The 138,083-nt window shown below is 40.6% G+C and overlaps 8 protein-coding genes across 8 annotated transcripts; 3 read left to right on the top strand and 5 right to left on the bottom strand.

The window, feature by feature from the left end:
- Nucleotides 1-2,899: 2,899 nt before the first annotated feature.
- On the bottom strand, nucleotides 2,900-21,988 carry zmp:0000001168 (signal-induced proliferation-associated protein 1). The gene is given in 17 exon segments (XM_054625540.1): nucleotides 2,900-5,797; nucleotides 7,117-7,195; nucleotides 8,678-8,747; nucleotides 9,584-9,682; nucleotides 10,820-10,931; nucleotides 11,045-11,180; nucleotides 12,212-12,498; nucleotides 12,500-12,665; nucleotides 13,400-13,674; nucleotides 13,760-14,366; nucleotides 14,770-14,927; nucleotides 15,996-16,099; nucleotides 16,455-16,629; nucleotides 18,719-18,907; nucleotides 18,997-19,121; nucleotides 19,536-21,171; nucleotides 21,829-21,988. Coding segments are annotated over 16 exon segments (3,834 nt in total). The 5' UTR covers nucleotides 20,644-21,171; nucleotides 21,829-21,988; the 3' UTR covers nucleotides 2,900-5,653.
- Nucleotides 21,989-39,455: 17,467 nt separating this feature from the next.
- LOC129113356 (histone acetyltransferase KAT5) lies at nucleotides 39,456-48,629 on the bottom strand. Its single transcript, XM_054625593.1, has 16 exons — nucleotides 48,455-48,629; nucleotides 48,308-48,374; nucleotides 47,053-47,121; nucleotides 46,776-46,912; nucleotides 45,809-45,877; nucleotides 45,542-45,724; nucleotides 44,788-44,958; nucleotides 44,625-44,699; nucleotides 43,910-43,972; nucleotides 43,384-43,632; nucleotides 43,193-43,282; nucleotides 42,961-43,101; nucleotides 42,738-42,831; nucleotides 42,463-42,622; nucleotides 41,889-41,970; nucleotides 39,456-41,370 (listed from the first exon to the last, which is right to left on the bottom strand). Exons 1-16 carry the CDS (start codon nucleotides 48,482-48,484, stop codon nucleotides 41,236-41,238), a joined length of 1,815 nt encoding a protein of 604 aa, XP_054481568.1. The 5' UTR covers nucleotides 48,485-48,629; the 3' UTR covers nucleotides 39,456-41,235.
- Nucleotides 48,630-53,434: 4,805 nt separating this feature from the next.
- abcg4a (ATP-binding cassette, sub-family G (WHITE), member 4a) lies at nucleotides 53,435-63,507 on the bottom strand. The gene is made up of 14 exons (XM_054626214.1): nucleotides 63,279-63,507; nucleotides 58,351-58,468; nucleotides 58,133-58,265; nucleotides 57,999-58,049; nucleotides 57,429-57,574; nucleotides 57,203-57,326; nucleotides 56,877-56,991; nucleotides 56,650-56,789; nucleotides 55,239-55,337; nucleotides 54,930-55,098; nucleotides 54,728-54,828; nucleotides 54,482-54,640; nucleotides 53,828-53,946; nucleotides 53,435-53,660 (listed from the first exon to the last, which is right to left on the bottom strand). The coding sequence occupies exons 1-14, from the start codon at nucleotides 63,505-63,507 to the stop codon at nucleotides 53,435-53,437; spliced, it is 1,929 nt and encodes a 642-aa protein (XP_054482189.1).
- An 8,423-nt stretch (nucleotides 63,508-71,930) lies between these two features.
- Nucleotides 71,931-76,264, bottom strand: hinfp (histone H4 transcription factor). Its single transcript, XM_054626038.1, has 9 exons — nucleotides 75,779-76,264; nucleotides 75,375-75,601; nucleotides 74,850-74,961; nucleotides 74,613-74,765; nucleotides 74,419-74,496; nucleotides 73,306-73,426; nucleotides 73,060-73,198; nucleotides 72,837-72,961; nucleotides 71,931-72,742 (listed from the first exon to the last, which is right to left on the bottom strand). The coding sequence occupies exons 1-9, from the start codon at nucleotides 75,936-75,938 to the stop codon at nucleotides 72,424-72,426; spliced, it is 1,434 nt and encodes a 477-aa protein (XP_054482013.1). The 5' UTR covers nucleotides 75,939-76,264; the 3' UTR covers nucleotides 71,931-72,423.
- A 161-nt stretch (nucleotides 76,265-76,425) lies between these two features.
- dpagt1 (dolichyl-phosphate (UDP-N-acetylglucosamine) N-acetylglucosaminephosphotransferase 1 (GlcNAc-1-P transferase)) lies at nucleotides 76,426-81,000 on the bottom strand. Its single transcript, XM_054626104.1, has 9 exons — nucleotides 80,550-81,000; nucleotides 80,294-80,414; nucleotides 79,972-80,185; nucleotides 79,479-79,625; nucleotides 79,109-79,193; nucleotides 78,805-78,993; nucleotides 78,610-78,697; nucleotides 77,911-78,066; nucleotides 76,426-77,826 (listed from the first exon to the last, which is right to left on the bottom strand). Exons 1-9 carry the CDS (start codon nucleotides 80,714-80,716, stop codon nucleotides 77,761-77,763), a joined length of 1,233 nt encoding a protein of 410 aa, XP_054482079.1. The 5' UTR covers nucleotides 80,717-81,000; the 3' UTR covers nucleotides 76,426-77,760.
- Nucleotides 81,001-82,934: 1,934 nt separating this feature from the next.
- On the top strand, nucleotides 82,935-100,280 carry c2cd2l (c2cd2 like). Its single transcript, XM_054626125.1, has 14 exons — nucleotides 82,935-83,300; nucleotides 92,139-92,234; nucleotides 92,393-92,512; nucleotides 93,698-93,808; nucleotides 94,350-94,463; nucleotides 94,606-94,705; nucleotides 94,793-94,925; nucleotides 95,436-95,500; nucleotides 95,763-95,884; nucleotides 96,367-96,538; nucleotides 96,636-96,734; nucleotides 97,132-97,265; nucleotides 98,293-98,506; nucleotides 99,062-100,280. The coding sequence occupies exons 1-14, from the start codon at nucleotides 82,935-82,937 to the stop codon at nucleotides 99,304-99,306; spliced, it is 2,091 nt and encodes a 696-aa protein (XP_054482100.1). The 3' UTR covers nucleotides 99,307-100,280.
- A 1,314-nt stretch (nucleotides 100,281-101,594) lies between these two features.
- LOC129113146 (histone H2AX) lies at nucleotides 101,595-102,420 on the top strand. The gene has a single exon (XM_054625307.1). It carries the CDS (start codon nucleotides 101,663-101,665, stop codon nucleotides 102,089-102,091), a length of 429 nt encoding a protein of 142 aa, XP_054481282.1. The 5' UTR covers nucleotides 101,595-101,662; the 3' UTR covers nucleotides 102,092-102,420.
- Nucleotides 102,421-108,153: 5,733 nt separating this feature from the next.
- phldb1a (pleckstrin homology-like domain, family B, member 1a) lies at nucleotides 108,154-133,267 on the top strand. The gene is given in 26 exon segments (XM_054626146.1): nucleotides 108,154-108,291; nucleotides 110,280-110,378; nucleotides 110,929-111,052; nucleotides 111,702-111,872; nucleotides 113,601-113,726; nucleotides 114,969-116,035; nucleotides 119,648-119,771; nucleotides 119,774-119,883; nucleotides 119,970-120,101; nucleotides 120,245-120,382; nucleotides 120,967-121,095; nucleotides 122,026-122,181; nucleotides 122,269-122,379; nucleotides 122,479-122,568; nucleotides 122,702-122,836; nucleotides 123,291-123,413; nucleotides 123,604-123,762; nucleotides 123,924-124,064; nucleotides 124,774-124,872; nucleotides 124,959-125,037; nucleotides 125,248-125,392; nucleotides 125,743-125,836; nucleotides 126,936-127,082; nucleotides 128,174-128,393; nucleotides 131,455-131,540; nucleotides 132,264-133,267. Coding segments are annotated over 26 exon segments (4,161 nt in total). The 5' UTR covers nucleotides 108,154-108,276; the 3' UTR covers nucleotides 132,405-133,267.
- Nucleotides 133,268-138,083: the final 4,816 nt, after the last annotated feature.

Below are 138,083 nucleotides of genomic sequence, written 5' to 3'. Positions count from 1 at the left end.
CACATGGTATGTTATATGAGGTGCATCACTTATTAACAGGATGCATGCTTTACTAAACATTTTTTTTCCATAGAAACGAATTAAGCATGATCCTTAGTTTGTTGCATTGGAGTACAAAGATTTAAGGACAGAACTTGAAGAAGTTTTGTCTTTTATAATGTTCCAGTTTAGTTTATGAAATGTTTTGAAAAGCTTATTTAATTCCATGTTAGTCTGGATACATAAACAATTGGGTGTATTTCTAAACATTAGGAGACCTCTTAGATCAAATATTTATCAAGTGTTTGTATTTGTAGATGCATAGTATTGATAAAAGCTATTTAATCTGTCTCGTATCATTTTTTAAAAGTCTATTTAAAGCAGTGATGCTGCACTCCTATTAGGCCTCATCTATGTGTTGTATGGGGCAACAGTGGCCTGGCCATTTAAAATTCGATATACACCCTGTGAAGCAGGAGTCTCAACACACACACCAACACATGGCCTCTGTATTTACAGAACACGGATGAGTCAAACTGGTGTTAAGCCCTTGAGCTGTGTGACACACAGCCCCTAGTGAAGACTCCGTCCTGCGCTCCAACCCCAAATAAAGACATAGGCCGGTACATTGTTGTCGTCAGCTCTCCTCCTGCTGTCAGCGCAGGGAAGATGAAGCGTTTTTCTGCGGCTGGTGTTTAGGAAAGCCTTCCAGAGGACAGAGTCCTGGCGAATGTTTGTATGATGTTGTCTTGCTGTATTATGATCATGGAACGAGCTATGGAAAATGTTTTTGTCCTACCTCATCAGGGAGATGGGAAGATTTCAAACAGGTTTTAAACTAAATCATCTTACTCTACATCTCTATTTGTTTTTATGTGATACAGGCTGGTTTTATTCTTGAAATTAATCTTAATCAAACATGCAGTATTTTAATTGCCATAAAGTGTATTACAGTTAAGAGTTGGTATAAGGTTGTGGTGCATGCTGTACATATCTGTGATTACAGTCTAAGAATTTCAAAATGTGAACCAGATTAAAAAGAAGAGGCTCTTTAGTTTACTCTGTCAGCATTTTTCAGTTCCCTGTAGGATGTTAAACAGAGAATATCTTGACAAACAAAGCTTTGCTATGACTTAACAGCTATCTGGTGTGGTTTTGAAGGCTCAGGGACAGAACTCGGCAACACACTGTGCTTGCTCAGCAACAGGAAGTCAAACTGTCTGTATCTTGGATTTGTTAAAATTATGTTTGGTTCTATTCGGCTGAATTGGCTTTAACATCGACACATGTATATACAGCGCACCTGGAGTTTAACACTTAATAATCCTCAGCATCTTGCTGACATTATTTTAGCCTTGATGACAATACAATTACATTGAGATCAGAAGGTTGAGGTTAAATTAGCCTTTTAAAGATTCTTAACACTTACTTAACTCAATGTATTTTGATTAATCACAAATTAGTTGACATCCTGTCATATTCCTTCAAAAGCAGATAGATATGATTGTGTAATGAGCTGTGTTAAGCTACAAACACATTTTTGATTTAAAAAAACCTTTTAAATGTTTTTGTGTAACATGCAACAACCACAAAAAAACTGGTTTAGAACATGATATATTTTGTGAAGAGATGAGTGTTTTTTTAATCCTTTTTCTCAGAGCTGCTGGGTTTCATTTCAGCTTTGGGATTGATTTACACCTAGAACATCACTGCAAATAACCAGCTGGTGTGACTGAAAACTGAAGAGAACCACTGATATGGAATGCAGTTGTATTAGGCTAAAATTTAACATGACTTTTTCCCAAATTCATATTATGGCAGCTATTTGCTTGCTCTTTGATGACAATGCTGGATTCTTGTTTTGAGATGTAATTTTCAGTGTAAATGCAGATCTAAACTAAAAAACAAATCATCTAGTATCTCAAGCATATTGCCCAGTTAAATAGACTGTATATATTTGTATACTACTTATCCTTTTTCTTCAATTACAGCTTTGATCCCACTTTGTCGACTGACTTTTACATACTCTCCTTTTCAGTCAATCTGATTTGGCCATGACCTCCGTCTGACAAATCATGTTGTTGCTCGCAGACCTTAAAACAGTTTCTTCCTGGGCTGCTGACAGCTGTTGTTTCACCTCTGTTTCACCTCCACCTCCAGTGTTCATCAGTCCAGGACATGAGATGCTCAGAGGTTTTGCTCCCGGACAAATGAGGATTCAACTCTCTGTCATCAAAGTCACTTCTAGATCCTAACTATATCATATTCCTCACATGCCATTTCTGAGTTTATATCCCATGAACAACATACATTCACAATATAGTCTAATTTCTAAAGACTTTACCCATTTCAATCATGCAAATCAATAAAGACAAAATAATACTAATAAATTATTTTTTCCTTTTAATTGTTTTTTGTTGATTGAAAAGTAAATAGAGGTTAGAGTGAACAAATGAAAGCTAAAATCTTACGTTTATATCTTGTTTTTTCCTCCAAACACCTATTCAACCAATTAACTTCTGGTTTTTTGAACAGTGATCTTTTATCTGTCTATGTTTGTGAGAAAATAAAATATTCAAAAAATCCTGAACTCTCACTGCAGGTATTTGCTTTTTTTGGAGTTGTTTATCTTACACAGACCAAAACCAGAAACACCTCCCACTATCATTCTATCACATCTTAAAAGCAGCTACAGACAAATAGCTCAAAGTCACTTTGTCGACAAAACATCTGCATCGTCTCATCCACAATCAGATTTCATTTTTTTTCAGATACGCCGTTGGATTTTCTGAGACAATTAATTTTTTTAAATATTTAAATACCAAAATAATCATCCCTTAGAGGAAGCATACGCCATTCCACACATTCATATCAACTTAAACTTGATTTCAATGGAACTTTAAGCAACTTTTCCCTTTTAATTTGCTATATATTTGTCAGTTTGCTTCTATGTACCATCAGTGGTACTCACTGAGCCTCAGCGATTCATCAGACCAGCAAGACACATCTATTATTATTATTATCATCTGTTCTTTAGGATCATGTGTTACTAAATGACTTTTCCTCGCACAGCGGATGAAAGACCAGATGTTGTGACGGCCTCTTAGAAAATCCTTCATCTGCCACAAAAAAACCTCAGTAAGTGCAACCAAAGACAAAGAAATGAGGTCACTAAGCTGGGTTACCAAACATTACATTTTCTGGTAGGCACAAAGTCAGAGGAATAAGCCTTCAGATAACACCAGTATGACCAGTTTGAACATCCATTCTGAACAAAGAGTTTCACTCATTAAGGCGTACCTAATGGTGTTTTAAGACCTTATTATATGCAAGAGCCATAGCTGAAACAGCTCAATATCAGAATGATAATAAGAACCATAGTCACATTTAGCAGATATTATTTTGTAATGTCATATCATGGTTGTTTGTTTTTTACAAAAGAAACTTAAATTTATAACCAAGCCCACCTTTCCTTTCAGCCATATTTCACATTATTTCCTCAAGACTTCCCTCCAGTTAAAACAGCTACAAGAAAATCCACATTTGCATGATTAATAAGTTACATTTTTATACATACACACATACAGAGGGGGCTTGGAAGTTGCTTGGCACATTCTCATGCTTGACCAACCTCCTACAATCTAAATAACTATACAAGACACAGTTAAACAGGTCTTCTCACACCACCGTCACCCTGTTCAGTCATGAGGCTTCAGCATGTACAGGAGACGACACAGGACGCCTGCATGGCCATGATTAACACTTCTCTGCATAATCATCCTGCAAAAAGGAGGGCATACACAACCCAATGCACTAAGTAACATGGAACAGTTCAGCTCTACATACAGTATCTTCACATACTGATAAAGTTTAGATTCATAATTTAATCTGTATATATTGTATCTTAATATGCTGGTACCAGGTATTCACAGTGACTCTAAAATAAAATTACAAGAGGAAGTTTTTACAAGAAACAAGAGAGTCGGAGTGACTGACGAACGTTTGGCATCCCTTTTTGTCGGAGAATAGAGTTTGTAGATGGAGATTAGTTTGTGGTCAGTTCTGTTTGATTTCAGTGGGATTCGGGCGAGCTGCCTGCGCTTTTTTTGTTGGCACTGAGGAGAAAAAGTCCGACTCCTCTGAACACACGTTACTGTTATTGGCGCCAACAGCAGTGGACACAGAAAGGTGAGGTAAAAGGTGGTGCCGGGGGGATGAGATCTTATCCACCCTCTTATGTTGAGCAAGACATAACCTGGGCTAAATAAGGAACACTATGTGCCCTGTCCAGTGCTGATTTTACAAAAAAAAAAGTGCAAGAACGACACAGAAACACATAGAAACACACATCAGGGTGGAATGGTAAGATTTCACCTATTGTCCTTACCGCTACCACTCATAAGCCATAGTAAACAATTACCCAAAATAGTCACTGTAGACATCCGCCAAACACAAAACATATTTAAATACAATATCCTGTATTTCACTATTAGTTCAAGGTGTTTTATTCTGACACCTAAAGCTATTTTGCCAGTTGAAAGAAAAAAGCTGCCTTTTGGCATTTTGTGGTTCAGGCCAGTAGGAGGAGATCTTCTACAGTATGGCTGCTACAATAGTGAGGTTAGAAGAAAACAGCTACAGGCAATCATGGAAGGAAGCTGAAGCAGTTCTTTTCCTGCCATTGTCTGCGTCTTCAGGAGAGGTAAAAACCCTTTTCATTATCCCTTTTATACTGTTTTTAACATACTTTCAGGAGGAACGAGCATGCTCAGTTCCCTTTTTCATGACATTTCCAGGTTACATCCCTTTTATGTATGGGTTTAAAAAAAAAAAAATCCTTTCCCCTAAAAATTCCAGTTTCTTAAATACAGTACTACTGAGATGTGAAGAGGGCAGAGAATGATGTCCTTACGTAACAGGCCTTGCTCTAAGGCCAGTCAGTTGGCATCATTACATCGTATGAAGTAGAAGGCTGCCCACAGGCTCGTCATTGTCATGTTCCCTTTTTTTTTTTCTTGTTGTGTTTTGTTTCAAGGCCTTCCACACTATCAGCGCCGGGCAGAACCACACTCAGACATCGCAACTACACATCTGGCAGAGAGGATAGCAATACTACTGTTCACATATATTATTGGTGATATATATATACACTTTTGGTCATTTCAGATAAGACACCACCAAACATGCTATACAGTGTCTCTCAGTCTTCATTGCCACTTTTAATGCAAGTGCTATTCAGCCCAGCTTGTCAAGTATTTGAAGCAAGGTACAGTAAGAGATGCACACGTACAGACGCACACACACACGCACAGGCACGCACACATGCAGCACACATCCACACACAAACTGTATCATATATTCACCAAGAGAAGAACTCTGGCATAGCACACCAACGTAGCAGCCTGAGAGCTGCAAATTGGTCAGTCTATGAAGGTCATGGGATGTTGGAAATGTAATTTCTTTCTTTTTCATGGGTTGATTTGCATACTTCGTCACCAACAGGCAGGTCCAGGATTCAGGATTGAGACTGTGGTTGCACACAGATTGATCAGGATGCATGTGTGTCTGCCTTTGCAAATATATATGCACAAAATCAGTCTACTGAGCGTACAAGCACGTTGTACGAGTTGCATCTTTTCTGCTGATTTGTGTGTCTGTGTGTGCAGTGGTGAAGCTAACAGGGCTTGTTGACGTTGCACAGCAGCTCGGTGACTTTGATGAGGCGAGCCACTGTGCTCTGCGACTCCTCCTGCAGCCGCTGGTTGTTCTGCCTGAGGCTCTGCACCTCGGCCTGCAGCACCGCCTTGTCCTCCTTCTCCTGAAAGACATCGGCACACAACAAAACAAAAGCCGTCGCTCAGATCGCTGTGGCAGGAACGGGAGGGGAGCGACAGGTACAGCGGTGGCTTTAAGGAAACTAGTGGGCACACATAAACACAGAGCTTGAAATAAAACAACACAAACACTGTAGAGTAGCACATCAGGCTGCAGTGGGGAAAGAGAAACAATCCACTGAACTGATCATTTCTTTGACAGAAAATCCCAGTTCAGACTTAAAATGAAAGTCTGTTGTCTCAGTGTTTTGGAGTTTAGCCTGCAGGTCAGACCGTGTAAGCCACCAATCACTTCTTATGGGTAAAAGACCGCAATTAAAATTATTTTCAATGTCAAAAAATATCATTTCTTTTCAATTAATTGTGATTTTTAACACCCATTTTTAACACCCAGAGCCAGTGTGAGAGCATTAAATTGTCTGTTTGTCTGACCAACAGTTCAAAACCCGAATATAGTCAATTTACTGTTTAAATAAAAAAGAGAAAAGCAGGCAACTTTCACATTTTCGAATATGGAACCAAAGAATGTTTCATTTTCGCTTCATAAATGACAGACAATTTTTTTGTTATATTAATCAGTTTAATTATCTGGTGATATAATTGTTATTAGTTGTTTTTGGAGCACTAATTGGGTATTTTTTATCATTATTCTTGAGAATCCATGGACTAAATGGTATTTATATAATATGTGTACACACAGAGACATATTAACTATTGACCAAAGATTCTCAACACAAGGTCCACTTGTCTGCTGCTGACTGAATAACTCCATCTGTGGAGGAAGGCCATACATTGTGGTTGAAAGCTTTGGAAACACAAGTGGACTTTGTGTTATGAATTGATTTTTGTCAAGCAGCTGTTTCCGAGGTTGAGATTAAGATTGAGGACAGTATTCTTACAGTATTCTTTGACATCTACATGCATGAATTAGCTGAAATGTACAAGAAAATATTGATAACAGCATTTAAGGAGTTGTTGGACATACATTTTTACAAGTATCATATTGGGGATATTTACAAATCTGAAATGTTACTGTACAAATGTACAACATTAGGACTAAATAAATGCTTTTTGAGTGTTTCTGTATTTAATGCATCCACAGTGAGCCAGCTGTGATTTGAAATGGCTGAATGAACGGGAGTATTTGTACAAGTAAACAAAAACCTGCATCAGAAAATACAAATAATCTTGCACCAGCGACAGAAGCTGAACGATTTGAATACGTTTTCCTACCTGCTGATTCTCCCATGGAGCTCACTGAAAATATTATTACAGAGAAAAACGTTCATGAAAGTCAAAGCACCTTTTGCAGGTCATCCTGCAGCCTCTTCAGCATGGACTCCAGCTGCGACACCTTCTCTTCTAGATGGCCTGGAGAGTCACTGCAACAAAGAGAGGCAGTGACACTTTGTCAAAATCAATTACATTATTTTTAATCAGAGAGAAGCTAGATTAATTTGTGACACAACTAACAAATCAACAAGATGAATGTCTTCACTGGTGTATTTTATAGAAAGGTTTTTCTTGTATTTCATTTGTAAGAAAAGTTCTCTCGTCCTGTTATAGCACCTCCCTCGTCTCATTCAGCGAGTGAACTTTTCACTCTGCTTGATTGGTCTCGACTGCCACTGAGGCAGCCTCAGGGCTCGAGACTCTGTCCCTGCTGCCTTTAAAACCTGTAATACTCAGAGATCAATTTACAGTAATTGCTAGGTTGACAAGCAGACCCATTTTCAGTGAGAGAATTCATCCCATGATGCATTTCGTCTGACTGCAGTTATATATAACACCGCTTCTGGTGATGTGAACAGCATGATAATGCTTTTAAGGGAAAGAACATTGTGTTGACGTCAGGTGGTTCAGGCCTAATAGTGCGTGTTAAGTTTGATATTTAATGATATCCTTTCCTTTTTGGTCTGTTTAAAGCTTGTGTGTGTATATTTGAAGACATCATTATTTTGAGAGGGCTTGGCAGTTTGCTTTTTATTGTAGTCACCTATCAGATTCTCTCTCTCTCTTTCATTTGTATATGGTATGTACTGAAAAATGAAAAAAAAAGATACATATACAAGCACGTTGTGTATATATATATATATATATATATATATATGTGCCCTGCGACAGACTGGCGACCTGTCCAGGGTGTACCCTGCCTTCGCCCATTGACAGCTGAGATCGGCTCCAGCACCCCTGCGACCCTTAACTGGATAAGCAGGTTACGGAAAATGGATGGATATATATATGTTTATTTATTTCCCCCCATGTTGTGATCATTTTAGCAATTTGCAAGTTCAGTTTCACTAACAGATGCTTATGAGAGGTGATATGGAGTATTCTGTGTGAGTGTCTTTTTAAAGCATTTAAATGCTTGTTGGAGCCAAATTGAAAGGGGGAATAGTCATCGATAGGTCCTCTAAAGTACGTGGGGGGACATGAACTGCGCCAGTAGAGACTTCCTTTAAAGAAAAGCTTCACATTGGCATGGAGGACTAAAATAAGGTAACCAAGGAGCTGAAAAAGTGTAAAAGAGAAACAAAATGGATCAGAGTGAGAGTTTTACAAAAAGATGACAATGACAGTGAGTCAGACAAGCTGTGTGTGCGTGTGTGTGCATCTGTGTCTGCATGCGCATAACTGCATCACTGAGTCAGCAAGAGAGCTCTCTTTATGGGGGGGAGAAACCTTCGCATTGACTCAAACAGTTGGATGTGGCCGATAAAGTCTAAATAATTGAGAGAGAATAAAGAAGTAGAGCTGTGAAAAGGGATGTGTGCAATGATTCGGACATAAAAGAAAACCAAGAGACTAACTACAGAGATATTGAACTGTCTACTTCACCCTGTGTGTACTGTATAGCAACCCACCTCTCCTTTGAGTCTCTCAGCTTGCCATCTGTCTGGTCAGCTCCTGCTTGGGAGGGGTCTCCTTTACGGTCTGTGGTAATGAACATTATCCACATTATTAGAATTTAATATAGCCATACATACCATAATGAAAGCTGAGGCAGACAAAGACAAGATACTTTCACTTTCTCTCAGTATAGAACACACTGTCATTCATACACTTATCTTCATATAGAGTGCAGATCCATTGCACTAATATATTGTTGTTTTTTTGGCCAAAGGTATGTGGACACATAGACATTACACCCATAAGTGACTGGTGAACATCTCCCTCCTATACCAACACGCTGGGAAGACTACAAGATTTTGGAACCAGGTGATAAGGCCTGGTTCACCGTCGGTTTTTCAGTTCACCCCAAAAGTGTTGGGTGGGGTTGAGGTCAGGGCTCTGTCCAGTTCTTCCACAGCAAACTCCAAAAACACATTTCCGTATAGACCTCACTCTGTGCACAGGGGCATTGTCAGGTTTAAACACGTAAGGCCCTTTCCAAGACTTTTGCCTCAAAGCTGGGAGCAAACAGTTGTCTAAAACCTCACTGTATGCTGTATCATTAGGCTTTTACTTATCTGGAACAAAGGGCCCCAAACCATTAGTTAACAGCCCCAGAACCAAACTATACAGCCAGGGGTGTTTGGTCATTTAATTGTTTGCCAGTGTACCAAAGGGTTTATATTACAGTTATGTTTATTCAAACATTTAGAGTCTAACTTGAATCTTAAGATTGTGGAAGAAAACTCACATGGATGAAAAAAACATAGAAAAACTCTTTCTCTTGGTATTTGTTATGGTGCTAACCACTAGGACAGCTTGTTATCATATTTTACAATTAGAGTAAGAGAGGTGTGCATAAGTAATTAGTTCCTCACCCTCTCGAGACAAAGCCTCCAGGATGCTGCGGCAGGCGGTGGCCAGGTCAGCGATGGACTGCCACTCCTCCTCAGTGGAATCTGTCGTCTCTGAGAGAACTGAGAGAAAGAAGTCAAGGTTTTACTTGCTTTTGTACAGGACAATACAGCAAAACGGTGGGCCTGCAGCCGTTCTGCAGTGACACCGATACACCACTGGGGGGTGCTGCTGTGTTAATGCTGGTCAGATTCAGGGGCAGAATGTAGAGGCACAAAGAGGAAATGGTATAATGTATTGAGCCTGCAGGTTTCACTGAATCATGTTTATGACTTTATACAATCTTTTTGACATCAGTAAAGATTGAATTTAAGGCGGCATACTACATTCAAGGTAATGACTTAAATTAAATTGGAATACTAGAATTTGGGTAAATTATAACATGCAAATTTAATAAAACGTTGACGAAAAAAGAGACATTTAAGATTCTACAATTATAATTTTTTAATGATTTATTTAGTCCTTAAATTTGATCATTTCGTTTAAAAGTTGTCATGCATTTTAACAGACTCCCTGTGAAAGCACGTGATGTGAAACAATCAGAGTCCTCAGAGGCCGCCCCCGCAAAAATCATAAGAATCAGATGAGAGGATGAGCAAGTGCGCTCTTATGGCGGATAAATGATGAGTCTCATAGTCTCAGCGGAGGCAGAGCAGATGGCGTAAGAGGGGCTCCTTGATTTGGGGCTGCCTAAAACTCCACCCCTCCCACTACCCATCTGTCCCCCTTTTATCCCAGCCCTGGCAGGGGGTGGCAGCAGAGCAGGGGTGATATTAGATTAGCGGAAAGGGGCAGCGTGGATGAAAGAGGAGGGACAAAGGGGATGCAGTGCGGAGCAGAGGGAGGATAATGAAGAGAGGGGTTTAAGGCAGAAAAAAATCTGGGAAAAGGGACTTTGAGGCTTAAATCAGGCAGAGATGATTTGCAAACATGTGTAATTGTTCCATTTGGAATCATTTGAGCATTCATGTCAGCTGTTGTGTCTGAGAATGGAGCTTTGTTTTGAGTCCATTAACAGGGTCATATTATCTATTTGTGCCCTTTGTCTCGTTATTAATTCACACACATTACATTTTTTAATTAACATGCTGCCATTTTCATATTTAAACTATTATACATATATAAATATATTATAAATATAATATATTATAAATATAATATAATTAATTAAAAATCAGCAGCAATAGGGAAGTACTTACTCTTGGTGATGGAGTTGTGAAGACTTAGGGCTCGTGAATTTCTTTCAGCTCGGTCTAAACATGACAACCGGGAAGACGAAGCTTTGTCATCACCAAACTCAGCGCCCATGAACTGAAGACATAAGAGATAGAGATAGAGGGGAAACGGAAACAACACTGTCAGAGAGCGGATGGAGTGCTGGGGAGAGAAAACCACTCAGATGTCCTCTCGTCTCAGTCTGTCACCTGTTCGTCCTCCAGGGCAACCTTGGGTTTGACAGCGAGGATCAGATCAGGTATGGCGTCCCTCAGCTCAACGACATTCTCATAGATGTGGCGTTCCCCCTTCAGCCCCACGTTGTCGTACACGTGCCTGTCCGGACTGAGAGGGAGAAATGTGATGGTGGTGGTGGTGGGGGGGAAAACACAAAGCAAATCTGTTGTTGATGCTTTGTGACATTTTTTTATCCAATCCAGAGGTCAAAACAGAAACCGGAGCACTTCGACAAGTAATCTCCAGGATGGCTTAGATTAAGGCCTGATTGATTTTTGCTATCCTGCACTCACAAAATCATCCATCAAAAATATCATATCTGATGCGCTGAAGGTCAAATGATTCAGTTCTGCTTTTTTTGACAATGGAAAGCAGTCAAACTCATTTTGGTGAGCAGCAGAGATTAATATTATCCTCATGAATATATTTTATGCTCATTTCCTGCTTCAAGCTGTTGTAGCTTTTTGGAGTTCTCAGGGTGAAACCCAGCGTGTGATTAAAATGATTTATCTGGTAGACACATACATGTCCTCTGCTTTTACATAGTTGTTATTCTCTCTTTTTGGCAAACATTTGTGTGACTGTCAGATGAGGATGAGGAAATACAGTTCAGACCATGATAAAAGTGATTGTTTAATGGAAACAAGTGTGCTTTTTTAAATGTAATTTACATAACTTCTCAACTTTAATCTAAAAGAGAAAAAAAACTACTGAAGAGTTGAAGATCTGCTGCGCAACCGCCCAAATAGTTTTAGTGTTTTAGGCATTAGATTTGAAAAAGGAACATATATTATTAGTATTTTCTAATGCAACATAATTCCGTTAAGTTAACACAGTTCGGTTAACCACATTGCGTGGTGTCCTTTCACCGTGCCCTGTCCTTTGCAGGAAAAGTGACGCACTATAACTCTGAGATTAAATTGCGATGAGTCAGCTTCAGTTTGAGGATATTTTCAGCCATGATGGATGATTAAAGAGCCTTTTAACCACACGGTCTCCCAGTTTGCAGATGTAACTGGAAAGATCTCTCAAAGCAGTGTTATTTATATTATACATCTCTCTATAATGTCTCCAAAACACTCATATGCCAGGCTATGAGAGCTTGAATGAACAGTGACACTAACTTTACTAACACTCACCCATCACATGTATCGCTGTAGGTCGGCTGTCTCTCCAAAGAGCAGCTGCGTGTGAGCTGGGAGCCGCTGCCCTCCTGGCTCTGAATGGCTGGTTGGTCCTGCAGAGAAGTGGCCCGTAACAAAGGTAGGCTGGGCGGCGTGAGGAGCGAGCCATGACTTCTCTCACTTTGCCCTTTATCACACGACTGTCCTTCGCCCTCTTCGGCCTCCACCTGCACCTCCGTCATGTCCGCTTCATTGACCCCACTCGCCTTCAGCTTGTCCTCCTTTGCTTCTGCTTCCTCCTCCCTCCTCCTCCTCCTCCTCCTCCTCCTCCTCCTCCTCCTCCTCCTCCTCCTCCTCCTCCTCCTCCTCTTCTTCCCTCTCGTCCAGCACCCAGGCCTCTCCAGACTGATCCTCGCCAGGTTTACACTCCGTATCCTTGATGGCTTTCTGGTACAGCTCTGAGAAACTTCTGAAGAGCATAAAGCAACAACATACTCAGTAAAAGAAAGCCATCACACATCTTTTTATCCCACTGCTGAGTCATAAAATTAATCTAGAAGCCAATAACAAATATGAGATGGAAAAAAGCGCTATATTTGCCCATTATATCCCTTTGGGAACACAGAGCCCCACTTCCTCTGCAGAATTATGACATCTTTGTGGCAATTTGTGCTTTGTTGTCACAGAACAAGCATTTCAGCAATGAAATATAAATAAACCAGTGTGAGTCGCTCTAAAGTTAAGAGCTGCAGAGGTGTCCACTAATATTGGTTTTATTTGTTTTACACAATTCTGTCCACAGCTGTTTCTGCCCTCTCTCTGACTTCAGCCGAGTGGAAAGTGTGCTGTTAACAGTGGGCGCCCTTTGCCAGTGTGATTAAAGATCATTAGAGGAATTGATTGGTTGTTAGCCAGCTGGTGTGACACTGATGGCAGGCCGTCATCAGCAGCAGAGTGAGCCGTGACCCCAGAGTGGCACCTCTCTTGTTTTCCTGAACTGACTTGTCCCACTGACCCCCCTTCTCCTTATTTGCCCTCAAACCTCTCTCACACCGCCTCACTGGGACTACTATCCACTTTCTGAAGGAACGCTTTATACCAAAGAGCCCCTTCTCCAGTCTCTCCCTGTGTCCATTGACCTTTAAGTGCCCTTGTTAGTGTTCTCTTTCTCCCTCTCCTCCTCATATCTGCAGCTCCACCCACCTGCGTGGCTTGCCGTTCTCGTCCGGTGGGATGACCGTGATGTGGATCTTGTGTGCAGTGCGGAGCAGCCTGGTCCTCTCCTCAGGGCTTAGGTGAACCAGCGAGTGTCCGCACAGTCGCACCACTCGAGCCCACAGCTGCAGGCCGCCGCTCTCGGCGTAACAGAACCGCTGCAGCTCCGTCACAAAGCCCTCCTCGTTCATCAGGAAGCCGGGCTGTCCGACGCCGTCGCGCAGGGGGGTGACCTCGAGGGCCTCGCAGCCGCGCGTCACCAGCTGCAGATGAGCAGAAGAAGATGAAGGAACCAGAAAGACATAAACCACCTACTAGAAAATGTAAAATCCCAACACAATCACCTACCTCTAGCCTCTGCACCACCTCTCGTATATCCTCCGCCTGGCTCTCCATCACACTGATTGACACTGACTCCCCACGCTCATAGAAGATATCCAAGCAGGGCCCCCCCTCCTTAGTCTCTGTCACTGCCTTCCAGCCGATGACATCTCGACAGGAGCAGTTAAACACCACCCTGCGTGTGCACCTTTCAATGAGCACCACCGACTCAGCGGACACCCCAAGTAGACAGGGGAGCCTGAGCTCTCCCGCCTCCCCATCATCTCCACAGTTGACCGTCACAGCCCACACCAGCGCCCCAGCACTGTGCAGCTCGACCCCTTTGGCGCCCTTCAGCTTGTCTTTGCGTTTGCCACCCAGAGAGAGCAGGGGGAACTTGGTGGAGGAGTCGATGGGTGTGGTGGTCACATAGTTTTCGGCCAGGTCCTTCAGGTATTCCTGCCGCGTGCGGGTGGCCATGGAGCGGAATTTCTCTGACTTCTCTGCGGCGTTCTCTGCATTCACAGCCTTCGCCAGGAGAAAGTCTCTGAAGGCGGGAGAGCGAGGGAATCGAGCACCCTTAGGGAAGAGTGGGCCAAATAATGGCATGTCTTTAGAGCGTGTCACAGCCACCCTGAGAGGGAGAGAAAAAAACAGGAATGCCAGAGTAAGAGAGAGTGCAGAAGAAGCATTCGATCTATGTCTTGTTTTTCAGTGCTTGACTGTGGAGTTGTGTAGTGCTCTCCAGAATAACAAACATTTACACTGAATCTGCTGCAGTGGAGCAAGGATTGGTGTTTCCTCCTGAGCTGCCCCATAACTACTAAGATGTATGAGACACATGTGTAAGAGAGCACATATTCCTTAAAGCCCAGAACTTATTTTAGTTCCATACATCCTATGACACATAAAACCCAGCAGCTGATCATGAATTTATTGTCTCAAGTGACTTCAGCCTATAAAAGGAGGTACGGTCTTTTGGGGTGGTGAAACGAGATTCATTTATTTATAACATAGTGTAGGAGGTATGATCAGACCTGTAATAGGTGTTGTCAGTGCAGGGCTCATGGACCTGAATGATGATAAAGACATGTTGGAAATGGGAGCGGATGGACTTTGGCGTGAAGGGCAGGGCGCCTGGCTCCTGGAACACGATCGTCACAATGTCGTTACCGATGTGTCGCTTCCTAAGCAACTGGAAAAGGCAAAACACAGAGAGATTTACTAAAGAAGCAGGCGAGAGTCATTTAAGTCAACTAACAATGAACCACATCTCAGTTTACCATGTTCTATATCTCAATAATCTACAAGAAGGGTTTTAAGAAGCAGCTAAAGAGATTACTCTTAATGAGCAAAATATTATTTATTTTTGGCTGCACTGGTGATGTTGTAGCTACAATATTAACTGTATGTAGTATATGTGTAAACATTTGTTGATTATATGTATTTTCTTTAAATTACAGACACCAGGGGAAATAATTTTTTCATACCCCAAATAAACAAATGATAAAAAACAATGCTGTTAATTGAACTAAAGGCTAACTTGTAAAAAATGTTTTTCTAAAGCTAAGTGAAATTAAATAATTAATCAGATAAGCAACTCAAAGTGTTGAAATAAGCTTGCAAGTTCACGATGTTGCAATTGTTGTTAGCACAACATTCAATACTCAAAAAATAATAAAATATAAAAAAAGAACAAATTTTGTTACTTCAAGATCATTAATTATGCTTTTTTATTACTTAAAAAAAATAATTTCTTTCAAAAAAAAGAAATTGTGCTGAAGTTCAGGATATTAACACATCACACAGTGTGTAGACAGAATCTAGGGGCTTTGTCACTACCGTGTTTTAATAAAACTTTTAATCTATATTGGCATGTCATGACCATATTCTTTGTAAGTGACAGCAAACAGGCATAAACCATAGACTTCATATGAAAAGCTGACTGTAAGCTAAACAGGAAGCCTGCCTGAGAGGCCACTGTGAATACCTCCATGGTTGGAGTGAACACTGGGGGCAGGATTTTATGTCATGCTTGTTGCGGAGTACAGAAGCTTTTTTTAAAGCGTTTTACAAAAGCATGAAGTCTATACAGAGATGGGTAATGAAGGTTCCACCAAGACTAAGTCAATTACTTTCAATAACAGCAGTGAAGCGTTTGAGAAAACTTGGTATTGGAAAAATGGTTTCCTCAACACAAAAGGCAGGAGAAGGAAATCCTGAATCGAATCGCTTTTGAAATATATATTGGTTTTATTTTTACCTGTTGCGTGTTGTTGGATGTGTAGGGCAACATAGTGGACACGTGAAACATAATCTCATAGTCCTGGTAGCGCGTGTAGAGGGAATGTGTCCCAGTTGAGTCGGCTACACAAGCAAAAGACACACAGAAACACACACATCACACAAAGAGAAAGACAGATAGGGATTTATCAAAGTCAGACAACGTTTGCGAATGAAAAGACTAAACTCAAATTGTCACAGTCACAGTGAAATCTGTCTCATTTGCTGTTCTCTGACACTCACTGAGGGGAAAACAGCTCTGAGATAATCAGCAGTGACTATGCTATTTTGCAGGCAATACTCAGATTACATGCGGCTAGATAGGAGTTATCTTAGGCTTTCAGTGGTGCACTGATGCCCTTCGGATAATGGTCCTTCGACAAGGTGAGATACAGCCAATAGATGCGGGTGTGGTGCGTTTTCTTTTTTTTCAGCTCACTCTTGTTGTCCAGCTGAGCTCTGTATTTCTCCCAGCCCTTCAGCCGCACACGCTCCCCGAGCAGATCCAGGAACTCTTCAAACGCCGGGCCCGAGCTCTCGTTGTTGTACATGTCTTCCTCTGAGCTCTGCCCGGCCCGGCAGTACATCACCCCAACCTTTCGCTGGAAATTCAGCTACATTAGAAGACAGAGAAGCACACAGTTTATAATTATCTTGCCAATACCTTTCACCTAATAGGGCATCCTGATCATTTGTCATCTTACTTTGCAGCTGAAAAGCTAGTCTGAGAGAATTTATGCTGTAAAATGTTCTGCACAGCACACATAACACTATTAAACCTATCAATCCCCTCAGGTTTCATGCTTCAAAGTTGTTCATTCATTTCCTGAAGTAGCTTACTTAAAGTGGCTATCTAAAGTGTGTGGGTTGAAATGGTCAGCAGCTTCTGCAAAATAAGGTTACATTTTAAAATGTTTAAGCGATCAGCAGAATATCCTCTAAAATCATTTTGGCCACAGTTTCTCGACGTTAGAGATTTGCTTTCCATCAGCTCATTCATCAAAGTAAGCAACTTGAGGAAAACACTTCCAACTCCAAGAACATATGACAAACAATTGTTATTATGTTGGACATTTCTACTTATTAATTTAAAATTTGATGGAGAGGTTAATGGATTGAACTTGAAAATGAATTTTGGTCTGTTAATGATTAAACAATCATTTGGGATATTAGAATCGAAGTGGATGGCGACACACCACCTGAAGCTGAACCTGGACAAAACCGAGCTACTCTTCCTCCCGGGGAAGGGTTGCCCGCACCGAGACCTGTCCATCACCATTGATGATGCCGTGGTGACGCCAACTCGGACTGTGAGGAATCTGGGTGTGACCCTGGACGACCAACTGTCGTTCTCAGCAAACATTGCATCGGTCACACGCTCCTGCAGATTCCTCCTCTACAACATCAGGAGGATTCGCCCCTTCCTCACTGAGGAGACGGCGCAGGTGCTCATCCAGGCTCTGGTCATCTCCCGCCTGGACTACTGCAACTCACTACTTGCTGGAGCCCCGGCGTCGGCCATCAGACCTCTGGAGCTTGTCCAGAAAGCTGCAGCACGTCTGGTGTTCAATCGCCCCAAGTTCTCTCACACAACTTCCCTTCTCCGTTCCCTACACTGGCTCCCTGTAAGAGCTCGCATCCAGTTTAAGACTCTGGTGCTAGCCTACAGGGCAGTGAAAGGAACAGCTCCTTCCTGTCTCCAGGCCATGGTCAAGCCCTACACCCCCGCCCGACCACTTCGCTCTGCTGCCTCGGGGCGACTGGCTGCCCCGTCGCTCAGAGGTCCCTGCGCCGGTCCACCCGGTCACAGCTTTTTTCTGTCCTGGCCCCTCAGTGGTGGAATGAACTCCCCACTGACGTCAGGACAGCAGAGTCGCTGCCCATCTTTAGGCGCAGGCTGAAAACTCACCTCTTCAAGAAGTACTACCCTGAGCCTTCCTCGTAGCACTTATTGCACTCGTATTAGTTGTTGCACTTACTGTATTCGTATCAGTTCGCTGCACTTATTGAATTTGTATTTGTTTACTGCACTTATCCTATTCGTAGTAGTTTGTAGCACTCGGATTAGTCTGTTGCAATTATTGTTTTCGTAGTAATCTGCCTCTGCACTATACTTTTCCTCTGGCTTATGCTTTGAGATGCTTGTTTAAGAAAGGAGATGCACTTATGACTTCTGGTGACTAGTAGTTCTCTTGAATACCTATGTTGAATACACTTCCTGTAAGTCGCTTTGGATAAAAGCGTCTGCTAAATGACTGTAATGTAATGTAATGTAATGTAGAAAAGAAAAACATAAAACAGACAACAGAAAAGGGCAATTTCACCCACTAAAACAGCACAGTGGAAAACAATGCAGACTGAAGAAGTACAGCCCTTTATTTAGCCCTTTTTATAGTGTGCAACTTGTTTTACATCATAAAGTAGCACCAGACCAAACAGTCCGACATGATAAGTGAACCATGTCACCATGGTGGCAAAGAAAGATGAGAGAAGAAGGAGCAGATTTAATAAGTGCACTTTCACATCTAAAAACACCTGTTTGATCACTGTAGAGGTGTAGATTTCAAAATGTCAGCTTTATAACCAAAAATGTTGTATCTGACCTTGGAAAAAGAGCTATTTGCTGCTTTTGGTCACTATCCAATGTCCTGAAAAGCTTTCGCTCTGACAGTCTTTGGTGTCAGCAGAAGTGGTCCTACTCACCCCCTGTTCATCCAGCTTCAGCAGGGTGTCCCTGACCTTCGGGGAGTTCGAAGCCAAGCGAAGGCAATGCAGGTTCAGTTCAGGCATGATGAACTCCAGCAGCCTCTTGGGAGACAAGCCTCTAGGGGTCGTGTGACGAGCGGCAGAAGGCACAGACTCCTCCAAGATGGAACCTCGCAGTGTTTTCATCTGGGGAGACGATTCACAGTCATCACATCCAGGCAAAATCAATTACACACACAAGGAAAGCTTTTGAGGATAGAAAAGCGGCGGTTTACCTCTGTGGTGCGAAAGATGATTCTGCAATTGTACTGAGCTCCGCTGGATCCTTCTTTCTCCTCTCGACGGAAACTGATGGCCACTGGGCCAAGGCGGTCGTCCATGCCGAAGAAATTCTGGTGTTCTGTGATGACAATACAGTCAAATTTAACTTTGACAGTGTTGGCGTTAAATATGATGTTCATAGAGAACTGTATGAAAATTATTGGGATGTAGAGGGGATGAATCTTGTATTTCATTCTATAAAATGGCAAGACCCTCCCAAGACAATATTTTCTTTGAAACCTCCCCTTAAATACTCTTTCACCTTAACATTTCAATACATGACCAGACCCCTTTTTAGTCCTCCCCCTTCTCTTAAAAAATTCTTGGACAGTCCATAAATGAAAATTTGCAGTGATAAAGACTTGTTCAGATTGATTGTTCATCAATGATTGAATAGCACCATAGTGTACTTCCAATTTGTTAAGACGGACAGTAATGATTTCTTATCATAAACAGAAGAGTCAGACAAAGTTTTAAGTTTCACTATACGTACCTTTCATGTAGAAATATTTGCGATAGTAATGGGCTCCCAGATCTGCATGCTCTATAAAGTAGTTGCTCTTGCCCTGCTGTTGGACGTGACTCTCTCTGGGCTCCTCCAGGACCGACACTGCATCATTGGGGGTTCGCAGGCTCAACCAGAGTCCCCTCCTCCCCTGGGATCGACCAAGACCCACCTGCTCTTCTCCCCCGGTCTCATTGCGGAAGTGGGGGCAGCTGAGCAGGAGCTCGTTATCGTTGCCATCACCTTCGTCCAGCAGCAGCGACTGCTCAGGGTCGTCTGCAATCACCCCGTTGCCTCCCCCTCCCTGGGCAGGTGAGGACGGGGTGGCTTGGGAGAGGGGGCGCAGCTGGGAGGCGGCTGAAGCCCCTGAGGTGATGTTCTTTTTCCGTCCAATGCTGTCTCTGTTTGTGGCCGCCTCAGTGAGGTCAAACAGGATGCTCTGAACATCGTAGTGGGCAAAGTTCCTCACCCAGGCTCCGCCCCCAATGTTGTCATATGGACCTGGTTGAGGGATCTGAGGGGGTTTGGTCTTCTTACTTAGACCTTCAGGCTTCGGTGGCTTGGCAGGTTTTGGGGTGTCCCCCGTGGGAACAGACAGACCCCGAAAGAATCCATCAGGCTCTGGAGGGTTGCCCTGCAGGCCCAAAAGCAGGAAAGGGTCTTTGAAGCGTAGGGCATTTGGACTCAGGGGCCCCTGGTCGTCTGTGCTTGGCTCCTGTGCTTGAGTCTGTCTCTCCAGCGAGGACAGGCTGCCGTATTCCCTGTGTAGCAACAAACCCCCATCGCCCTGAGCCCCCGCACCCACCTTCTCCCCAACCACCCGGGTCGCTTTCCCCCCTGACTTCCCAGAGGAGTCCAAGTCTCCTAAGGTTACATCGCTGTTACTTCTCTGCATGATGTGGCCGCGGCCCACCGACCTCAGCGTCAGCCCCACACGGCTCGGAGTGAGGCTGTCATCTTCTGCTCCATCAGCCTCCCTCCTTGGCGGCCACTCCACTAGACCTGCTTCCCGGTTGGGGTCAAAATTGACGGTGGCAATAGGCGGCCGCATGTTCTGACGGCGAAACTTGCGTATGAAGAGGTCATCTGACTGCATGGTGCCTGAAAGACAGACTCCAGTCCAACAATCTTATCTCCACTCTGGTCCAGAGCTTCCTGCTCTCCCAGTAAAATGTCTGTCCTGGTCTCTATGGTGCTGGTGTGAGACGGGAGCACTGCGCGCAAAGATGAAAAACCCCTCTTAGTGAAAGCAACAAATATAGTCCTCATTCACCTCATTCACACCACTTAAGATGGTTGAATTTTCTCAACCCTTGGACGTCTCTGTGAGGTGCCACACTTTATCCCAATTCAACGAGTTCTTAAGTGTAAATGAAGAAGATTGAGGAAAATATGCAGCTGCGTCTGGTTGCAGGGGTCCGTCCAGGTGTGCGGATGTCTGTTTTGGTGGTGCTCCAGTTGGGCAGTGCTCATTCCTGCAGAATAAGGATGAGAGGATCCTCACTGGAGCTCGAGTCCTCTTTGCAGCAGAGTCTCTGTCTCTATCAACCTTTCTAACATAGCATCCATTCGTCTGCACTATTCAGTGCCTGCTGCTTCCCTTTTGGTCAGGTCCACTGGCCACCTGCAGACAAAAAAAGAGAAGATATATCTTTTTTAACCTCATCCTTCTCATCATTCTCCCACATTGCTACTATCTTCATCGACAGCTTTAAGTTCAGCCCTTAGCAGCTTGATAGTGAGTACAAAGAAACCCTTTTTTTAGAAGAAAGCTTTTGATAAACAAGTATTGAAGTTCAACAATAAAGCAGCAGGCAGGTCTGACGTCTCTTATTGTTGAGTAATGCCTTGTACCTCTGTTTTCTTTCATTATTATTCTTTCCTTTACACACTTTCCGTTCCAAAGTTTCCCTAAATAGTTCCACAGCAAACCTTAATGCTCACCACATCCAGCCTGCACACGCTCACAATAGACAGTATTAACACAGGGGAGGGGGCCTTCCTGGCTTACGCTGCCAACATACGAGAAATAAGTGTAAACTATCTCCCACCCTCACATACGTTCGCACACAATCAGACAGTTTTGTTAGTTCACTCCTACACCAGTATTTAAAATAATACATAAATAACAACAACAACAGACACATTGTAAATAACCATAGATATAGTATACTGGAACAGCTGTTATTATTTTCGACAGTTTTAAGAGTATGAAGCAGTGTGCTTCCCTTTTTTTAAAGTACTTGAACAATTATTGTTTTAAGTTTTGATTGCGACTTACCAACCAGTGGGTTTTGTTTCTGGCGCAAATCAGCCGGTTTCTGTTATAATTCGTCGCAGACGCACCGTCTTTGACCAAACTGACGTCAATCAACTCAAGTTGAAACCTTTTGTCGCTCTCAATAAGGTATGAGGCTTCTTCCTGTCTAGCTTTTCACATGCATCTCCTCTCTCGTACTTAAAGAGCAGGTGCAGTGGTGCAGAGCTGCTACCAGAAAAGCCACACACACACACACACACACACACACACACACACACACACACACACACACACACACACACACACACACACACACACACACACACACACACACACACACACACACACACACACACACACACACACACACACACACACACACACAAATGCAATAGAGTAAAGTGAGGAAGTCACAAAAATCTTTGTTTCCCTTTCTTGCCAGCTCTCACACTCTTTTTTCAGCAGATTTCTCTCTGCTACAAAAATTTAAGTTGAGTTATCAGAGGTTATAGGTAGTTTAAGTGGTGCCTAGATATATGCGAACGTGTGTTGAGGTGCATTTATATAATCTAGAAGACATTAGGGGACACTTGATGGGTCTCAGTGTTAGCAGGAAGTGGTGCTGACGGCAGATGTAGACAGTTTCTCTTAAAGGTTTTTGTTAATACTGAAGTGGATCATGTCTGCTCATCAAAAAGAGGGAAAAAAGGCGTTTGAGTACGCTATTGTTTTATATTCATTTGATCACTTTCAGCATTGTCCTCTGTGTCTGTTTTCTCATTAAAGTCAGTAATAGTGGTGTTGGACACATGGCAGAGAACAACAGTCATCCAAGTTTTTGTTAAAGAGAATGAAACAAATGTATGAAAGCTTTTGTTATAGATAAACTATATATTATATTTGATCTGAAGCTGCAACTTTTTACTTATATTCTTTAAAATAACAACCTCCCGAGTTGTGTGAGCAAACACAAATATGTTGGAAGGACACTGCTTTCTCTGTGAGAACAACAATCATGTTGAGGTCTGAACCATTTACATTAACATTAATATGCATTTTTAGTTTGGTGCCTTGACCCTGTCCATGCAATGCTCTGAAACAAGCTGACACAGACGGCTTTTCAGTCTGTGATCTTACCGGCAGAGCTTGAGGCGCACAGCATTTGATGGAGATGAGCACATTTTTGAAGAAACGTAAAAAAATCCATATAAATCTAAATGGTATTACAAGAAAGGACTAGGAAGGTGGGGTTAACATATTGGAAACATGCAGGTCAGGACTCAACCCTACATACCAATCAAAACAATGCACATTTTGATCAAGCTCTCTATGTTGATTTTACTGTTAATTAAAGTGTATCTTCTTTAATTCTGAAGCCTTAAATAATTATTTGCAATGCCAGGAATGTCAAGCTGGTGGAGAAAAAACAAATTCACATTTTATATTATTGGACTAGAAATTTACCAATACTGACTCAGAGTCAGCTTTAAAATAATCACCATGTGCAAACAATACAGAGGACGTAACCTCTGTGGTAGATTTTAGTGTATGCAGTTAGATCAAGTGCCAAAAGCTTTAATGGATGGATGGTGTTAAAATAGACTGTGTTCATATATTATTGGACTATAAAATGACTTTACCATGCCTGGCTGAACTAACTTGAAGCTTGATTATGTTGTTTAATTCCAATGAGAAAGAAGGGATGACAATTCTAGACATTTCCGTCCATTTGTAGTCCCTCATCTGACACACTGAGCCCCATAGAGAAGCCTCTGTGCACTGTCTGTGTGGTGCCAGGGCTGCAGGCATTAAAACCCTGTTCCTGTTTCTTTCTTGGAACCTGCTCATTTTCTCAAACAACATTACCAATGTGGGCACAAATTATGTTTGTCTACGCCTATCTGTGATTATTAGATGCAGCATCGGGTGCATGTATTACAATGCCTTGAAAAGGTGTGAGCAATCAATTTTCTCCGCTTTCTCAAAGTGGGAGTGTAGATTATTGGCAGCAGCTTGAAAACAAAAACAAATCACAGATTGCCTTCATGCTGTTCCAGCAGAAAGCTGAACTTCCAGGCTCGGCCAGGAACACTCTTGCTCTCCACCAACACAGAGCGCGGGTTGAACTTGGACACTTATCACTCACCGCCTTTGTACAAATCACATATTCCTGAGCTTCTTAAGACCCCCGGCCCCTGAATCAGTCCTTGTTTCCATAGCAACCTATCTAGTGCCACCCTCTTACGATGTGGTATCCAGTCAACAAGTGTCTCATTGTTTACTCTACTCAACTGGCAAAATGGCCTCGATTTGACAGACAAATCTTTGACTTATGATATTTGTGTCAGTCTCCCTGGTCAGATAACAACAAGTAAACACGGACTAACAAGGTGGAAATATTTTGTTGTCATGATTCAACTGCTTGCTTCAAAAACACAATATGATGGTGAGTGACTGAATAAGCCTTAGTTAACATCAAACTCAATAACAGATAGATTTATAGATGTTGTATCCATAGATCTATTGGAAAATATAATTGTACTTCACACAATTAAGATGGATGCTTAGCCTAAAGCAACACATATGAAATCAAAAACCACAAGTTGAAGGTGTCACAATACACTAGCATTGCGTGTTTTGCCATTGTAGTATGCTTACCTACAATGTTGAACGAGGTGGTATGAACTTTATACCAGCTCTACATCAGCATGCATTGCCATTGTGAGCATGCTAACATGCTGATGTTTAGCAAACAGCACATCTGTTCCTATAGACCACAGTAGTGTGGTCATCTTTGCCTTTCCGAGACAATTGCATGGTTAAATTAATCAATTATATTTAATGAAAAAAAATGCCAGCCATATAATTTTTAACAGCCCTGGCTTCATTTCAGCCTGACGTGTTCTGGGTGTCAGACTAAAAAAGTGTTATGTATTCTTATTCAGTACTCATAGATCAGTATCAGCAATGCCCTACCCCATTTCAGAAGCCTTCTGTGGTCCGGGGCTGAGCCTAAGGATAGTCTTACAAAGCCCCTGGCATAGCTGCAGACTTGTTAGTGTAATAAACATAAAAATGTTGTATGCAGTAGCCATGTTCATTTTGTGTGCAGTCTACACATATCTTTATGCCAAGCTGTCATTTTAGATCAAAAAGGGGCATTATACACTTAAATAGTGTTATCAAAAGAAAACTAAAGCCTGAATGTTCTCAGTTGTTTTACGGTTCCTAATTGGTCCGGACTTAACTTGTCTCGTTTTGAACAGAAACCACACAGAAATTTGGATCATCAAGTTATTTGCAAGATTCACATGTACAGTACATTATCTGTCTGGTGTTGCAGCATCTATCTAGTAGTGTTATTATGTTCTTTTTCATCTGTGTTTACAGATGTGTGGGGATAATAAACCCATTACTTTTGAATCAGAATCGAATGCAGAAAACAGAAAATGGTACTTGGTAGAAAGGAGCCAAACATTTTAAAAAGCAAGACTAGAGATTTTCTTACCATTACTGATGTGCAAAATCTTAAATTGAAACACCACTGGCCCACATTCTAAAAACATGACTACCACATTGACACTGGCCTTCCTTTGAATAGAAACGGTCCTCTGTGTGTGTCACCGCTATAGAGAAGTGTGTGATATACTTTACATAGCAGCACAAAATGAAGAGGAACAGAACCGTTTTGTCCCTGCCCCCTCAAGTTTCAGCTCAATATATTTGGGAACCCATTGTTCGTATTCTCGGTATATTTTCTGCTGCATGCATTAGCCTGACAATTTAAATGTCATTGTACACCCTCCCAACTAAAAAGCTTCGTCAGTTAAACAACTACCTTTTGATCCAAACAATACCCTAAAAATAAAACCCCACACATAAATTATTGATAACCATCTTGATGTTTTCCCAGGATACTTCTAGCTGATCAGTCTTACAAGTTTTATATCAGTCTGGCCTAAACCAAACCCTAATATGATCATAAATGGATCACTTCGTAATAGCAGGACTGACTAAGTGGCAATAAAAAAAGAACTTAAGGGCATTATGAAGACAATAAACAGCAACGGGAAGCTCTTCTTTTTCCCAAAGCTTTCATTGAATTCTGATTAGCTTTTACTGTGATGATGCTGCATCTTGCTGGTTTAAAAAAAACTGTTACCAGAACTAGACACAATATCATAACGTCAGTATGATTTCTCTAAAGACTTTGGCATGTTTGTCGAAAAGGAAAACCTGTGAAATATCTGCATCTTATTTGAATACAGCTGAAAACATCCTGAAACTTAGGAAGAGTAAGAGTGTCATTAGTTGCCAAATATAATAGATATAATAATATACATAATAACAAAACATAAAACAGAACGTCACTTCCCATACAGATCTCACTCTTATTGACATTATTTGCATCAGATATCTGGTAGAAACACACACCAACTATCCTTTCTCTTGTACAAGGATGCAAACAGTCACTGTACAGTTAAGGTTGCATGCACTCCCCCGCGTTAACAGTGCACACTTATTTCTTCATGAAGGTCAGTGATGCAGCAGTTGATGAAAACTGTGCTTAACCTCTGATGCTCCCTAAGCCACAACACTACGTCAACTGAAACTTGACTGTTCATTGGGCTGCTAAGCAGGGGCAACTTAAACGCGTTGTATTGAATGACTTTGAGGAGGAACTGAAAAGAATTGATGACTTAAATGTGGTTGTTTTGCCATATTCACTGATATTACCAGATGTCATCTGTGTCTCAAATTAACTTTAATCCACACTGACTTAAGCTGGTTCACCACACGAATTCAATCATGGATCATAACTTTGACATGTATGCATATGGTCAGGCCATTTCATAAAAGCAGCTGTATTCTCAATAGTTTGCAGACAGTGTTGGCTGTGCAGTGTGATTCAAGCATTGCATCAATTTAAATAATAAACAGAATAAAACTGTGTCTTTGATTCTGTTTCTCCCACAGGATCAGTCCTGGACAGAAGACCCAGACATACAGCTGATGCTCTCCAGGATTGTTTTTAAAGAATTGGAGCATTCCCTAAAAACACTTGGGAGGATGCTGCCCTCCTCTCACGGTACCAGAGCCAGTCTCCATCCCGGAAAAACTCAATAATGCATGTGGCAGCAGGGTTTAATCTTGCATCTCAGATCTTAAAACTCAGTTAGTAGCCAGTGGACAGTATTATCTTTGTTGTGGTCACATGTTCTAAATAAACTAGACTCTTTTTAAGTGGTGAAAAATCATTTTTTTTGTGTGTTCTGAGCTCCATGGTGTCTATCAGAGGTGATGACAGCGCCGGGTTGTCCTGAAACCCTTGGAGCAGAGAGGAAAATGTAAAAATGGCACTGTGGAGCAGCAACTCCAGGATTATAAGGATTATATCTATTTGCATGATGTTGCTTCCTTTGTTCTTTTGCACCAGATTTACTTTGAACAGCCATTACTGCTCAGGGTAGATGTTCGGTTTAAATGATGACAGTGAATGAGGTCCACTTCCATGTGAAGTCCAGGACAAGGTTAATGGGCCTCTGGTGTACAATGTCGGGACACAAACTGAAGTCACAGGAGAGTACTATCACACATGCACTGCTTTGGGGAAGTCATGGTCGCTTGACTCATTTTGCTACCGCTCATGAAAGTCTGTGTCCTGTGAAACAGGAAGAGATTACTGACTTTTGAACCCTGGGAGGATGGGTGTCGTCATCGTTTTTTTCTCAACACTTCCACACCTATGGCAGACTAGCTGCCTCACTGCAGCATGAATGAGCAGCTTTTTGCTTTCTGCCAGTAACTGAAGTCAACTTAACCTCAGTGCTTTTATCGTAATGAACGCTGACGTTGCAGTCATTTGAAGTATCTAATGGTGAAAGAAAGATTGTGTCCTGATATAGACGATTGAGATTGGATCTGAATGCTATTCAGGTGAAGCTGCGGAAATCGGCTTAACAGCTTAGCAGCAATTAGATGTGATCAGTGACAAAAGTTGTGCGCTTACTTCAGCCTTATCAACTCCATCACATCAAGTTGCAGCAACTGTTCAGACTTGCAACTTGATGTCGTGCTTGTTTCATTTGTCAGATTTGAAGACTGAAGTTGTGAAACACACCGCATGCCTCCACATCATTATGCAAGCGGTCTTTCAAAGCAGCAGACCGCTTTGACATGTGACATTAAAATGATACATAAAGATGGAGAAACCAGAACAAACACCAAAGTCCGGTTACTGCATCTCAGTGAGTATCTAACCAAGCAAGTAAACGTCCAGCTTCACAGTGTGGAGGTCAGCTGCTGTGGTATTGCTGTCTATCCTTGTAGTTTAAAGCTGCCTTGCCAGTTCTTAACCACAAGGTCTTAATAAACTCCTAACAGTGATTGATTTGGAGAAATTTAAAGCCAGGGTCAGTCTCACTCTCATTTATTGATTCCACGCAACCCTGTTATGTTACATTTGAGATCAGGTTGCATTTCTCTTTTGCTGCTGAATGTGTGACACTGAACTGACCTGGCTGCAATGCTTTTAAGAAATGAAATGTGTAAAAATGTGGCTAGATCAGAAAACAAGCTTGCCTAACACTTGCTCTAGGCAAGCTCAATCTACACCACCGAATCACCTTCACCACACTGCGGACGGTGAACTGGGCCAAGTCCAGAGGCTGCTAAGTGGAAGGTACTGCAGCACTCTCTTTTTTGTATAGTGTTTTATCTTCCTTTTTCATTCAAACTGTTTGCAAACGTCAGTCTGAGCTATTGGTCCCCAAAGACAAATAAGCACGCATGCCTGGAAACCTGTGTTCAACGGGCTGATTTAAAAAAAGAGGATGGCTGTCAAGGTGGCAGGAAAAAGAGCAGGTTTTTGAAGGGAATCATTTTTATAAGCAATATTTTGCACCGACAGACACTGGCACTCCAGCCAAGTATGACTGTAATCCACAGTTTGATCCTGCCATTGATAACCATTAATTTCCCCACTGTGTAAGCAATCCTCCACATATTTTGCCCTAGATTTGACACATATGTCTTCACTACTACTTAACTGTTTGAAATATAACAGAAAAGCAGCAACATTTAACAAAGTTATGTTTGTTTCCTGCACATATGTTTACTGAAGCGTCACAACAAAGAACATTTTAAACGAACCACACCTTTCTCTTGTCAGTTAGCTTGTTGGATATCGATGCTAATTGGATATTTTAGGGTTAGTCTGTTTGAAAAAAAGAGCTATTTACTTTTCCTTTTTCAAAGAAGTGGCTTGATAAGGTCCAAAAAGTCTGAAGAGGAAATTATTTTAACCAGTGGAAATGTTAAAAAGGACCAATCAGCAAAATGCGGTCTCTATCTGCGTTGGCTCTACTGTGTAGCGCTGTTGTTATGGTTGTATGAGGAGGACAAACCACCCTCTGGGCTCTAGAGCAGGATCATGTATCATCTCCACACACGCATATACCTTTAATTTCAAGGAGAGCTGTCCTCCTAAAAATTGTCCTTCAAAATTTGAAAATAATGTATTCTGTCTAATAAATTATTAATGAAGCTGGGCGAAAGGGGGCGAGGGTTACCAAGATGTTAATTATTCATTGGTTGGTGACTCCCTTGTCTACTCTCGAACCTTCTGGGATGCACACGCACACAAACTGGAGATGATTTGCTATGATTTATATCCAAGTCTGTGTCTGACTTCCTTGTGCATGTGTTCCTCATATCTTACAGTAAACCAATATGGTTGACGTCATCTGACATGTGACATCAGTGTTGCTGGTCCAGTTTCAGTTCTTTTTCAAAGTGTTTTATAAAGATACAAGGTTTTACTTCAAAATAAGCTGCTAAAATAGTCGGACACTGTCACTGTGAGTCGCAGCAGCAAATGTGAATGCTTCACAAATCAGGGCAGTTTGTATTATTATTTTTTTAACTCATAGTGTATGCCTAATCAGTGGAGCTCAACCTTCAGAAAATGCAAAGAGGAAGTATGCTCAGAAAAGCTCCCTCTATAGTATTGTCCATATTAAAACCTAACTTCCTCTTGTAATAAATAGCACAACCGAAGACTGATGCACCCAAAGTACAAATTTAAGCGCTATTGTTTTTAACATAACCTACGTGCTGTTCTGCCACAGTAGAAAAAAAGTACCTAACTTGCACTATTGTTTTACATGTAATTTGCCGTGACATCAACACTGCGTGCTGGCAGAGCACTGTTGCTTCCTGTGTATCTGAAAATACACCGTGTGGTAGGTCGCGTGTGTGACGGAGGCAGAGAGATTTAAGACCTTAATGTGAGACGAGTCGACTTCATGTGTGTCTCCGTTGTCCTTTGCTGACTCTATAAAAGCCTTATAGATGTGGCACACTGTCCACACAGTGACAGGAAGAGCAGCTGTCCCTCTGTGTGTGTGCGTGTGCGTGTGTGTGTGTGTGTGTGTGTGTGTGTGTGTGTGTGTGTGTGTGTGTGTGTGTGTGTGTGTGTGTGTGTGTGTGTGTGTGTGTGTGTGTGTGTGTGTGTGTGTGTGTGTGTGTGTGTGTGAGAGAGAGGGAAAGGAACTGACCCTCAGCTTCATGACTGCATCTATTATGTTGGGACACGGTTCACTGTTACCCCTCAGTCATCGGTTGATCCAGCTCTGAGTCAGAGGAAAAGGGATTGCTCAATATTGCTTTAATAGCACTCTGAACAGTTACCCTACCTCGTCTACTCTCAGAGGAAGAAACGTTGACCTCCTCCACTTCCTCACTGTCCCTATTGTCTGCTGAAATGTAACCGAGATGCCATGAAATGGCTGCAGCACTAGCAGTACCCACGCTCATCCCCATTTCTAATCTTGTTTATGGGAGCAAACCTCTGAAAGCGGTCTTCAGTTTCTCTAAATAAGTGTTGCTTATAACACAATTGCTATCATTATTTGGAGAAATAGACTCCCGTCTCTTGTTGACTATCACAGCTCAGCTCATATGGATGGTCAACCAAAGTGATATTTTGGTATTTCATCCCCATAAAATATACAAATATTGTAACAATGCTTTGATTACGATTATCCTCAAATATAAGTGTAAATCTGGGTTCTGCCCTTGTACCTCTAAAACTCATAACATTTGCATGAAAACAGCCTTTTCTTAGAATAGTGTAGCTAGACACAAATAATTAAATATAAAAAAATCATGATTATCAAAATGTGAAAAAAAAATGTAATACTCTATTCTGAGCGGCTCGCTTTACATCTGAACATTACAGGCAAGCACTTACTGCAGTTTACAGCCTCTCTTGTCTGGTGTGCTTGTGTCATTAACACCAGCGGCTCTGCACCTTCTGACCTACATAAAAATGAGCAGCTCTTGCACCAATATGCCAACTGTGGTGATGCACATAGTGGCTGATATCCTGTGATGATAGATATGCTATACGGTCACAAGAAGGAGCAAATTCTGTTTGCACTTGAATGAAGTGAATGAAAACACATGACAGAGCGTCACCAGGTGACTGCTATGCATCGTGTTAATAACTAGTGTGCACTTGTGCTTGCATGGAAGGATTCACCGAGCCACTAAAGACAAAACCTTGAGTAAAAATTGAGTTAGAATATGAAAAGTGTGGCAGGAATTAATTTCAAAGTAGTTGTCAGACACTCCTCTCCCCTCTCATCCAGTTTCTTGTGTGCGGTTGCTGTTTGGCCTGTAAGGTTAGACAGCTAAGTGTACCACTGAAAGGTATGGGCTCAAACGGCTCTCGCCTCTCACTTCATTATTACCGCTGCCTTTAACATGCAAATGAAACAGTTAAGGTTGCAACTTCCTCCTCATAGTTGTGACAGAACAAAGAGGCTCCTCAGTCGTAAATAAATACGTTGACAATCTCTAATATTTTAGGTATTAGTCCAAAAAGAAGTTAAAGTACATATACTTCACAATGTATTTTTACACTCCTCTCAGCGCAGGATGTTTTCTGCCTTTTTTTATTTTTTATCTGCCATTATGGCGATGAAGTGACGTGGTGCTAGCGTGAATGGTTGGTCCTGGTCTGCTTTCAGTGGCTCTGAATACCCTTGAGTGCACTTCTCCTGTAATAGCAACATGAACAATGAGAAGGAGCCATTGCAGCGCTTAATGGTTTAATGTATGTCAAGAACAACAAGCACCAATGTATTTCTGAAAGGGGACATTTTATAACGTTAACTTGGTATGTGTTGGGGATTTTTTTACATCTAAATATGTCTAAAAATAACAAATAGAAAGGTAAGTATTCAAAGCAGATACTTACATGAAATGTTTCATGAAGGCACAGCTTCCACATATTTTTAGGAGTATTACAACAAGGTTGTGCTGTAAGATATACATTTCTTATACTCTCTCTATAGAAAATACAATGATTATTAAAACTATCACACCTATTTATTCAAATAGGTCTAAAACATAATTCATCAACAATTATTACGTTCTTTGTAATTAAAGCACATATTTCTTTGTTCCCCATTTGACACATTTTATGAGGGGTTTCAGAAAGGATATTAACGACTATCATTCCTTTGTCTCATTTTAAACTTTTAACATAATTGTCCCTGTTCCAAAATCATCCAGGGAGATTTTTTAAAGCTTAAAACAAGTCAACACCACTCTGTAGCCACTGAAAATCAACTCCCCAGATGATAAAGAAAATTTTCACTGAATATTCATACTAATTTATCTCAACTGCGCAGTCTGCAAAGTTATACCGGACAACCAAAAATTTGTAAAAACCTCAAATACAAAAACAAATAGGCCAGAAACTTTCAGACCAGTGGCCAACAGGGGACAGGTGACAACAGAGAGCACACGCTAAGAGGATCCACCCAGAGGCTTACACTGCCAGCATCCTGCCATTTGATGTGAGGAGAAGGCTCCGCCTGTCCAACTGCCTTCCTCGCTGAGCCCCCACAGGGAGCCTGCCGGGGAGTAGCCGTGCAAAATGGCTCCAAATGAGAAGAATGATACGATGCTGACTCAGACCAGGAAAAAATCTGCCTGGTAACCTTGGAACATGTCCAGATCAAAGTCACTTAGCTCGTATCTATGCTGGATTTTGGACAACTTAGTTTTCAAAAATACTTATATGGACCCTCTTGTGTGGTGCAACTCAAACTGGAAGCCCCTTTAGCAAGAACTTTTTGTCACCTGTATTTTTCGTTGTATTGTCAAGCGAAGCCTGCTGTTTGTTGACTGTTGTCAGCAATTTGCTGAAGCTGATGCTTTGTGGACTGAGAGTTTTTTAAGGAGTCACAGTAAAAATCTGTACAAAAACAGGACAAACAACGTGAGCCTGAGTTTAAATCCTTGCAGACAAACAGCATCAGGAGATATTAGCATGGATCTAGTGACTCAATCTTACCCCACTACTGTGATGCTGCTAACAGACTGTCATCATCATTATTCAGTGTTAAGTAAACAAGGGTTATTCACTTCTCCACTTGCATTTAAAAGGGCAAACAACAAAGCTCTCTTCTCATTCTTTGTATCGCTCTATAGTTTGGTTTCACAACAGTAATGACGGTTTTTGAATATCAGAGGCCATGCTTGGCATAAGCGCTATTTTAATGGCTCTGATAGATAACAAGCGGCAAATCTGAATCAGCAACATGACACACACATGTACTGTACACACTCAAGCACTCTTGGCTCTTGTTTGGTGCAGGAAATAAAAGTAGGCCGATCGATTCAAGAGCCTCCTCTGACTCTTCTCCCTCCTACTCTACCCAGAATAGTACAACAGAAGAAGACTTTCATAGGAAAAGACAACCCTCGGTTGTAAATGTTTGCACTCAAAAAAGCAGAACTCTTGCGCATATGGCTATTTTTGGGTCATTGACATTTCTGTTTATATCTATGAGCTTGGAAAAGAAAAAGTACGAGAGCCTTTTTTTATTTGTTCAGAGTTTCACATATTGAACGTGTCAAATAGCTGTGTATGTGACTGCTGGACTGAAGAACGACAGAGTGCCAATAGAGTCATGCAGAAATTTCAAAAGGACTGATCATCAAGTATGTCCAGACCAGATCAAAATGTGCTCAGATCCTGGATGTCGAAGTATCCAAACTGGAGCAAAAACGAGTTTAATTAATCAACTGCAACCATTTTGATTACTGATTAGTTCTTTAAGTCATTTACAAAGCAAAAATTCCAATCAATCTGTGATCCAACTAATTTTCTCTGTTTTCCATTTCAGTAAACTACGTTTCAGACCTTTGGATCAGACAAAGCAAGCAATGTGAGTGTCAGCTTGCTCTATGAAATTATGATTTTAGCAGCCAAACTACTCAACGATTAATTCAATAAGGACAGATTTATCAATAATGAAAATTCTGAAATGAAATAGTTAGTTCAGCCCTAATCCACGCATCTCTTATCTCTTACATACAAAGCAGTAACTCCTAACTAATAGCAGGCAGCTGGTTATTCATACATGTAATTGTTCAAGGTGATTCAATTATGGAAAATAATGAAAACCAATTGGCAGTAATTGATAAACTACTTGACCAAAAGAGCACATTTCAATCAGTTGGATTTAGAAAACACACGTCTCCAGGAGAGAGGGGAATATATTAAGCAGTTTTGTTTGGCAAAAAAATTCCATCATTAAATTTTCATGGAGATGGATAGCAAATCATGGACTACAGGGGGCACAATGGCTTCAGTTATTCTGGTAATAGTAGGCCTTAAAAAAAAACTCTGTCAAATAACACACAAGTACTCTGGATTAGGGTACGGATAGTGTTTGAGTTTGATAGATACACCGACTGACTGAGGATTTGACTAATTTAATATACATATCTATATAGATGCAGCACATTTGATTGCAGCAGAACAAAAGTCACCAGAAGAAGCTGAGTGACTGCATACTGTTGGCACCGTTATATCAGTGCACTTCATGCAGACACACTTTTACATCATTTACCATAAAGTATGACTGTGGCTACAGTAAAAACAAGGTGCACTCAAAGTTCACCCTGATGAAAAACGTTGCACCCGCCTGCCAGCCTTGCCGGGAACACAAACACAATGCCATCCAGTCACATTCAGTTATCACACATCCTTCCTTCCATCATGTCAGGTCAAACTGCATTTTATTGTTTAAAATGCTAATGTCAACCACAGCGAATACCACACTGAATGAGGAGCCATGCGGCTCAATGTAAATTAAATGACCCGTCCTTTGAGTGCACTGGCTTATGTAAGCTGCTTGTCCCCCCATCCCTCCCCCCAGCTCTCCATCCCTGCCTTTCTTACCCTTCAGCAGCCTTATCCATCCCCTGAAACCCTAACGTCTCGTAAACACACAGCCCCATCCTAAACTGGAGAGTGCAGGGGGTGGTGAGGAGGGTGAGGAGGGAGGGGGACCCGACTCCCGCATCCCTCATTTTCTCTGCCACCTTGAAAACAACACCCCAATTCTGGTTGTGGTTCTCCATTCCATCATTGTTTGTTCACCTCACATGCAGCACCGTCACAATGCTCTTCATCCACACAAATCCCCTGGCTGCACAACGCGGACTGATGGCCTTTTTTTTTTTAATCTTTGAAAATATGTATCTAGACGGAAAAAAAATCCTGCTCCTCTTTTTGTTCCTGCATCTCCTTTCTCTCTGTCTCCCTTTCATTCTCCCAGTGTCCCTCCATCTATCCCCCCCCCTCCCCTCCTCCCTCCACCTTGCCCTCATCTCTGAGACCTGCAGCCACAAGCGCTCTACAGCAAGGTTTCGCAGTGGCTTCTTGACAATGTCACAACACCGTTTTAAAGACAGGCCTGCCTCGGTGGAGGGTGCACACAATGGAGAGAGACAGGAGAGATGATGGGGGGTTAGTGTCGGGGAGAGGAGGACGTGAGGGGAGGGGGAGGCCGGGGATGAAATGCGACAAAGGTTGCGAGCTGGATTCCAACCCACAATGTCGCGGGTAAATGGCATAAACAGGTCTCACTGAGTAAAATGCATTTTTTAAAGAGCTGCCAAAGACACAGTGAGTAGAGAGGCAAAGGGAGGTTAAACTGGATGGTGATATGATAATGCAGAGCCATTATTTCATATCCTCTATTGCTCTCATACATTGTCTCTGGCTGGATTGTGTGAGCATATGCATGCCTATACAGAGGTATGTGGTATACACGGTGTGCGGATCCATCCATCTGAATTCATTATCATCAGAAAGAGGACACGGGGAAACTGGAATGTGAATTCTCTGTGATCTCCATAAAGAAAGAAAAGGCTTACCTCCACATTTCAGCTCCGTTCGACCCTGCCTTGTTTCATCCTGTTCCTCTCTGCCGTCTCCCTCCCCTGCTCTCCCCATGACAGCATTTTGCTGCTATCTATCTCCACGGTGAGGCTCTTTCTCCTCCCTCCTTCAGTTCCTCCTGTCTGCCGTTCTCTTCCTCTCTCCAAAAATAAAACAACAAACACACTTCCCGATCTCTGTGTCTACTGTGGCTCTTCCATATATCGTTGGTTAAGTCAAGAGGCAGGTTGATTTGTGCTGTCCTCCTCCCTCTTTCTCCCTCTCGCGCTGATTCTATTCCATTCACATCACACTAAAGCCAACCCCCTCTCTCTCTCTCTCTCGCTCTCTCTCTCTCACACACACACGGCTTCACCCGGCCTCTCTATCTCCTCCCCCCTCCCCATCTCCTTGTCAGAGCGAGGTTGAAGCAGCGACGGACAGCAGCGGCCAAGAGGGAGAGCTCTCTGTGTCTTAAACTGAGCATTCAAAATGCTTCAGTGGCAAGAACCTTAATTTAAAAGATGTGCTGAATCAAGGACTCAAGACTCCCATACAATAACGTGACACGCAAAAGCAGAAGTGTGGAGGATAAGATGATGATGCAACTATGTTTTAAGATAGTCAACCTACCTCCCACAGTCTTTCTTTTACTATATTATTAATGGAAACAGGCACTTGCAATATCAAACTTGTTCATTTAGTCTCATTTGTCTTTGCCAAAACCGACATTTCTGCACAAGAGAGATAAAGGCTCACAAGCACTGAGGGGCAAAGGTGAAAATGGCAGTGTGTGTGTCTGTGTGTGAGTGGGGGTGTGTGTGTGTGTGTGTGTTAGTGTTTGTGTGTGTTTGACAGTTTGTTTATTTGTAGAGACATCTGCGTACTCCCCAAACGCAGCCGGTGTGGGTCGAGACCATAACAAACAATCAACCTGATTAACAATGAGAGCACAGGAGTGTAACAACACAGCTCGCCTTTTTCCTTTCTCATCAGTCTCTGCATCTTAAAAAAACACATACCTGAGAATTTGGGCAAGCCATTTAATGTTGGGAGAGGAGAGAGGAGTCTTGCTTCTTAGCCTACACTGCAGCAGAGCCAAGTGTCCGGCACCATCCCCCTAATTACTGTGTGGAGTCCCGTCCTGGCCGTACCATATGGCTGTGTGTGTTAGCAGGTCAATGGCTCTGGTCCGGGGAGGGAGAGGGGGAGGGGGAGGAGGAGAAGCCTGCGTTGCTGGTGGTGTGTGCCTTGAGGAGATAAGAGAATTAAAAACAGAGGCACTAGTTGATAGTAGTTAAGCAGTTTTTTGAAAAACAAGCGTACCTAGGTGTGTGTTCATCAGCGGTGGCTCATAACAGTTTGTCGCCTCCTCCAGTGTTCATTGTGTTTTAATCTGAAAAATAAGCCAATAAAAAAACAATTAATCACCTCATATACAAGTGAGTTAGACACCTCGTATTCTCGAACCAATTCCAAAGGCACATAACATTTCCTGTTGGAAATGCAGAGTTCATGTTTACACGCTTACACACATTAACAAAAAAATGTAATGTAAATATTCTGACTGGTTTAAGACTTTCCAATATTGCTTCCTGTTCTGATACCATTAATATAATATCCACTTGACCAACTGGTATTTATAATGGTAAGCATGATTTGTGATGGTCTGAGCCTCTCAAACTGACCCCAGAGGTCATTTTGTGTACAATTAGTGTTGCAGTGACACCGTGTGGAAATGTTCCAAGAAGACTGCAACAACTCAAAAAACCTAAAGCTCTTCTCTGCAGAGAAAGACATTTGTCTTCTTTAAGTTGCGTCCCTCTTATGACATATATCATTGAATGGGACATCACAAACATGTTGTTGAAACAATTGCAGAAAAATGGGCTATCTTGAGCAGTCGGAAAAGGAAAAACAAAGGCTCATTCGTAAACTTCTGTCTGACTAACTGTCCAAACCCAAAATATATTTAGTATATAATGTTTTAAACAGCAAATCATCCTATTAAAATGGTGAAAACCAGAGAATACTGGGATTTTTAGCTTTAAAATTTGTTTTACTTCTTGTTGCTCTGATTGATTAATCGAATAATCTTTTCAGCTCTGGTGTGTACACACACACACACATATATATATATATACATATATATATATATATATATATATATATATATACATATATATATATATATATATATATATATATATACATATATATATATATATATATATATATATATATATATATATATATACATATATACATATATATATATATATATATATATATATATATATATATATATATATATATATATATATATATATTCTTGTAAGTTTATAACAGAGCCGGATATTTAAAAAGAATACTTGGATCTCAGAGGTCCAGATAAAAAAACAATCTACCACCAGCCAGGAATCAGGATGAGGAAATGTGCTAAATGTCAGAAAGTTGCCCAAATGAGTTATGTGGTGAGGATATTAGATTAGTGTGAAATTCCTCTCGGCCCTCGTGGGAGCTGGTGTGGCTCTGCCAGGTGCAGAAATAAAATGGGTGTGATGTGATGTTGAGAGATGTTTCACCAGAGCTGAGAGGCTGATAATTCAACCTGAAATGCTAAAGTTAGAAAAGAATGTTCCTGCAGAGCCACCAGATTTATAAGCCCCCTGCAGAGGAAGCTAATGAAGGTTTCACACCGGCAGCTGTTTGCCTACCTCGCTCTGTCCAGCTGCAAAGGTGTGAGTCAGCAGAAACAATGAACTGGAAGCAACGTTGAATTATCTTGCAGCACTGAAATAAGATTACACAGTTCAGGATCATATTTAAAGAGGTATAAATCTACCTGTAGCTTGGTTCACCACTTCTGATCCACTGCGGGTGTCCATTTGTTGTTAGTATTTTCCCCATTCCTTCGCCAACTGTAACAGAATCTCAATAGAGAGGTTGCACTATTTGATTTTCTTTTCAACAAACACCCCCATTGCCTAATTTTAGCTTGTGGTTTGAACTTCGGTAATGCAATTTGGCACTAACAGGGAGGGAAAATCACAATGCTGCCCTCTGGTGGCTTTTAAACAGACTTGCAGAAAAGAGAGCTTAACCCAAACTGTTTTTTGGACTGGTATCCACATTGCATTGATTTCATCTTTGGGTTTTACAGATGATAATCTCTCACATTAACACCAGATGGAAGTTATATTCTACATAGCTCTGCATGGATATTATTCATTAATACAGATTTGATATTAGGTGACATCCATTAACTTGACCACGGTTAAACATTGGTTTAATGTCTTACCTGTACAGTTGAAGCTGGTTATCTGCCAATAAAAATACTGCACACCGAATGGGGGAAAGACTCACTTTTAAAAACACACATTTAAAGACACTTTATGTTTTTTTAAAATGTTTTTTTTTATCAATTCAAGAACTTTTTTTTATATCAAACGCTCAAATCATACTTTCAACTGTGTTTCACTTAAAGATTTACTAAATCCTTTCAACAGGGTAAATTCAACAACCTTTGTGACATGTAAACATTAAACACAAAACTGAAAGTAAGATACCATTTTTATGTCTTTTCCTGTTGATATTGTGCAGCCAGTTAGTTTACATTAAGTAAAAAAAGACACTAAAGACAACTGTACACAAAATTTACATTCTTCTAACAGTTCAACATGGCTTCTGTATTCTAAGCTTTTTTTTGTTTTTTACAATCAGGTCCAATATGTACAGTTCAGGGAACATAAGTTTAAACACGGGGAATTGATTTGTCTCATTGCACACTGTGAAGATGATTATGACACTGTAATATATTAAAAAAGAAAGAATAACCTGAATGATCACAAAGAGCATAAATACTTCCACCTATTTAAAACAGGGAAATTAAATCAGATTTGCTACTGTAAAGGATAACAAACCGGAATCGTCCTTGTTGGCTCTTAAACAACTTTATGACGGTAGATCTTGATGTCTAGTTTTGAAATGTTTGTCTGCATCTAAAGTGTTCTGGATGTTTATTTAAATACATGTATTTTTTCTTATTAACAAGTGAGCCATATAACTACTAGAACATTTCTGTCCTCACTGTTCATTGAAAGACAAAAACTAATTCAGGCACTGGAGGAGAATCACAATAAACTTAAAGTTACTATCTGTGCGTTGAGATGAGAATTAGAATTTTTTTGATTTTGTTCTCCCAAAACAGATCCGAAAATGTTATTTGTTTTACGCTCACTGTTTACAATCTGACAATACATTTATCATTGAGTCTCTGTTATTAAGTGTGAGTGTATGTGTGACTTGTTTATCAGTAGGTATTGTATTTCACAACAATTCAAACTTGGAAGAGGTGTTTGGAGACGTTTTGAAGCCTGCACACTTTGTACAAAAATGTATACTCAAAGTAGAAAGTGAAGAAAAGATTTTGGAGTGCTGTCCTATTGTTTAAGGAGTGCTTTAAGTCTTATACTTTTGTCATCAACTAAGGTTTCTTAAATATGACATGTATGACTAGGGTGTTGTTGGAAAGGGTCACACAAGGAATTTGACATGTTTGGGGGTACATTAATAATTTCGACGACGACATTTTAACGCCACTTCTTAGTGTGGCAGATGTAGACAAAACTCACACATTTAAAACAAAACGACCTTTCCTTGTTGAATTTATGGAAAATAAATCCCCTTTGTGTTTTTTTACATAATGTTGACTGTCAACAGATGAGGCGATTCACTGTAGATCACAAATTGTTCTCTATTAAACAATATTTTCATTAGGTGGTCTGTAAGTTCCCCATTTTAGGCTTAAATTTACACTCTTAAACAAACACCATATCTCACTTTTAAACGCACTGTCGGTCATAAACAGGATCTTTTACACAGTAGAAGGTGTGTTGTATATTTTGGCGGTGTCACGGTTAACCAGTCTCTCTCTTTTGTCCCCAAGTGTGAGAGCTTTTAAATTCACAATATACAATGAATATTCACAATAAAAGTTTATGCATCTCAAGTGACAATTTATGTTCATTGTGTCTTATCTGAAAAAGAGTCCTGGGTTCAAAAAGGTTTTGAGGTTCTTCTTGAGAAACCTTGAAAAAAACCTTGATCTGATCCACTGTTTGCTTCAAGTCTGCTATCTGGCGGTTTGGGGAGGGTATTCAGTGACGCTGGCCGGGACTCTACCACTTGCCCCTCTTGCTCCAGTCCTTAGGTGTGAAGTGAAGGCATTTTGGATCTATTCGCAAGTGTCTCTTCTGCATCGCTCTTTCATGTCCGTCCACAATGTCCTCTGAAAGAGTCAGGATGTACTGGCCCTAGATTCAAGAGACAAAAATAAAAACTTTTACCCCGAGTGTCACATCATATTTTCTAGAGCATTATTTTGGGGGGAAAATAAACACATCTGGCCACACCAATATGTGATCCGAGTCAACACCACTATTGTATTATATCAGCTGCCTGTGCTTTGGGGTCAAATATTGCTTATTTCATCAGTGATCAATTTTTATAGAAGCAAGCTTTTTTCTGATTGCCTTCTTACGATATCGCAACTATCTTCATTGTTATTTGATAGAACAATTAAACAATGCTTCTCCCTATCATCACATTAAAACATTAACAAATGAAAGATTCAGATGAAAGTCTGATGAAAGTTGTGTAAAGACTATTGACAGAAAAAAAAATTTAACCGCTCTAATGTTTTACAGTGGATGGAATCCAACTACCAAGCAGAGGGCTGGAAAATCACAAAGAAAACACACAAAACAGGATGCAAAGGTGCTCAGGATGAGGATGAAGGAAATAAAAAAGGAACACATCGTTGGTCTCTTACCTTGTAATAGTTGATGAGGTTTAGGTACTGAAGCGTTGAAATGACGTCTTCTTTCTTTACACTTGTGATCTCACTGATCTCACTGGAGGTTCAAAAACAACAGGTCAAATGAAAAGTGAGCCAATCATTAAACTGCTGTTATGAAAAAAATATTCTTGGGAGACACTTAAAGTTGGGGTTGGCAACATTTGAGAAACCAACAAGGGTATAATTGATATTTTAAAGTATCCAACCAAACAACAACCCAACTCTTTTCCAATTAAAATATTTGGCAACACTAGCTCCAAAAGTTGCTGAATCTAGCTAGACAAGGTAAACAAGTGTGCGCAGGTAGGCCCATAGACAGGCAGGTAGCCCGTTAGAAATAAATTCAATTGAGCCCAATAAATGATGGCACAGGCTTCTAAATGTCCTGTGGCAGCCACAGACACCAGATTATTTTTTTATTGACAATACATATGATTTATTGATTGCTGTCGGGAAGGAATTTTAACGACTATAACCAAAATCAATCTAAAATACATTACCAACCCTAGCTTTAAAAGGTTGAGATAAAATGCCATGAATCTCATACTTGATTGTAATCTGCGGCCTTTCTCCATTGTCGGGTTTAAGGTCCATGAGAATTTCCAAGATGGTCTGGGACCAGTAGGAACGATAGGACAAAAGACCGAGGTCAGAAAGTGGCTTCTCAGGAGTCCCCGTCTTCCCTTCTACCTTGGACAGCTCGTAACCTGACAAACATACACATAGTGAACTGATTAGCAAAGACGAGGTGAACACAGAAAAAGTATTTGAATGTACGTATATTTACTGGCACTGTGCCACTGTTTTTGATGCTTCACTTACTGAACTCAATGAGCAGTTTGCCATAGCCTCTCCGCTGGTAGGGAGGCAAGGTCAGGATGCAGGCTACGTTATAATCTTCAGTCGACTCTTTTTCCTGCACAAAGAAAATTAAGTTTTGTTTGGGAAGCCCTGTTTAATATTGGACTGTTTCCAAGATGTAATGAGTGGACTGTACATACACACTGTACCAGAAATTAAAAAGAGTTTTGCATAACTTGTGTACCTTAGAAAAGTAGCCCACTATGTGGAAGCCTTTGGAGTCATACTCTGTCATTACATAGAAGAGGAAAGGGTCTGTGTCGTAATACAAGGTTTTGTGGTCCAGGAAACACTTCGCAAGTAAACACAGGTTCTGGGAATAAGTCTGGAAAAAATATCACAGACATATATTAATCAAAAACAAACATGCTGTAAAACATTTTGAGGAGAGAGAAAAATATCCTCTGATCACTAACTTTGTTTTTCCTGCCGTCAATCTCAAAAAATGAGATGGTGCCTTTGCGGTAGATCTCGTTGCCTGGAGGATGTCTTAGATTACATTTTGTCTGTCAAAGATGTAAAACACAAGAGGATGAGCGCCACGTGCAACAATCTAGGCAGCCAGAGATTAAAGGGCTTAAGATAGTGACATACTGACGATTCTTACCAAATGCCTCTGGAGACACTTCAGGCTTTTGAGGTACTTGAGACAGAATTCACAGAGGTAGAGGATGGGCAGAGTGGTGAGTTCCTGTGGGTACGGTGAGAAGTACCAGGGCTTTAGTCGGTGGCGTCCTAACTCTATACACTCTATGTTTTTCATTCGGGTGACGATGTCGTCATGGCTGCGGTCCGACACCAGACTGCCCGTCATGCGGGGTGCAGTTGGGATGCCGTCTGAACTGTCTTGGGAATCCTGAAGGTAAACAATGTGGACATTAGGCACATTAGGCACATTTGCTGCAGTTATTTCATGCATTTCAAAATTGTGTTATAACAAAATGCTGCTTGATCAGATGGAGCATATGTATTTTAAGAGTTCTACACATCTAGAGTTCTTTAAATAAGTAACATGAATAATCACAGTGGTTGTACATGTTACCAATAAGTTGGCACTGAGGCAACCAGCACCTGTTTTATTTGACCCACTAAGGCACAGCAACATACAATCAATGGGTGTTAATAAAACTGACCTCTGGTGGTGGTAGAAAGACACTGGCTGTTTGAGGGTTGTTATACTGCAGAACCTTTATCATCTAGCAGAAAAAGACACAAAAATCAGGCTTTAAGAAACAAAAAGGAAGGAAATAAATGGTTCTTATTTACACTCAACAGTTTGGTTAAATTGAAAACAATATTGAACTTTAGTTTTATTCAATTGAAGGTTGGATTCATCAGGAGCCAGCAATACTGACAATCATGAGTCGTTCTTTAAATGTAATGACAAATTCACAGATTTAAAGGATTAGTTGGCAAATGTTTTTTTGTCAACATACTGGACACTTGTGTTTTGTAAGGATGGTTATAAAGAAATAAGCATGGTGAAAAGCTATTCTCTTTGAAGACAGTAAAGTAGGATAACAACCTAAAAAACATTAATGTGATAAATATGTTGATTTTGGATTCATTTTCTGACAAAATATTCAAAATAAATCTTAAATCCTGCTAAAAAATAATACAGGCAGTATTTGTGGTCATCTGGGCTTTTATACTGGAGAATGTTATGACCATATACAATTAGTTCTTTGACTAAGGTGTAGAATTTAATTCTATACGTATATAATTTTTTTACATTGTAGTGCTCAAAATACAGATAAAATCATGCATAAGACTCTAATATAAGGCAAACATTTGAAATGAGAAAATATTAGGGTGCCTGTAAAGATGAAATAAACTAAAGTTACATACCTCATCAGCTCCCCCACAATTAGCTTTTCTCTTCCTCCCGGGCTGCGAGGGGATGAGTCGCCGGGCAGTGCCGTTCTATAGTTACAAAGAAATGAGAAGTTGCACATTAGCCAGTGAAAAAACCACACTCAAACATTTAACAATCCAAGACTGTTTTCTTTACCGTTGTGAGCGAGGAGATCGGTTCATGGTCTTCTCGGGCCTTAAAAGTGTTGGGCTCCCTCCCGGCAGGAAAAACAGAGGCCTGAGAGGCTTCAGTTGAACTTGGCAGGGAGGGCACAGGGGGGGCCGGGGGAACCTGAGTCGCCAACGGAGGGGCTTCTACTTTTCTCTTCTGTAGCAAACAAACGTTGTTAGTCATTTGGCTTAAAATGAGAACACAGACCAAACACTTTAACCAATCAGAATTTTTGTTTCCAAACAAGAGTTTTTGATTCCAGTCAGACCAGAGGCATGTGTTCATGTGTTAACGATTAGACAGCAATGTAATGATTTAAAGTACTCCGGTTTTATGTCATGAAGCAGTGCCATCTTAATTTTATCTGCAGTCTGTTCACTGATGTGAGCTAAAACTGTGTCTAGTTAATTGGCCACAGCGTATCACATTAAGCAGGTTTTTATCAATTTCTGTTTATCTCCAGGTTAAACTAGTCAAATGTATACGCCCTATTAAAACCTGGTATTAAGATGCAACAGATCAGCTGCAACTCCACTGGTTTTTTTTAATGGCTAAACTACCTGCATCAACAACTTTCCACTGTTTCATTGTTGTGCGTTTTATGGTGTTAGCTGCTTTAGTACATGTTTTTTTTTTTTTAAATAATCGATCTTACATCTGTAGACACCAAAAGCTCATAGAATATTATATTTTCAGCAAAACATTAATGATTACAACATGAACAGAGAAAACCAGCTACCTTGAAAGATTTGAAGTTGAAATGTGGCTTGACAAGTCCAGTGCATACCCCTGACAAACATTTGGATACACTGTGTGTTAAAGCACTTCCAGATGTGATCTGCACGACCGGATCGGCATCTTCCTTTTTTATTTCGTGGTTGTTTATTTCTGGATTCCCATGCAGTTCAGCATGACCCGATAGCTGTATGATCACACAAGATGCATGTTAACACCAGGTTCAAACAAGGTCTCAGTCATTTCTAGAATGTGTAAATTCAAGTTGTACCGGTGTGGGGAGGGTTTTGCCTCTGGAAGGAGCTGTGGCAGACTGTACGTTGAGATCTAGACTCTTTCTCTGAATTGAACACAAAGGGAGAAGGAAGGGGGTTAACTGACATACGTATTAACCCTCAGATTAAAACTCAGGGATTGAATGCACACACAACTGACTAGCATCGAAAATAAACAGTTATGTGGCGATCTAAATCAAATCTGAATATGTATGAATATAACAATGTAGACTGAAAACTAATGATTTCATGAGTGCGTCTATATCACACACTCCATAAATGTTTTGCTAAAATTGAGTTGGTGTTGAGGCTTGGTTGAATATATGAAAAGAATCATTGATCATATATTCCTGTGCCTATACAGCTAGCAAACACACCATATACAGAGTTGGTGCTTTTTAATAAATTACTGATTCAAGCAGCATGCAAAATATTGTAGATCATTAGCAAAGTGACCATGTAAACTGTGGCTATTTTTTTGTAGATGAACTGAATCTTTTTTGCCCAGCAAACAAACCACCAGTGAAAAATTATTAACACGTAAAAACCCTAAATTAGAATTTTTCTTTGTGCCCTTGTGGTATAGACCACTGATAACTAACTTTTTACGATGTACACTATATATAGATTATATCCACTAAGCAATATTCATAACAGAGTAATTGAGACTGACATTATCATTAACTTTTATATTCTGGGAGCCCCTAGATGCAATACAAAGGGCTAACTAGACTGAAACATGACTTATCTCACCTTCCTTGAAGTCATCTTTTAAATTTACTCAGTCGCTTTTTTGCAGCTATCAAACCGCTGGGATGTAAAATGTAGGCTCATATAGTGTTGACTACTGTCTTCCCAATGGTAAAAAGATCCTAGCAAACCTTGGTGTGTTGTTGGGCAGTGTGAATAATAAACATAATAAACAACAAAAAATAAACATTTGGTGGCGTAGCAAACACTTACCACTTCTCTCTCTGGAGAACTGGGTCGGGAGCCAGTAAGACCGTTCTTGGTTGGCGTTTTAGCTTCTTTCTTAGGGAACTGAAGCTTCTTCATGTCCAGCCTGTCCCCTGTGACCCACTCATCCAGGCGCTTGTTGACTTTTAACACAAGCAGTTTGACACAAACAAAAAGACATTTGCTGTGATGTTTCTGTGTTACTTAATTCAGTCTGTAAAGTGAGTGCAAGTGCAGTTAAAATGTCAAAAGAAAAACAAGATGAAACACAAACTATACTCACAGTCGATATAGTGAACATAGAAAAGCTTTCTCGAAGACACTTCCTTCACACTTAAAATTTCCGCCAGCGCTGTAAGAAAAGCAGATAAGTCAAATTAAAACTCGCAATGACCTGTACTCAAATTGACAAAATTATTTTCATGGACATCCATAAAACAGCTGCTTAGACAAGCATTGTGGGGTAAAGGATTTGTGTAGAAATCACTAAACTCGAGTAGCAACTAGTACTAAAAGACATGTAACGAAAATATGCGAAATGCTACTCAAGTGTAACAAATTGCTCCTTTTATGTTTTACATTAATTGTCTTTTGGGCTTTAGAATGTTGTTCAGCAACAACAGTAACTAAAAGCCCTCACAAAGCTCTGGGGATTTAAGTGGCCATTTTTCATAACATCCTGACATTCTATAAACAATGACAAAATGATACATCAAATAAACATAAACTGTATCCCTAAATGCAAGATAAATCTAAGGTGTCACGAGTTACTAATAAATACAGGAAAATTAAAAAATACAAGTACTACACAAATTATCCAAAGAAATATTCTTGTTCTTAGCTTCTATAGTTAGTAAGAGTGGATAGTTTTACTTCTCGTGACCTCTATTATAAATGAATTAACTAAGAAAACTCTAAAGATAGGAACCTCTCCTAACTCACTGCTCATAAACAGACACAAAGAGCAGCGAACAGTTTGGTTATTGCTTTCATTTAAAATATTAATACCAAGCCAAGACGTATAGGAACCACTGCATGAACCCCACTTGGACATGAGGTTATATGTCACAGTAGTGAAGCTTAACAATAACACGTGTCACTGAGATGTCAGACTGATTTGACTAATTTCATCTGGTTCTTACTTTTCTCAGTAACGACTGGACCACTTTAGTCCAAACATGATCCTTAAAGTGAGCACATCTGCATTCTGACAACCAAATATTCAACCTAAACAATCTGTCTCAGATTTGTAAACAACAGCGTGATGACAGATGGACTTCGCCCAAGTTTCCCCCAAATAATGCCTATTATTTACTAAATCCACAAGACTTAGCTAGTTAATTAAATGTTGAACGTAAGGGTGGTTTCTGCAAGTGTTAAAATTAAATAATGTAACATTGTGAGGCCAAGCGTGCGCCCTGTGAGTGTGGTGTTTACAGTGCTTTGACTGGAGGCCGAGGCGTCTGATAACAACAGCTGAGGTTCGCTAGTTAGCATTAGCTAGCTTAGCACTGGAAAAACAACCGGACAATACTTACGCCATTCGTCCTCGTGTTCTTGGTTTTTACGAAGAACGGGGAGGCGACAGCCCTCAACAATCTCGACCTGTCGAAAACAATACATCAATTTGCATCCTGAAACTGATCAATGTCTCTAAAATAAAATTATATCGCTTGAAAACCTACCGATGATGCGTTGTCCGCCATTTTCGTCATCTGTGAGAGCAGGAGCAGGGTGTTGTGGGAAAATGCCGGTGCACAACAAAGATGATATAAACGGCAAGATGAACCTGCTTGGATGATCGTGGGAAGCGGAAGTCGTAAAACGATCCCGGAAGAAAGAAGCAGGAGTCTTCATCGAGTGGCTGGCGTGGTGCAACACCTTTATTAGGTTACGAGCTGATTTGAAAGTAAGTGCATCGACCTGTGTGTCGGGGCTGAGGCCTTATTAGGGTGACCAATTAAAACCTATTAGATTACAATAGAGTGGACAACCAGAAGAGTGAGTGCACACATCCATAAACGTAAATCTAACCAGGCACCAGCCTCATTTTATCGAGATTAAGTGACATTTAACATATTCATTCTCACACATAGTTTCACAAAGAGACTGACTGCATGAGTCGTAATGAACCAGGACAGGGGTTCTCAACCTTTTATAACTTGAGGCCTAAGGCCCATTTCTGATTATTATTATTTTTAATCTCTTGATTACATTCCCATATAAATTAATTAAAAAAACACAACATGATGAAATAATAAGGGAAATATGCTGGCCCAGTGGCCAAGAATAGCTGACATAGGACATGCAAAATACTAATGTAATCCTGCTTATTTAAAAAAAAAAAAAAGGATGGTAAAGACTTCTTGGCAGCAGGGGTCCCTCTTGACTACAACCTAAGCAAGCAAAGAGCAATGCAAATAAACAGGCTTTGTACAGAATGTGACCCTCTACATGACTTTCATTTACAACATTAATTATGGCTTAATACACAGAGGGGCATTAAATATTAGTTAGACCATATGGGATCTGAGGCTGAATAACAACCATGGAAACAATACCTGTTTTTCTCACCTACTCTACAGGCAACTATGAGTGCAGCTCAAAATCCAAGTCCTAAATCTAGTTTCCTAACCTGACCCAATCTAGCTATGAGTCTTTTTTACATGTGAGAGTGTAGAATACTGCAGTGTGATTTAGAAAATGAATTCAAATCTTGTTAAAGTCTCAAAATACTTTTTCTTTTGTCATCAGCTCTCAGCTGTGGCTAAACTGCTTCACCGCATTGGATGAAGCTATTATGCACATTTTCAGAGGCACTTAAATGCTTATTATGCTGCATTGTGTTTACTGCTCTTGCAATCATCAGGAAAATTGTGCTTAAGTCATTCAGAACGTTCTGGTTCTTGATGAAATTTACATCCAGCTTTCCATTAAAAAAAAAAAAAAAACTCTCTAATTCTCTTCTTAATATTTGTCTCGTTCCTTCCACAATAATACAGCTCACATTTCAAAGTTGGTCAAAGTTAGAAGTATTTGCTATTAATAGCAAGGTGTTTCCTTATTAATTCATGACATGAAACACTGCCTCTGGCACATTCATATGAAGAGTGAACTAAAAGTGGTTATGCTATAAAGAAATGTATTTCCACAGACTGCATCCGTGCTCTAAAAACCCTTGTGTACAGGATACATGAAGTATTCAGTGCTCTTAAGAACTTGTAAGTGTGGGATATCTGATTAAGCAAACAACAAATAACCATATCCAAATTAACTTAATAAACTTTGTCACAAATACATGTGAACTTACAACAGTAAGTGTTTGAGCGAATCATCTCACTGAGCGAGGGCAAAGGTTATAAATGATCTTTATTATAATCCTTGAAACAGCGTTCAGTATACAGAACTTGCATTTTTTGAGTTGATTAACCATAAATTAAACTGTAAATGAAAAAAAAGTATGACAAACAAAAAAATGTAAGAAAAAACAATCAGTGTTAAACAGCCTTCCATTCTCTTATTATTTTCAATCAGACAACATAGCTTTCTGTAGGGACAGCCTGTATATTATTATTTACCATGCATGATAGAGTGCACAGAAGTCAGGTGGCGTATTATGACAAACAGGTGAAATGGTGAATAGTGACATGATAAATTAAAATGTCAAAGAGAGCGAAGCAGTTTGACTTGAACATACGCCCGTCAACATACACAGTCACTTTCAGAACACTGCTTTCACGTGATTTTAGTATCTCCAGTGGAGCCAAATCAAATCTGTCAGTGATGACCACTCTAACCTGGAAAGGACACTGCGAAACAAATCTTAAGAAACCAGAAAAATCCATCTTGATTTAATTCACATAGGGGGCAACTTTTTTGGAGCTCCGTCTTTGGTCACAAGATTAACGGGATTTATTTTTCGCTACATAAGGCCTTAAGACCTCAGGACGAGACGTTCCCAGACTGGTTAAGGACTTGAACACTGACAATTATCCCTGCTTTGTTCCAGGGTTGGAGCTTATTCTTTTTACCATACAAAGTCATACCCGCAGGTCTGGTTCCAACTCATGGATTTTAATATATTTAAGGAAAGGTTAAAACGTATATCTGCTATTTTGACAGTAAAACTGACTTTAAGCAATACTTCTCCCATGCTACACATTGCCCTGCACTAATTTAAGAACCAATTGGTCCGACATTAAAAACAAAATATCTGCCTGGTGCTTTTAGCTTATCCAGCATAGTACAGTACATTTTTCTATTATTATTCTGCTTCTGTCCCTCCAATTAAATCCTTAATATGGTCATTTATTAAACACTCCAACTAAAGTGAAAAGATGAAAAGAGACTGATTGCAGTGTCACATTTTCCTCTGTTGAAACCCATAGAGTTAAAACACCTTTGGATGGTTATTGCACATAATAAAACTCGTTGTAACAAAAGGACTCATATCAAGGTCTTAATATAAACACATATGAACTGATCGATGCCACAGCAGTGGAGGTTATAACAATTAAATACACAATGTTGACTATTGCTATTAATGACAGAATCCAAACCTCCACCTGCAGCTTTCTGTCTGAGCAGGACTCCACCTGCTGAACAGTGAAGCAGATCTTTGATCACTGATCTGCTTCACTGATCCAGTTTGTTCCTAAAGAGACCACCAGTCTCTTCAGCTACATAATGATACATTTGGTTGTCTTCCTTCCAGCACATTTCACACATTTCTACGGTACATTTCGCTCCTGATTCTTTCTTTTTTTTTATCTACAGTGGTGACGCCCTCGATTCCAGATATTCTATAAATGTTCAGCAGAAAGCAGAGGATTGGCATATCCTCAAACATGTCAGGATACATACATTTGGATGAGGAAATAAATCGTTACGCATCACTCTGAAATTTAATATTTCATAAATTTCATTCCTAGTGTGAACATGCAACATTCGGTTGCTGTTTTCCCGTTATACTTTAAAGCATCACATAGATATATAAAAAATAAAATAAAATACAAATAAATAAAAAAGAACAAACATTGAAAAGTGCAAATGTACATTTGTTTACAGCATAACATATTAACTGTACAATCATTGATTATATACTAATAATTGTATGCTTATAATAAGGGTTACTAAGTAGCATAGTTTAAGTAAGAAATATTTCATAGCAAGTCTATTGTAAAATATTTGCATTGCCCTGCAACAAGGAGGACTCTACTAAACATTGCCAAGGGTGAATGTGAGTGTTTGCTTGTGTGTGTTTGGGTGTGTATGTCTGTGTGTATAGGAGCCTGTGTGTGGCTGTGTGTGTTTGAACCAGCATGTACGTTGACTTAAGGTGTATGTGCAAATAATGAAGCAGAGGAAACTCAAATCATTCTAGATCAGAGGCACAAAAACTGCCCAGCCAGCATTTCAAGTATCTAGCATTGTTTTGGACAACACACATCTGTCAGACATCAGCAAAGCAGAAGAAGAAGAGAAGGAGAGAAAAAAAGTTGTTTCCTTTCGTAGCTCAGGGAGGAGGCAGCTAAAGAGTCATACAACGTGTGGAAACAAGCAGATCAAAGAAATGTGTCCAAAGAGCCACACCGATTAGATTTTTTTGAAACTACAGAATTGGCTGTTTCACTTCACCTGAAACCCCATTCCCACTGTGCAACAGTCCTCTGCATCAGGCTGGAATCCGCAGTCATGTTTGATTTCACAATCAGCTCCCTGTTCACTGAATGCTTTCTCCTCTCGTGGAGGAAACAAACGTGTTATATTAAGGAGCAACTAAGGAATCATAGGGCTGGTTGCCGGGTGAATAAACACCAGTCTCTGTATAGGACTTGACATTTTTACAAACATTTCATCCATAAACTTTCTACCACCTTCAATGGTAGGGCAGAAGGTCCTGCAAAAAGGATCCATACTGGAGGTGGAAAGCGTGGAAAGTCTTCCACTGGCAGTCGGTTTGTGAAGGTCCTATTCCGTAAACAAAAGCCATTGTTTCAGCGTCTTGGTAAAGATACCTGATGAGATGATCCTACAGGAGAGTGAGAAGCCGCACAAAAACTTTCTGGAACTGAAAGTTTCCACTTTTCCTCAAGGAAATAAGAAGGTATCCATCTTGAAATCGTGTTCCTATGGCATCTTCATGTGTGCTGTCCAAAGACGAATCAATTAACGGGATTCTGATCAAAAGATAGCCTTGGATTATCTTTTTAGGCATTGGATTGATAAACTACAAGTTATTGGACGCTCCTGCACCACAATGGTCACTATGGCTCCCCATAAACCCAGGGGCTGAATCAAAATTTCTCAGTTTAAAGACACATGCTTTCTGATACTTTGTAGGGTATTCTGTTTATGTATAGTGCAGATATACAATAGTTTTGGAAGGTAATGGTGGGCTGAAAATACTATTACCTGAAGGACACGTATTAATGGGAGACAGATCAAACACATTTTCTTTTTCCTTGAATAACAAACTGTTTAAAAGAGAATATTATTCTGTACAGTTTGGTGGTGCAGCACAGCTTTCTGATGATTTTATGTGCTGGACTTGTGTATGTTTTTGTAGAAATATGTAATGTAAAGATAGAGAAAGAGAGACTATATGTTTGCTTACTATCCCACTGAAATGTGCAGGCGTCCATATCCAATAGCCTCTGGACGTCTTAACGCTCTGACTTAACTTTGTAGCGCAGAACCAGGTAAGTAGCCAGTCTAAGGATCAGGAAGAAAGCCCCCAGCACCATGAAGTCCACGTAGAGCTTTGCGTCCTCCACATCCAACAGCTGCAGGACCTCTTCTGGTTTTTGGAACTTACACACCACTCCTGGACACTCCAGCTCCGACCGGTTCATCCCATAGATTGAGAGTATCACCCCCTCAAAGCCGTACCTGAAAGACAACATTTATAACTTGTGAACCCAGGCTCATTTAAAGAGAATCGTTTCAGATAACAAAGCCTCGCCACAAAGACAGAAGACAAAATACATGAGGCAAAAGTCTTAAAATAGTGGCTGAACTGTCTGTGAAATTTGAACTACATAAACTAGTTACAGTACCTGACGTAGGAAACATAAGAGCTCCACTGTAGGTATTTGGGAATGGTGTCAAAATTGACAAAGAAGCCAGAGAAGAGGAGTACAGGTATGGCTGTGACTGGACCCACGAAGGTTGCCACCTGTGGAGCAAGTTAGTGACATTCAAATAAATAACAGATACTTAGAGGAACACTTAGTATTGCACTTCTATAACATTGTTGGACTCACGATGGACAGTTTAAGAAAAGGATCAAAGACAATACAGCAGAACCAGAAATATCGTCGTATTTATTCGACTCATTCTTCTTTGTGGTGCCCACATTACCCACAATGCAACCCGACCACTAACAGTTCAGCTGGAGATTTAGGTGTGTCATGCTAGTGAGAGCCAATGTAGCCTCGAGCCACTGCCCTCAAGAAGAGATGAGGAGCAGGCTACAGAGGTTTTCTCACTTCTTTCTAACTCCACCAAACCGTAATCAATTACTCTTTGTTCATTACTCATTATAAAGTGATAACATTAGTTTCATAATTACTCTGCAGTAAAATTATTGTGTTACATTACCGTGTCAAGTTTCATTGCACAGTAAAGGTCAAACGCCCAAGTGAAGTTAAAGAATCAAAACACATTTTCTAGAGGAGGAGGAGGACTTAAAAGTATGCATGTTTGCCTACCTGCAGAGACGTGGATGCAGCCCCTATAAGCAGACCTAGGGATTGGGCCACCAGGGCCGTGGATGTGGACAAGGCCATGAAGAGCAGGTAGCGACACGCCTCTGGAGGCTGATCAGTCATCCAGTACACTATACTACAGTAAATGATTGGACAAAGCACCTGTAGAAGAGATTTTGTAGTGTCGCTTATTTAAAATATACTGTAATCATGTCCAAACCATTATGTGCTCAATCATTTGAATATTACCTGGAATGGTATATCAGCCATGGTTTTGGCCAAGTAATAGGCCTTCAGGCTGTACCAGTAGTTGAGATGTTCCCTCATAAACACTGACATCTCCAGAGGAACTGTGGAACAACAGCAGTATTAAAAAAATTCCCGCTTCAACCAGAAAAACAGACAAAAGCAAATCAATGTTTCCCATCTCTCCCAAGACTCAGCATCTTACAGGTAAGGACGGTGGGCATCAGTGCAGCAAACATGAGGAACAACATGGAGAAAAAGAGGAAACCGGTGTTGTTGAAGACCTTGCTGGCATCATTTCCAATGTTGAGATAAAGCAGGCCAATTAGCACTCCAATACAAATATGGGACATCACCCTGAGGTGGGTCAGCACCTTGAAAACACAAAATAAACATCAACACTACTCAAAAGCCTTCAATTGATATCAGGAGTCTAACTAAACCTGTTTTTTAGAAATAGGCTTTGCCTGTTACAGTCAGAGTTTGAGCAGAAATAGACGAATAATAATTTTACCACGTCTCTGCATATTGTTATGAAAGTTCTTTTGAAGAGGATGCAGAACTGTGTGAATGTACTGGTGGCAAAGCTATGTTTCTCAAGTGTTCCTGTTTCCTGTGGAGAAAGACAGTGAGGACAAAGAGTTAATTATGTAAATAATATACACTTATAAATGATAAATATATATACAATATACAGTACACAGATACAAAACAACTTTTGAAAGGCATATGCTTTCCTAAGTCAAGTTTTGAAAATAAGAAGAATACAAATAGTCTGATTGTTTATTAATTTTGTTCTTGTTGTTGTTTTTTTTAAATTGCGAGCGTATTTTACATCATGTAATAAATATGTTATCTGAGTTCATGATTCAGAATGTATTCAAGTCGTCCCTAATCTGATGCTGAAGAGACAGTTCACTTTCTCTTAACAATGTTATAATGTTAGTATAGACAAACCTTTTTTCCCTAAAGGAATTAAACCTCTAAACACACAATGCACACTGTGTGTGCACCACACTCTAGGTAATGAATGATGGCAGGTATTTTGAGTGGAAGTGGAAGGTCGCTTTAGTTGCAACAATATATTAAATCATGTAATCAGAGAAGATGAAGGTTTGGGGGCTTTAGTCAGAACGATATGGACGTATATGAGAATGAAGAACATCATAATCTCTGGTTATTAATGTAAAGGTTACTTGCTGATGCCTACACCGAAAACAGAAGATAGAAAGGGCAACAGACAAAATCAATAAACTGATCAAATATTGTAGCGAGTAGAAGGGGAAAAAAATGCATCATACAGGAGTAACCGTATATCAGAGAGCTCTTGGTGGTTGACATTTACAGTTTTAGTATTTAGCTGATGCTCTTATCAAAGGTGAATTATGGGGCTGAGAGAGCAAGTGAGAGGAAGTGAGAGAGGCTGAGGAGAAAGATCGATGGAGTGGAGGAGAGGGGGAACAGTTTGGATGATGTGTACAGGAATGGGTTACAGGACTTCCTATGGGCTTCCTTTACTGGCTGTAATAACTTATTTATAAAAATTAAAAAATCAAGTTATTAGAGTTATTGTGATCAAAATAGACGATACCGCCGCTATTTTATTATATCTTGTTTAATAAGGATGGAATTAGGCATTTCTATCACATTGTGGTTTTGCAGATTTGAAATATAAACTTCACTTTTCATGTAAATGCGTAGATCACTTATTTCTTAGTGGAAGCAGTTAATCCATCAGAAATCACTGAAGTCTGATGCAGTTTCCTGTTTTCCAACAATTCTTTGACATTATTAAATGTAGGTATTTTCAGTGTTCTGTGGTTATACGGCTTACATTTTTTATTGCTACGTGATGTGAGTTTATGACGTGTGTTAATCTTAAACATGTAGATGTGGTGCTGGGTGAGAGGGTTGTTACAACTCACACTGTGACAATGAGAGGGAGAGGAAGAGCCATTTTTGTCTCTGGAGTTCTTCTTGCCCTCCTCTGAACACAGTCCACCCTGGACAGCCTCAAACAACACTGGATTCAGATCCCCATACTCCCCTGACGCCACCTCAATGACTGAGGACAGAGAGGACAAGCTAGTAAGAACAAATACACTGACAAAACACAGACACACACTTGTACTAATGGAGATGCTTGACTTACTGAAGTCAGCAGGGTTGTGATATGTTGGACAGTGGAGGCCCAGGTTCTTCAGATAAGGGATGAGGTAAGGGACTGTGCCCTTGTATATGCACTGACCCTGACTGAGGATGTACAGCTGGAGGAGGAACACAGGTACAGCGTATTAAACATTGTTTCCAACACACTAACTGTCTGAATAATATATGAACAAAACAACAGAACTGTGTATCGACTGCTGCGCTGCTTGTCAGCTGGATCAAATGAATCATGCTAACCTGCAGTGCCCTGATCTGAGCGAGAGCTAATGGAAAGCTAAATGTGTTCAGCACTAGAAGGACTCAAGTTACCTTATCAAACATCTCAAAGAGCTTGGCACTGGGCTGGTGAATGGTGCAGATGATTGTCCGTCCTCCCAGAGCCAAAGACTTCATGAGGGAAACCACCTGGAAGCAGGACGCACTGTCCAAACCACTAGGATGGGACACAAGACGAGACGGAAAACCATAGAGACATTATTTAATCTGTACTTATGTTGAGATTTCAGTCATTTAAACCAGCCAAATAATGTCCTACCTGGTGGGCTCGTCAAAGAACATGACAGGAGGATTGTTGACCAGCTCCAGGGCGATGGCCAGTCTTTTACACTGGCCTCCAGAGAGACAGTTGGTGCGTGTCTGAGCACACTCCTGAAGACCCAGAGCAGTCAGGATCTCATCCACCTTAGACACAATCAGAAACAAATGAGGAAACACGATGACGCATATAACTGACAGTAGGGGTGGGCGATAAGGATGAAATATACAATCATGGTACATGTGACCTTATATCATAATGTTGATATATGAACACTTTTAGTTTTATCCATTTATAGGAAGTCACGTGACATTAATGACCAAAGTGTTATTTCATCTATAAATCAAATGGAAATGCCTGTATTTAGCTTATCCAGTGAATCAGATTTTTTTTTTAAACAGGATATGTTGATGCACAAATATTACCATAAAGAAAGCTGGCTCATTAATATACAATACAACCCATAATGACTACTAGCTGAGCACTACTTTGACACATTTCTGTTGTCTTGCCCACCTGTTGCTGAAAATAATTCTGTAAATTAAAATGCAATCAATATATTCAACTTACAAGCTCTTTTTTGACCTGCATGCTCTCATTCAGTTTCAGATTGGCAGAAACCTGAAAGACAGATAGAACTCGATTGAAAATTAGGATTTAATGAAGTATTTAGCTGGGTTTTTTTTATCTTTATATGACCTCACCATCATGGCCTCCCTCACAGTGAGGTGTGGCAACAGCATGTCATCCTGCATGATGTAGCAGGACATCTTCCTGAAGGTCCTCAGGTCCCTCGGTCGACCATTTACCATGATCTGGCCCTTCATGCCTGTCTCCCTTTTCCCAAATAGAAAAATAAATTATATAACAGCCATTTTTTAAGCAGTGAATTACGTCAAAAGTATGATCTTCCATATCTCACCTGTACCCCGCCAGAATATTCATCAGAGTGGATTTCCCAGCACCAGAAGGCCCCATTATGCCAATCAGCTCTCTGTTGCTGAATCTTCCAGACAGACACTTGAGGAGGGCTTTGTAACCTGACAAAATGGGAGGGAAAGCTGTTATTTATAGTGCTCTTATTGATCTGAAATGTTTCTAATCAATCATTCACAGACATTTACATTTAGTATCTTTTTATGCTACATATTATTACAAGATCTACTTAATATTGCTAAAGTGTATTTTGAACATTCAACAATAATCACAGAGGAGAAATAACTGGTTAAAGACCAGTAAAAATCTAATTGAGTAAAGATGGAAAAATATAAGCACAAAAACCAAAGCAAGTGTATAAAAGTGAGGTTTTTCAGAGCTAGATTTAACACAAGCCATTGAATGTATGTTGCACCATCTCACACATTAGAGGTCAACTATTGAGTAATGGAATTCCTCTTAAAATGCTTCTACAGATAATTATGCAGACAGCGAGCCTAATTACACTTCAGCATAGGAAGTCACTGGCTGCTAATACTGAACACCAGGAACCATCAGGCAGATCTAGCAGAGCAGTCAATCATACGTACGTGGTGGGAAACATTATCATACATCACTGTAAAAAACAACAACTAAAGAAATGAGGTACAGAACGATTTAAGAACATGGTTTCCTCAGTGTCGCCAACAGAAAAACCACAGACATTACTTCCCTGCAGTGGTTTTGACAATAGTTGAAGTGGTATGGCCTTCTGATGACGATCATGATGCAAACCAGTTTTAAAACTGACTATCTAAAAGCTTCCAGATGTGGAAAGTTAAAAAGGCACTGTTTGTATTCTTTCTTGTTGTCAAACCCTCAACCTCACCGATTTCTGCAGGGATGCTTCATCCTGTCTCGATCTGTGTACGGGGCTCAGCAGAGCTGCCAGCCCCCTTAACCCTCACTCTATGAGTAAAGTGGCCTAATGGCAGTGCCCCCTCCTCCCACGCAGTGTTATTACATCAGAGTGCCTCCATTCAGACAGCAGAGCATCCTGCTGTCGGTGAAGCAGCCCTGCTCTGGCATGTGGTGCATACTGATGATCCAACCCTGTGCATAATAAACGAATCCTGATCACCCAGTCTCCCGAAAGCTGACCTCAGTCCCCTCACTGTCAAAGACACACCGATTTAACAGCATGTGACAGCGTACATTAAGTCTGATCTCATAGGAAATATCAAAGTAATTGTTAGACAAATTATTATGAGTCACGGTTGAGGTGGGGTCATCACATGCCTCAAATTGGAGCCGTTGACACAAATGACAACTCACTTCTCACACTAGGAATATCACATTGCCATAAAGCAGTATGATCTGAAGAAAAGTAGTTCCTTTCCCTCAAACTTGATCAATGTTTGTTTCTTCTGACAACTATTCTAATCTCAAAGGACTGTCTACACAAACTCTGGGTTCTGTGATGAAATTTGAGTACCTGTTTTGCATATTCTGTATTCACCATGTTTAATTGACTACATACAAACATACACAGCACAGCCAGGCAGCCGCTGCACCATAGAAAAGGCATTTCATCACAACAGGATAATTGCCTTTTTATATAAAATGCCTTCATGTGCATGTAATAGATTAGAATGTATTTTAAAAAGAGTACTCCCTCTAGTTAGCATTTCAATTTTGTATATGGTTGGATGTTAGAGAAGTACAATTAAATATCATCTTCCACACAGGAAGATGAAATGGGAAGCTTGTCTAGTCTTGTCTCTGACTTAAGAGACATCACTTAAGGCAATTTATCAGACTTTGCACAGCTTCTTCTAGAGACACAAAAGGCAATGTACTATTCTTTCACATGTGCTACTCTACAAGACCTGTAAACAGACTTTGATGTGTTAAGTCAGTGGAGTTCTCTTCTAAATTAAGCTATTTGAACTACGAATAACTATATAAATCAACTCAGTTCAAGCTAAAATACTAATTATGGCTAATTGTAAGCAGCTTTAAAGAAATAAAAACATGTCTTTTAGTCTAAACCAATTTCTCCAAGCTTGTACACACAGAGGGGATGAAAGAACCAAAATGAAGCATTAAGCTGTCTGATGTCCTTGATAATTCTCTATTGGTCCATCCCCCTCACATCAGTACATTTAGTAGACAACATACTCACCCTTTGTATAAACTGCTACCATTCTTCACATGACAAATACATATTACATATATACAGACTCGCATTGACCTCTGTTGTACTTTGTCTGACCCTATGGTCTACAACATAGCAGGATAAATAACCAAATACAAGGCTTCTTTATATTTAAATCTAATTACACCTAATCATACATTTTCATAACCATCCTGCAAGAAAATTACCAAACGTGAGTAGTGAAGCAGCATAGGTCACTTTACCTCACGCTCATAAATTTGAGTTATCGTGTGCATGGTGATGCATTTTAAAAGGAGAACTGTCTAAGCAGCACAGAACATGTTGATCAGGAGATGTGATTTTATCTGAAAAGATGACCACGCTCCTCTTTTGTTCTAACAATTCAGCAATGCAGACGCAGAGACTCAATTGCAGTGAGTAACAAAATGCAGAGCTGATATCACCTAGAGGCATGTAAACCTCTTCCTGCTTTCGATCCCTCTTCCTGTCCTCCCCATTAGGTGGCTGGCCCAGTATTTCACCGGTTAGGAGATTCCTAAACAGGAGGAGAATACCCTCAACATGAAAGCAGGTCACAGCAACAACAACCTAACAGTGATAAATGGCCAAGAAGAACCTCTAACAAATGCAGACGGTGGGCAGCTCATATATCACCTTGCCTTCCTGAGACCTTTTACAATAAAATAAACAATTCTACATTCACTGCTTTACAACGTCTTCCTCCGCAATCTCATTTTATTGGCCACAGACATTATAAGGAGTGACTCATAATAATAATAATAATAATTAAGCCTTTATTAGTCCCACAATGGGGAAATTCGGTTCTCTGCATTTGACCCATCCCGGAGGAGCAGTGGGCTGCAATGAAGCGCCCGGGGAGCAATTTTTGGAGTTAGGTGTCTCGCTCAAGGACACCTCGGCATGTTGCCTGTAGAGGGGTTCGAACCACCGACCTTGTGGTTGCAGGTCAAGCGCTCTACCTCATGTGCCCCAGCCGCCCCATAAGTATGGTGTCAGTGTCTCAAACACTAAAACACACTGAATTACAAATGACATCATGGGTTCAAGCTCCTTGTTCACGTCATCCTCTTTCCTCTATCAGCTGCATATCGTTCAACAGAAATTACAAAAAATTATGTATTTTTTCAAGGAGAAATAATCTCTGACTACCAAAAACCCACAGCAGAACAACAGCCTCAAGCTCCTTGTGATTACACCTGCTCTACAGCTTTGATTCAGCAGACAGGAACTGCAGCTCTGAGCTTAGCTTGTCAAATGAGACACAAACACCAACAAGCCGCTCAGTGTAAGCTACAGTTCATGTCAAATGTAAGCGCAACACCCTGATTATATTACTGTATGAGTGGCAGAGGTAATTGGAGAGGCAGAACAGGGTTATAAGGAGCTGGATGTTAGTGAACTGGAAGTACATGACGGGAGGTTCAGTCAGATTGGAAGTAAATTGGCAGGCGAGCGTCTCTATGAAAGGCAAAGCTTAATTAGTAAGAGCTGAGACACTTCCTCCTCACACATCAACAGCCTGATGAGCTGAAGCAAGCACCGTGAAGAGTCAACACAAACAAAAGCAGAAACCACAGGTTGATTTTGACGATACCACTAAAGACCGGCATCAAATGCTTTCTGATCCTCCACATGAATCCTATCCATACATTCAGGTTCCACAGGGGAACAACAAACAGTCCTCTGTCAGTCTTTCATATTCCACATCAATGTTACACAAGACTGAAAATAATATACAGGACAACCATCCATCCATCCATCCATTTCCTTCCGCTTATCCGGGGCCGGGTCGCGGGGTCCTCCAGACGTCCTTCTCCCCAGCAACACTTTCCAGCTCCTCCTGGGGAACCCCGAGGCGTTCCCAGGCCAGACGAGATATATAATCTCTCCAGCGTGTTCTGGGTCTACCCCGGGGCCTCTTACCAGTTGGACGTGCCTGGAAAACCTCTAAAGGGAGGCGTCCAGGAGGCATCCTGATCAGATGCCCGAGCCACCTCAGCTGGCCCCTTTCGACGCGAAGGAGCAGCGGCTCTACGCCGAGCTCCCTCCGGATGTCTGAGCTCCGCAGGACAACCTGCAATGCATAATGTAAGGCCTCTCCTAAGGATGCTACGTGGCGAATGTTAATAGAGGATTCCTCTGAAGTCCACCGTCCTCGCCCTGCTAAGCATACAGAACGTAACAAGAGCAGCTAAACATAATAGTTTACATGGGTGGTTTATTGACAAGCAGAAATGACCAAAGGTTGGAGGCTCATCATCAATAAAGGCGGTGATTTGAAATACTGTTCATATTTCATGAGTAGATCAATCGTGGGCCTGACTCACCGCCTATCGTCAGACAACACAGGGAAGAGAGAGGCAAGCAGTTTGCCAACCTGCGAGTGTAAATTATTTACTATGTCTAAATTCTGCTGAGAGCAGCAAAGCTTACCAGCACACTGCCTGCTACAACATGGTGTAAGTCTGCAATTGTGTGTGTGTGTGTGTGTGTGTGTGTGTGTGTGTGTGTGTGTGTGTGTGTGTGTGTGTGTGTGTGTGTGTGTGTGTGTGTGTGAGGACAGGGCTGGGCTACATGTGTCAGAACAATAGAGCAAAGCAAGAGAGGCAGACTAACACTGAAAAAAATGTGATTTGTCTTAAATGTCACTACGGCTTTTAGATGATATTGATCTTCATGGGTGGTGCTTGCTTGTTCTTCATCATGGTTACTATGTGAACTGAGCTATGCAGTACCTCTCCTCCTCCACCAGGGACCCTCGCGGATGGTGTAAGAGAGCTCATTGAACTCCAGGTCCACGGCGGAGCGGCGTGGGAGGTGGGAGAAGCGCTGAGCCTCGGTGATGTGGTTCTCCACTTTCTTCAAGTGGATGATCAGCGGCGCCTCCGGAGGAGCTCCACTGTGGAGTTTGGTCTCCTCCATCGGGATGCTGACCGAGCCCTGCTCCAGTGTCCTCTCGGCCATGCTGGAAGGCTGCAAAGGAGGACAGACATGTCAGTCTTGACAACTGTTTTCAAGCTCAACTCCACTCTCCTGCTTCAAAAGAGAAGCCTCATATTTTTAACCTCAAGAGCATCAGATGCAGATTAAAATGTACTGGCCAGCAAGGCAAACAATTCATTGATTGGATTTGGTTCCTTTGTTTTCTAATTGGTGGACTGATTCATAGAAAACTAGGGCCTCAACAGATGTGTGGACACAAAGGTGTTGCAGGAAGTATTTTATGATGATTGCAGATACCATCTTCAAACTAGGTGCTGGTTATGATCTGATTATAGTTTATTTTATGATTATGAACTGGCTGGTTGAGGGGAATGAGATTCTGAGTGTGAGGAGTCAGGATCTGGTTTCAGTCCTGCAGCACGCTTATACTGCTGATTCACATAAATTTCCTTTTAGACGAGGCGGCCTGTCTGAAGTGTCTTCTATGATATGTATCCATTAGCTTTACAATAATCTGAAACTGAACCATGTTGTTCCACCAAATATCAATATACCCTAGATGTCAGGAGGTGTGACAGCACGAGATCCAGTTGCCATTTCTATTTCATTCATCAGGTAAAATTCAGTTGTTATTTAACAAAAATATGCTTAAGAATTATGTGCATGATTCAAATGAGTTTAAAAAAAAATAAAATGAAGGGCCCTACTTCAGATTAGAACCTGTAAATAAAGATCCATGTAATCAGTTGAAAGCTAAAGGATGATCATGTTTAAAAATAAATGAGATGTGTGTTTAATTGTAAATAAATTGCGTGCAGTACTTTTATTAATAATAAAAGTGTACTGTTAAAATACAAAAACAACTAATGCTGTAAAAACAGTTGGAAAACAGTTAAAAGGGTCTATTTTGTGTACAAAGGAAAGCAAACCTTGAATATAGACTAAAAAGTAGCATAAAAAAAGAAATGTTTGTATTAAGGTTAAACACATAATCGCTGTACACAAAAATCCACTGCTGCCATGCCATTCCATGCATTCTCTCTTGCTCGTAGTACTACTATACATGACCTACTGTATAACCTACTGTATATGTGCAGTTAAAACTCCTCATGTGAAGAGGGCCAGAGAAGGAAATTGACCATGGCTTCTATTGATCACTGTGCCATTAGTGAATTTCCATTACAAGTCTGCATATAAGCTCAGTCAAACCCAGACAGGCTTTAATGGCCTCTTAGTCAGATTGAAGGCCTCCATGTTTGGTCATGTGCCGCCCCAAAGCAAGGACATGTGAGCACACACAGCCATTGTAAAAGTGGGGGTGAAATATGGCTTATAAGTGTGTAGCTTTGCAGTGGTGTGGTGACTCTGTGCTCTGCAGTGACTGGTCAGTGATGGGGGATGCTGCCAGCTCTTCAAAAAGGACCTGTTAACAACAAACTGCTGAGAATAAAAAACACCAGACATTATTTAGGCTGTAAAATGATAAAGCAGTAGGGAGAGGGGACATACATAATTATGAGGACATATATGCATTAATGCTCCTGATGTGTGTTGCATTGCACATGCACATGCACATGCACATGCACATTCAAACACTCACACTAGTATTAGACATACTTATTATTGTGTGTTGAAATGACCAGGTGAGCAGCTCAGCCCTGGTTCTCCTCTCTGGGTGAGAGCAACAGTGCTCAGTTGATCCTTTCAGACGAAGCAGCACAATCCTTCTACATGAGAAGGTCCCCAAACCGTCCCAGCCAGTTAAAAAACACAACAACAAGATGCTCACTGTGCGCTACAGTCCAGGGAAAATCCGTATCGGTCGAGTGGCATTAAAAGACAGAGCTGTGTGTTCTCCTTATCAATAGATCTCGGGGTGCGGCGCGCACCATCCCGCATCCACTACACTAACTCCCCAGATTAAAATCATGTCCGGCCCCGAATGAAGACTGCATCCCCGAGAATCGTCAGGGGAACAATATGCCTGTCATGTTTTTTTTCTTCCTCTGTGGGATTATTCCTTTCAGTGAATCCATCCCATCCGAACGCGCATCGAAATACTCACACACATCCTCAACAGTGGTGTTGGTGACAATCCCCAGTCTCTGGCATCTGGATGGGAACAAAAAAAAAAACAGGCAAACGGTGCTGCAGATGCTTCAGCAGCAGCAGCAGCAGCTCGATGTGGCAGCCAACGTTGTCCTCTGGCCGGTTAGTGCGTCTGTGTGGTACGCACGCCGGTCTGGGATGCAGGGCGTTGCTGACAAGATGCTACTGGAGGGGAAAATATATTGTTTTGGTTTTGATGTAATCCTCGCTCGCTAAACCTCATCCTGAAGCCATGTTTTAGAATTAATTCAATAAAAATATAAGAGAGAAAGGTATATTCAGTAAAGGCAAATACATGCACTGTTGATTCCCTGTAAAGACATTTTATGGGTATTACGATGATTTATGGCTCCCTAAAAGTTGGAATTAATTCACAGTTAATTTAATGAATTTAGATCAGATGGTAGTCTGCTTCATTAAATGAGCTCCTCAGATGCCAATTTAAACCTTTTAAGTATTCAATTTCCCATTCTGAGGCCACTTGTCTCTGGGGAAATGAGAAGAATGGGAATAACCCAATGAAATTAGGATAAAGCTCCGCTGTAGATACATCCTTTTCTATTTTGCCTCTTGTCACATAATACCGACTCAGATGATCAATTCGGCTCCATCGATGTCACTGCACTACTGTTGACAGTCTGTGTAAACACGAGGAAGCTTTGGGTGAGAGATTGTTTTAGGCCCCGCTGTCTCTTTAAAGGCCGCACCTGCGCAGCTGCCTGGTGCTGATGCTGCAGTGCCCGGGTTATTTTCGGTAAAACAGCCGGGGTTACTATCGTTCAAGCGGGCCCTACACGCCTTACATCACCCCTGAGAGGAAATCAAAACCATTTTTAGCCAATTGCACCTGCCTCTTAATCAGACCAATTTAAAATGAGTCCTCCCGTCGCAACATGAGCAGTTTCAGCACAGCAACACATCGCTCTCTCTCTCTCTCTCTCTCTCTCTCTCTGTGATATATGCCTCCATTATGAATGCATTATCAACCAAGACCATCTTCTCAGACAGAGAAACTGTAACACATGTAAAACTGAATCCATCACACTCATTGCAAAGCCTAGAAACTATGCTTAGGCCAGTCATTATCAATCATCACAGGTTTACACTGTGTTGCAAAACATTTTGTTCTTGTTATCTTGCTCTACAGCTCAGCCTTGGTGTGATAGAGACAAGTCAGTATCCAAAATAAAGATGGATGCTTTGATTTTAGGCTCTGGTATTTGTGTTGCATTGAAGCTTGAATGATTGACAAGATTTCAATAGGGACACGTGAGAGGCTACTTAAATCTATTATTCCACCTCAAATGCCAAATCCTGATTGCATAATGTAATATTTACCCTGAGTAGGGAGATATGACCTTTCTTACACTTTCTGAAGAATAGGCTTGAGTTTGCATACATAAATTATCAAAGATCAACCCACCCTTCTTATTCATGCCATGTGAGAAAACATAACCCCAAGGAAGATCATTAATCAACTAAATGATGATGAAGACATCTCGGAGATAACGGTGGTTCTCTATTCATAAAGCACACATTAGCAGTGACTGACTGCCACATTAGATCAAACACTCATGTTAGATTTAGTTTCAGTCCGTGGTAGTGAATATTTAAACTCAACAAAGACATATTTGCAAAGTGACTTCAGCAGTAAAGGTTTTGGAGTGTGGTCATAAATGAGGGTTAGGCTGCCGCACTATAAGTACTGAGCTGAAGGGTTAGTGGACATCCGAGGGACAAGATCGTACAGGATGGCGCTGAGGACATCTGCTCTCCTCTCTGTGGGCTTTCTTCTGTTGCTAACACGAAGTGCTCTCACAGAAAAAGGTAAATATATAAGAAAATATACCCTCAAATAACGCACTTTTGTATGCATCGATCATGCAAAGTGTACATATAACTGATTATAACATGGTGTGCAGGTCCGACGACTCTTCCTATCAGACTGTCTGTGGACAATGACCTGTCTAACATGACTCCTGAGTCCCATTTCAGCTCTGTGGTGGAGGGAGGTGTGCTGCTGAGCGCTCTGAGGAGACTGCAGGAAAAACAGCAGGACTTCAAGTAAGACCAGCCATGACGTCCCCTTTAATATCTCTGCATAACATCCTTTATTCTTAAAGGTGGCTCGGCTGTTTCTCCTTTGCAAGATTGTGATTTCCTAATATTTGCTGTGGACAGATGCCCTGACTCTCTCTCTCTCTCTCTCTCTCTGTGTGTGTCCAGGTTCACTGTGAAGGAGGACCCAGACTTTGGCCTGTTACTGGAGAGTGTGAATGGAGTAGCTGGAAACGAGCGCGAGCAGACTTACTGGGAGATCCTGTCAGAAAGCTCAGGAGAGTACAGCAGGCTGGATGTTGGTGAGTGTCCTCCTCAGAGATTCAATACAACATATCTGACTTAATGAGCTGTAATGAGACAGGAGAATTGATTGTCTTTTCACTTACTTGCCTCAGGATGTCCTCTGGTCCAATTATTCTGAAAAATTATTGTTGTGACAATATAACTCACTTTATCTTTAATCTTTTTTTTTTTTATTACTATGACTCCTTGCAGGTCTGAAAAAAGTTTGAATTTAATTGAAAATATTTGGTGTGATTTTTGCTGTTCATGACCAGGTGGTGCAACAACATGATTATTAATAGTTTTCGAGTGCTTCTTTGTTTTTTTGGATTGAAAAAGATGCATTAATAGTTATTATTTTCTAATTGCTATTAATGCAAGAGCCCCATGTCAACTGAGCACTGGCCCTCTCAGAATCTGTGTTTATGTATTAACCTAATGTTAGAGTTGCTGATTCAAACTTGTCCCTTTTCACAGGAATTGGCTGCTACAAACCTAAAGCCAATGAGCACATCATACTTAGGTTCAGCAGCTGGCCCCAACAGTGATGAACCAGCTGTACAGAAGAAACTCTTCAGGATCAGATGTGGAAGAGAATCAAATTTGTTTTAGTTTTTTTTCAGTTTTGGCTGTATCAAGTTTCTATAAGTGCAAAGGGAGCTAAATGGTGTGACCTGATATGTGAGAATAAACAAAACAGCAGCATCTAGTGGCAGTAAGGAGCATTTCATTTATTAAATGCACAGAAGTTTAACTTACAAAGTAATACAATTTTAAAGACCACAGTGACAATATAAGAAGAAACAAGTCACATGACAGGGAGTCTACTGTCCATCGAAACTGTTTAAGGGCAGAAAGGTTGAATATTAATGCAGAGTTAGATGTTATGATTGGTATCATTCTTCAACAACTTAAAGTGTTTGAGGAAACTACTGCATATCCAAGCTCTGACCTTCTGTTTTCAACAAAGAAAGTGCTGGATTAAAAAAAGAATCCAGAGATCCATAAAGTTGGCAACTTGAAATGAATTGGGTATTTGCGAAGGGGGTGTTGATGCTTTGACTTCAGATAGAGGAGCAGTATCTTTTCTTCCTTTCAGATGCATAATTTCACATTTATACAATCCATCTCTACAGAAATAAAAGATTTGATTTTGCAACAAAAAAATATTCATATTTTTGTGTTTTTTTCCACAGTAGATGATTTACATTTTTAAAAGTGTACTGGGTCTACTCCCTAAAATATCACGTTTTTAATAAGTCTACAACACTCTTCGTGTTAATTGACTCCTGAGATCCACAACCAAAGCTCCTCCCTTTGTAACAAGATTAAGGTTTCACCTCCTTCCAAGACAGATGGTTTGAGAGGAGGAGCGACGAGCAGTGACACTAATCTATGTGGTTTCACGTCCCTTTCTGCTTGTCTTTATTCCATCCTTTCTCTATAAAACAAACATGTTTACCGTAAAAAAAAAAAAAAGGAAGAATGTGACTTACCTAAATGAGCTTCTTATCAAACACAGAGGACCACTTGGCACTTCAGGTAAAACTTTTTATTCTAAGTATTTCAAATAATTATTTGACTTAAATCTGAATCGTCCACTCAGACTGTTTTAAAATGTATATTTATTTTCTTACTCTGTCCTGTCGCCACCTTACATCACACATATTGATAATTCGTCACTGACTAAGGGATTTGAACCTCAGGCGCTAATATCTTCTTGTCATAGTGTAAAATCCTATCTTTAGAAACCAAGGAGAAATTGTAGGCTTCAGTGTGCCAGACAGATTAAATCAATGTCTTAAAACATCCAGATTTTGGTCCAGCGTTTTGTCCACACAATTGGATGAAGCAGCACAAACATAGCGTGGCTCTGCGTAATACAAGCTGTCTGTGTATTTCCTCTTCATCTGATGTCTCAACGTACAGTCAACATAGTGTTTTCTCCATATTTTAGCCTGTAGATGCTAAAAAAATAAAAAGACAAAAGTGTTCTTTGCATGGGATTTCTCAAAGAGATACAGCAATGCAGGTTTAAAGCAATAATACATTAATTAAGTGTATTTGCACTGAGTCAACATTGCATCAGTTCATAATTTATGCTAGACAGTGTGATGATGAAGATACTCACCACATGACAAAGCACAGTCACAAATGCAAGGGACACACTGTGAAAAGAACCGCTTCCATCCGGTCTCCTTCTTCATACAGTTGTCTATCCGAGAGCAGCCTTGTTTTGGTGGACCATTGTAGCTCTTATATGCACAGGTGGAGTTGCACGTCCCATTTAGTTCCCTCTCACTAATTTCAATGCGTCCCCGCTCACACATTCCTAAAAAAACATATAGAGAGAGATCATATGATAAACTAGAAGGTTCATAAGGGATCATAGGTGATCTTTGTGGTCTCAGTGTTTACTCACTGAGGCAGGTAGGTTTTGGGGTCCAGAGGCCATTAGGCTGGCAGGATCTGGTTGGGTTTCCCACCAGCATGAAGCCAGAGCGACAGGTGTACCTCACCACAGAGCCCACCCACCAGTCTTTACCATATACGGCTCCATTATAGTCCACATCTGGCTTCCCACAGTTCACTGCCATATAATGCAAAGGAAATGCATCGGTACAGCATGACACTAAGCTTCATGGCAGATTGATCAGTCAACGTGACAGCCACTGTTGTGGTGGTCTTACCTCGGCACAGGGACTTCTTGCCGAACCAGCAGCAGCTTGAGTCTCCACAGCGATCTCTCCTCAGCTCCTCGTGTCGCGCCTTACAGCCGCCTAAACAAAGGGGCGCTGACCCGGACCAATATATGTCGTCTATGAAATCTGGTTGGGGAATCCACTCTGTCTCACCTACAGTAAAACGTCTTTATGAGCTTTTCACACACCACAACTGGACAAAAGAAAAACATTCATACATATATATATATCTTTTTGTGCAAAACTAAATTTGGAAATATTTCTAGGCTTCAAGGCCAAGATTAAGAAAGATGTTATAGTTGTTATAGAGGGATCCATTTGTCCACCAAAACATTATCAAATAATAACATAATACTGCCGTAATAGGAGATCTTACCACTACCTTCCACCTCACCAATCCATCCAGGCAGCTGGGAAATGGCAATTTGGAAGGACCCGAACAACAGCAACAGCAGTGGATATAACCTCATGGCGTCCATCTTCAGATGTAATTAGTTTCTGTGAAAAAGCTGCAGATGGTTCTGGGAGCTGACTAAGGTATATTGCTGTCCAGCAACATTCTATACATCATCATTCTTGCAAAGTCAACAGACATTAAGCCATTAGAAGCTGTCCCAGCAGAGCTGAGTGAACTGACTGCAGAGAGAAGTAACTCTCCAGCTAAGCTCTGTGTGCTGCCTAATCTTCTACACACTGCTAATTCCACTAGGTACTGTATTTCATGCTGCGACAAAGACATGATTTAGGTCACCTGATCACCAGAGCTTTTCTAATGAAAAGATCACATTGTCAGGTGGCGGGTTTTGAAAGGCAGTCATTTTGTTGTTTGAATACTAAAGCACTGTTTTTGCATGCATGTACCTTTAGGGAGTAGAGGAAAAAAATAAACAGTAATTGACGATTTTTGGGCTTAATATAGGATTTTAACAAAAGGAGGCAAGTAGAAGTGAAAGAAGAAGTGTACCTTAAAATAGTCTATCTAGATAAAGTAAATGAGTGAATAAGACTAGAGTGACAACATTTCAGTCATCTTATAGCTGTTTGTCTACATTTAAGATCAATACAATGTCCAGTCTAGTAGAGCCAGATTTAATCATAAAGTAGAGCTGCAGTAGAGCAGTTCGATTCAGCAGGGGGCGCCATAATGAAGTACAGATAGTAAATACTATCAATGCAGCTATCTGTAAAGTGATTTAAATAAAAAAGGTATGAATATAACCACTCTTAACGACTTGTTAAAAATGACTACATTAAAACACCTGAATAAAATAAAAAAAACTATTTAAAATGTGATTTTTGCAAACATTTTGTGTAACAACTTTATTCAAGTTGTAGATGAGGCATAAAAAAATACACACTCAGCTAGCGAGGCATCTCCTCTTAGCTGAATTCCACACATGTCGTTGAATATTAATGCTAACACACCATTCTTCAAAAAGATGAGGCTGATGTAGTTCTGAATTTCTGGGACAGTGCAGCATTAGTATCCAACTGACTAAATATATTAGTGATACAATGAAAAACTTGAAAATAATAAATACTGGAAAACAGGCTTAATATAAGTAAACAAAAAAACACATAAAAACAGGTTTACCTAACATAGGCTTATAGTCAAAATAGGTCATAATGGAGTATGCATCCCTTCATATAGACCTTTTAAAGTATTATTAAGTGTCTCCAGCCCCCATTAAAGGCTCAGAACGTGTGCCATGATCTGTGAAACTGCACATCTGATAACAGAATGTCCCGTCATGTATAGGACGTGTATGCAGGACTGTAGCAGTCAAACCACCTGCATCCCATGCTGCTGATCCTCCCCCGCTTGAGAGAAACCTCCAGTGAGAACGTACAACATGCCCTCTTCCTGACTGCCCTCCTCAGCGCTGGGCTCCTCAGTCCTCTGCTCCTCCAGAAGCACCCCTCTCAGTTCTACCTGTAACTCTGAGGGAGCTGCCCCCGGGCATCCTTCCTCAGTCTGGCCACTGTCGTCATCCTCCTCCGCTTGACTACGTTGTCTTTCCCTCATCAGCTGCTCCGTCAGTTCCACACTCTCATAGCGAATCAGTTGCAGCCGCAAGAAGCCGTCCTCGTGCTCCTTGTACCTGACAGAGTGATGAAGAGGCCATCAGTGTTGCAACACCAAACACATCTATGAACTTTACTGGGTTGATTTATTTTTGTCAATTCAAGACTTACCTGAACCTGGGGTGTCCGGAGGGCCATTTGAATTGGTGCTTTTTGTGCAGATGGACAGTGAGGTTGTTGCCCCGGGTGAAGCACTGATCGCACACATGGCACTTGTAGCGAGCTACAAAATTACCCTGATTCAGAAAGAATACAAATTTGAGAACTATAAATGACATTCAAACTCACTATTGGAGTGTAAATTAACAATCATTTAAAAGATTTCCCCCTTCACCTTGTGCTCTCTTTTGTGGTGAATGTTCATAGTGCCGAGGGTACGAGAGGTGAAGCTGCAGCCGGGAACATCACAGTGAAATGCCGGCTCGCTGCTGTGAGTATCCAGGTGTTTGCGCAAGTCTATCAGATTCTTACAGCTGCAAATAGAACATCAAGAGTAGGAGTGTTAAGAAAACAATAATGCGAATGTGTGTTTAATAGTTAAATCTTGTTTTGCACTGCTGCAAATTCAGAGGATAGATACCTGTATTCGCAGTATTCACAGCTGTATGGCTTCTCGTTACTGTGGCGGAACTTGATGTGGTTGCGAAGTGAAGAGGGTGACGGACAAGTCATGTCACACAGCGGGCATTTGTAGTGGCTCACTGTACCAACAAGAAAAGGACAAACCAGTGATGAGATAATATCAGTTTATATAACTGGAGTGCTGTTTGATGTCACCAGGAATCCATCACTCACATGGGCACCAAAGTGTATCACATGGTTAATATGGTCAAAAATAGACATCATGAAGGCCTATTTTTACTTATGCCAAGGAATCAAGATGAAATAATGTATTTTAAAACTTGACACTGTTGCTATAACTACACGGCTGTCTAACACAGAGATTTCTTAGCTATGTGTGTTGCTTATAGAATGCAGGGGTCCAGAGAGTTGACAGAAGACCTGTTTTTGGCACGCTTCAATGAGTAGGAAGCGAGAATGAGTTTCAAGAATAAACTAAATAAAATTACTATTCTATTGAATTAGAATCATAAATTATTTATTGCCAAGTACGTTTGCACATACAAGGAATTTTGCTTGGTGATCATCGGTGACAATAAACACAGTCGATAGTTTAAGACATAATTTAAGAATAAAAAATATGATCAATTACAACAAAACATGATAAACAACAAACAAATTAAAAGTATGTTAAAACAAGTCTGTTAGTAAAGTGTCAAGTGTATATTTAAGTGAAGAGTTGATCAGGAGGGTGTAAATGTATGTAATTGTCCTGGGGATATAAGAGTCTAATTCAGTGAAGGTCCCAGGCTTTGTTGATGAGCCCAACTGTGGCAGGAAGAAAGAAACTAAAAACAAACAAAACCCTGTGTGGTGATATGATGGCTGATATCTTTAGGCTACAACTATCAACAGACAAAAACACAGATATAATTAATGGCTCCACACCAGTGTCTACCTGTCAAATAAATGTAAAAATTTAAGGAGTGGTGTGGGAAATGGGTGTAGAAGTAAAACTGTGTGTGATTTTAAGTTATTTGGCTCAAACGTGCAAAAAGAGAAGTGCGGTTTCTTAAATCCTCCCCAGCACATGGGATTAACAACTTTTAACAGTGATGAAGGAGGGACTGACCGTGGGTTCTCATGTGGTCTCTCAGAAGTCTCTCTGTTGCAAAACGTTTGGAACAGTGTGAACACTGGAACCTCTGACCTACAACACACGCACATAGACAAGCACACAAAGCAAGAATTCTTAGACGGTAAAATTTTAACTTGTTGCAAACCTTGTTATTAAGTTTCCTGTCATAGTTCTGAAAGGTTTTTTACCTTCCATGGCGCTCTGTCGTATGATGTGGTCAAAGAACTTGGTGTTGTTAGCGTACATCCCCCCACAGCCTGGACATGCCACCACCTTCTCTTGGGTGTGGCTGCGCAGATGCTCCCGAAGCTTAGGACGTCCTTTAGCGGTGGCTTCACAATCTGTAGAATGGTGGCGTGCAATCTTCAGTGATATTGTCATTTCTGATCTATAATCTTGAGATAAATCATGTTAAAATTGCGTACCTTTCCATCCGCAGCGTATTGGGAATTCATAGTCTCCTGCTGGTACATCAATGCAAAGGCTATGCATCTCCACATGGCGATAGAAAAACTCTGGGTTTTCATACGGTGGTTGCTTTAGCATTGTGCATAGAGAGAAGAAATATTTAGAGACCAAGAACAAAAAGGGTTTAAACACTACTTCACACACTTGAGAGGCAGACAGCCTACCAAATTAAATCTTCAATGTGTGGACATGGAGGTCCTGTCACTTCTGATAGTTTTCACAAAATGATTCTGTTATATCAAGTGAATGTATTAAAGCAAGTGATGCTGATATTTGTTGTCTAGTATGAAATTTGTGAAAGACGTAGACTTTTTGCTTTCCATACATTGTGGACTTGCATCAGCTGAACCATACAGATTACCGTACCTTACAAACTAAACTGAAGTCTGCATTTGAGCAGGTGGATAAACACTCTACAGTTATCAGTAAATATAAAAGTAATCTAGCTTTGCTCAGTCAGCACTGGCCACTGTCCAGCTTACATCACAGTCCTCCCAAAGGCAGATAAAGTTGTCTGGGATATCAGGGATGACGTTGCAGTTCTGGTAGCCGATGGAGCAGGTACCAATTTCTGGCTGGGCATTAAGCACCTGCTGACCCAACTGCTTCAGCTTAGTGTGGTAACAGTGGAAGAACAGATGTCGGCGCAACTCTTCAGGACCCTCCACGGAGCAGAAACCACAGTCTCTCCAAAGACAGTTTCTCTCCCCTGAAGAATAAATAAAGAGTATGCATTAGTAGGTATCAACTTTTTTTGGGGGGGGATACGCAATGCACCAATATATCATTTAATAAACTACAGCACATGGTGTGTAAATTGAAGCAAGTAAAGTAAGTTTATCACATAACACAGCTACTTTGAACTACGATACTAAAATGTCCTCACCTTCGGTTTCTTCTTCTTCCTCCTCCGCCATATTTATAGCACTAAAGTGACCCTCCGCATGATTGCAGAGATTATCCATCCGACTAAACGACTCCTGGCACGAGCTCCATTCGCAGACCAATTTCAGTGTTTTCTTATGGATCCGTTTGTTAGGAGGCATTTCTTTGAACCTGAAATTACCTAAATGTAGTGATTTTTACCCACAGACCGAAGCTGTAAACGTCGCACAGGCTTGACCATAACCTAGAAGTAGCTAACACCGGCTGCTAGTTGGTAACAGTAACCACTAACCAGAGGCTCTCTCTGTAACATTAACAGTTATCTAGAGCTTCACAAACATCATGCTGGAGCCCTTCAACAAACAAAGATTCATATAGTGCGTTATATTCTTACTTAAATAGGAGCTTCAACACAATAATATGCTGTTCAAATACACTGACATGATATAAACATATAGTGTTTTGGCCAGCCACAAGAAACGCGGGCTGTGTGCTGCACAGATGTTTCCCCAGAAACAAAGTATACTTCTTTAGTTCCGGGTGTAACTTCTACCCCTTTACACAGATGCTGGTTCCTACTTGAGTGCAAAAGTACATTTTTATTTTTATGCTACTTTATACTTCCATTCCGCTAATTTACAGAGGCAGATATGGTACATTTTAGGCCGCTACATTTATTTGACATTTATATTTACAATTTACAGATTAAGATTTTTACATACAAAACAGTTTATGCAGTGTTAGAGGTTGAAACACCTAACACTATAAAAAAAAAAAAAAAAGGAGAGTCTGCTTAATGCTGAATTTTTTTAGGCATCTAAAAGGTCTGATGAAAATATCAGATTTTTTTATTAACACAAAGCATAAGATGAACAATAAGTATAGCATTCCTTTTTAAGAATCATGAATAAGATGTCCACTGTTGATCTTTGGCATTTCTGTGAATGCAGAACTTTTACTTGTAGTCAAGTATTTATACATTTTCATCTTGCTCGTTCTAATTAAGAAACTGAACACTTCTTAAACCAGCAATAATAAGGATGGCAAAATCTTATATTTTCATTTTCTCAGCTTTAATTTCTCAATTTCAGGCTTCCATCTCCACATTAAACAGTTTCTCACTTGTACTTACATTCCTAAGCAAAGTAGTCCAGTGCCAGTTTACTTCACATTGCTGTCCGCTGAACCCTCTGGGGGAAAATATCTGTCTTAAAAATACAGTTATATTACCAAGAAAGGTAGAAACAACTACTTTTCTAATGTCCCCTCTGTTTACCTGTCTCCCCCTTATTCTTGGTCTTCAGACTGATTATAGCCTAATCTCTTCACTGCTTTTATTCACAATGAACATTGTGTGTGCGTTTGTTCAGAGGTAAAAAAAGAAAAGAAAATAATTATATATTAACTTATTAATTAATATTACTCATGTTGCATGGATTGATAGTCATGGTAAATGAAGTGTGAGTGGGCACATTTTCCCTAAGTCATGTTTGCTTCAACAACGGGTCAAGTAATGGATCACAGTGTGAACATTTCATATATTTTAGGGCACTTCTACATCCAATAAGCTGTTATCAAATCGTAACAATTTAGTGGCGTCAACCATTGATGTTGGCTAACCTGAAAATCGAAAGTCATCCCACCTTTATAAAACAAGTACAAAAATATACTTTCAGGTTGGACACACAAGATCATTAAGACCTAGTTACTTTTTCCTCCTTGTAATTACTGAATTGCAGGATAAAAACACACTGTACTACTGTTTATGTTTGTACACTGTATGTGAAAATGTTGTACGATGTGAAATATAGCTTTGAACCTTGCACTGGGTCTATACTGCATGTAGAGTCTGAGGCAGAAAAGTAACAGTGAGGTAATGGATCCTATCAAAAGGCAGATGAAGCACAAGCCAGTAAAATAGTTCCATAAAATAACATCATATCTTCTCAGTCAATGCTCTGTCGTCTTTCCCAGAGTGGATGTCTAGACGTCGTAGAAGAGACGCACCAAATGATAACGGATCCCAAAAGCCAATACACTGCCCATCACCTGGAAGAGACACAGAAATGAGCATCCAGTGAAACATTCACATACTTCCCAATGGCCAACACTATTTCAGGGTATTTGTTTTACCTGTATGATGAGCATGATGACTGTGAGGTTTCTCTCATGGGTGGGACCGAGTAATTTCAGGACCAGATTTATTAACGTCATGTTGTTGCACTCAATAAAATCATCATCTGCCTCCTGGCCTCTTCGCACCTCTAGCAGCTTTAATAACTCTGCCACCTGTTGAGGATCATTGAGACATTATTGTTATAACCCAATATACACAGCAGTACACTTGCCACTCTGTGTCTTTACCCAGCTATAAGAATACTTTTTATAGCAACCTACTGCAAGACCTCTGATTCGCTGCCCACATTTTCAATTGTTTCAGCAGTTCATAAAGTAATGTATTAAAGTCAAATAAAATTCAGTTCTGTCTGATTATCTGACAAATTAAATTCAAGTTTAATCAGGTCAGACAATGATCTGTGATACTAACTAACTGGTCTGCTAGTGATGTCGTTTAAGGTTGTTTATTTGTTTTACTGCATCAAACAAAAAAATCAAAACAATTAGTCCTTAGTCAAGAGACAGAAAATTTGGTTGGCATTCTGGTTTATTTTCAATTTTGCCATACATTTGCTTGTTTAAGTCAATTAGAAAGTAAAACAGCTAAACATTCTCTAGTTCAAGCTTCTCAAATATTAGGACAATATCTTGGGCTCTGTGAAAATGTAGATTTTGTACGATTAAAATAGGAGTAAACAGGTGCAAGAGCTTTACCTTCATAATGAGGTGTCCTAATTTAGAGAGGTCCTTTCTTTTGAATTTAGAGTAGCTCATCCCCAATTTGCCTGTGTCTGGATTCAGCCTGTCATTGGGAGAAAGTCAGGAGGATGAATGGACGACATTGAGAGTACATAATCAGCATAAATGATAAATAAAAAGATGTCAAAAAACACATTTAAAGGTTGTTACCTTGGCAGCCGGTGTCTGGGACAGGGTATGACATGAAAAAGTTGAGGCAGGGAGTAGACAAAGTTAACCACTTGAGGAATGAAGAACAGCAGCATTGTTTTGCTGAAGTGTCCCAGGATGCCGACTACAGCAAACGTCATCCCAGCAAAGTAGCAGAACGTGTCTCCCACAAACACAGATGAAGGGTACCTGTGACAAAATAGGTTGCAAGTTGACAGAATAAAGAGGCAGCTACGTCTCATATATGCCTCTGCATTTTCAAACATTTTTCATAAAACGGCCTCAGGTACAAGGTTTAACTTACCAGTTGTGGTAGAAAAGTGCTAATGTGGTGAAGAAGAATGGTATCATGAAGTAGAGGGAGAAAATGTGGTCATCCTGGTAATCTCCTGAGAAAACAAAACATGTTCAGCCTTTTGCATGTCATGCAACAGGAAAGAAGTACACTGTGAAATATCCACATTTATAAATCATGCAGCGTCACATTCAGTTTGAAAAGGGCAATAAATTCCACCTGAGTGATACCATAATTCCAGATTTATTCACAAATTATTTTCACTTGTTTCAGGAATTTTCAAGTAAAATCAAGTTATCTATATCCAATACACTCATGACTTGCAGAGTAGAGGGTGTAAACTGTAATGCTGATGATGAGAGAGGAAACAGCCACACACCGCTGAGCTCCAGCAGGTTGAAGACGATGATGGAGCCGGAGATAAACAGGGCTTGACCTGACTCGATGCCATTGATGCCTGCTAGGATGTTGATGGCATTTGTGCAGAAAACCGCAAGCATTCCCATGTAGACATAGTAGAGAATACCTGCACAAGATCATAAATTATAGAATTTAGAGTGACTGAAGCAGTATAATTTCCTACATCAACTGTAACAAGTGCTGGGACAAAACACACAGTATCCATATCCCCAAACCTTTATGTATGTCAATCAGAATAATGGGCAGAAAAACGAATAGGTCAAGACAACTACTTTATGTTTTCGAGGAAGATTCAAATTTTACAGTTAAATTAGACAAAGCTCATGCTGGAGGCATTATATATCCCATCTGGCCTGGGTACATCTTGGGAGCTGGAGGATGTGACTGGGTTAGAACTAAACATCTGGACATTGTTTAGCCTGCTGCTAACCAGACACTCCTGCACAACTCACCCATATCCAAATGCAGCCCAAGCAGGGCTCTGAAGGGCTTGGGCACCACGATGACCGTGTTGCCGAAGTTGGTAAAATACACCATGAGCAGCGGCAGGGAAGCCAGGGTGGGAAGCAGAAGCTTGTGTCTCCACCGCAGGTTCAGCACGTCATCAGCAAAGCCCAGGAAGATCATGCAACAGATGGCCAGAAGTGCACCAATCAGCTGTACAAACTAAACACACAACAACAACAACAACAAAAAAGACAACAACGCAGAGAACAGAGTTGAGTTTCAGATTTGAGAGAAACAGACAGGTTTACTATGCATCAATTCACCTACCTCATCGTGTGGGAAGCCTTTGCACTGATCTCCTACAAAGCAGCTAAGGAAAGGCACCGGGATGAAGCAGAAGAGGATGATGAGGAAGACTGTTCCACTGATGACTCCCTGGGACTCTGGGCTGAGAACAGGATTGACCAGGAAGAGAAACAAGGCGAGAATTAGAGGGAGGAATGAGCACATTTGACTTCTAAACAAAACCCAATATACTTAATATTATTAATGGTAACCATAGGATTCATTTGAAATGACTCACACTTCCTTTTTGGATGTTTTGTTTAGGTCGATTCCGTACAGTCTGGCTGAGATGAAGTGGTCTTTGAAAGCAGGAATGAGTTTCAATGTTGCCATACAGCCGAGTGCAGACAAGAAACAGTTGATCACCAGCGGGAGGACCGGCACTGGTGACATGTTTCCAGGCATTTTAGCCGGGTGTGTTTCTGATAGATCAAATCACGTTTCTAGCTAATCTGACGTTGCCCCTTAGAGTTGATCGATGAACGAGCTATCGCTGTCTACACTAAGGTAAAAACAAGTCATATCGTTATTTTAAAACGTATCACATCTCCGTGCCTCCGGTGTCAAATAACAATAAGTCCACGAGCTCCAGTGGTAATCCATACCATCCTGCATTACATGTTATCGATGCACATTTTTGCTTATTGCTGGTAGTCTGAACTCCACGTCTGTGTAGCCATATCCTGACTGTTATGGCGAGGCAGGACTTCCGCTCAATCTCTTCAAAATAAAATGTCACTTAAAACGTTACATTTGTTTCATTATTATTATTTTTTAAAATCAATACATATCATTTTTTTACTCTATTTATAAACAAAACATCACTGTATTCGCGCTGTTTTTAAGACAGTTCTCTCCGCACTACGTTGTTGCTCACGTGGACAAACACCTAGCTTCAACAGCTTCCGGTCACTTCCGTGTTGACACGGAAGTGACCGGAAGTAGTAGTCCCCGGTCTGTCGTCGGAACAGTTTGTAGGCTGTACATGACTCTCTTCCTTCTTTCTTTAGAAAAAAAGCATGCAACTTATTTTACATTCGTCCAACCAACCTTTTGGCACGAGGAGATGAGGGTACAACATTAGAATCAAACAAGTTGATGTATTTAAAAAAATTAAAATAAACCACTCTCTAAAAAGAAAAAAACAAAACAATAATGGGGTGTTGAAATGTTTAGAAGGAAATGTACTCCCATTTGAATAGAAGATAAAAAAATAACCACACAGGTATAATGGCCATAATACAGATTACTGATGGAATAAGTATTCAGATCCATAAATTGATGCAATGCAAAAATGGTAAAGTATTCCATTGCAAAACAAGCCTTGCATTAAAAAGTACTACAGTTTATTCAATAACATTTACCTAACCAGATATCAAAAGTAAAAGTACTACACAAAAAATGGCCCAATACTTATTGAAGGTGATGATGCATTAATGTGTAAATAACATATTACTATTGAAGCTGGTTGAAGTGGTTTAATCTACAGCACTGCATGTGGGCTCAGCATCTGTTTAGTAGGCCTATGTGAAAGTTATAAGTTATAATAGTCATGTAGTGGAGTAAAAGTATAAAGTAGCACAAATATTAAATTCTCATGTATGTGAGTAAAGTATAAATATTTCAAAAGTACGTTAGTTACATTCAGCTTGTGCAGATAGATGGGGATGGACGGATTAATGTTTTGGGGTCCAAATAGTATAACCAACTAGCCCCAGTTTTAAGTGTGTACATTTTATTTTGTAAACAATTATTTTGGATTATTCACCATGTGATTCGTTGATTGTGATGATAGATTGTGTGATAATGCAAAAGCCAATTGATTGATGTAAATTGTCGGTAACCAAAGCCCTTTGTGATGGAAGCAAAAAATAAAGCAACATTTGAAAATTGAGTTTCACGTGTCCTGCTTTTATGTTGAAGGCCCTGCCTTTCACTTCCCTCTTGCCTTTGCGCTCCTCTCCTGCAGCGCCACCTGCTGGCCACTGCTGCTCTTTGTCAAATCATCATTGAGGAGAGGTAACAGAGGCAGGAGGGGACGACCAGCGCAGAATGGAAAGCCACTAGTATCTGTAATGCACTGACGGAGAGCAGAAGGCTTATTTTTGGATCGATAAATGGCAGCAGAGAGACACCGACACGGAGATGGGACGAGCACGTATGTCGTTGGCAGCACATCGCCATGAAGCCAGCTTGATATTACCAATGCATTGCTTTCGATTCCCTGCAGCCTGCAGCTCGGACTGTTTAAGTTAAACGGTAGGTTGTTATGGAGCCTCGACGTCTGCTTTGCCAATGCACGGTTCATCCTCAGACATCTCACACACGGGACGGTAACGTTTAGTACATGGGCTTCTGCTTCATGTAGTCACACGGGATCTTTTTTTAACCTGATCTTAAACAAGCAAATTAAAGTGAACGCGTTCTTAACATGTCGGTTCATCCTCTGTGCATGTGGGGTTATTCCTCAGTTACAACTTATTAGTAACGTCACTCATTGCATCAAGATGACTGACTGTCTTTTGCTGCCGCTCACAGGCTACAGGGAGCTGATCTGCTCTGACTGACAGTCCTGGTATTTCTATCTGGAACCTGGTGGTATGAGAGGCTCCGGGAGACGGTGATGGAGCTGCAGGAGTTTGGCTGGCTGTGTCTGGTGGGTCTCTTCCTAACCTCCCTGCTCATTGTGCTGGGATGGCTGTTTCAGTACCTGCTGACCGTGCTGCGTCTGTGGAGATCCAGCAAGACAGCCAAGCAGGACGGGAGAGGACCAGCCTGGCAGCAGCTCCCCCACGCACAGCCCCACCAGAGCCTGGCTGGAGGTGTGTGGGGCTTCCTGCAGAAGATCTGCATGGGCCGGGATGGAGGAGCTATGCCAGAGGCCGGGGTCAAAAGCTTGTTGACCTCTCTGTTCTCCTTTAAGTCCTTCAGGGAGCACTGGCAGAGGACCTGGGTTAAATCTCTGAATGAGCAGGCCTGCAGGCATGGGGTAAGTTGTTCATTTGAGATCTTTAAACAATGAATAGCACAAATCATATTGCAAATGAGAGCTGAATAAACATGATGGAAGCGTGTAGAGGAGCACGCCTAAGGTTACTCCACTAAGCAGAGGCATAAATAGTTAAGCAAGGGCTATGCAGTTGGTGTGCCCATGTGAGCTGGAAGTGTGTGTGTAGGCAGGGAGCTGGAGGTGCCGGAGTGTCTAATCGGTAAGAGGATGGGGGGCTGAGCGTTGCGTAACAGCTCTGAATCAATGCACATAAGAGCGGAGAGGCAAGACCAGTCAGCGTGGCCACGGAGTGAACACCCACGCTTTATAAAAATAGTCTGATACCCCGGCCTGTGGGGGGGAAATGGATGTGTTCGATCACAGTGGGAGGAGTCAAAATCTATGTTGTTGCTCAAGACAGAAGAATGGTTGGCTCATCTTTCCTGCAACGCATTACCTAAAGTCAATCAAATTGTATTATAATTGCAGTAGGAAATTGTTTCCACAGAAATATTGTATTCAGTGTGGTGAGTACTACAGACAGTTGTTAGTCTGGCTCATATTAGAGGCTTATAGCAAGTTTCTAAAGGTCTTTCTTCTTTCAAATAGTACTTTGATCTGTGTGACTCAAAGTCTGACACAGTCAGATGTTTGCTGGGAGCACTGAGAGAGGAGATGGATCCTCTACAACCCCCCACTCAGAAATTCTGTCTGTTTTGAAGATGAGTTGGCGGGGAGTTAAAAGGGGTCGGATCAATCCGCAGAGCGGACGTGCTCAACAAACAGCACTCCATTCTGATTCATATGGGTCACCTCGCCATGGTTGATTGAAAACCTCCCTCAGATGAACACTTTGGAGAAAGACTCATTCAGTGATGTGATTTATATTGGTTTGGAAAAAATATAAACCTGGCGCTTAGCCTAACAATGCATTAATAGGCCACTGCTTGTTCAGCAAAATACGCTTTGCTTGTTTTAGCACCCAAATTTGAAGCAAGATTGCTCAAATCTACCTGTCATTTTTAATGTTTGGGCCATACTATAATTTATCAACAATCATTAGTAGTGTATCGTGATGATGTAATCATCATGTGTTGTCATTTTACAAGATTCTGCCAAATTAATGATTCAGAGCAAATTAATAAATTAGATTAAATGATGTTAAGTTGTTTATCCGACTAGTAAATATCATTAAATGTAATAATTTTACTTAATTTTGCATACATTTGCCATACTGGAAATATAGATAATTTCATAATTATGATTCCAACTCTATAACCCTTCTCAATAATATACGAAAATCTTTAAGGAATACTTTGACATTTCGGGGAAATCGCTTTAGAGGTGCTGATGGCGGATTTTCCCTTTTGAGGTAGTAGCCAGGCTAGCTGTTTCCCTCCTTTTCCAGTCTTAATGCTAAGCTAAGCTAACAAGCCTGCTGGCTCTAGCTTCACATTTAGCATATGAGAGTAATATTGATTGTCCCATATAAGTCTCTGCAAGAAAAAGCACATTTCCCAAAGATGTTAAACTCTGCATTTAAAGTCTGACAGTGTTTGTGTTTGAAGGGTATAATTTCATCTATGGGGAGGATACACGACAGTCTGTCCCTTGATGCAAAAACATGTCCATGTGTGAATCCTTCATGGTTAGAGGGTCTGCATGCTTTTTCTCTGCATACCACATATGTTTTGGTATGCAGCATTAATCAAGCTCTCTCTGATTTAATCAAAGTGTTACATATTCTTGTGCTGGTAATAAGAGGTCAGTGGGGAGAGCAGTGTGATTCTTTGGAACTGCTTCCCTTTGATATGTGGCAATAAATTGGAGCGTGCCAGCCGAGTTATCTTACAACGGCCTAATTAGTTAATCCATTGCTACCTTCGTTGCTCTCAGTTACCAATAAACTCCACATCACTGGAGTGAACCTTGGGTGAACTTTGAAGTGTTTAGTGAGAGTTAGATTAATGAGGTTTCAGGTTAGTAATAAATGACAATACAACCTAGCTGCTAGTTGCTCATTGCACAGCCACTCTGTTTGGGATATAATTAGTAATTTTATAGCTATTTGGCAGAACTAAACACACAAAAAATACTTTGTAATGACATTTTAAGAAGATGTGTTCTCAAAAAAGAAGGTTGCTATGAATATTTTTGTACGTAAGAACCTCATACCTTCATGCTGCTCTATGGGATTAATCTATGATGACTGTATGACCTTCAGGCTTTTGAAATGCTTTAAAAACCCAGTGGATACAAAGCTTTTACCCGGCAGTGATTAAGTAGATCATGTTTATTCTAAGATTATTCTCAAGACTGAGTAAATGCGTCAGTGGTGGAGGAAGGAGACAGAGACAAATAGTGAAAGTCTGTCTGTCAGTTTGGTGTTTAGTTTGTGAACCGAGAGTGTGAGCCAAAGCTTCCCGATAGCTTCCATTCATCACAATAACATATCTGCTAGTCATTGTGTCTGCGTGCGGAGCAATCTGTTATTCTAAATAGGTCTGGACCATATGTAAATCATTTGTGAGGATGTTAATGAAACTTTGAACTTGATATCCAGATAACAAATCACGAGCACGCCTTGTTGAAAAGATATCCCTCCAGGTGTCTGTCTAAGAGCCAGTGTGGTTGAAGTGATTGAAGACACTGTCCTTGTCTTGCAACTTAAAGGTCACATGTTGGGCCTCCATAGCGTTCATTATTAATTTGTAACATTATACATTAATGTTGTAATAGCCAGTTAACTCTGTCCTCTGGTCTGTGCTGTTTACACTCAGAGTGGTAACTTAGTTTTTTGTTCTGCTGTTTCACCTCCTCCCTAAAAAAACAGCCTGGAAAAACCTGCTGTGGGGGTTTGTAGAGATATTGCAAGTATTCAGTGAACACAAGCGCGTCACATCGCATTCTTCACCTCTCACACACAATAAGCACCTGCCACCTGCCAGGCGTGTTGCCATGCCACTTCGAAAAAAGACACTAAAGCAGCCAGCCCCAAGCCATAATCCCGAAGACTCACGTTCTCCTCTAACTTGCACTTCCTGATTATGTTTCTACATCCGGCAAAACATGAGCTTCTCAGCAGCAACACAGCACCGAGATACAGCTTCGGTATCATCATGTGGGGATTAGCACGCAAATCCTTTATAGCATTAGTCATTAGTACTTTTGCAGCATTTAAGATTGATGCTGACAGAGGCCTTTAAATAATTATGTTGAAATTTATCCAAATATAGGCAAGTTGAATTAGCCCCGAATGGAAAGTTGGTACAATAAACAAGTTTCAGCAAGAACCTTCCCCCTGCGGACCCCATTATGTTTAGTCAATAGTGTGGATTTATTTTTCTCTTCAAATAAACATTTTTCTCCTTCTGCTTTTACTCAACACCTTGTGAGACCCAATATTATACAGACTTCAAACACTGCAGCAGAAAAATTTCAAACCAAAACTTTCCATTGTACAAATATCCATCTGTACCCTCCATGAAATAATTATATGCAGAGCTGATTTGATTGACAGAAAATTAATCAGCAACTCTTCAAACAAAAGGATTAAGTGATTAAAGGTCAGGCATTTTGGGGAATACTTCTATTCGCACTCTTGCTGAGAATTAGATCAGTGAGTAGGCCATATTGTTTAAACCATCATAGTTTTGCATTTCATATCTTTTGAAGAAGAACTGTTTTTGGCGTCTCTCGCTTTTCATAGGTTTGACAATGCTGAAGTAAGACTTCTGACATCTGGCTCAAAGTTTAGGCAATGAAGGATGTAACACTCAAACTGGACTTCCTGGATCTTATTTCATTATATCACCACTATCTGTAGAATTATACACATAATGGTTTTTTTTAACACAGAGTCTCTCTTGGGATCATTGTGAAAAAAAGATATTCATTTCAGGATCTGTGTTTTCTGCATGAATGACACATGCCATTGTATTCCAGTAACTCTGAGTGTAGCTGTTCACAGTAATATGGATGAACATTATGGATATTTTAGTAGTGCTCAGAAAATATCTTTTTGAGGGTGAGGGGCGATCCTGACAGGACAGTTGGAGGGTTGTTACATAAATAAAGAAAACAGCAGTAAACAAGCTAAAGCAAAATGTGGGTTTATAGAGACATGGTGTTAGTGCCACATTCAGCTTCTGCCTTGAAGATATTACATTACAGTCATTTAGCAGACGCTTTTATCCAAAGCGACTTACAATCAGTAGTATATTACATTTCATTCACCCATTCACACACTGATGACAGGGCTACCACGCAAGGTGCCACCATCAGACTCTAACTAACATTCATGCAACATCCAGTCCACACCGATGGCAAGCCTTCGGGAGCAACTTGGGGTTAAGTGTCTTGCCCAAGGACACATCGACTGCTGAAGCCGGGTATCGAACCACCGACCCTCTGATTGGAGAACTACCTTGCTCTCCACTACGCCACAGCCGCCCCAGATATTAAGCCAAGATGTTTCTAATGTCACCTCCGTGATTTAAATTCTAAAAGAGGAAAAATTATGAATTTGTATAGGTTGAGGAGATGGTAAATTACTTTCTTAAGATATAGATTAGAGGAGACAATTGCTATCCCAGGGTAAAAAGCAGAGTGGTTGAGATGGGTTCATCACAATTTTGCAGATGTCTAGTCTAGACTACCCCTACAACAATGTGAATGGAAGGATGCCACTTGCTGCATTAACAAAAAACACGTGCATGTGGTCATTTCCATGGAGTCACGACTAGATTGACTTGTATGCCTGTAAACACCTTATTAAGTAAAATAAAGCATGATTCTGATTTAGCTGTATGCGTTCAAAAGTTAATAAGCTTGGTTTTCACACTGTGGTCCCATTTAAACATGCTCCATTTAAACAGAGAGATTATAGACACCTAAATCTGTTCAGCAGCATAAAAAGCACCTCCTGCACTTTTTGGATAGTAACCCCATGATGCCGTTTGTTTCACGGTTCAGTTGTTTATCCAGAGCAAATGTATGTCTGCTGAAGTATTACTCTGAAATCCTCTTTATATAATCTTGCCTTGGCATGCAGGCTTGATATGGAGCTATTCAGATGTCTCTGGCCCGATTATTTCACTGAGGAGGCTTGAAGGACTGAACTGGTTGGTCTCTTGAGACCAGCAGATCATAACAGCATGGTAGACTGTGTGTGCATCTGCAGCTGACACATGATGTCAAGCCATCGTCACAGGGTTCAGTGGGTGGTAGAGGAGGACTAAATGAGCATACGAGTATGCATCTGCAGGGAAGGAAGCTCCCTGTTCATTCAAGATCTGCAATTATAAACAGCCTGGTGATTATCGTGAGGCCACAGTTCACTTCTTCCCTCTCTGACTGGGAGCTGCCAGTAGATGATTAATGCTGCGTGATTGTGCTCAAGAGGATTTTTTCTTTACAACAGGGAACGTTAAGCACTCAGCAATGACAGTGCAGGAAACTAACATCAGTAACTCAAAGCCGCTAATAAAATACAATCCACCAGGAAGTTATTTCTAACAGCACAAAATTTCCTTTGATTTTACAATCTTTCTGTGGCAGGCATTGATCTACAAGGTGGCTCCTTAGACATTTAAAAATGGACACACACACTGTGCATTATTCTAATATTATTTTGTACATGAAAAGAATTACAAAGTGAAGCTAAATCCTTAATGCTTATCATACAAGTCCTTGCAATCTTGTTCCAACTCGTTATAATTTTAATAAACTGTACTTTTGGCAGATTTCATTTAGTAGTTTTATGTAAACTGAAGTTTGACAAACAGTTTTCAAAACATTAGAATATTCTACATATCAAATCTGAAATATAAAATCAATTGAAGGTCACATGTTAACATTAGCATGCTAACATGCTCACAAAGACACTGCTAACATGCTGATATTTAGGAGCAGGTAAAGTTTACCATGTTCACCTAATCAGTTAAAAAATGTTAGCATGCTAACATTGCTAACAAATATTGCCCTCCCTCCAGCTGCACTGCTACTATGGGTAAAAAAAATAAAAATAATTCGAAGTCATCAAACTAGTGTGTTGTGTATGTAGGCTAAATGAGTTGAATGCTATGAATTACCAAACATGAATGTAAGATATTTTACTGTAAATAGCTATTTTTACACCACAACGTTTGTACCCTGAACCTGAGATACACGGTACTGAAATATAAGGCAGGAGATGAAGATGAGGGTCAACAAAAGCCACAGGGGGGATGTATTTCTGGTTGACCCACATGCTTTTCAGAGGCGCTCAGCCAGTCGAACCCAAAGGGGCCAACTCTGACAAACCTGAAGTGACACCATGGATGTCCTCAGGAGCTGTCTGTTTTCAGAAATACCTTACACACACACACACACACACACACACACACACACACACACACACACACACACACACACACACACACACTCAGTCGAACAGTGGCGGTTCACAAGGACAAATCAGAGGTTATGCTGCTAGCATTGCCCTCTTCATGACACAATTAGCTCTGTAGCCTCTGCAAGGAGGATGCACAACACCACAGAGCCCCAGATGGCTACCTAGAGAGCCAATGGATGCAAAATATAGAAATAGAAAACCATAAACCAATTAGATGTTCAAGGCTTCACCAAATTAGTACATTTTATTTATAAAATTTCCAACCATATTTAACTTCAGGCACCAAAAAATGATGGCTGCCATTCAAATTTCCAAGCATGTACGCTTCATAATGTTAAACTGGCGCTGCTATCTACACCCAAATATAAGATGCTTGGGTTATAGTTAAGCCCAGAAATGTTGTTTAAAAGTATATCAGTGGAAACAACATCTGACCCAACCTTCTCTCAGGCAAGATTTTGACTGACACATATTGGCAAGCCTGTGCTGCTGTGTGTCCTAAAGTAATTTGACAAAAAATGTAAAGTTGTCTGTTTGTCATTGCCATGTTTCACATAAAAAAACACAAATCTGTGCTGTAATACACTGTGGCTTGTCAAAAAATGTGATCTGAACTGAAAAATTGCAAAAAGTAGGGGAACACTGGGAAACACTTGATGGCCTTGTGGTGATGTGTACCAAATAAGTGTAACAGACATTTATGCATGTCATAAACTGTATATGAAGAGTATATTTAAATATTTACATGCACATTCACATAGATATATATACGTATTTCCTGGTTATGTCTACGATATCAGATTGATAATAAAGGCAAAATGCAAAAAAAAAATCTAACAACGTGACACTATTTTGCCCCCATGCTCATTATTCAGAATGTAAGTGTCCCAAAAAACATTCTGACATTTAGGAGTATTTGCTCGCCACATTTTACTGACTCAAATTTGCCTCATTGAAAAGATGCCAGTGGGGGTTTGACTGCAGTGACACAAACCTTTAGTAATGCCGGTCCATGAGCCACACACAATCAGAATCATGTGATTAATGGGTTGATCACATCATATTCATTTTGCACTTTGGATGTAATGAACGGTTGGATGACTCTGCAGTTTTAGAAGCTCCAGCCAACCGAAGTAAACACAGCCGGTCGTACGCTCTAGTCATGCGGCTGCAGTGTTGGTCCAGGGAACCTACGTAAGCTTGCAGCATCGCATTTGGCTTCCTGCCCTTCTGGCTGAAATACTGACACACAAATACACACACACACGCCTGCACATGCACACACACACACACACACACACACACACACACACACACACACACACACACACACACACACACACACACACACACACACACACACACACACACACACACACACACACACCACAAACTTTATTATATCATCCTCCCACCACTACCCCGCCTCCACTGCTGTGTTTGATAGAGATTGGACATGGACCTAGAAGAACATATGCTCTGACAATAGGGGATTTGTTTTCTCTCACTTGCATCTCTCGGGCCAGTCAAAGCCGTCTACAGATCCTCTGGCACACATACACATACACAAACACAGTGATAGTAAGCCACTGGTGTTGCCGCGGTTCTGGTGACTCTTTTCTCACAACTGAGATACTAATTCCTTTTGTTAGGGGGTGTCTACCAAGTCCAACTGGGAAGCTGCCTTGCTGGAAGCATGACTAAGCATTAACTGATGCAGTCTACATAATGGACGCTGTTGTGGTAATCCACAACCTCGGCAATATCACAGAAGCTCATGTTAACATGAGCATTATACTTGCCACCCTTTGGTCAAAAATATGTCGTAATTTATTTGCTAATGTCTTCAGGCACTGTTTGTGTGAGTGCACATATTCACAGAGCTACCTCGACTTAAACCACAGTTGTGCTTTGCGATGCATGGTGAATACAATAACCTCATGCATACACTTTATGGAGCCTTACAAGAGTGTGTTTATTGATCCATGTACATTTTCTGCATGAGACTTAACAGACCCTCAACCATTGGCACCAGAAAATAATTACACATTATTATCTTGACTCTTTCACAAAATTTGCCAAAAGGAACATTTCTGTTCCTGCAAAGCTAACGAGGTTGCTGTGGTACGGAACAGAAGCATTGTGTGATTAGCATATGGATGAGGCGATCAGTAGCATATGTGAGTTCAATCACTCTGGGCAAAGATCAATGAACTACCAAGTTGTCTGATACCAAACATGCTTAAAATTCATGAAATGCAGCAGTTCATTTATTTGCATACTAATTGAGTAAAGATCCATAACGATGGTGACTAACTGCTTACCAGCTACATTTAAAGGCTGTATCACTGCAGCACATAGTCTTTTCTGTCATCCCTGTGTGTCGCTCCTTTTTCTCTTATGTAATATTTAGGACATTTTCTCTCTCCCTCTGTCTCTCCTAGAGCTCCATCCAGATCACTTTTGACAGCAGTCTCCAGTTAACTGCTGCCTCTGCAATAGAAAGTGTGACCTGCACTGATCAATCGGCACATCGAATGGTACGTAATCTTTGTTGTTTTTGTTGATTAGAGCTGTAACTAATTCACTTCATTAGCCAATCACCCACTGTATTTTAATTGGGGCAATACACCTCAAAATATGAATGGTTTACGCTGTTTTACGTATTTACCTTTGCCAGCCTCTTCTTGTTTTACAGGTTTTACACTGTAAATGTTGGGTGGACACAGTGACGTTTCCTGTGACGGTCACTCAGCAGTCACCAGCTGCTATTTCCATGGAGACCTATCAGATCACTATAGCACCTATGGTGGCAAAGGTACAAAAGCACACAACATGGATTTTTGCAATTTGCACTTTTGAGGGCAGGCCTCTAAAACAAATGAGAATGTCAGAGCATAATTTGCATTGTTATTCAAATGTAAAGAATCACGTGTAATCCCCCCATCCTTGCAGTGTCATTAAATAAAGAGTCTTAGTATATTTGACTCTTTATTAAAATCAATATCCTCTCTTATTTCAGTAGTTTAAGTATTTATCACAACTAAAAACCCATTTTCCATAAGTTTTGTGTCTCAGATAGCAACTGGATTGCTTTGCTTTTTTCTTCAGAGCCTATTACAAGCATCAAATTTAGCAATTTATTCAGATCATCAGGGAAATGCCACGAAATATATTCAAATATATTACATTTTAATTGATTCCCAATGCTGTTCAGAGTAAACATTGACTGGCTCCTCTGCCAACAGCACGGGGTCTACCACCCTCTCCTCTTGCACCGTCGCTGCAACCGATGCGACCGCTAAGCTTTATGCAAATGAATGCACCATGAAGTTGCCAATATGCAAATTCTCGTATGACGTCATCTGGTGACTTTTAGCAGTTTTTGTGGGTAGTTCTAGCTTCTTTTATTGGAAAAGAGTTGACAACACTGCACAGGACACACTACATTTTGTTTTCCACCACTGGACCAATGGAGCCTTCATTTTCCAGGAAATCGTACCCGGTGGCAGAGTGAAATGGACGGTGAAAGCGAGGCTTATTGGGAACCAATCTAAATGCTGACATTGTCATTATTCTATAGCCATTACATTGTGCAATCAATATTTACTACATAGTGATAAGTTAAGTCAAAAACTATTGTCACTTTAAGAGGATAATCATGTTGGAAGGGATTTTCCTTCAACCATCTAGCATTATAAGAAACTTTTATTTTTAGGAATAAAGCGCTTTCTGCTTTTTCACTGCTTCCAAATGTTCTTTTATTATGATTATCTGTACAAGTGTTTTTTAGAAGCTAGCAGAGACCGGCAATCTTCTAGGAAGAGTCCTGTTTTTCTAAGTCACCAAATTAAATAGTGTTGTGATTAATTATTAATGAGAAAATGCTACACGTTTAATCATTTAATATAATACTCTATTGTAACAGCATGCCAGTAAACCTGCTGTCTGCCACTATATCTGATGTGTTTTCCAACCCTGCTCCCCCGTCTGTCTCCGTCAGGTGGTGGTGTTTCTGGAGGAGGTGGAGGACGAGGGTCTGCTGATGTCCTGGACTCTTTCCAAGCAGCCATCATTTACGCTGAGCGTGTCTCCATGCAAGCTGCAGAGACAAGTAAGACTATGAGATACTGAAACCACTAATATAATATTTCTATCTCATATAGTAAGCAGAGGCCTCGTTTCTCAATCTGTTTACATTCAAGGTTGCATACATTCAAAATCTTGTTCCTGAATATCTGTACATAAACGTGCATGCCAGCCAACAACATCAGTAAAGTAACAAAAACAAGCAGAAGAAATTGAACTACTGAAGACAGTTGTTGGGCATACCCACTAATTATTTCATATTATATAATGTAGTAAAGCTGAATGTGAGTATGAAAAATTTGTTAAATCCCCCAAAGCTGCTTTTTGATCAAACTAAATGGCTTTTTAGATAAAATCAAATGTAAACAATTAGTCTATTTTCTCTTCTTGTATATTTTTAGTTTATAATCTTTATTAATCTTGCATATTTTTTATATATCTTTAGTTAGATCATTTCAGGCAAACAAATGTATTAAAAGCCCCAGTTTTGTCTATAGTTGAGTCTGTTGACCTGCCATACTTGGTTTATCATCAGAGAATAATCAGCCCCTTCTTTTTCATCTCAGGGCACTGAGCGGGGTGCAGACCTGGACACGATTAAGGGACTGATAGAGGATACTCTGTTCAGCACGCAGCCGGCCATGGTCCTCAACCTCAAGACTTGTGCATCCAGTCCTCTGGTAAGAAACCTTTTGTTTTGTTCTACCTTTGCAGCAATAAAAGAAAATAAAATGATCTTTTTTTCTTAAATAAATAAATTGCTATGACTGGATACTGAATGATAGAACCTGTTCTCTGCACCCTTTTTCTGCAAACTCGCAGGCTCCCATGGACCGTCTATCAGTGGGATTGAACTCTGTATCCCAGAGTGTCTTGGTGAAACGACTAATGCTCCGGCAGCTCAGGGTGACCTTAAGTAAAGGTCAGACATTTTCCCTCGACTTCAGATCATTTCCGCCTGGCTTCCTGCAGATAGCCGAGGTCTTACTGTCTGGCTTTCTGCATGCAGGTCAGTGGTCTAGATCGGGGGAGCTGTGCTGTGTCCTGAGCCTGGACCAACCCTCCACAGAGAGGTCAACATGCTTCCTGCCTGTGCCCAGCAACCCCAACGCCCCACTGGAATGGAGTGAAGAAATCACTCTGTAAGAAGACAGCCATGACGTCTAACTGCATTTAATGAGTCATGATTGTGGACATTAATGCCAACGTTAAAGGCCCTGAAAATGTATTCTCTCAATCAACTTGGATATGTCAAATGAGAGATTGGTGTTGTTTTTTTCTTATCTCTCTGCTATTTTCGCTGATTTGAAGTGTGTGATTTCTCACTATGTGCACCAATCAGGATTTAGCAACATTTGAATCAGAAACTGATGACAGTTGGTGGGTTGTTACTGTCACTGTCAATCACATCTGATCAAACCACACCCACCAATGATGAAGCAGATTTTCCTTATTAAAACATTAAAATAAATAATTTGACAGTGGCTGTTGCTTATATAGACAGGAATATTAATGTTATAGAAAATGATTTAACATTTGAAGTTTCCAGGAAAAATCAGCTTGAGGAAGTAATCACACTATTCCAATTAATGTAATTTTGCATAAGATGGTTTTACTTGAATTCTAACTCAGTTGTTTCCTGTGTGTTGAAGGGAGCTGGGCCTAGAGTCCAAAGAGCTGAGAGTAAGACTTCTGGAGCGGAATGGCAAAAGGGAACGTAAGGCATTGCACTAGTATCAGTTTAGTATTGGCTGCGTTTCAGAAACCTGATCAGCAAGAATGTTTAGACCGCTTAAGCAAAATCTTCATGCCTACAATGCACTGTTGGCAGGCTCACTGTAATAGTAAGCGTTTTAAGATGGATAAAATGTCAGGAGATGCTCCCATTATGATCTCAGAACTACAGAGAAGGAACGTCTTTCACGCTCTTTGTACATATATATTTCTGAATACTTTCCTTTTGTTTTAAATCTGGATAGAATTCCTGCCCGGCCACGCCTGCATCGCCTTGGACCTCAGGTGCAAAGTTCCCACTGGACAACATACACTGTCAATAAGCCCCGGCCTCGGCCTGGCGCCCAATGCTACCGTCACAGCAGAGGTGAGAAACAAGATGCGGCTCCTTTCTGTGAAAATTATGGAAAGCTCTTTCAAAGCCATTCTCATGCTTTGAAGTGTCCAGTTACATCATATGTTATTATCTAACATCAAGGAAGCTGGAATGAAACATAGATTCACCACAAAAGGAGAGGGAGTGTTGTGTAACAGCTGATACAGAGTCCATTGTCATGCCTGTGATTGCTGTCTCAGATCTTTTCTGGCCTTTTTTTCACTTCTTGCTATCTACATATTTCTTCTAAGACAACATGAACATCTGCTTCATCTCTGAAGGCTAACATTTCATATTGGTACACTCCCTGTTTTCCTGTACCGCTCCTGCAACCTGTTGTGCCTACACTGATAAGTCATCTGAAATTTGCCCTGCAGGTCCAGAAGTCAGTTTAAATGGCCACCTCATTAATAAAGTGCCCAACCCCACTGCACGCTTTATTAGCTAAATGAAGATTATTCTTAATCCTCCAGCTGCTGTATGTGGAAACAGAGGAGCCCCGCGGCGCCCACAATGCTTTGCCACTTCGTTCCTCACTCACCCCCACCAAGAAAGTCGATGTGGACCGAACCATCATGCCAGATGGAACCATCGTCACCACTGTCACAACCGTCCAGTCTCGACTGAAACTGGACCGCAGTCCAGGTAGATGAACAGAGTAAAGTATTACATTGTGCCTGGGTGGTGTACAAGAAGATATGAAATAATACGATGATATTAACAATGACATCAAATCTTTTAGGTGATTCCCCTTTGCGTTCCCCGTCCAAAGTGGAGGTGACGGAGAAGAAACCCACCATCCTGTCAGATGACGGAAGCAGCACTAGCCCCAACCTCAGCAGTGAGTTCTAGACTGAAAGGCCAGATGTTGTTTTACATAACAAATGCAAAGTAGGATAAGCAGCAAAGTGCGTTGTAACACAAGATGAGAAAAATGCACTTTTAAGTACACATCATGCACTCTCGTTGTAGGAACTCCAGCTTTACACAGAGAAACTACTTGGTTATCCAAAGCAAAGAGCAAAAAAGTATAATAAATACAATAGATAATGTTTTACAGATCTATCTACATATATAATTTTCTCTTTGTTGATACAAAAACAATGGTGAGCTTTTTGTGTATATTTCTGATAAACCATACATTTTCAAATTGACATGCACTGCAACAAAAATCAATTCAATAATATGCAGTTTGCTAGTTAAGTGCTGATTGACATATTTGTGTTTCTGTTGCTCAGAGAGCAGCCGCCTCTCTAATGGCCTGGATCCTGTTGCAGAGACGGCCATTCGGCAGCTGACGGAGTCCGCCTCCAAAGTAACACGGAAGACCCCAACAAAGAGGAGCACGCTGATCATCTCGGGCGTGTCAAAGGTCAGAGAATGGAAAGTGTATCAAATGTAGTGGATTGTTGAATTTGTCACATCACCATTCATTTAAACGTACAGTACAGTATATTTATTTTAGTGTAATTGTCTTATTTGTAAATTGTGTGCACATCAGTTACCTGCACAGCTGTTTTTGTAAATGAAAGTCTAAAAAATCTAGTTTTAAAAGTGCTCAATACAGAATTCAGATCATATTTTTTGGCTACACGCTGATCTCAACATGGTGTAGGTGAGCCAGCGGCTCACAGCTTGCGCTGCTCCCAGCTAACAGTGCAAACAGTGCAAACAACAGCAACAGTCCTCTCAGCGCTAACAGCGTCTACCTGAGGGGGAACCGGAGGATAGGTACTACGTCTCTGCGACGATGCCGTGGGTCAGGATGGCGTTATAAGCTGTATCCACAGTGCACAGCGGCAGCCATGACAGGGTCCCCACGGGACGTGGAAAACCTGAAAAACAGTTGGCCAAGAGAAAAATCGATTTGTCCTGGAAAATTATTTCAATATTCTTCTATTTTCCTTCAGCTTAGAATTAACTACTAGGCTAACTATCTGAGCTCCCCAAAACAGATAGCATTGCCATCTGAAAGGGCTAAGTTATGTTCAGGATCATATTAACAATCGAATTGTATATGTTCAAGATTATTGGGGACACAACAGTGAGACTCACATGCACTAAAATGCATGGACTAGCCCGCCTTTTTAATCAAAGCGCAGAGAAGATCAAATAACAACACATATAGGGAGAGCAACTTAATTATCCTAAGGTGGACATTACATTACATTGTTCTGTATACAAATGTATACAGAACAAGAACCTACACTGAAACTTTCACAAAATTCACTGTATAGTGCAAGTTTCATGAAAGTTGTAAGAATTTTGCAGTTATAAGTGTATAAGGCTGCACTTCCAATAAGTAGTTACGCACTCCCATCACGATTATAACCCCTTTATTAATCATGCTAACATTTTTTGATGGAAATAATTTGATTCAATATCTTTACACTCAGCAGGTCCCACTCTCAGAAGATGACTGTGCGTTATCGAGCGGCTATGCTGCAGCCATGGACGCAGCCATGCATGGCAACCATTATGGGGCGGGGCATCATCAGGACCCAGATGAAACCACACCCTCCGACGTGTCAGAGCGTCCCTCTGTGGACGATGTGGAATCGGATACGGGTTCCAATGGCGCCTTGGAAACCCGCAGCCTCAAGGACCATAAAGGTAACACAGTCGTCATAGTTTCAGATGTTCAGTTTCCACTAACACTGATCAGTCTTATGTGCAATCACAATATTCAGCCATTCCAATGTTGTTTTTGCAGATTGTTTAATTGCATTTTGCCACTTTGCTTGAAGAAGAGATTTTGATTCCATTTGACAACGTAAAATAAGATTTTTATTTTCAAAGCTCAAAGCTATTACATTAAAGAGAACGGTTTATTTCACATGCAAACAAATCTTTTATAGCTTTACATAACATCAAAACTTAAATTGAGCATAATGAACTGATTTACAGGCCATATAACATGAGAGACTCTGGTGCCCTCTGGAGGCCAACCTGCAGCACACATCCAACCAGAGCAAAGTGGTTTTGAATGGATTAGTGCCCAATTATTTTTGAACATCAACTTGATAGAAGAGCTATCTCATGAAATCAGTGAATTCATTCATAAAAGTATTAGTTGAGTGATTGGTTAGTGTTTTTCAACAAGGCCCCAATACTGTAATTATGGATTGCCACTTCTAGTCAGTGACGTATTCCCTCTGCTTCCTCTAGTGGGCTTCCTACAGAGTGGAACGAAGCTGTTGTTCCGCAGAAGACATCGAGAGAAGGAGCCATGCCTCAGCCAATCCCATGAAGACATCTCCGACATGGGAAATAACTTAACTGCTGCAGCTAAAATCAGCCGTAAAAAGTCTGGCAGCTTCTCCCGGCGTCTCATCAAACGCTTCTCTTTCCGCTCATCAGGCAAATCGAAAGGCAAAGCTACCAATGGAGGAGCGAGCTCACTGGATAACTGATTATAATTGTTAGGGTCGGACATGGGTCATCCTGACTTAAGCGTTGTTTAAAGGTCTATGTTATTACTTTCAGAAGGACAGCTAAACCTTACAAGAGTCCAGTCTTTGACAGGCTGAACACCGCAGGCGGGTTTTTCACCTGTACATTTTGAAAGGAGGAGACCTCTGGGAGTACTTGAGAAATTATTGCACCTTCAGGAGAGAAGTCATGTTTAATCACACCACTGAAGTTAAAATGTCATTATGAAATCTATTTCTTTCAAGGAGAAATCTGCTGCTCGAGGAGAAAGTAATAATCTCAATGAAATGTCTTGTGCCCTGTTTGAACACTAACTATAGTGGGAGTGTTTGATTGTGACAGTTGGTGGAATTGCTCCTAAACTATTTAATGATAGAAGATGCCAGTATGATACTATTGGTTACACTTTTTATAACGGCACATGTGAAATTCCTTGGTTGTATAACGGTAATTTATTATTATGTTGTTATCATGAAACAAGTGCTATTTATTTTAACCCAAAACAAGTCATCATAATTGCATAACACTGTAAAATAGAGACATTGCTACGTGTTTTTTCCATGCAAATGTAATTTAAACACATAGTAGAGTAAGTTAACAAATATCAGTCTTAATCTAGCAGACCATTCATAATTGCTAATGTATTTGGTTTTAGAATGTTCGATGTTGTTTCTTATATAAAAAGAAGAAAAGTTAATATATTAATTGTACTTTTTATTTTATAAAGGTACTTTCTGTGGAATATCATAATGCATCTCAGTCTGCTTTTGAAAGTACAACCAGCCAGGATCTCTAGCAGACTCTTCAAGCCAGGCAATAAGATTAAACATTTTTCTGTCTGTAAAAAAAAAAAAAAATACAATCTTTTTTTGTCTGTAAAAAAAGAAAAGAAAAAAGAAGATTATGTAAAGTGCTACTTCACATTATCTACACAAATTATGGAGACTTCAGTTGATGCTTATGTGGACATTTCAATATTGCAATAACTATCATTAGTGTGAAGCAAGACCATATAATATAGTGCGAAATGCCTCGCATGGGTAGCAGGCAAAATCGTTTTGCAGGAAATGCTGACCTATGATCAACTCATACCCATAAACATAGCAAAACCTATTCTGTATTAATATTCAGGAGCATTATCATGAGAATAAATGAAGGTCTCACATGAGTGTCAATATTGCAACAGCTCTGCAGTTTAAATTGTAGAAATGGAACTTTGAGGTCTCTGGGAAGGTTTCAGAGAGCTGCTGAGGCATTTTGAGCAACAATTGTAAAAGTTTATGACAAGGTGCTGGGTGGAGGGGATGTACTCAGGGCTAGAAATGAAACCGCAGCTAGCAACTAGAGATATAATGTAACCTGCTGTACCAAAAGCGAAACAGAACCAGTATGTAAAAAATGTACATACATTTTTGTCCATTTGTGTTTTGTCAGAGAAAATCAAAAATATTTTAACCAACTGCATTAATTATGGGACTACAAAACAACAAAATTAAATGATTTTGATATATTTCCAGGGTTATTTGCATAAATAAAAGGATAGCTATTAAAAGGGATCACAGAGGCGGGGTTTGCAAAATTTAAGATATGTATGATTTGTGTTGTTATAATTGAAATGTTTAATTTATTGCAAATAAATTATTTTTGGAGCATCACTAGATTACTTCTGGCTATCTTATTATTTTTTAGGAGAAAAATGATTTATCCTAAGGTCCTGTGCCTGTGTAGATAATGTTACTCAGGTTGAAATGAGCCATCATTGCCATAAAAGCCTGAATAAATAACCTCTCACATCTGGCCTGCTGTTAGGTTTACATCTGCTCATGAGTGTGTGAGATTCAATGGCTCTTTCCATGCTTTCCTTATACTCACGGGCAAATTATACTCAGGACATATATCAAATATTTAAATGATCTGATAATATACAACTAATGTTTCTCATTTATATTTTAGATTTGCTTTACTTTCACTGCGTAATGTATAAAAGCGCCAAAAAACTTAAAGCAGGAGGGAAGACACTCGATTGGTCTTTTTAATGAACCGCCCCTTCACACATGACCACTCACAACCAGCAGGGAAAACAACAGCCAATCGCATTCGTTCTTTTCTTAGAGCCCATCGTGATTGGTTTAGGCCCAGAGCAGATAACCAATAGTCACTGACTTCCTGTTCCACTCTGACCTGGCAAAGCCAATCATTACAAACTATTCTGACTCCAAAAGCCAATCGCGTTTTAGGGCGGGACAAATCAGAGGGTTTATATCCAGGTTGTGCGGCAGTTTATCTGTTCCTACGATTGCAGCATTTTGTTGTGGAAGATAAGCTCGACAACCGACAATGTCCGGAAGAGGCAAAACTGGAGCAAAGGTCCGCGCTAAGGCCAAGACCCGCAGCTCCCGCGCCGGTCTGCAGTTCCCCGTGGGCCGTGTCCACCGTCTCCTCCGCAAGGGTAACTACGCCGAGAGAGTCGGTGCCGGCGCGCCCGTGTACCTGGCCGCCGTCCTGGAGTACCTCACCGCCGAGATCCTGGAGTTGGCCGGAAACGCCGCCAGAGACAACAAGAAGACCCGCATCATCCCCCGTCACCTGCAGCTGGCCGTCCGCAACGACGAGGAGCTGAACAAGCTGCTCGGCGGTGTCACCATCGCTCAGGGCGGCGTCCTGCCCAACATCCAGGCCGTCCTGCTGCCCAAGAAGACCGGCCAGTCGGCACCGAGCTCCGGCAAGGCGGGAAAGAAGGCCTCCTCTCAGTCGCAGGAGTATTAGCTTGCTGTCTAATAACTTTCAACCCAACGGCCCTTTTAAGGGCCACTCAATCGTCACCAAAAGAGTCAAATGTCCATGTCTGGTTTCACTTTTCGCATTACTTTTATTTAATAAACGCTTGTTTTGTTAACGTGGTCCGCACCATTTGTTGCTCAGGTAGGCTAACAGAAGCTACATGCTAATCTCCAGAAAGTTTTGGTTGTCACAAGCCGGTAAATTCATCATTTTAACCTTTTCAGCATAGACAGGCCACGAGAGGATCCTGCTTTATGAGAGTATCTGAGGCTCACAGATCAACCTACGTTTCTATACCTTGTGTTACTCATTCAGCCATTACAGGTCTAGAAAAGACGATGGCTTCTGCTGACACACAGTGCAGGTTCCAGAAGGTTCCTTGATTATGCAGCTTTTAAGCAGACAGGATGTTCTCTTAATTTTCTCAACTAAATCATTAAAAAACAAATGTTCAAACTCTGCAGTTCAGAGTCTGCTTAGCTTAAAGCAGAGTAAGAGGATGGTCTCTTATGTCAAATTGGCACTGTCCAACTTAAGAAATGCACCTAGCTAGGAGTAACCAGTATAGTCTGACAATAAATGTACTTTTTTTTATTTTTTTATTTTAAAAGCAGGATATACTGTCAAGTTAATGTTGAAACTGATGTCAATTTATGCTCCTTCTGGAGGCTGTGGTCCAGTCATTTGTCCATCCTAGCTGAACTAAGCATGGGTAACACCGCAAACTACATTCTCCAAAAGGATCATAATGCTAAAATGACACCTTAAATATTTTTTCTAAGCACATAGCTTCTATGAAAGTAGGATTCATTGGACCTCAATTGTCCTAAATTACATTAAGATAAAATAAGATAATCCTTTATTAGTCCCGCAGCGGGGACATTTACAGGATTTACAGCAGCATAGATTATGGTGCAAACAAGAGACATAGTAAGTAGTCATTAAGTAAGTAGTCATTAAGTATACCTAAGCATTTGACTGAGACTGACTTCCAAGAACATCGCTTCTATGAAAGTAGGATTCATTGGACCTCAATTGTCCTAAATTACATTAAGTATACCTAAGAATTTGACTGAGGGTATGAGATGTATAAACCCATTTTTAGATGTAGGACAAGTTGTTTTGAAACGCATTGAATTCGTTAAAAACGGTTAATGTTTGTGCATCAGTGCGGTTACAGCCTGCATAACACTAACGGCTCTAACTGATTTAGCTCCAGGTGTTTCCTAGTTACATCTGAAACAAACAACTGCAGCTGGTTAACTTCACGAGCATGAGTGCATTGACATCTGATCAAGTACATGTGGTTCTGGTGCAGCAGGCTTACAAACCATTGTGAATCAATTTAATCTTCAATAATGCACTCATTTTAAACTCCACCATCCAGATCAATAGTATATGAATTTAGAATTTAAGTAGTAAATATTTATTTATTATTTACATGACACAAGGGTCATATAGAAGCATTTGGATAACGTCCTAGTGTATCATGCACAAGGACCAGTGCGCACTCCAAAACCTCATCTGGCCAAATTAAACCTTCACTGCCAGAACACTCCACCCTTCAAGCTCCATGTCGACAATGCACACTAGGTTGCATAAATGAAAGTCATGACCTCTGACACCTTGCCAGACAGCGACACAGCACAGTCATCAGACAACAAACAAATCCATGAGTTACAAAAGCAACTGATGCATTTAGCCTAATCAGAACCATCATGGTGCTCTTGATGGTGGGAGTGTGCACTTCACTGACTTTGCCACCAGGGGTCAATTGTTTCATACCTGAAAAAATCTGGAATATGTGTGATGCTTGTTTCTATTTGAAGACACATATGGTTCCAACAGATATTGATCACATGAGCCCTCATCATAATGATGGAATAATGGAATTTTCCTGCTCATAATCAAAGACATAACGAGTCATCACCAGTGACATTAAAATAGTAAAATATCTGAAAAACTATCTTGAGGATCCATCAGTCCTTTCAACAGTTATACTTAATAATTCTATGTGTGGGATTCATTAAATACACGTTTTTAATGTAATATTTGGTGTTGATTACTTGTTTCCTCATTACGTCTTTGACACGTGCAGCTACAAACACTCATAACCTCTCCGCAGGAGGAGAGCCTGCAGATATTTCTGTCTGCTTCAATTGTTTTATTAGTGGCAAAAACAGCATGACGCAACAAAGTTGAACTGAGCCCAGGACAGGCTGAACCAATTACTGGGGCCTTGACAACGTGTCCAACACCGGCAGCCAAGCTAAAAATTCCAGCCTGAGAGGAAAAACCTGAATGTCCATTGGATGTGACGACTATAATTTCCTGATTGGCGCTCTGTCAAAGAATCTAAATTTACCCAGCTCTTCTCAGCTGGTTGTGACAAAGCAAAGCAAACCCAGTGATACTCAGTTTTTCTCGGTTTACCTCTTCTTTCTGTGGTTGAAGAGTATTTATGTAGTTGTAGGCGGTTAAAGTCACAGAAACTGTTGACTTAAGACAGAGTATGTCTGGGAAATTTCACTCTCTCAAAGAGCAAGCAAATGCAATCTATTCTCGCATGAGCTTGCAGTGATCTCACCCTGACACTTTTACCATGCTTTGTTAATTACAGCTTGGTGGGATGACAAATAGAACAAAAAAAAAAGTATTACCTAAAGCCAGATAAGGGCTATTGAAGGGGACATATTTTACTAGGTGTTTGAAGAGTCAATACATCTGAAAAAGTCTAGAGATCTTAGAGATCAAATGTGCCATGTGGGAATCAAAGAGCAGTGTTAGATTGAAATGAATGGGAAAAAGGAATGATAAGTGGGGAGAGAAAAAGGGCCGGAAAGAGGGGAGGACCCGGTGGAAAGATGTATGTGGATGCACTAAATGTTTCCCTTTGAAACTGTCCCAATAGCTGAGAAGAACAGGCAGCGTATTTTCATCCTCCAAGAGAGAACTGGGAGACTTTTTCTCATGGAAGGTTGGGAAGATGCCCCGCTTTGAGTGCTTTTAATCTTGAAATGAATCAGCATGCAGGCAAGAAGATGTTCCCGGCCAGCACTGGTAATTAGAAACAAAATGTTTTGCTTCATAGTGTGTGTGTGTGTGTGTGTGTGTGTGTGTGTGTGTGTGTGTGTGTGTGTGTGTGTGTGTGTGTGTGTGTGTGTGTGTGTGTGGTGCAATGAGAGACAGAGCAAGTGGGAGACAGTAAGAGATAATGGGGCTATTGTGGCGGTTTACACTCAGGGTTTTCAGCCTAATATGACCCAGTTATCTCTCACTCATTGTACACTGTGCGTGACAGAGTTTACATACTTTTCATTATTATTATCATTATGTGAGATCAGGCTGCCTTTAGGGCTCAAGTATCCAGTAATGTACTTTGGTGGAATTACAGGCTGATGTATTTCACCTACAGGAGTGTGAGGTTCAGATGTGAGTATATTCTTAACTTTCAAGTGCCAAAAACCTTCTAATTTCTGCGTAACAGGGGAAAAACGTTAAGATATACTTTCTGATTCCAACTCGTTTGCATGTAGATGACATGAACTCTTTACTATTCTTATGTGCATTGTCTTGGTGTGCTGATACATTATGAGGGATAAGTGGATACTTGCTGAAAAGAAAATAGCACATCAATTTGATAGGAGACTCTAAGGGAAGGGTTTGGGAATACTAGCAACTTCCTGTTGTTTATTTGGGGTCATCTAGGGTCGTGGCTCATCATAGTAGATGATGTGAGTTGGTACTTTCTGTACTCTGTGGTGATTGTTGCAAAATATGAGAATGTGGGTGTGATATCAGATCAGGAGATTGAAATGGCATTCATGTGGACACTTATTTAATATGTGGTTGCATAACAGGATAGGTTTAGTTTTTTTGACAATGTTGCAAAAATGAGACACAACAATGTCCTGCTACTATATCTGGATCTTTTCTGTAGATGATGTCAATCAGTCACATCAGTCTTTTATCACATCATACATGGTGAGTCTCATATGATGTATTCCTCCCAACCACAACAAGCTCCACTGCTCAAATGGTAAACTTCAGCTCAAGGTTAGGGCAAAGCTCATGTTTTGGCCTGTCAATCTTAGCAGAAGAGGCAGGATTTGGGATCTGCTGAGAGGAGGAGCTGCCTGGGTTTATGGCCAGGAAGTCCCTGTTACTTTCATTAATTCGAGAAGGAAAGTAAAAGCTGTTTCTCATCTGACTTCCACACATTTCTCTGTTTCATGGATTGTGAGCTGCTTCTACCTCTTTGACTGCATCCTGCTCAAACATTTTGTACCAAGCTTGTCATGTCAGGACATCTTGCAGAGATCTACAAACAATCCACAATTCAAGTTAGACAGTTAAGAACCGTGTGCATCTACAGGGGCATAGACTGAACAATCTGATGCTGACGGTGCAGCTGGCAAATTCTCTAAGTAGTGATGAACTTAATCATCCTTGACTCATAAGCTGTCTGAATGCTGAGGCATCTCTACAGTCAATTCAATCTTACAACCAAGACCTTGTAGGGAAAATAGAGTTGCATAAAGGCGAGTCATAGCATTGGCTATAGGAATCACAATCACAGGGTAAACCGAATATTGATTATAAGTCTATCTGGATGGTTTTGCATGATTTAGCTATCAGTTAAATAGTCCAGACCAATGCGGTTAAACTCCAAGGGAAAATAACAACTGCCTTAACAATCTGGATGGTTTTAGCTGATTAAAAGAATGCATCACAATTCAGTGAAAACTAACAAGGAATCTCACTCCAAGAATAAATAAATTCTTTCCACCCACTAAAAAATCTGTCAAACTACATATTTTCTAATCTCTCTGTTAATAATCTTATAAATCACAATATTTTTAATAATGTTTCTAGACTGGAAAATAGCAACATCCTTATTTTTTCACTATGAAGTCATGTTAATGCATGTGCTCCAATTAGTAAGATAAGATGTGACATAACAGAATAATCGTCAATTTCCTAAATGATGGTGCTCTTAAGTATCCCTTTCCTCTGTTGTATTACCGTATTTGCTGTGGTTACTGTAGTGTGTAATCAACATTAGAAATCACAATTTAAAAGAACATTCAGCAACTTTTCCCCACCTCTGCTTTAACTTCCACATCATCACTGAGGACGACTGACTCAGAACATCAACCCTCTCTGCAGACTTCAGCTCCATCTGGTTACTTAGCTGCCTCTGTTTGTTTGTTTTTATATTCCTTAGTGACTCATCATCTGCTTCATATCCTCCATCTCCTCTCTGGGCCCTGACCATGGGAAATGCCTTGTGAGATCAATAGTGGAGTCTTTCTCCCCCTCTCTCTCTCTCTCTCTCTCTATCTCTGTGTGTCTGTGTAGTTCAAATCGTTCCTGTGGGATGGCTGAAGAGATGGCTCACATGTGTTCGCTCACTTCCTGTGGAACATAGTATTTCTCTATCCCATCCTCATTGGTGTATCAAGCACAGTGGACCTTTATAATCCATTGTGCTTTGTCATATTATTAGAAACTGTTATTCAACAGTTATTCCAGAGTGGAAATACACGCTCTATAGTTTGTTACACCAGTGGGACAGAGCAGGAAGCCAGAGGACACAAGGTCTTTTACATCTCCTACTCCTACACCACGTTGTATTTCCTCCCTGGATCAGACTCTTAACACCTGCTTTACCCATAAACAAATCTAAGGAGACTCATAGCAGTGAAGGGGTTTGGTCTCCAGCCTCCTCCTCTGATCATCTGGTGCGGTCCAGCTGATCTTTCAATCAATGGAAATTCTGTAGGACTCTTTGAGGAGGGTCTGAACTTTGACACCAACACCTCTCTTAATATAGAGTCTATTTTCTGTACTCATAGGGTTAATCTGCCAAAAAAAGGAAAAAGAAAGGAAGTCAATAAAACAAACATGTACTTTAGTGAGATGTAATAGCACGTTTTAAGAGGGCAGTGCCGATGCCGGATTCCCCCTCTGTAACTCTGCTCTCAGGGAGGAGAAGGGGTTGGGAGGAGGGAAATAGCAGAGGAACTCAGTGAGGGAATGAAGAAAGCTGGGAGCAAGACATAAACAATAATGTGGACACTGCTCTATGGAATAAATACACTTCAGACAAACTCATGGATCTAGCTGTTTACTGGACTCTGTCAGAGTAGAGTAATGGTAAGAACTGCATGCCTGTCAGTGAAGTAAGTAAACTGTTGACTGTGTTTGCAGCACCGTTGTGTTTGTAACTTGTGTCCTGCAAATTTTTATCTCAACCTTTATAAAATAGCACTCTATTTAATTTTATTTGTCATGTTAAATGTTAGTTTTGTCAGTGTTCGCTCAGCAGAATTCATTTCTCTTTAAAAGTAGCAGCCCAGACTGTGCGGCTGGCGGTGTCTATTTTCAGAAGCTCATGGCAACTCTGAAGGGCATAACTGCTCCCATAATCACAGGTTACAGTGGAAGGCCCTGCATTTGCAAGCACTAAAACTATTCTCTGGCCTGGGTGTGTACTTTAAATGAGGCTTGTGGGAGCAGGAGCATATGTGTGCATAGTGTGTGTGTGTGTTGTGTGTGTGTGTGTGTGTGTGTGTGTGTGAGTCAGACAGCGAGAGAGACATTACCCTGCCCACTGTCCTGTCCTGTGTCTGACTGCGTGGCTCAAAGAGGGCCTGTGTTGACAGCCAGTGGGTCTGACAGCAGAGGCGTGTGGGGTCCAGTGTCAGCGGTGAACAGAGGGGACGGTCTGTTCTCGGTGCCACCGGGTCCTCTGAGACCAACACACTGGACATGATTGTCAGATATGTGTGGTTTCATACGGCGGCTTCGTCTGCAGTGACATCAGACGCGGATAGAACGCCCTGTTGTCCCAGCCGGGGCTAAAGTTGGAGCACAGCAGCTGTGGATGGTTTTGGGCTTTTTTTTTTTTTTTTTTTTTTTACAATAATTTGACTCGAACGGTGATGTCAGCATGGAGCGACAAAGAGCCCAAGCATTTTTCCTTTGATGCAACAGTCATGTGTTGGTGTGCGACTGGGCAGATGTGGTCATTTCCTGACATACAGAAAGGTGTGAAGATAAAGGAAAAGGCAGCAATAATGAGTAACACAGATTATTGAATGGTTTGATGAGAATGAATACGCAGTGAATCATATACTATTGCCTTTATAGTCCCAATATCTCAACCCAGTTAAAAGACTTTGGATGAACAGTCAGACATTTTACTCCACCACCCCCATCAAACCACCAAATGCAGGAATATCTTTTGGAAAGATGGTGTTCATTCTTCCAGTATAGTTTAGAAACTCTGTTTTGGAGGCTCAAGGTGGCCCAATGCTTTAATGAGACACTTTATGTTGATTATGTCCTTCATTAGCCATTACCTTGTTGATCATATTTGGAGAATGACAGATCAATAAAGTAAAGAGATCTCCTTTCAAACACGACCCAGTAATTTAATTTTGGTTATGCTAGACACAACAGACACTAGATAGTAGGTAGCGGTGTCTATTTCAGTTTGGCTTGGAATGCTGAGCTGATACTAAATTGTTGCCAGGACAAGCAAACCCATGTGGATGATAGTGAGAGACGCGGATACCAGCTTTTAGTAGAAAAACATGGTGAGTCATCTGGGCTGTGTATGTGTCTGTGTTTGATTGTTTGAGGTCCGTCTGGTGCTGTTTCCATCTCGTCTGATGTGAGTGGACTATGAGCAGACAGCTGGATCTAATCTGCAGCATCTGTCTACAAACATGGAACTTGTGTGTGCTTGGGTGTTTGGGTATGTGAGTCACAGTGACTCATCGTGGCCTTGAGTCAGCGGTGATCGGACCCCTGATGTGTGAGGGACCTGCACAGATCATTGATACCTTGTGCTCCATTTGAAAAGTACAACTGTGATGATTCTCATATAAAAGCAGGCTGTTGTTGTCAAATGTGTAAAACCAGTAATCTCTCTTAGATTGAGGCATAAATCTTCTTGATGGATAATTTTTGTCTGGTGAAACAATTACCCAGTATAATGGTTCGGTCACATGGGCTTATAAGTGGGGCAGGAGGTTTCTAAGGAAAGCACTGTTCCCATTGTAGTGCAACTGTAGTAGCAGTATTCCCAGAGCTCCCATTCATGCCCTGCTCTCTCTCTCGCCCTCTCTCTCTTTCTCTCTCTTTGCATGTGTGTTTGCTTCAGGATCTTCATGTGTCAGATAAATCTGACAGTCCAGACGAGATGGAGCGCATGAGCAGGAAAAAGGTGGAACATGGGAGACAGACACATCAGGTCTTACAGGTGAGTTATTTATCATGATTTACCGCTGATACAACTGGGGTGCTAAAAACTGAGAAACTGACCTTATTACTCTCATATATCTGTTGTGAGTTAGCTTGTTACTCATTATAACTCAGTAGTGAATTTATTGTGTAGGAAATTAAGATTGTTTCAAGGACTTAAAAGTCTTTAGCAATAAATCAGGTTAAGATCAATAAACAAATTAATCTACCAAGCAGTGCTTGGAGTACGAATGGACATATCTACCTTTATTTATATATATATTTACAGTATAGGTCATTTCTACACATTCTTGATGTAAAGACGTAATCATTTCTATGCTCTGTCGCTCTGTTATTGGCCTGACTGTTGTAATCCTCTTTATTTCTAACAAGTAAGTCTGACCTTTAATGAAACAATCTTTTATTAGAAATATATCATGTTCAGTCATCCATTTGCAGACAGTTACTGAGGGTTAAGAAGTGTAAAATCAATATGCTGTGTAGAAAGTAACTTTGTAGTTTTAGGATCATGTAATGATGTTTTTTTTAAATTGGTTTTGATTTGACAGAGCACTCCTTTAGACCTGATTGAGACAGGCAAGTCCCTGAAAGTCCAGGCAGAGCGCCCCCACCTGGTTAGTTTGGGGAGTGGACGATTGAGCACAGCCATCACCTTGCTACCTCTGCTGGAAGGTGAACACATTGTGTGTGTGTGTGTGTGTGTGTGTGTGTGTGTGTGTGTGTGTGTGTGTGTGTGTGTGTGTGTGTGTGTGTGTGTGTGTGTGTGTGTGTGTGTGTGTGTGTGTGTGTGTGTGTGTGTGTGTGTTGTGTGTGTGGTTATAAGTGATGAATTGACCAAAAACTGACGACACCTTACCTTCTGACCTTCTTGTTACTGCACCACAGTTCCAATTACACCCTTTCCTGTGATTTTCTTGCAGCCTAGACACCCAAAAGAAAGAGAGAGAGAGGAGGTTTTGACTGTATAACCACAGAGAAAAACCTTCTTGGATTTTATTTGTGCTCCATCAGCTATCACATAAGACTAAATAGTGTTACAGTTAAATCTCTTGCACTCAGACAGTAATATAAATACAACTGATGAACTACTGCACGGAAAATAGTTGATGGGTGTATTAATTGCCTCTAAGATTCCTTTCATCTGCCGGACTAAGCACACCTCTTGAAACCAACACCTGTTTTCCAACATTCAATCTCGGGTGGACCCCAGAAATGACCTCCATACTTTGAACTGCAACCCAAGAATACTTCACAGAAGTATTCACAGGTCCACATGGGTCTTCTGTAACCGACTCTGAGAAAATGTTTTCTCTTGTTGCAGGGAGAACCACACTGGGCAGTGGGGTGACGGACATCCCTCTGCAGGGCCACGGCATCGCAGCTCAGCACTGCTACATCGAAAACCAAGCAGACAGCATCACCTTGTACCCATGTGGAAACCAGTGCTCTGCAGATGGCCTTCCCATCACCAAACCCTTTCGCCTGACACAAGGTAGCTCCATCACAGGATAAAGTGACGATTGTTGGTGTTAAAGCTGTATATATCAAATGAGTAGCTTAAAAAACAAACACAAAATTGACACCGAGCAGATTACTAGTGATTGTGTAGGACAGTAGTGTATATTGTGTCTACTGTAGGCAGTGACTCAGTAGAGGTTTTCATTTGTCATGCTACCAGTGTGACTCTAAGGATCGCAACACTTTGGTCCAGACTGAAACATCTCAGCACCGATTTGATTACTATTACATTTGGAACACTATCCATCCTAATTACTTTGGTAATGCCCTGACTTTACATCTTTTTTACTGTAAGTTAAATGTCTTAGTAATAACTTTGGTGAATCCTTCACATTTTCATCTAGCGTCGTCATCAGGTCAATATTCAATTTGTTCACTACTTTAGTTTTTGTTTAAATAATAGTAAAACTAATGATATTCCCATCAGACTCATCTGTACACTGTAATAAGCAAATGTTAGCACGATTTATGCTAAACTAAGATTATAATTATAGTAAACATCACACCTGTTTCTGATCAGCATTGTCATTATGAGTCTGTTAGCATGCTGATGTGAGCATTTAGTTCAAAGTATTGGCTATAGACCTTTAGTTATCTAAAATCACATTGATGTACAATCAGAGGATTGATATGATGATGATTGAAATGGTAAATGCATTGCAGTTTTTCATACTCATACATAAACTTGGTACGGATGAGTTTCAAATTCACTGAAAGCAAGGTGGACGATAACAATGCGTAGCTTCACAAAAACAAAACAGTCCGTCCATGTCTTTCCAGTAACATGCATACTTGCCATAAAATAGGCATAACAGTCCCGCCCCCCTCAGTCCCCTCTACTTGGGATCCAAGCCAGCAGCTACACCAGAATGTCATTTGAAGCCGGGTGATCAGCCAGTGTGTGTGGAGGCAGCAGCTGCTGAACAAGAATACTTCAGGCTTCATTCAAAGGACTCATGAAAGTCTGAGTAAAACAATCCATGAATGGAGGACACAGCTTAATTTTTTATCATACAGAACAATATTGCAGCCATGAGGACCTCTGTCCTCACTTTCAAGGATGAGATAAATATCAAACTCCCTGTGGAATATCAAGAACACGAACAAAACTTCAGCGTCTGACTCTCAGGGACTATATCAGGCATTCTTGAAAACCATCGGAGAGGGAATGCAGGGGAAGGAGTTGATTTCACTTACTGGTTAATTACACGTGAGTTAAACTAGTCTGTTTATTTATGTGTGGTAAATTGCCAATACACTTCCTGTAATTCATTTAGGGGACAATAAACAACAATAGTAGAAATGTTGAGCTCTTTGCCATGACTGTGCCACACTTAAGGACTGTTTCTTCTCTCATGCTGGATCACCCCTTGCTTTCACTCTTCGATCCGTGTTGTGTACATTCACGTTAAAATGAATCTTACAGAAAAATCTAACTATACCCTCACATATCCTATTGTGTGATGCTGTTAAGATCACTCAGGTGCACGGTGGCCTGTACAAAACAGTGACTGTAGCCATTATAGACATATTGATTTAGTGCTGAAGTAACTAATAGTTACTAAATATATATATATTAAAAAGTTAATCATTCATTTAAATATTTAGTAGCAGTGTATTTATGGTGGTGTTTTCCTCCCTGATGATGTTAACTAACTCATCACTGACAGCTTTGTACCCTCACGGTCTTCTCTCCTGCCAGGGTGCATGCTGTGTTTTGGTCAGTCGGTCTTTTTCCGCTTCAACCATCCAGAGGAGGCCCTGCGGATGAAGAGCATGCTGCCTGGAGGGAGCCAAGGACTGAGCACCACAAGACCTCACCCTACAGGTAGGAGACCCTGCTTTGGTAATTACACAACACCTAAAAACAGATTGTACAGTTCCTGGGAGCCAGTCACACAGGTTGTGTTCATACTCATGCAGTTAGTAATAATATAACTAATCAGGGACCCAGAAAATGCTGGTATGTATAAAGGTTGTAGTTATTCTGGGCAGAGTAAATGCTTTGGGCTAATAAATATTCACAGTCACAGTTGGGTACCTGTATCTGTTGCAGTGAATTACCCTGGGTAATATGATATATCGTACATGATTAGCTGTTAAAACTATCCAGTTTTACGTTGTAACAAAAAACTTACTGAGATGACATACAGTAAACATGATAAAGAGATGACTTTTTAAAGACATTTTTACGTTAAACTTAGAACTGATTTTGGCATTAAACTTACATTTTCATGTCAAAAGTTCAAAAAAAGAAGTTGTATTTGTTTTCTTCTACTCAAATCTGAAACCAGTTTTACCAGCTTTTGATTTTCATATCAGTGGCACAGTTGGTCTTGAAGTCTGACTGCAACATTGGTCATTATCCCTGACAGGATGCAGAAATAGCTTGTTCAGGCCTAATTATCTTTGGCCTACATTGTGATCTAGTTCATTTATATCTGTGTTTTTTCGCTCAAGGTGTGACCCCATTGTGACTGAGGATTGTTGTAACCTTTCTTTTTACAGTTACATTCAGATGAAGTTATTTTGTTCTGGCCCTCGTGCTGTCGATGATATTTAGAATCCATTCTCCTCTGACCTTATTGGCTCGGCTGTCAGTGCTTGAACGGTGCAGTAAGAGCCACCACACCCTGCCCTGTGTGTATGGCCCACTCTTTCCTGACCAGGCCCTGATTTCATCTGCTCTGAATGAGGGAAACGGCAGCAGCTTTTATATTTAGCAGCTTCAGATCCCTGTAGAATTACATCACAACTGAGGAGCGCAACATCCCGACTGCTGGGTTTGGTTCATACAGGAGAACATGGGCTCCAAGACTTTTATCACTATTTAAAGTGGGCACCCGGGGACACTGTGTGTTCAGGCGTGTGTATCTGTCCTTATAAGGGCAACCCCCTTTGTCCTTAACAATACTGACTGTGTGGTGGATGTCAGTAGGCAAAAACAACACAGGACAGATCCCTCCAACTGTGTTTGTTTATGTGTGTTTTCGCAACTGTCTTTTAGAGTGTCCTCTTCTTTTATTCAAGAGGAATGCTGATGCACAAATGTTTCTGTCTCCCTGTGCAGACTCTCAAAGTGTCCTGAACGGGAACCATCGGTCTTTTCCGAGCAACGGAGACTCCAAAATCAGCAACATAACTAAGAACCTACAGGACTCCTTGGTGCTGAAGGCTGGATCTGGTAAACAGAATATTCCTCAGCCCTCTCCGCCAAACATGCTCAATGGGAGGAACGGCTCCATGACCGAGGACTCCATTTACGAAAACAGCAGCAGCTTTTTGGGTCAGAACCTCGGCAACAAAACCCCTCCAGTACCAGCCCGGTCTACTAATACCAACCACACGCCTGTCCCCCATCCACGGACCTCACTCTCTGTGGCATCAAGCGGTTCTAGTGGTGCTCAGAGGGCCCAGGAGAGCCCAAAGCTTCTTAGAAGCGCCAGAGCAGAGGCCACTTCAAGCCCCACACCGTCTAACAGGGGGTCAGGACAGGGCCCGGTCAAATTTTCCCCAACAGCTCCATCCAGCCCTCAAGTAAGAGGTTCTTCCCTACAGAAGAGATCCCCAAGTCCTATGCGCGATCAGCACCTCTCTCATGTTGAAGTCCCTCAAAGGCTCAGGACTCCAGAGCCGATCGGCCACACCAGCCTGAGAGAGCTTCCTCCTCTCAGCCCTTACATGTCCCGCAGAGCGACTCCAGGATCGCAGGGCTCGGCTTCTTCCCTTGCTTCACAGGGCTTCAATGTTAAACCGGTCCCAGAGGGACCCCAGGGCCACCTCAAATTCACAACTTCTTCAAAAGCAGAAGCCGTGAGGGCAATGTATGCCCAGGGGCCATCAACACTCTCTGGGCTGGAGAAGGAAACTGGAGGGAGGCAGTTAAGAGCTGGCTCGGGGAGTGGCATCATGTCATCTCTGTCTGGTTCATCTCCTCTCACTAGCCCTCATAGCAAAAGAAAGACCTCCTGCATGACCATGACAGGATCCTCCAGCAAAGAACAGAGTCTTGTGAAAACTTATACCCGCGAACGCAAAAACAGCATCTCTGAGATCAGTGACAATGAGGACGAGTTGCTAGAATACCACCGCTGGCAGAGAGAGGAGAGGATGCGTGAGCAGGAAATGGAGAAACTGGTAAGTGATCGGCACTTTGGATATGACTTCACAGTAGATTAAGACCATAGAAAATAATTTCACCATGATAAGTAGGGTCCCAATCTGTATAGTGATGTGAACTTCGCTCAGGAAGTCTTAAAGAAAACATTTGCTGTTCTGGTTTGTCCTCTGTGACTGTTTGTTTATTCTATATCCCGTGCACGGGTGGAATTTGTATATACTTAAAATCTCCCATGATCTATTTTTTGGGCACTTAAGTGAAAATCAACAAAACAAGCTGTCAGGTAGAGCCACAGCTGTATCCGGGCGTGCAAACTGTTAGCAAAAAACATATTTTTAAAAGGAAATATTAAACATCCAGCAGGCACAGAGCAACAAACACATGTTACAGTTAAGTGAAGGTTCTGAGACCGCTGGCATGGCAGACACCATGTCTGCATTCAGATATCTTGTCTAAATCCCCTGGCAAACAGCCACTAGCTCATCTCCCCAGAGCATTACTGGCATCGTCGGCCCATGTGGACCGAGTAATACAGGGTACACATTCCTCCAGCAGTCTTAAGGTCCAGAGCGGAGGGCGAGGCTGCATATTACTCAACACTATATTCATCAAAAGGAAGAGTGGCTTTTACTATCAAAGTTGTAGTGCTTCACTGAAGGCTCTTTCATATTCGTACCCACACTAGATCATAAACGGCATACTTGTCATCCATCCTGAATCCACTCCCAACCCCCCCCCCAAACCTTTTTCAGCCCCCTCCCAGCCTGCTTCTGACAGCTGAAGGGACCATAGGGAGAGGAGGGGGTAGGGGTTCCCGCCCCTCCATGTCCACAGACTATTTCAGGAACCAAAAGGTTTCTGGTAACAAATAACAGTTACCGACAACATGCGTCTGAGTTCTACTGATAAGGGTGGGACTGCTGTGGATACAGTATGGTCTGTGTTTGTGTTAAGTCATCAAGCATGTAAAGATAATTTAAGACATCACCTCTAATGCATAAATAGATAAAGAGATGTTTTTCTTGGCTCAAGAAAAGTGTTGATTAGTCTTTTTGCTTATGATCCATATTTGTAATTTCTTCCTAGCTTTGGCATTATGCTGCATTCACAAACATACAATTATCTAGCTATTATTTGACATATTGAGATTTGTTCACAGTTGGCTGAGGTTTCTAGTGATTTCCGGCTATGTTGTGTTATGTTGCTGGTACTTGATAAATTATGATAATGAGGCTTACTTTATGTGTGTATATGATAAAATATGTGCACACCTGCATACACATAGGACACAATTGAATGTGCATCACCACTGTGTGAAAAAAGTTGCTTATTGAGACATTAAACAGTAAATTACTTCATTAACGTCCCTGGGGACAAATCATGTAGAGGTGGATGGAGCTTCAGAACTTGATGATATCAAGGCACCTGTTAAAGGAATAGTTTGTGGCTCAGTTAATCAACACTACCAATTAACACTTTATTTATATGTTTAATCCTTACGAAATAATGTGTAAAATGACAGATTTCACTTTGAAGCTAGAGCCAGCAGACAGTTAGCTTAGCCTTGCAGAAAGACTTTTAAAAAAGTGACAAAAAGTTAAAAGGTGTACAATTTGGAGTATGGAATAAACTAATGACATTCATGAGATTTAGAGGTTCTAGTTGTTTCCAGTCTATGACAAACTATGCTAATTCTCCTCGATGTGATGTTAGCTTCAGAGTTAGCATACAGACATGAGAGTGGTATCAATCGTCTTCTCGTCTAACCCTCTGAAAGAAAGCAAATTTCCCAAAATACTGTGTTTTTTAAGGGGCCCTGCATGATTAGTCTTGAAGCTCCATCATATCACCTCCAAGCTTCCTGTTATTTCTGTTGCAGTTTTGTTTAAATGGTTTGTATTCCTACATAAAATGCATTCAATGGCAAACCAGCTGGTGAACTAAGTTTGGGTCCCCAGACTACGTTTGTGCCGGTTTGGTCTCGCAGCCTAGAAATAAGCACACAAACAGATCAACTGTAGACCTATAGATGAGAGGGAGAGGATTTCCTCACAGTTGAATGAATGCCCTACAATTGGCCGACTGCTCTCTTAGCACAGTTGGCACAGCTATGCAGGATTTATTTATTTTTTATCTCACTTTACTGAACCAACCACCATACATGGATATTGCTCCAATTTTAAAAGCCCACGCTGCAGTTTATCTCTCAGCAAAAGTAAAAGGCACAGTTGGAGAGAAAAGGATGTGACTGAAAAGTTAATTTTAGTATCAATTCCACTAAGAGGAGGCCAAACTGTGGGTTTGCAACAGAGTTCAAATATTTCTATTTTTGAGTTGGTTCTGGTTAATTGAGAATATTTCTATGGTGGTACATGAATTTAAAAATATTTAAATTGTAATCAACAGCAACATTTCAGTAATAAAGAGGCAATGGAGTTTATTTCAGTTATAAACTATTTTGCATCTGCATTTTGGGAACTTTTTACTTACTTGCAGAGAGTTAGATGAGAGGGTCAATACCACTCTCATTTGTGTATGTTACAAAATCAACCTGATGAAACATAACATAACATAAGATAATATAACATGTTAGTTAGTTAGCTTTAGAGGTGCTGGTTGGTAGATTTTTTTAACCTTCAGATGGAGCCAGGCTAGATGTTTCCCCCTGTTTCCAGTATATGAGCTAAGCTAAGCTAATCAGCTGCTGGCTGTACCTTAAATTTAACAGACGTATATTAGGGTGGTATGGACCTTCTCATCTAACTCTCTGCAAGAAAGCAAATTATTATATACCTCAAATTGTTTAACTTTTGCTTTAAATTATAATAGTTAAAAACATATCAAAATATTTGGTTCATTGTAGCTTTAGAGTTCTATTCTTACGTCCATATTTTACTTAAAGTAAACCAGCCAGTTCTCTTCTCTGAAGTCTGAAGTCAAGAATTAAGCCAGGCAAACAGCATAAACAACTGTCTAAGGTGTAAATCTTGCAGTTAGAGTCAATGCCTATGACAGAGTTCATGTGGTTATTTCAACAGCCTGAATAATTTAAATACCAGACAATAGCATCCTGGTGGTCGTAGACACAACAATGTTCACATCAGGCACAATTATTCTCAGTCAATGCCAGATTCCTAATTATTGTTTCCCATTCTGTGCTGTTATTCTGGTAGATCAAAGCAAACATCTGATTGTTTGGAGTAATGGGAGACAGAAGACTGGCCACAAGCTAGAACCATGTGGCATAGCAAACAAATACAAAACATGATGAAGAAAAAATAGAGACACATCTAAAAAAGAGCAACATTCAAAGCATCTCTGATTGAAGTAAAACACAAATGAAAACTGGTGTAGTGCAACCAAAGCTCGCCAGTGTCTTACATTGATGCTTCTTTTCAGATTCTGTTCTCATAACTTTGGCTCCAACAGGTTTTTACTATGAGCCCCCTCCTGAGAGACAAACTACATCAGCTTCGGCCCTCCTGCTATCAGGTTACAGTTGTCCCGTGCCAGCGGCTGAGGGACAGCTGCCTAAATGGGACAATGTCACACAAGGACACTTGCAGCTTATCTGCAATACGATCCATAATGTAGGACAGGCCCACTTACGTCTAACATCTCTTCTGTAGGAGCGGCAGAGGCTGGAGACCATCCTCAGTCTGTGTGCAGACTATAACCACGAGGACAGTGCTGCAGAGCTGGCTGAGGTGGTGAGGAGTGGGCTGTTCAGGGGCGCTAGAGGACCCTGCTCGGACACAGCGGGGGGATGTCCCTTCAGGGAGTAGACAGACCCCAGAGGCTGAGAGAGAACGATGAGGAAACCCAGAGAGAGGAGTCTAGCAGCACAGAGAGCACACACCAAGAGGTAATAAACACATTCATGACGTCATGCATTAAATTACGTCTGATTAGGAATATTAAAACAAAGTTGTATATATGTTCCCCCCTCAGTGTGAAGAGATGTTAGCCGGTCAGGAGCAGGTCTACCTGGAGGAGGAGAGGAGCAGGATCTTGGCCAGGGTTGATGACTTGAAGCACAGAGTCAGTGAACTGGAGCTGCAGCTACAAGAGACCAAACAGGAGGTCAATGCACACACATACACACCTTTAGCTTGTAGGCTCTTAGGTCAACCCTTAAATTGAGAAGAGTAGAAGCTGTTTCACCTTGAAGTATTTAGGGAGCTCGACAGATGGTTTGCAGATTCCAACTCCATGCTTGTCTCTAGGTGGAGATGGAGCAGGCCCTGCTGCAGGCAGAGAGGCGGGCAGAGCAGGAGCAGGTGGAGGCTGAAAATGAAATCATCTCTCATCTGCAGCTCAAACTCAGCCAGCTGGACACGGCCACTCAGAGAGAGAAGGACAAGGTGAGCACACAGAAAAAATAAATATATATAATACACAGTAAATGCTGTCGGTTTGCTCAAAGCCGTTGGTCTTCTAAGTACAGTTTGCACGTGAATGTTCCTGAACATCTGTGTTTGACAGAACACAGATCTCAACTGACATGCACTGCTTGTTCATTAGCTTTCTGTCCTTAAACACAAAGAACAAACTGTCTTCTCTTTGAAGTGGCCAACAGCTATAAAGCTGTTTAATAAGACAAAAACATCAACAGCTGAAATCTTTCTTACATGTTAGAGACTTTTAGTCAGATGTGACCAACACTAAAATGTTGATTCAGATGTGCATAAACCTTTCTATTTTTCTCCCAATTTAACAATGTGTGGAGCACTGCGACCTCTTAACACACCTGCCAACCTAACCTCTGCTTCAACCTTCTAATACTTTAACTGCTAGCTTGGCTGCATGGTTTTTGAGTTATCTGTGATTTTTTTTGTTTCTCCCTGGGGTTGCGTGTGTGTGTGTGTGCGCGCGCGTGTGTGTGTGTGTGTGTGTGTGAATGTGGACCCAAAATCGTGCGTATGTGTGTGTTTCTATGTGTTTTTAGGGGAGGGCTAATGTGTCGGCTGAGCGGAAGGCCCTGGAAAAGCAGAGGAATGAGTACAATGAGCTGAAGAGGCAGTTTGATAAGTGCCCCTTGTCTCTAAGGGAACAGTTACAGGAGCAGCTCAGCAGGGTCAGTGTTCTCACGCAGCCCACTGGCTGGCAACAGTGAGTTATAATATATACCAAACACCACAGTTGTGTATGATCTGCACAGAAACAGCCGCAGACATAACGCTGACTCTGTTATGAGGCACTCAGAGCTACTCATAAGTCTGCAGACTGTTTATTTCCTCTTTTTCTGCTGTTGCCCCTCATTATCTTAACATATAAAGTTATAAGTGTAACTAAACAGTAAGCAATGCTTTTTCTACTCCAGCGGCACTTTTAAGACTGTTCTAATCTCTGCTGTTCCTTCATTCTGGATGCTTGAAATGTCAAATGCAATAAGTAACAATTAATAATGTGATTAACAGCTCTGCTCTGAAAGTTTGCATGCCTTTTACCATGAATGATTCAATTCACATACGCACACTTAATGATTACAGGCAGATTATTGTCAGATTTAATAGTATAACATTTTGGCTACTTCATTGTGGACATTAAAGGACAAGGCTGGTGTTTTGTATACTTTTCTCATAGTGAACAAATCCCATGAAAACACCAAAACAAAGAATGTGTTAGTCCATCCTTCGATACTTCTTTTAAATTGGGTTGCAAATTTAGTTAAATTTTTTGAGAAGGCAAAGGGGTTTTACATTTTCAACTATTTTAAACCCCTTTTTTGGCAAAACGTTACTCAAACAGGAGTAAACTGCTTTAGATGGACACTATTTTGAACCATGGATAAATACATGCTAGTGAGTATTGTCTGTGTTCATCATAGGGAAAGGTAATAAGATATATCAAGCTTTAGACAATACTTGTTAATCATTGATGGTTTTGGTCTTTTCATGGGATTTTGTTAACAATAAGAAATATTGCAAGCTTTATCATTTGATATCTCTGTCTGATTGATTTCAAACAGTGTGAATAACATGCATCTATATCTGTACGTGGGCAGACAGCTGAAGCTCTGGAGTCTGGGACCAAGCAGTTTGAGGAGCTGGAGTTCTGCCAGCTGGAGGAGGAGAGCAGCCTGGAGGAGAAGAAGGAGACTCAAACCTCGCAGCTTCTCCAAGAGCGAGCCGAGTATCACTGCAGTGTGGCCAAGAGGAAGGTGTGAAAGAAAATCTGCATATGTGTGTAAAATATGATCACCAACTTGAGATTGTATATCAGCATTACATCAAGGTTTGAATTGCAGGAGAAGATGGCCGCTATGGAAGCACAGGTGAAGCAGATGGGGTTACAGGCGGCTCATGACTGCGAGAGGATGGCCAAAGACAGGACGCTGACTCTGCAGCTGCTACACAAGGTAAGACTATCACTGTTAATAAACCCATCCTACAGTAGGCATGTATTTAAATCAAGCTGTGAAAAGCGCCTCTATGTCCATGCTGGTTTTGCCTTTTAGGAGCAAGACAGGTTGTGTTCCCTGGAGAAGAGGTACCACACCCTGACAGGAGGGAGAAACTTCCCAAAGCCCAACAGCAGCATGAAAGAGGTGAGCAGGAACATGTGAGGCGTCATCTCACAACATCTGTGGTAACTAGGCGAGAGGAGGAGAACAACAAAAGAAACGCTTCCTTCCCAGGGATTTTTTTTTTGTTTTAACTTAGATTTAACTTTTTAAACAGGAGTTCCTACACATCAGCGAACCTGACCTCGTTCATGTGGACGGTCCTCCTCATAGCCCCTGTCCCTCCTCTGCCTCCATCTCCTCCTCCTCTCAAATGCCCTCCCCTGAACTTTATCCTGTTAGGCTACAAGAGGTAAACCTCGGCAACATCCTTTTTTTAACCACACCTAACAAGTGGCTATTTAAATGCCTGTGCTGCCTATTTTACAAGAAGAAAACAAGCATGTGGTGTGTGAGCAAATACTCACAAACAACCGCAAGCTTGCAGTTTGTTTGTTGTTGGGTGAAGTTCCTGTCGTTCTTTATACATTATGTTTGTTTGAAGTTTCTACATTCTCCAAGTGGGGTTATACTATCTAGAATTAAAGCATTAGATGATACAAAAAAAAAGAAAGAAAAAACTTGAAAGAGGAGCTTTGGGACGACTAAAGTGTAACGTGCCTGCCCTCCATGTTAATTTCAAAGATAGAGACCAAGGGAGTTGTGATGCCCAGTTGTTTGCTTTGTGCGTCTTTGCATGACTTTTCTAAGTGTTGACTATTGCCCTCTGCACCTTTCTTATCCCTGTGTTTTGGCTGTTGCTGCAGGAGTACCTCAGGCTCACTGATGTCTATAGGATGTATGGAAATGCTTCTATGCAACCTCACTCTCCCTCTCCTGCTGCTCTCCACTGCCTCTCCTTCGCTGTAGGTCCGGCTCTGCCATGCGAGGTAGACACCCCCGCCTGCTTTCTGCCATAGCCTTTGTTCCTCTGACTCGGCAGTCTACTAAATACTGAACCCTCCTATACGCACATTGACAATATCTCAAAATATCCTTCTTATAGATGCTGCTCCTTAACGTATGTTTCCACTTTCTTTTCTCTCCCTGTTCTGTAAATGTATGTGTGTATGTGTGAAGGAGTACATCACAGTCAGTCAGTTAAGCCAGATCTTCGGGATGCAGAGAGTTGATCCCTCCTCTTCTTCCTCTATTCCGTCATTCCAACTTGCTTCCTCTGAATCCACTTTCTCGTGCCACTCGGCTGCATGTGGTCCTTCCTCCTTTCTCTCTGCGCAGGTTTGTTATTCTCTTTGCAACATTGCAGCCATTCACTGAACAATACCTGCAGCAAAGACTGTTTCATGTGTATCTTTCCTACCTGCTTGATGCTTCTGTCACTGATGCTGGTGCTGCTCCCCTCCTCCTCTCTTTGGCTGGATGCTTTTTCATCACCTCAGAGCCAGCCTGATCTGAGCAGGAATGCAATGCCTCCTATTAACCTGGAGCGCTGGTACCAGGACATCATGGCTGCTGGAGAGTCTCAGTCATGTCCTCCACCACTGCCTGCAAAGTCTTTTTCCACACGCAGACACAGTCAGGTAAATTATTCACTCTTTCTCGCTGTGAGTTGCTAAAGGGCACTAACAGCAGGCCACCTTGCACTACTAACACACTGTCTTGAACTCCTAATTCTTGGTAATCTTCCCACTAGCCACTCAACAACCCTATTTTTATGACTTGGAGGCCCTCTAGTGGATTAAACAGGGCAGTATTTCTTGAGTTTCAGGAACTTTGCTTCTATTTGTAAATGACAGATGCTAATATTAGTCTTATCATCAGTTGGGGTTTTTATCTGGCAAGCATTAAGTAAAGCATGTTATAACGTCATGTAAAAAAATAAACATGCAAGCTGGAAATGGAAGTCTAATTAACATAAAGTGTAGTGTTCCATTTAGACAAATAATGACATGCAATGCTGGGCTCAGCTAATGTGAGAACGGAGGCAGGAAATTACCAGTAATGATCAAAGTGGAGTATAAAGTAGCAGAACATTAAAATACAACAGCTCAAAATTACGAACACGACTTGAGTAAAACATTTTCCCACCACTGCCTGGTGAACACAGCAAGTCAGAACCCCAAAAATAAAGTCAAATTCAAAATTTCTATCATTTTCTGCCATTTGAAAGAGTCTTCCACATTAGGACAAAAAAGTAGAAGAGGTAAGGGTTTTGGGGGGAGCAAAAGCAGATCAACTTCCTCTTCAAATGTGAATAAACAATGAACAGATCTGTCGTTCTTCTCTCAGCTGTTGAAATCCAAATCAGATGGTGAGGTCTCACTGGCAGCATCATGCACACTGCCGCACTCCTTCAGTGTCGCTCATGAGAAAAATGCATCCACCAAGGTGAGAACATCAGTTTAACACAAGTAGATTGTAAAAATAAATCTTCTATCCAGTAAAACATGTGATAGTTTAAATGTGTTTTTCAGGGGTTACAGTTAATGCTGAGAGAGATGTCCCAAACATTAGACATGGACTCCAGGAGGAAGTTCGCTCTGCAGACCAAAGGTACTTGATTCTCTTAGACTGTCTCATCTATTTAGCAGACTGGAGGTTTTCACCTGGCATGCATTCAGAACATAAGTCTGTGTGAATGGATACCATCAGTCTACTTAGTTTAACATGCTTTAGATGTGATTATAATCAACTGGTAGCATTGAGTTGACACTGTCAGTAGAGGGCACTGTAAGTCTGTGACAGCTGTCTCTGCACCCTCAGACTTATCTCCCACAGTCCATCACTCCATCCTGCATCATCAGGCGCCGCTGGGTGGCAACCAGGCGTACGACACCCTGAGCCTGGAGAGCTCAGACAGCATGGAGACCAGCGTCTCTACTGGCAACTCCGCCTGTACCCCAGAAAGGTGAGAGACTGGGAAATGAGCAATTGGCTCTGTTTCCATGGGAACACTCAAATCTGCCCCGTCTCCCAGGAGAAGGGTCACTGCGCTTTGTTCCCGTGACAACATGTTTTGTTACATGTGTGCTCCCGTGACTATAGCACACCAGCTGTTGCCATGCCAACCTCTTGAAGTTTTCAGTGTTTCATGGAGTTCAGAATTCAAAGACTCTGTTTATGGTTCATGAAGGAAACATTGTCTCCTCCATCTGTTACTGCTGTCAGTGTTTGGTTTCCAGGCATGTGTGTTTACTGGTTTTCATCCAAAGTCTTGTCATAGCCGTGTCATCACACACTCCTTCCCTCTGTTTGTAGTAGTGCCTCTGGATTAGAGGCCCAGAGGATAGATGAGATGGAGAAGATGCTGAAGGAGGCGCAGCAGGAGAAAGCCAGACTGATGGAGAACCGAGTGAGTGTCCAACCGGACTGTTATCATTTCACATCAGTTATCCCATCACTTTTCACACTAATTTAATATTTCAACACAAGTAGCCAATGACTGGAATGGTCGATTAACAGAAAATGTATCAGCAACTATTTTGATAATTGTTAAATAATTATAGCCATTTTTCAAGCAAATATGCCCAAAATGTGACAGGTCCAGTTTTTAAAATTTGACAATTTGCTGCTTTTCTGTGGCATAAATGATAGTAAATTGAATATCTCTGAGTTTTGGACTTTAGTCATATAGAATAAGTATTTCATGGGCTGTGGGATATTATAAGGGCCATTTTTTCACTTTTTTTTTTACATTTTATAAACAAAACAATTTACTGATTAATCAATTATGAAAATTGTTGTTAGTTGCAGCCCTAGTGTCAACTTCAACTCTAAACTTGAAGTCATTGCTCCACCTCTTGCGTAACGAATATTTAAATTGTTTTTAGGGGTTAATATAAAATGGACCTACACTTAAAAGTAATATTAATGTTTCTGGCAAATATTAAAAACATTATTAGATGAGATAAAATTATTTTATGGCAACACATTTTCTTGCTGGCATTAGGGAAGGGCCTTATTAATAAAAAAAATTCAACTAACTAAAAATATATCTATATGAAATAATTCATTGGAATTGACCAATTCCCCTGAAAGTTGATGAGCAATACCTTGAATTATCACAGGAGTCTCATATTTCTCCTGTTTAATAGATAAAAAACACGGTGTGTCAAAGTGATTCACTCAGCTCAAAGGGTGGTGGAATGAAGTTGTAAGTAGTTTGTTTACCTTTGTATTATTTCTACATGTTGAAACAAAGTAAAACCTGTACGTAAGTATCTGAAAGCTGCAAAAGATCATTTTACATCAGCAAAGCAGACTTTCGGGATATATTTTACAAAACCCTCGATTGGGACTTTAATTCTCATGTGCCTCCTCTGACAGTCGCTCACTTTGTATTGCAATATTTGCCTACCATTTACATATTCTCCCCGACTCCCTTTTGCCCCTGTTATTTTCTCCTCTCTTCCCTCCATCTGTTCCCCTTTCTCCTCTCCCGACGCTCCCAGGAGAGGGAGGTGCAGGCTCGGCGGCAGATGCTGGAGGAGGAGCGGAGGAGGCGAGAGGAGGCCGAGAGGAGGCTTCACGATGAGACGGCCCACAGGCTGAGGCTGGTGGAGGAGGAGGTGAAGATGAGAGAGAAACACTTCTCCCAGGTCAGTGGAGCAGCGGGAGGAGACGGGCGGCGAGAAGAAGAGAGAGGAGGGGGGGGACGGGAGACTTGGGGACGAGGATGAGAGGCGAGACAATAAAGAGAGGCTGGGAATATGGGAAGATCAAAGATTGTCAAGGAAGGGTGAGAGAATGGAGGGGAGGGTGATAGAAAGAACAGAGAGAAAACGGATTGTATAATGTACACATAATTAAAGTTTTAGTCTTGGCATAGTGTGTTTAATTACCAGTTGTCTGTGGCATAAGTAAGTAAACAAATATCCTCCAATCATTAAGTACAAATGCACCCAGTTCTGCTCGAGTCCTATTTGAAGCTGTTACAATTAAACATATTCAAATTAGCTCTAAAGAGCGTTTAGGCGTCTTTTAGCTCATTGTTATGGGTTACTCTCACCGCTCAGGCAGACAGTGGTTTTCTCCTATAAAGCTCTAAAAACCCACTGTACACTACCTGCTCGGCAACAAACAGCAGTCTGAGACAGTTGGCGACTAGCTGGTGAACACAGTGCAGCATTTAGCTTGGGAGTTGGTGGAGACCAAAAAAGAGCTCAAAGTCGAGTGAATATTGGACCCATATTCAGGAAGTAGACAGAACCACAACTATAGACGATGAATATGAATGCTAATGTTGCTCTGTATCAGGATTATAACAAATGCAAATGTTTGCCAACAAGTTTGACAGCATTGACTTAATATGTCAGTGTTTTTAAAAACTTGTTTCTACTGCCAAAAAATTGTTTAATGCAAGTTTAAGTCACAAAAAATAGGCTTGAACTTGACTGTCCTGAGACTTGACTCACTGGAAATTTGAATACTTAAAGACTTGACCTGCGACTCAAAAGCAGCTTTGTATAAGAACACTGTTTCACTGTGAAAGGTTCTAGAAAACACAAATAACAGCTTCAACAAAAAAAAAATCAGATTCCATGTCGTTTAAATGGTCAGCAATCAGAGACCTGAAACATTTGCATCTTGACTTGGAATTTTCTTATGACAGCTTGGAACTTCTTTTTCTCATCTTCTCAAACCACCTTGGTCGGCAGCATTAAAGCATCACAAAACATTCTCTTCACAGGCCCGTCCAATGACGCGCTATCTGCCGAACCTTAAGGAGGAGTTTGACCTGCGAGCCCATGTGGAGTCGTCGGGCCACAGCATAGACACCTGCCCCTTCGTCATCCTCACCGAGAAGATGTGCAAGGGCCACCTGGTGAAGATGGGCGGCAAGATCAAATCGTGGAAGAAACGCTGGTTCGTTTTTGATCGCGTCAAGAGGAACTTCAATTATTACGTGGGTGAGGATACAAAGACATTTCATCATGGGGTATATTTGTGGAATTATTATTAATTAATTTGTTAGTTCAGCTTGATTTACACAGGAAGATATTTGGCAAAGAGAGACATTGTAGCGTGGTTGGTGAAGTTGGGGAGAACTAGCAGCGTGGGCCAGTTAGCAGAAGCTCACTTTATTCTACAGTATTTAACATCGACCACACAATGCCAAGGAGGCACAACCTTGTGGCACTGTTGGCATTTCTTTACCACCATAACTCCGGCTGTTACAACCTGAAGATAAAATACATGTATTCAAGCTGACTCTGTCACACAATTAAAACTTAATCCAAGAAATCAAAAGAAAAATCCACAAAGGAATGAGTAATGAGGAAAACTGGAAACCAGTCTTCTCTAGTTCAGAGTTGGTACGTGGAACTTTTAAAGTGAACCTGTCACTATAGAAGTATACAAGTATGATTACCGATTACAAAGTGAAGTTCAACATTTGCAGTGAATTCTAAGAAAGATGAAGAAGCCAAGTGCTCACTCAGTTTCACATACAGCAAATCCAAGGAACCATTAAGGAGCACTTGAAGATGAAAAAATTATCACAGAAAAGGAAAGTCTTAAGCAAAGCCAAGAGAAAAGTTGTACCAAATGCTTAAAATGCTGACCAATTATGACAGGGGTCATCATCAGAATGGAAATAGTGAAAAAACACAGATTACACCTGATACTCTAGATCAGAAATAAAGATATATTATATATTTATAAAAATATATATTGAGACTGTCTATCAAAGTCCATTTTAAAATCTGCAAATAAAAATACCACTTAAAGAGCAACTTGAGTAAAAAAAAAAAAAAAAAAAAAAAGTTCCTCCCTTCTCCCTCCGTCATGCCTTTGAGGCCTCAAAGTTACGGCCTCTGTTAAACGCTACAGTGCCCTCTGCACCAACAGGATCCTAATAAGTTCTGCTTTGCTTGTTCAATTCAAGTCTCAGGCCTCGTTTACAGAATCTTAAAGTTTGAAAACAGGTTTGTTCACATAAGACTCCTCTCATATGTAGAATCCATGAACTCAGAACTTTATGTTGAAGAGTTGCTACGCATCAAGCCAGGACCTGATTTATTCAGTTCAGCCGGCAGCGGTGCCGAGGCTCTTCTGAGAAACGTACACTTCTCTCTCTTTGCTGTGTTTCTCAAATAAAACCCGATTTCTGTCCCGACCGGCGTTTATTCATCTGGAACCAAACACTAATTAAAGCTGCACTAAGTGGAATTTCCCGCCTCGTCCTTGTGTGTTAAAAGTCAGTTTGTAATTTGCGTCTATCAGACTGTCCCCTGAATTTGAAACGAGAACAGTTAGTTTTCTTAATAATTCATGAGTGTGTTTTTGAGGCATTATTTTACAATCAGGTTGAAGATAGAACGTACGTATATTTTCATTACTGTGGCCCCTTCTTCTCCGCTCCCCTCTCTCTCTCTCTCCACTCACTTGCCTAGCCTTTTCACCCCCTTACTCCTGACGAAGATGATGGTGATGATGGTGATGAAATAAGATGCAATACTTTCTCTGGATGTGTTTTTCTTGGGGAGGAGGCTAGCTCCTGGCTTGTTCGTGACTAATAAAACGAAACTCACATTTCAAAAACATTTATCTCATTACTAAGCAGATTTGACTTGTGGAAAAAGGGAAGCCGGAGAAAGTGTCAGACGTATTTCAAAAGATTGCCTTTAATTGTTACTGGATGTTTGTTTCTCAGCCGGGCGCTCCAATGCGTAAGGGAAGAGACAAAAAGACCAGTGTTTATTTGAACAAGAGTGGAATCCAGAAACTCTTTGAACCGGTTTTATTTGAAGAAAATTTATCTTAGACGTGAGGAAACTTAAATGCCTACAGTTTAGCCCCAAACCAGAGAAACCCATCAGTCCAATGACTGCATCCGTTGAGATTCCTCCGCAGGTTTCCCTGAAACAACTACCAAACTCCTCAGTATGGAGTGACTTTAACATGCTCCAAGATATTCTGAGAGAGGAGAACAGCCATCTATAGGAATGGACAAAAAGGTCTGACCTGCTGGAAGGGAAATTGTGGAACAGATCTGATAAAAGAGAAACATTACTTTTTAAGATTTACAAAAAGATCTCAAGTCGTGAACCTCGCCACAGGGAGAAAAAAAACCCACAAAGACAATCCAGAAAGTACGACTGAAGAAAACAAGTCAAATTAATGGGATGGTTAAGACTTCAGGCATAGCTTGAAATAGACTTGCACTTTTAATTAACTTTTACTGTGATACAGTGCGGCTCATACCTATTCATGGGTTATGTGTTGCTGGGAGAAACACCTTTATGCTTAACAACCGTTATTGTGTCTGGTTTCTCCAGATCTAAGTTAAAGTGTCTCTGTTTTACATACATACAAACTTATTTCATGGCATGATTTTATCTTTTGTGGAGGTTTAAAAAATAATATTTATGAAATGATAAACATTTTCTCTTTGAAGTAATATGATTAAGTCACAACGAACAATCCTCAATACAATTCACTAATGACGTGCTTCAACCTACAAATTGTTTTCATTCAAGTCATCACAATAAGAAGAGGAAGAGGAAAAATAAAGGTGTTTTGCTTAAGTAGGAAAATAAAAAAGACTAATGGCTAATCACACATTTTCATAAGTTACTCAAATGTACATCTTTCACTTTCTGCTGGGACTCACCATTATTTCTAAATTTAGAAATAATTGTGCAGTTTATTTGGTTGTTTGAAAATATATGTATTTTTTAATTTAAAGTAAAATGGATTAAATGTCATTGAAGAGGCCACATGTTTTGAGATAGAATATTCTAAAATAAAATATAATTTGCGACCATCTATGATCTACAGGTGTGCAAGAAATATTCGATTAAAAAATACAAAGACTGCCGTTTATTATTTGACCAGAGACAAACATGAAATGCATCCCCACATCACTGGCTGATTGCACTGTCTGCTTGGGCTGACAGAGGTCTTGCATCAGTAAAAGGCGTAATGTAATGTATCTTAATATGTTTTTTTTCCCTTTTCTCCTCTCAGACAAGCATGAGACCAAGCTGAAAGGACTCATTTACTTTCAGGCGATTGAAGAGGTTTATTACGATCACCTGCGCAGTGCCAACAAGGTAATCAAAACTCTTTCTTATCATTCAGAACTTCATTCGCAATTTTATAATGTTTTAAATAGATGTTTATTATTTTTAAATGTATCAATAAAAGTAGTGGAATAAAATTTGAAGGGTTTAATTCCAAAATGCTACAGATTCTCTAACATTTCCCTATAATAAATTTTACTTCAACAACAGGTACTTTTTTCTTTTTTTATACTATAATGGTAGATACATTCATTTTAGAATAAATATGCATTTTTTACAGTCACTCACAACTGTGAAAATATTGTCAGAAGTTGTGTTTGTGAGCAGCAATTAAACCCATAATTAAAATGTCTTGCTGCAAAATTGGTCTGTTGCATCATACGTCATACATAAAAATGGGAATTTTTTCAATTGGGAGTTATTTTTAGATGCAAAGATCCATATATTAGAACTTGTTCTCAATTTACATATCTGGTTAAATAAAAGTAAAATAAAATTAAAATATATTATTATCAGACTGGATTAAGTTGTTAAGTTGTCTTCTTCTTATTTGAATTAGTTTGTCATCTTATTTTGAAAAAGTGCATAATGTTACAGGAAATTAAAAAGGTTGAATCAGACTATCCGAACAAAATACATTATAACTGTTAGTATATACTTTTATATATTTTGTTTTTCTAAATATTCCTTTGAGGAAAAAGATGCAACAGGTGCCGTCTGAAAAGTCTCCCCCTTCTCCCTGTTATCCTCCAGAGCCCAAACCCGTCTTTGACCTTCTGTGTGAAAACCCACGACCGCCTCTACTACATGGTGGCCCCGTCCCCGGAGGCCATGAGGATCTGGATGGATGTCATAGTAACGGGCGCCGAGGGCTACACACAGTTCATGAGCTGAGGGACCACTGGGGGACCGATCTGGAGGATGACAGGGACTAAGAGGAGCAACACAGACACCTGCGAGCCAACCTGTGCTGCTATCTGCCGGAGCCCAAGCTGAAACACAAGACACCTGGCCCGATGGTGTGAAAACGGATGGACGTTTGAAGAGAAATACAATCTGGGGCTCTCGTAGAAAGCCTGATGCCTACGAGCAAATGAGGGCTCAGAAATGACAGAGGTCCATTTTACAGAATTTATGAATTGTATTTATCTTTCAGCCACAATGAGAAGGAGAAGAGTTTGTTCAACATGCTGATGGATCTATAAAGGGAGCTCTCAAAGTTACCAAAATGTATTGTTAATATAAATTTTGAGGTTTCAGGAGGAACTCTTCTTACTTCATATAAACTCAAACTGTTTCCACTTTGAAGCCGATCTCTGCATGCAGTGCTTTCACTCTAATCGTTGCTTTTCCCCCCCCCTTTTTGATACATTTGTACTTTTCTTTTGAGTTAAACTTTTCTCATATGAAAAAATAATCTCTTTATATTTCAAAACACTAAAAAGTTAACAGATTTTAGAGGCAGATATTCTAAAAAATATTTTAAAAAGTAATGTTACTTATTACATTTTACAATACTTGGAGCCAAATACTTTATGTAATGTTTTGTCAGATTTTTACAACAGAAGTGTTAATATCCCTCTATATATTGTGTTTTATTCAGCCATATAACACAACATTAATGTGTCAGTATTTTACATAAATATGTCAAAGAAAACCTTCAAGTATTTTAACAAATTGAATAAATTATAGTCCTATAATGATATAGTAAATCTACCATGTACATGTAATAAATAAAAATATATGATGTATCCGTCTGTTCGTTTGTCTAATAAACTACTTTGTTGCTGACAAATTGGTTAAACTGAAGACATTCAGTTACAAACCACTTGCTTCCTTAATTTGTGTTTTCTCACAAACAAGTCGTTAATTACCAGCCTTCTTTAAATAATCTCATACGCCCTAATGAGCTGCTAGCGTTCACATTTAAATGAGAGCACACAATAGGTGTTCCATTTAAAACACTGCAGCTTCTCTTTTTACATAAGAACGGTCAGGTGGTTTAATTAGTTAAGTGGCTCGTTAACACTCATTATCAGAAGTTGCTCCAGAAGTTTTGAGATCATACCTCTTCATACATGTATTTCGGGCACAATTAATCATATGGCTCGCTCCACACTAGGTCGGCCACATGAAGTGAAATTACATGCAACTTAACATGCATGATTCAACATCGAGAAATTTGAAAGCATGTTAAAAAAAAAAAAAAAAACTCATGGAGAAGAAAAAAGTCCCCCATAAACAAGTTCTTGTATGAAAATAGATCCACGCTCAGTGTATATCTTGTGGTGCTCTCAATTCAAATCAGTAACAGAGATGTGCATGTGCAAATAGATTATAATATAAGACTGCGGCTGTGTGATTAATTTATTTCAGGGAACCACTGGAATATTGAACAGACACGTCGGTAATCACAGAAACACACCTTTACCCCTGACAGGTACCAATTAGATTCAACGCTTTAAAGGATAATTTTCAACTCCCTTGTTTGAATTTAAAATCATGTAACGTTAAGTGATATTTATTAAAATGAACAGTTCACTACAATCTAATTTCCCTACAACTCAGACACAAGAGAGAAAAACATCTATCCTCAGCTTCATTGACAACCTTCACACCAATTGCGCTTCTCTGACCTTGGGAGGGATCTTCACACATCCTGCCATTCAGTTTCTTTGAGTCTCTGGCGCACCCGGCTGAATAATAAACAGATGTTTAACAGGGCAGTGTGAGCTCATTACCGTGGTGATGAGCATGAGTGACACCCAGCCCTATTGTCGGTGAAATATTAATGAGCCATGGGTAATCTCCCCTCACTTTCACACGTGCAGACAGGGCCGCACAAATAAGATAGTCGGGGCTGTGAATTAGAACGGGTCTCACATGATTTTGTCAATATTAATGGAAGATATTTAACCTGGTCTGAAGACAGACTGAAAAATTCTGATGAAATGGAGACATCTCTCGGCTAAGAGGGTGAGTTTAAAGCATCACCTGTCAAAGACTTACACATCCTTCACTAAATTTCAGCGGAGACATTTGTTATTTAGAAGTTTTCCTATCCACATGGGAGTTCAGAGTAATTTAAGAGATTAAAGAGAAAAATCTCCTGCCCAACCCCGAACATGAGCCACACACACACACACACACACACACGCGCACACACACACACACACACACACACACACACTCAGACAGAGCAGATGAAAGAAGCTTTCACTGAACGCATCTGATACTAGCGTGAACGTTCCACTCTTAATGTTTACCGCTTTGAACAAATCATCTTCGATCTCTTTGAAGGCAATGTAGAATGACAGTCGTGAATCCCAAATAGGGCACACAATGTACAAATCATGAAATTACAATAAAATAAACATGTTTTCCAGATTTCATGCCGAGCACAACAATGATATCTGAAAAATATCCAGAGGGGAGAAGAAGCGAAAGCACCAGCACTGACCCTAATGAGGCCAACAAAAACATAGATCGTGAAAACCACAACTGCACCCCAGAGTGGGATATTACTCTTTTTTTATTTAATTCACTAGCAGCCATGAAAGTGAAGTGCTTTCCAATATCATTGCATTGTCGAAACTTCAGATCGACTTCTATTCAACCAACTTTGAGATAATAATCAGTTTTTTTAAACCGGAAAAAACCAACACAATTCATGTTAAAGAAAGTGAAGGATTGGTTATTGCTATATCTTAAAGTTAGCTCTGTTTTCAATGTTCCTGTCTGTAACATCATCATTTGAGGGGACATTGTTGGGATGCCATGTTCTTGATCTATAGTCTAAGTAAGTTTGGTGATGTAGTAATAAGATTTATAGTTTAATAAATGTAAAGGCATCACCCACAGGACTAAAATGTAATGTAAAAATGAACTGAACGATGAGGAATAAAAATGTTTCGTAGAGTATAGCCAGTTGTTTTAAATTGCCGGACATAAACATATTTAAAGTTCACTTTTAAATAAAGTTGAGTGACTGAGGAGTGAATGGTTTAAGTTGCGTTATGAGCAAGAAGCCCGGACGGATATCGGCTGTGTAAAGCTCAAAGGCGATAGACGCTGAGCCTCTGGGGTTGAAATGGCTCTGCAGGGAGGCGAGACACAGTCTGAGTGCTGCGAACGACACTGACGATCCATTTGGGACTTGTTCGCTTAAAGAGCTGAAATTTTGAAGAGCAGAAGTGATGCACGAACAGTAAATTTGATTTAAAATCTGCTTATCTTGGTTCATCGCAAACTTTTCTTATAACACTGAACTTTTCCAATCTATCGACCTGCTGATGTTGAAGTTAACATTTACAAGAAGAGGTTTGATTTTTATCATGCCATGTCAGTATGGGCAGAGCTTTGTGAGCTAGTTAGGCGTGTCCTCCTAAAAGCTGTTACATCCCAAAGGGGGACAAAACAGATGCTGTATCAAACACCTCTAATTTACCATCGAGTCCTTGAGGAATAGTAAATAAACATAACCCTGTGACTGACTGGTTCACATCTGTCAAAGCTGAATGCAAATCAAGCTAGACTAGAAACCATACATGAATGAAAATTACATCACGCTTGTCACCTTTTTGAGACTTGGTTAACTCTTTTGCGTGCCAAACAAATCGGAGTGATTTGTAGGCTGAACACACACACAAAAATATCCGCAAATCCCCACCTGAGAGGCTCCCATTCACAAGTGGTAACTGAATTCCATGTTTTCATCGCATGTTCAAAGAGGGGCAAAAGTTGAGGACAATAAATTCTGAGAGAGATGATGATGAAATGATGGTGTAACTCTTACTCACGTGCCATACGTGCACTTGGCATGCAGGATCAACTTTTTTCTGACTTCTCGCCTCGTACACAATATTCAGACAATGAATTTGGGCATCAAGTGATTGACTTGAATCGTTAAAAAAAAAAAGTGAATAAATATCAGATATGTCTGAAGTCCAGTTTTATCCAAAGTTTAACAGCTTTCCCTGGTCTGACTTGTTAAATTTAATCACGTTGTTTAACCTGGACAATTTTAATAATCCAGATTTCGCTCTGAGACTCACTGGATTAACAAAAGCAAGTGCGAAAATCTAATTCCGCATATTTAACACAATTTACACATTTTCCTAAATAACAACAAAGGTACAACAGATACATGCAGCAGTGCTGTCGTGAGCTGCACCTTGTATTTCTCTCGCATTGTGCACAAACAGACGGCCCTCAGTGGACCAATTAATACCGACAGAAGAGCAGTCAGCGATTTCCTGGGAGACCCTCCGACTTCACCAGTTACTACTATCTCAATCTGGTCTCCATTACAACCACATTTATCTAGGTTGCATCAGGTTGCCATTCTACAAAATCTCCCAAGCTCCACTCCTTTGAATAGCTACCACATGGTGGGCATTTTGCTGAATAGCTCCTCTGTAACAGGGTTGTCCCTTTAAATGACTCAGATTAACACAGATGGACTTTATATCAGAGTCCTATTCAAATTCAATATAATCTACAGAGCAGAGTTACTATAGATTAACTCTCTTCAAGGGACATGTTTCCCTTTGTGTGGAAACAAGCTCTTTAGCCATTCTGGATAATCTGATTATGTGTGTTCAATTTGAGTTAAGATGTTTCCCTACTTTCACTCTAAACACCGACATGCTGCTTCGTGGACAAATCTATTTGAGGCAAGACGGCAGTGTCCCATCAATATGCAAAATCAGCACAACTGGAAATAGACCTATTGGTTGTGACAAAACGCTAATGTCATAGAGATGCAACTCAGCAAATGAGAGGGAGGAATTGGTGAAAAAGGAGGGATGCAGAAACAGAGGTGAGGTGGAAGGAAAACAGCAGGTATGGAGAGAAAGAGGGAGAGAGAGAGAGAGAGAGAGAGAGAGAGAGAGAGAGAGAGAGAGAGAGAGAGAGAGAGATGCAAATCCCATGGCAACAGCAACCAGAAAACAAGTCTAAAATAGGGGGCAGTGTCCGCTATTACTATAGCAACAGGAGAACAGCACATTCACTCAGCTTCAGGATTTGCTGAAGTGAGAAAAACAAAGCTTTATTTCTCCCATAATCATTGACAGTCATTACAAGGAATTTAATTTGGTTCCGCCAGCTGCGTCTCACAAATGAGCCACGGAAAATACGCATCCTCAGAGTATATTATGATAACACTCATTCTTTGTTGCAGAATGACAATTAGTGATCCTTGAATACTTGAATGAAGATGATATATTCCATTATTCACTAACTCAGTGTTGTTTCATCAAAATGTCAAACAATGTCCTGGTGTAGTTGATACCCATATAAGATGACAGCTATTGATTCAATTAACAAAAAAAACAAGAAAGAAAATTACATTCTGATTTGACGTATTTACAAAATAGTAATTGCTAAATAATAACACAAAGACTGCATGCCTATGATGACAACATGACTTCCTATTATAGAGCATCTTTTAAGTCCAGTATTAATAGACTTAAACTCTCATTTAGTTTACTTAGCTGCATAATGGGTCTGACTTGATTACCACAAGCTGTTTGGTAAAACTGTGACACAAAAAAGCTTTTCTCAGCTTTA

This window comes from Anoplopoma fimbria, chromosome 24, assembly GCF_027596085.1.
Source record: "Anoplopoma fimbria isolate UVic2021 breed Golden Eagle Sablefish chromosome 24, Afim_UVic_2022, whole genome shotgun sequence".
Taxonomy (NCBI): Eukaryota; Metazoa; Chordata; class Actinopteri; order Perciformes; family Anoplopomatidae; genus Anoplopoma; species Anoplopoma fimbria.
This window is presented reverse-complemented; position numbering and strand designations above follow the sequence as displayed.

Coding starts and splice junctions, on each gene's coding strand:
- LOC129113356 (XM_054625593.1), bottom strand. CDS start 48,484: ATGACGAAAATGGCGGACAACGCATCATCG. Junction 43,283..43,383: donor AGTGTCTCCAGAGGCATTTG/GTAAGAATCGTC, acceptor CATCTTTGACAG/ACAAAATGTAATCTAAGACA. Junction 43,102..43,192: donor TTGACGGCAGGAAAAACAAA/GTTAGTGATCAG, acceptor TATTTTTTCCAG/ACTTATTCCCAGAACCTGTG.
- abcg4a (XM_054626214.1), bottom strand. CDS start 63,507: ATGGCCGAGAGGACACTGGAGCAGGGCTCGGTCAGCATCCCGATGGAG. Junction 54,829..54,929: donor GATGCCCACCGTCCTTACCT/GTAAGATGCTGA, acceptor GTTGTTCCACAG/TTCCTCTGGAGATGTCAGTG. Junction 54,641..54,727: donor TGGCTGATATACCATTCCAG/GTAATATTCAAA, acceptor TCTCTTCTACAG/GTGCTTTGTCCAATCATTTA.
- hinfp (XM_054626038.1), bottom strand. CDS start 75,938: ATGCCTCCTAACAAACGGATCCATAAGAAAACACTGAAATTGGTCTGC. Junction 73,427..74,418: donor AGACCACATGAGAACCCACG/GTCAGTCCCTCC, acceptor TTGTTGGTACAG/TGAGCCACTACAAATGCCCG. Junction 72,743..72,836: donor TCCGGACACCCCAGGTTCAG/GTAAGTCTTGAA, acceptor TCACTCTGTCAG/GTACAAGGAGCACGAGGACG.
- dpagt1 (XM_054626104.1), bottom strand. CDS start 80,716: ATGCCTGGAAACATGTCACCAGTGCCGGTCCTCCCGCTGGTGATCAAC. Junction 78,698..78,804: donor CCCAGACACCGGCTGCCAAG/GTAACAACCTTT, acceptor TCCCAATGACAG/GCTGAATCCAGACACAGGCA. Junction 78,067..78,609: donor TAGGACACCTCATTATGAAG/GTAAAGCTCTTG, acceptor GATCCTCAACAG/GTGGCAGAGTTATTAAAGCT.
- c2cd2l (XM_054626125.1), top strand. CDS start 82,935: ATGGAGCTGCAGGAGTTTGGCTGGCTGTGTCTGGTGGGTCTCTTCCTA. Junction 94,464..94,605: donor CTTGTGCATCCAGTCCTCTG/GTAAGAAACCTT, acceptor GCAAACTCGCAG/GCTCCCATGGACCGTCTATC. Junction 97,266..98,292: donor TCATCTCGGGCGTGTCAAAG/GTCAGAGAATGG, acceptor TACACTCAGCAG/GTCCCACTCTCAGAAGATGA.
- LOC129113146 (XM_054625307.1), top strand. CDS start 101,663: ATGTCCGGAAGAGGCAAAACTGGAGCAAAGGTCCGCGCTAAGGCCAAG.